The sequence below is a fragment of the Chanos chanos genome, chromosome 8, assembly GCF_902362185.1.
Source record: "Chanos chanos chromosome 8, fChaCha1.1, whole genome shotgun sequence".
Lineage (NCBI taxonomy): Eukaryota > Metazoa > Chordata > Actinopteri > Gonorynchiformes > Chanidae > Chanos > Chanos chanos.
This window is the reverse complement of record NC_044502.1, coordinates 46,171,192-46,288,754: the sequence shown is the minus strand read 5'-3', so window position 1 is coordinate 46,288,754 and position 117,563 is coordinate 46,171,192. Positions and strand designations below refer to the sequence as shown.

The window sequence follows — 117,563 nt, the reverse complement described above, 5'->3', positions numbered from 1 at the left end:
TAGTAGGTCTGTCTGTCCAATCAGAAAGCAGACTGTATTCAGTTCATTTAGTTTGCATGAATTTTACAAACGATCCTCACATACTGATTAGATCACAACATCTGGCCCTCCATCAATTTTACTTTCATTCTGAACAACTGAACAAATTACTTTTCACCGTGTGCATAACTTTCCACTGTGTCTATAACTTTCCACTGTGTTTATAACTTTCCACTGTGTCTATAGCTTTCCACTGTGTCTATAGCTTTCCACGGTGTTTATAGCTTTCCACGGTGTTTATAGCTTTCCACGGTGTTTATAGCTTTCCACTGTGTCTATAGCTTTCCACTGTGTCTATAACTTTCCACTGTGTCTATAACTTTCCACTGTGTCTATAACTTTCCACTGTGTCTATAACTTTCCACTGTGTCTACAGCTTTCCACTGTGTGCTAACAGACATGCACTTAAAGACCACGAGGTCTGGATTCCAGGGAAGCATATCACTGCTAAGGACAAGTTATCAGTTTAACATCTCCCACTCACCTCTGACTAACAAACCGTCGATAGGAGAGAGGGTGAGGGGTCACAGAGTTAAACTAGACATGTGTGAGAGAGAAATACCACGCGTTAAGAGCTGAGACTTTTTACTGTGAGGGTTTTTTTGGGGGGTTTTTTTTGAGGGAGATGGATGGAGGTGGTGGATGGAGGTGACGGGAGCTCCTGCTGAATCCTGCGCTCCCTCTCTGTGAGGGTGAGAGCTCACGTGTGGGAGGACGGTGGAGAAGGGCATTATTGTAATTAAGGAAAATAATGCTAAGTCCCCTCTTCTCTTATCAGCAGGCGAGATGAAGGACGAGGGGAGAATCTCCACCTCCCAGAGGAGATTCCATTAGCCACTAATGCACAAGGTCTGGGCTTCATCAGCGCAGTTATAATGGAGCTGATATACACACACACACACTCACACATGAGCTCAGACACACACACACACGCTTACACATTCACACATTCGCATACACACACGCTCACACATTCACACACTCGCACACGCACACGCACACACATTCACACACTCGCATACACACACGCTCACACATTCACACACTCGCACTAACACACGCATACACACTCACACATTCATACACTCGCATACACACACGCTCACACATTCACACACTCACACTAACACACGCACACACGCTCACACATTCACACACTCGCACATGGACACGCGCACACATACATGCACACGCACATACATACACACCAGGTTTTCCGTTAGCTGGTAATTACCGTTTTTTGCCCGGTAAAACTTATAAAAAAAACCCAAAACAATTAATGAACTTGTCAGTCAAAATGTCCGGTAATAACACTCATACAAAACGTAGCTGTAACGAAGGCTATCCCTAAACAGGGCATTTGTGTTCTGACAGTGAAACAGCCTGGAGGAGGAGAGAGTGACAGGGCATATGTGCACTGCACGCTGCAAAGACACACTGGACACGTTAGATTTCAAGTGGCCAGCAGACGACTTTGCCGCAATGAAAAAAAGTGGAAAATAAAATGATACCTGGTAGCCTATAGGCTACATTTGATGCCATGTAGGCCTAGCCTTTTTTTAAACAGGCTACAGATGTTACAAGTCACAGATGTTTCGTATTAGCCTATGTTTGAGCGGTTAATGTCGAGGTTTTGCTCAATCGTTACTGTTCATCAAATAGTCAAACTGATTTGAGGTCGTTGTCATTGTTTCGTCAACCTAGGTCTACATTCTTTTTGCGTTTGCAATATAGGCTGTTATTGAAACGTGACCGGTAAGTTCCAAATTTGTCCAGTAAAATAACTTCTTCCCGGTCACCGGAACGGCAAGATAAAATCCTAGCGGAAACCCTGATACATACACATGCACACACTCGCACACACGGAAACATGCACATATGTGCGCGCGCGCGCGTGTGTGTGTGTGTGTGTGTGTGTCACACACTCTCTGTGAGGTATTCTGCAGCCCAGTGGGGGAGTAATGAGGAAGGTAAAGACTAAATAGCGGTGAATCGTGTAAACAGTCACTGAGATGGATGGAGGTGCCAGCGCAGGTCTCTCCCCTTTATGGACCTCCTCCTAAAATGAAAACACCACCTACCCCTCCCACTCCAGCGCCCTTCCCGTCCCGGGGCAAGGGCTGTGAGGGACGGGGGGGGGGGGGGGGGGGGGGGGGGGGGGGGGGGGGCGTCAGAAAAAGGGGCGTCTGACTAAAGCATCTATCAGCCTCTTAATGGTCCTGAACACGCGAGAGGAGCCGTTTGTTTGCTTCTGGACGCTGTGAAATTTGTGCTGTGTTGTAAAGCTGTGAAATTTGTGTTGTGTTGTAAAGCTGTGAAATTTGTGCTGTGTTGTAAAGCTGTGAAATTTGTGCTGTGTTGTAAAGCTGTGAAATTTGTGTTGTGTTGTAAAGCTGTGAAATTTGTGCTGTGTTGTAAAGCTGTGAAATTTGTGCTGTGTTGTAAAGCTGTGAAATTTGTGCTGTGTTGTAAAGCTGTGAAATTTGTGTTGTGTTGTAAAGCTGTGAAATTTGTGTTGTGTTGTAAAGCTGTGAAAGCGGCTGGGGATCGAGTCAGAGCTCATCAGAGCAGCTGGAGCAGCCATCTCCCGACACAGTACACGGCAGAATTATCACGGCGCATTGGCACGGCGCATTAGCACGGCGCTTTAGCACGGTGCTTTTGTGATCATTTTGTTTCTCAACAGTAAAATGACACTTCACCAGGAGGCCTGCAGAGAAATCTAAGAACCTGCAGAACTTCATATCAAGCCCTCATTATCCTCAACAGTGTTTAAACGCTAATTGGCTTTAAATGAATTTGAACCTCTCTCAACCATCAAACTGCAATCTGACCTGCAGCTCCAACTCACAACGCACCAAGAGATGACCTACATCTGTCTGCAGACGCTCCGATTACACAGAATTCTTAAGATCTTCGGTCAAAATTAACAATCGAATCGTCACTTTGACAATTACGCCTGAAACATTTTGCCATCATTTACATGAAGAGCTCGACGTGTCAGCCCTGTCAGCCCTGCTGGTGTAATTGGCAGACCACTGGTCTGGATACAGCATTTCATTGAATGACAAGTGCAGTATGATCCCAAGCCTTTGAGAAACTCTTCATTGCCAGCAATATCCGTCCACCTCCCAGTCCAATGGCCAGTCTCACAGCTGAACCCAGTCTAAGTGCCAGTCTCACAGCTGAACCCAGTCTAACTGCCAGAGGACAGAATTCAGACTCATACTGAGCACTTTGGCCCAGCTCATAAAACTCCTACCAACACCCTCCTTGTCCCCTCTGTTACGCAGCAATATCAACCATAAAACCGGAGTTGTTCTTCCCTCTCTTTGAAGTCACTGTGCGTTTGGACAGAAAAGTTTTTTTTTGTTTTTTTGTGGTTGTGTTTGTTTGAACCTGTGTGGCTGAGTATAACTGTCTTGTCTCCTTCCTGCTGAAAACGCCCACAATTGCCACAGCTGATTGGACAGTGTCAGTGGCCTTAAGCCCCTCCCCCTCACACTTTAACTCCTGTGACGGAGCTGACAGTAGAGTCACACACTGCCTCTGCCTAAGCTGAGATGGTCAGAGAGACCCCGGGGGGGAGAAGAGGAGGAGGAGGAGGAGGAAAGGGGAGGGAAGGAAGAGGTGGATACAGGGGAGGTGTGGAGAGAGAGGGGATGGTGAGTTAGGTATGGGGGAGGGGAGGGGGGGCGGCTGCCCCAGGGATCTGGGCACACCTGTAAGGCCTCTGGGCGGGAAACACAGACAGGCAAAGATAAACGAGAGAGAGAGAGAGAGAGATGGAGGGGATGAGTGGAGGAGGGAAAGGTTGTCACTGCAGGCAAGATACAGGCATGGGCAAGACCCTCAGAGAAAGAAAGAAAGAAAGAAAGAAATGGGAGAGAGAGGGAGGGGGAGAGAGAGAGAGAGAGAGAGAGAGAGGGAGAGAGAGAGGGAGTGAGAGAGAGAGAGAGAGTGATCCACAATGATGATAAAATATTTAGTGCTTTGCCGGGGATACATATTTACTTGAACAATTGCAGTTTCAGCAAATGTGCTTGACAGGGTAGCAGACTGCTTTGCTTTCCAGGAAAGACAACACAGAAAAGGGACCATACCGACTGTTTACATTAAACATGACTGTGTCTATGTAGTGGAGGTTTGAAGCAAACAAAACAAACCAAAAAAAAACCCTCCAGTCTGTTTCTCCGATATTCCTGCAGACAGTATTCCCACTTCAGGACTGTAAACTTTCCTCTTCGTGCTGAGACTCATTGCTTCTCTAGGGTAATTACAGAGGGGGATATGAAATCGAATCCGGACCAGGGTCGGCGAACACTCGACCTAAGCTAACCCTGCTGAAACTGCAACTCCCAGCTTCCTTCCCCCACAGACTACACACTCGCTTTTCATAAGAGCCACAGATTAAACGGAGGTCAGGTCTGGGAGGCACTGAGGAGTAGGAGGAAAACACACAGACACAAACAACACTATCACTCCAATCACTCTTCAGTTAACTCTGAGGGTGTTAATGGTGGATTAAATAAACATGTTTTTCATGAGTAAACGATGCCTACTTCACAGACCGTTACAGAAAGAGCATCAAGATAAACAGCACCACGGAGTCATTTGAACAACGTAGAGTTTAATGGATAAAAACTAACTCTGAAATGAACACTAAGCCTCTATCACTGCAGTGATTCACATCAAAAGTTCACTTCAGTCAGTTCAGTTCAGTTCAATTCAATTTGATTCAATTCAATTCTCTGTGATTTATACGACATTTTTTCACAGTAAAACACAAGGTCAGAAATACAGCATCTCACACAGACACAGAAAAGATGTCAATCCATATCTGAAACCTGATTCAATGCCGTATTTTTTGGTGGTAGAAAAACCTTGAAAATTCTGAGTGGAAAAAAAAAGCAAAACAAAACAAAAACTCTGGCACTGGGGATACATGTGTAGCTCTGGGAATGCTGGTTACAGGAGCAGAGTTAGACGACAGTAACACCGTTTCTATGACAAAGTGAGGGATGGAGAGAAGCAGGCTTCTGCTCTGACCATATGCTGGGATGATTACACTTCAGATGAGCACCACTGAGAATTAATCAAAGACCCAATCTGAGCCGCAGCCCTTCAATCAACACCAGATTAAGAGGAAACTGCAGTGCTTCTGTCCTAAGGCAAACTAGAAGACTCGAATGTTAAACACCCAGCTCATACCGAAAAAGAAAGAGAGAGAGAGAGAGAGAGAGAGAGAGAGAGAGAGAGAGAGACGGCGATGTTCGTCTGTTAGGAAAACGTACAGCAGAGGAGCTCACAGTTTCACAGGACAGGGATTATCCAAAATACATTTGGCAGACAGAAATTCACAGCACTCAAGCAGCAAAAACAATGAAATAACTGAGAATTAAGACAGATTGTCTTAATAACTTTTAATGGAACACCTTCTTCCTCTACTCTAAAGCTAGTAGATAAAGGAGAATGTCTCTTTTTAGACCATCTTTTTAAAAGCTTATAAGAGCAACAAGAAATACAAATAGTTGCCAATCTGCAAAGCCGGTCATTGTAAAGCACCTATTGATGAGAATTAAAGCTAGCTAGACATAATCCTCCCGAAATTTAATTCTACATTATAGGTTTTTTTCTTTTTCCCTGCTTGGGCCCCTGATTACACACGACGGCGGCAGTTCTCCAAGTTTGATTTTAGTCACTGCATTGCTTGAAATTCCTTTGTCACTAACCAACCCACACAGATACACTCACACAGGCATAGACACACACACACACACACACACACACAGACACACACACACACACAAAGCCCTCAAACACATCCCAGTCTTCAAACACATTTCCCTCCAGCATTCTCTCCCTCACCCCACTGTACAGTTCTCCTGATGGAATTCTGCCCTCCAAGAAAATGGGTCAGCCAAGCCCATCAGATCTCTCTCTGTCTCTCTCTCTCTCTCTCTCTGTCTCTCTCTCTATCTATCTATCTCTCTCTCTCTCTCACATGCTATTACAGAGGTCTGTGTGTGACAGACATAACCTTTGACTTTTGAAGGATTGTCACCACAGGCCACGGGGCAGCTCAAACAAATTGCTTTCTGGGTGTTAACACCTCTCTCTCTCTCTCTCTCTCTCTCTCAGACAATTACAGCTCTTCCTTTCGTGTTGTCTGGATCCATTTTGAAACCTGAGGATTCAGGGCCAGGGAGCAGAGTCACTGGTCAGTTGTTTGAAACCAATGAATAGGCGAATGGTTTTGATGATTGCTGAGTGCACAGGGGTGTGTACTGACACCAGAGGGGTCTCCCCCCACACTCCGCAGGGGTCAGGGAACATCTACACTGACAGGGCCTGGTTTATGTGTGGTGTGCTTGCTTGTGTGGGGCTTTCAGAGGCACTGGGAGTTGATTTATGTATGAGAGGAGACATTCTTACCTTTACAGAGCATGGAGCTTCACTGCTGACTGCTTTGACATGTTCTGATAGCCCCTGCATGAGCCATTCTGTAATAATGGATTTACTGCTGACAGTCTTCACGGGCATGCTCGCATGGTGAAATTAACATAACAATGCTCGCAGACACACGCAAACAGACGTGTGCATGTGTGTGTGTGTGTGTGTGTGTATGCTCACACACAAATGTGTATGCACAAACATGCGCACTAACACACACAAACATGTAAGTGAGCACATGTATGCATACACACACACACACACACACAGACACACACACGCACACACATACACACACAGACACACACACACACACACTCACACATGGAGTAGGACAGTCTCTGTGTAAAGATTCACTCTCACAGATGACTCTGTCAGTACTCTCCTGCCAACACAGAGCCACTTTTGGCTGTGCAGAAGAGCAAGATCTTGGAAATGAACCAAACTCACACAAACACACACACACACACACACACACACAAACAGTGTGTGTTCATCATCAAACTTCAAATCTGCAGTGAGTGAAGTTCTGCTGTCTTTCAGCATGCATAATAAACTGCCATATTGTCTGACAATGCTTTCATTTGTCAGCCTCAAAAATGAAAATTATTCATAATGTTATCAACAAAAATTAAAAAAAAAAAATGTTGTCAACAACATTTCTGAGGTTTCCAAAACCTCATAGTTTCAGCTAGTTAAGAAAAAAAACCCTTTTAGACATACAGCAGGACTGAGGCTGAAATGACATTTCTGAACTGTTTTGTATTTGCAGGTGAACTCTCAGACCATTGTGTCCATGACGCTGAACTCTCAATTCTCACCAGTATCACTCCTCCCATCACAACCCACACAGGGCATGAGTGCCCACAGTCTGAGAGCATTGTGTGTGTCTCCCTCAGATCGCACCTCCCACGGAGAGGCGGGGGGCCAGGCCCTGGCCCCCACCACTTCATTAATTACTGTGAAAAACAGACTACTAAGCTCTTTCGCCCTGTCTCTCAGAAAAGGCTCTTTACCCAAAATCCCCGCGACTTGGCAGCATAACACAGAAGTGCCTCAAATTAAAGGCTGTTAAGAACATCCAAGTCCCTCCCTTCCTCTGTCATTCCCCCCCCCCCCTCTCTCTCTCTCTCTCTGTCTCTCTCTCTCTCCCTGTCTCTCTTTCTCTCACTTTGTGCTGTTTGCCCTCGAAACAAAAGTTGTGTTGGCACGACGACCCTGTTGATGAACTCAATGCAGAGAGCCAGCTCAGCAGCCCCACATTACCAAGCCTCAGTGAGTGAGTCAGGCTCTCACTCTGCTTCAAATGAACAACCCCCCAGCTCTCTGCCAGCACTGAACCAGGCAGTAAATCCCCCTCCATCATGGTCTTGTATATGTCTGACGTGGCTGGGCTCGTTGTACGGTTTGACAGTGTGGGCTTATTCCAAGAACACCAACCCACAGACATTAAGGGACCTCATGCATGCCTGTCAAAAAAACGTCCTGGACCCTAAGATTCTATATCCTCTCCTCGTTCTAAAAACACAGGACTTCTGTAGAACTCAAGAGGTGCTGTTTTTTTTTTTTTTTTTTGCATAGCAGGCAGTAGTGCTAGTTGCTTTTCCAAGAATAACCCCAAACGCAGATGGTCAAAGCCCTGTGCGTGTCTTCTGCCCCTAACCCCTTCTCTTCAAACCACAGACCATTAAAGTGTCGTCTTTCATAGAGCTCCATTATGAGGAGGTATGGACACGTTCAGCACTGGGACACCCTTCTCTATATTTAAGGCTAAAGGCAAATGGAGAAATGTCTCTGACACAAGACACTCTGCACACAACAAAAATAAGCTCGCTCTCTCTCTCTCTCACACACACACACACACACACAACCAGACAGCACATTAGTGAAATCTAACCACAACTACTGAGAGACTAAAACATCTTCATCCCCATCATCATCATCATCATCATCATTATTGTTATATAGGCTTATTTTGTTAAAAGCATGACAGCTTGGAGAGGAGGACCTGGAGAGGCAGGCAGGGTCTGAGTACACACATACAATGTCTCCATTTCTTCCCAGTGTACCCAGACATGTGGAGACAGGGCTTCCTTAAAAGCAAAACTACAAGTCAAATCCTGGACAAGAAAGTGCCAGAACATAAAAACTACAAAGCAAGTCAGAGAGAGAGAGAGAGAAAACATAAAAAGCAAGTCAGAGAGAGAGAGAAGGAAAGGTATCAATGAAGTTGCTCTGTACCTCCAGATATCTCATTGCCGTACTCCGGGGGTTGACTATCCCGTAGCCGATGAGGCTGGACATTGTCTCTGTCCGTATCCTGCTCCTCTGGAGACACACACACACACACACACACACACACACACACACATACAAGAGCAATTGGTGTTTCAGCACAAACCAGCAGAAGCACAAACCAGCAGAAGCACAAACACATACGGAGGCCCCCTGTGAGTGGCACAGACCTGCTGTGACGGACTAATGGCAGAGACCTCTGAGGGAACACTACACAGAAGAAATGTTCACCTGGGAACACTGACCCTCAGTCTGATCCACAGAGTCACCCTGTGACCTTTAAGCCACCTGAATGAGGCATCTCCAGTGAGAAACACTTTTAATCTAACAACATTTATCACACATGCTTAATCAGCCCTTATGTTGGCATTTGATAATGGGTAAAAAGCTGTATTTCTGCCGTTAAAGTTATTTGACAGATTTTCAAAGAGTGAAAAGCAATAAGTTGAAAAAAAAAAGGAATTGACTGAGTAAAACTTTTCTGTCTATGACTTATCATTGCACTATGTCACCCCTGTCTGTGGCTCTATAATTCACAGTGGCCCAGAGTTGTACTGTCATCATAGGTGTTCACACTGATAATTTGGTTTCAAATTCAAAGGAACAAACTGTCTCTCTCGAGTGAATTATACAGTCGTGCACGACTTTTCTCCCTCCCAGCTAGGGCTAGCAGCAGAAATGTTTTACTGATATAGGAAGAAAAGTTTTTTTTGTTTGTTTTTTTTTTTCCCCATACCTGCGTACTTTCCTTGCAGCACTCTGCTTTGCTGATTCCCACTCAAAGCAATAACCTTGACCAGGTACTCCTTCGTCGGGTCGAAGCCATTTATCACCACTTTAGTCTCCCCTTTCGCGATTTGCAACTCCTTCCTCTCCCCGCCTGCGATTGGACACACACACACACACACACACACACACCAGACAGAGAGATGAGGGAGGAGAAAAGGAGAAAAGCTGATTAGCATTCACTGCCTCGCATTTTCATTACTCCTCACACAAAGCTATCGCAGCTCATACAATCTCCGCCAGTGTAGGTGTCAAGAATCCGGCGTGAGGACAGGCGGCTTTAGGGGGTTACGCGGTTCTGTGGGGCAGGACGGGCCAAGGTGAAAACGGATCTGAACTACGTGAAGGACCGGGCCCTGTGCCAATACCAGACGGAGCCGCCGCAGCACGAAACAGACACCACATGAGTACCTCACTGAGACTCTATCGGCCAATTCAGATCAGTCACCAAGAGAGCAAAGGTCACAAGGAAAGGGAGTGCTGAAGAGCGTTGGGACAAGGCCCAGTCATTCAAATGATGCAAATGCAGATTCATTCCAGCCCTGGCATGGGGATAGTGGAGAGTGTGAAATCAAGAGATCCATCTTCATATAAGGTGTAGGTTTCAGCAGCGACTCGTCCAAAAGTACAAAGGCCCACAGAGGTCGGTGAATCAGCACTAAAACATCTCCTCTATTTGGAGCCCTGGAGAAGAATCTCAAATGGCTGATGTGTTTAGGTAATGTCTGGTGGTTTGTGGATTGATGTTTTAATCCTTTGCGGGCTTCAGAGCAATGGACTGGCAACATGCATTGATTTTTTCTTTTTCTTTCTTTTTCTTCCTCTCTTTTTTTTGTTGAAAGCCATTGGAATTAGCATTCTGTGCTGTATTGGGGAACGTAGGTCTTTGAGAAAGACATGACGATCACATCAATAGTGTTGTCTTTTCTTACAAGACCAACAAGCCAGCAAGACCCATGATTAAAGGGGCCTTAATCGTGTTAAAATTGAATACAACAGAGAAGGAAACCATGCTGGACACTCTATGTGGCACACAACCACTAGTTCCACGCTCAGCGGGCAAATTACAGTTTTTAGCTGCGGTGGCAGTTCAAAGACAGATGTAGGTTTGGTTCTCTGAAGAGACACGATATCGATCGGTTCCATTGACTGGTGAAAGAATCCTTTGCCAGCCTGACAGAGCGAACTAGTTAACTAAAATAAACGCGCTGGCATTGAGAAGTGAAACTTTTCTGTAGCATAAACGCTGGTTTTCGTTGAGAATCTCATCTCTGAGTTCTCCTGCCGCTCTCGACTCCCCTGAGTGTGCCATGTGAACCCACGCTGCACCAGCCTTGTGGTTCTGACAAATTGCATGGCACAGACAAACTGACTCTCTACAGAAACCAATCTCACGGTGGTAAAGAATGTAACAAAAAAAAAACAAAAAAACCCCTTAAACAACAGATATACTGTCAGATCAGGACCCCATCTAGTACTCTATAATTCACTTTCCACAACATCTCCAATGACACAGCCTGTCCTGTCCTGTCCTGTCCCATTACAGGTCATGTATGCAGTAAATGCCGAGAGGCCTGGAGGAGACATAACTTTTGCTTTGCCTCAGGGCAGCAGACTCCGGCTTCTCCGCCTGTTCGCTTTGCCATTACCTGGAGGGGCAAAAGACCTCTTCTGTCTTTAGAGGGGTGAAACTAGATGACTCGGAGGACGTATTCGCTTTGAGGCTCCCGGTCCACATTCCCTTTGAGATCACTGACCAATTAGAGCGATTTAAATCCTAGCAGCCCATTCAGCAATCAATCGGTTGGGGGGGGGGGGGGGGTGCCTGCTGACTCAGCAGCCTCTACAGAGCATGATTGGGGTTAAAGGAAAAGGGAGCGATCTCAGGCAAAGGGCCTGGCTTTACTGATGACACTGCAGATCTGTGTTTGAAGAGGGGAAGAGAAAAGTGCTTAAGGCAGCAGATTGTCGTGGAAACGTAATATCTGTAGAAAGGTAACATCAAAGCAAACCGATTTTTCATTCAAATAACTTTGTCCAAGAGATATCCGCGCAACAGAATAACTCCGTCGGAGAGGAGAGGACTTCTCTGGCTTTTTCATTCAGCCGCCGTTCTGCCGATCCGGTCACGAACGAAAAAAAAAACAAAACAAAAAAAAAAAAACATCTGGAGCAAACTCTGAATTGAAAATAACTTTGATATGTTTCCTTTTCTAAATTTAAAGCCACGCTCAACTCCAAAGTTAATATTTTAGTAGACTGCACATAACGCCAAGAATGTCTTCCAGACTGTTGGGATTAATCGTGATTGTTTTGAGTTTGGCGAAAATGGCAACATTATGCCCAGTGTGATAGACACACCAGGGTAGATGGAAGCCTGCAATCCTTCATGAGGAGGAGAGAGGAAAGGAATACGTGGCCAAACACAGTGAACGGGAGGTTCAGCTTAGGTTTTTTTTTTTTGTTTTGTTTTGATTTTGTGCCTTCCCACTGTTCAAAGCTACAGTTCAGTGACCATGACTGTGGCTGTTGGAGTTTGCTCAGTTGCGATGCGATACCATAAACACAGGCAGCTGGATCTGACAATGACCTCTTCTTCAACCGTGCCGGTCTTGGCACGGCACTGCTCGCTAAAGTATCCAGACCTCCTTTTTCAGATTCTCAAAGGGGGTGGGTTTGGCTTTGGAAGGGGGGGGGGGGCGGTTTTGGTTTGGGAGGGGGGAAGGGGGGGCTTGTGTTTGCGAGGTCATGCAAGCCATCGTCTGTCCTCGCTTCACCTCAGTCCATCCCCCAAACACCTCGTTTTTAGGTGGACGAACCGCCGGGTGACGAACGCTACTTTGGACCCAGATGCCGAGTGAACGAACCGAATGAGCCCCGGCCATTAAACCGTGCGCGCTCAGACCGACCCACAGCTGTCGGATCTGCCTCCGTGGGTTCGTTAGGAAGTCCAGTTCTGTGTATCTGTGACTCTGCCCAGACAGAGGTGCTGGGGGAGAGGCCGCTGAATGCGGTCCAGGAAGAAGCATCAGCGCATTCAGACAGAAGCTATTGTTGCTTTCCAAAGGAAAAAAAAAAAAAAAAGTGTTTTGAGCGTTTAACAAAAGAAGGCATTCTCAAGTCTGATGGCAAACAAGGACCTGAACCACAGAAAGCATTTCATTCCCTGGGCAGTTCGGCCCGGGGCCATCTTATCATGAGCTACATCAGGGCCCAAGTCCAAGGCAGCCACTAGAGCCCCGTTTGGACACATTAGCAGACAAAGCACTTGAGTCTGGCTAGTTTATTACTCAAATACGCGTCATTTCGTCAGTTCAAAGATTATTAGTCGTGGTTACATCATTCCAAACACCGCTTAATGTCAGAACATTTATCAGAAAGATACTGAGACCCAGCATGTCTTCAAATCCTACTGCACGCATTAGCCGACCTGATAAAACATATATATCTCATTAGCAACAGTTGCTAATAGCAGTGCACTGCAATGTTTACCCAAAGCAAAGCCAAAACAATACTTTCCCTTGGTTATTATCTCTGACACATGTTAACACTGCGGAGGATCTGCTGTCTGACAAAGGCTCAAACCAAAAGCCACCTAAAATTCATTCAGTCTCTAGGTATGAATTAATTATCCTGAAAAACTTACCCTGCTTACATCTATTGGTGATGAAATGAAAAGCCATCTTTTATACGAAGCAATAATGCTGTTCATTTCAACACAGCTGGTAATCTGTAATAAACGGCTCATGAATACTTTATAGCTGCATTTGAGGTGCAATAGCTTACCTGGTTCACTGCTGTATATGAATCTATAGCCGTCATATTCTCCTCTTGGCTCTTTCCACGATACATGTAACCTTCCCGAATTCACGACTTTAAATCGTAGTCTTCTCGGGGCTGGAACTGTAAATAAAGAAGGTGTCGTTGTCATTCTCCACGTCATTAACAAATAAATGTGTATCTTTCCTCTGAAACTGTATTCACCCACCAGATTCTGCGTCATGTAAAGTGCACTGGGCAGATGTTAGAGTGGGGGAAAAACGGACAGTGGTTTTGGTTAATGAGAGAAAAGTCCAAGGTCCCTACAGAAGAGATACTACTAAAGAACACGCCACCATGTGAAGTCACATTGTCTTTCTCGCTGTATCTCTGTAAACTGAGTGGTCTGTAACTGTGCACATCAAAAGCACTACCATCTCCACGTGATTTCTGTGACTGATCTGGTTACTCTGTGTTCCTTTCTGTGATTGATGTGGTTACTCTGTGTTCCTTTCTGTGACTGATCTGGTTACTCTGTGTTCCTTTCTGTGATTGATGTGGTTACTCTGTGTTCCTTTCTGTGACTGATGTGGTTACTTTGTGTTCCTTTCTGTGATTGATGTGGTTACTCTGTGTTCCTTTCTGTGATTGATATGGTTACTCTGTGTTCCTTTCAGTCATTGATATGGTTACTCTGTGTTCCTCTCTGGCTGGAGGTTGTTTTGCTGATCACCTAAAGCCTATTGCTTATTTGGTGAAAACAGCATGACGTTATTAAATGAGCACTGCCGTTTCGCACTCTTCACAGCTGCACACAGGAGATGCCTGAGAGGAGAATGTGACTTCATTTGAACCCAGAAAAGAGGAAGACACGGACTGGTCGTGACCGGTCTCAGCAGACAGACCTGACCGGGCTAATGAAGGCCTTACTGGAACACATAAAGGGCCCGTGTCAGGCAGACTGGATCAGGACAGGACCCTACAGCTGGCCTTCTCCCTCAGCTAAACTTGACAATAAGGTTTTGTCGACTGGAGAAACACACACACCATTCTGCAAACTATTAACCAAGACACTGGGGGCGTTTTGGCGTCGGTAGGAGTCTAAATCCTGTCCTCCCAGTATCAGCTGTCCCAGATGAGAGCACTGAACTACTGGAACTGGGAGAAACTGCCAGAGACCAGTGCTAGCACATTCCCACTGAGATCTGAAACGTGAAGGTTTGAAATGAAACAGACAGAACCAGTGTAGCTACATCAGTTACATCCAGATGAGGAGAGAGATTGCCAGCGATTTTCTTACATGCCGCACATTCTGTGTTTAGGCTTTAGGGTTGGTCGCGCATGTAAGATAAAACGTGGGCAGGTGAGGAGAGGCCAAAAAGTTTTGGCAGAAAAGTGGGAAGAAAGAGACAGAGACAAAGAGAGTGAGAGAGAGAGAAAGAGAGAGAGAGAGAGAGAGAGAGAAGGAGAGAGAGAGAGAAAGAAAGACACTCTACTAGAGTTGCAGACTATGTTGGAAACGGCGAGAAATCGATGTGGAAAACTAAGTTCTAAGCTCACCAACCTGTGTTGGAAGATGGATTCTCAGCAGGCTTAGAGTTGCTGCTGAACTCAGACTTTGCGTCTCAGGGGAATGGAGCCACTCCACATTCATTCCTGTGTCTTTAATGTGCGTGAGCACCAGAAGGAAGAGTTTTACATCACTCTCACACCGAGCGAGCGAGCGAGCGAGCTGCTATGGTAACGACAGCGTTGCATATATGATGACTGGCAGAGGGACGTTTTGCATTTGTGAAGAAAATGAGACATGTTATGCACCACGGATAAACATCCAATCCCACAAAAATGTCCCCTTTCTAAAATCAGACTGGATACACGTGACTGGACCGGCCAGAGCAGCGCTGACAGGGGAGGGAGAGCAGTCCATGTGAAGCACGTAAACACTCCCTGGTGTAAAAATTGCTTTGACACTGGCCTGTGACGCAAGACGCTGAGGTAAGGTAAACGCAAACAGCCTGCTGGTAGGCAATGAAAAAGATGTTGGAGACATATTAGATCTGTTTGTTTTCAAAAATAAGCATCCTGGGACGTGTTGGAATGCCATGGCAACTCAGAGCTCCGTAACTAAATCTTTTTTTTCCCCCCGGTGACGGACTTTTTTTTGGTTTTGTCTTTTGAAAAAATGTCAAACCTTGTTTTAATATTTTTCCACTTGTCTCTTTCCCTCTTAAACCACTTCGATCTCTCGACTTGTTTTTCAGGCGTTACGCCTGGTACCCAAGCGGTCTTCCAGAGGACGGATCGGCTGCCACGACAGGTTACAGGTGACAAGCGCTGACTTGTAAGTTGAAACAGGAGGTGTGAGTGGGCTGTCTGTCGGTAGACATATAGAAAGACACGCGCTGGCAACCCTGCAGCCTTTGATGTGGTTTATCTTTCATCCGTTTGGGAGGCACCCCTGCGTTACGCAGATACCACTTACTCCAAATCCACGGAGGTCTTTTATCAGCCCTCTCCCTCTTGCTCCCCTGACAGGCTGCCTCTCCACATCGGAATGTGTGAAGCTTTATCTCTTTAACCAATGTGGAAATCCCTGCCGCGCGAATTAAAATATTACCGCGCGATTCGCCACTTCACGGTCTCTAGAACGTTCCACGGCGCGCGGGGAAAACTCGCTCACGTAACGAGGGGGCCAGGAATCTGGCTCGTGCAGGAATTACGGTGGGAGGGGGAGACAAAAGAAGTGTAACGTGTCACAAATTCTCTCTGAACTGGTCCCACTGGGTGCACGAAAGAGGATTAACCTATTTCCAGTTAAAGACGTAAAACTGCAGGTGAAACGAAACAAAACGTCTGTGGGTGTCTGAATTCATTCGGTATTTATGCAAATCCAAACGACTATCACGCCTCAAACTACGACTCACTTTATCACTTCACCTCTCAAATCAGGAAATGGATATTTATATTGGATTTTTATGTAGGACAGGTTTTCCCTTAAGTGTCGTCCCTGGAGACCCACAGCCCTGTATATATTAGCACTCTCCCAGCTCTAACACACCTGATTCATCTCATCAAGCTCATTATCTGTTGCCTGATGAGCTGAAGCAGAGCTGTTCGAGTCAGGGGAGCCCAGTCTCTGAGACCTCAGGAGGAGACTGATGCAGGACGACAGTGGAGTTGGTTTTAAAAGGTTTGGGCGTCGTCCTGTCAACATTTGATGTCTCTCGCCTTTTCCTTTTATTTATTTATTTATTTTTTTGGCATTTTGTCACATTTTTATAGTTGAAAATAGATCCTGTCTTCTGTAATCATGCTCCCATCCACTGTTCAGACATCACACACTGTGGAGTCTTCACCACTCTGAGAAGTTACTCTGAGTCTGTCTTCACACACACACACACACACACACGGCTTTTCATCATAGCTCTCACTCAAACACAGACTCTCTCTCCTTTTTTATGCCTGCAAAACATTGTCTTTACAAATTGCTTTTACTTTCAATAAATTTCACTTAGACAACCACATTTGTTTGGTTTGTTGATTTCCTGAGAGGGATCAACACACTGAAGTAAACTCCTCCATTTCTAAAAGATTACAGTTCCAGAGACTGTCTGAGTAAGGATACACATCTGTTCATCAGTTCCTCTCAGTCTTGTTGCTTCTTTTTTTAGTCAAAGTGGATATTTCCCTGGAAATGTAGTCGTGTGAATCTAACTAGCAGTTGTAACCAGTCTGAGAATGTCTGCAGAGACAGCTCTCACAACATTTTTGACCTGGTAAAACCGAAAATTCTGTCTTTGACTATAGAGACTTTGACTAAAGGAAAAAAGACAAAGAGATATCATTGTGGAGACCTGCAATGGAGAATCCACCTGTCCCTCACACACACACGCACACGCATACAGAGAGAGAGAGAGAGAGAGAGAGAGAGAGAGAGAGAACAAGAGCAAAGGGAAGACTAGGAGAATAAGGAGAAGACAGAAAGGGAGAGAAAGAACAAAAAACAAAGGGGCAAAAGAAAGAATAAAGAAATTCAGTGATTCAGTGAGCAAAGACAGGAAAATATTTGTGTGTGTGTGTGTGTGTGGGTGTGTGTGTGTGTGTGGAGGGAGAGAGAGAGAGAGAGAGAGAGAAAGACAGAAAGAAAGAGAAAGAAGAATAATCCCACATTCTTCACCCCCTCAGATCCTCCCTCTCCAGATGGTGCTAAGTTCTGGCCCTTGACTTTCTTTCACTCCACAGCCTGGAAGGAATGTGAACTCTATCCACACGGGCTGACCAATTAAACACATCAGTCTCCCATAGGCACCTTACCATACCTCTCTCTCTCCCTCTCTCTCTCTCTCTCTCTCTCTGTGTCTCTTGCTCCCTCTCTCTCTCTCTCTCTCTCTCTCTCTCTCTCGCTCTCTCTCTCTCTCTCTCTCTCTCTCTCTCTCTCTCTCTCTCTGCGTGTGTGTCTCTCTCTCTGTGTCTCTGTGTCTCTCTGTCTCTCTCTCTCATATTTTTGGATTGTTTGGGCAATGAGCATCAGTGTTTAAAACCCAGTAAACACAGACTGGGTATTTAAATGAATTGCTCACCTATGAAATAATCAACACAGTGTTAAGATCAGACCAACAATACATGTCAACAGGAAGGAAGCACAAAGAGCCTAGTGCAGCAGCATGATGGGGGAAAGCCTCAGGTGAACCTGCACATCAGAGAGAGAGGGAGAGAGAGAGAGAGAGAGAGAGAGAGAGAGAGAGAGAGAGAGAGATGAAGGACTTACCTTGACCCTGAGCTGGACCAGGGAACTGAAACAGCCCTAGGAGAACCACCAGACACCAAGTCTTAAACCCCAAGCCCAAAACCTCCATCCTTATGTGGGTGACGACACGCTCGTACCTACAGGGAGAGAGAGAGAGAGAGAGAGAGAGAGAAATCAGATGAAGCTTGGCTGGCCTCAGAGTTGGTGGTTAGGGGAGTGACTATGGGGGGAGGAACAGTGGAGACTTTGTTACTTTATTTGACGTGTAGCCTGTGAAGAGAAGTTCCTGAGTGTCATTGTTGTTGGTATGAGAACAACCAGATTACTATAAAGCCCCTGTCACTCAAACTCAAACTTCAACACTGAGGGGTTGATTAGTTAGGGACCCTGCCCAGTCTTGTCCCGAGTGCTTCACTCCAACGTTTCAGCAAACGGTTCAATTAAGGTCAAGAGATTCGCGCGCAGGTTCCGGACCCCTCATAGAGTTTTCATTCCTTACCTGTTTACAGAGCGCTACCAGATAGGCAACAGACAATAACACAGGCTACTGACGAAGCCTTCATACATAGCGGAATTCACCCTTTGATCGTGAGCAGTGGGAGTCTGTGTATCTTTATACATTCTCAGAGCTCGTCAGAGCTCATTTATACAATCACAGTATTTTCATACAAGACCGGAGAAGATATGAAATTGCGAGGTGACAAGGATTTTTAAACATGGATCTCTAATAGGGGTTCTCTGTTTCCTAATATTAATGAGTAACTTCTCAGTATGTTAGATATGAGAGAATACTGTCAGGCGTCCGTGATTACTTTTTTTTCCCATCGCATTTAATCGATTAAGTCCAACCCCTTAAACTCAAATTTACGACTTTTACCAATCACCGAGAGAAACTTCGGATTACTATACGATTCATTTGAACATTTTCCGATATTAAAACCATAATATCTTTGGTAGACTATAGGCTAGACAGTATGTGTTTTACATACGTGGGGTTTTTTATTCAAAGCGCAGACACCTTTAGCCCTTATCTTAATAAAATGTTGAGGTGGATATTCTTTTCATGCAACTTTCCGGTCTAAGTCACCTGCTGCGTGGTCATATCTTTCGCCCCTTTGAGCGTTTCTGAGTATTCATCCCTAAACAAAAAAGACAAGTGCGACGCGTTTTTGGAGCCAAGCAAAGAGTAGCATGTTTCCTTCGACAAAACGTGCCGTTTTCGTGCACCGCGCGATCGTAGTATAGTATCACATTTGACACCGATTCTTGCCTATTCAGTTGTGCACCTTATAACTTACACTACAAAAGACCATCGCCTGTAAAATATTCCATAATAATAACGGTTAAGATATAAACCAATTCATGGACACGAAGATAAGACTGAGTACTTACCAGCTGTACAAATAGGAAATTAACGTTTTAACCCTTCAGAGTTGAGGAGGGGGTTTCACTGCACGGTTAATACTTAACGTGAGCTCCAGCAATAAAACCAGAGAAAGGGTGCACACCTGAAACTTGCCCTTGAAGGAATTTCTGTGATACATCCGTCTGATTCTGTCCTAAACAACTAGGCTGTCGTTTTATTCACGAATTGTCCAATATTGTCACAGCCTATGGTATTTGATAAAGAACAGTCTCTATTTAAACAGATGTGCATAATATCCGAATGAAACACAGCAGAAGAGAAACAGTCATTCTTTACCTGCCAAAGCATAAATTAAATAATAATAATAGTAAAAAAAAATCCGTTTGATCCAGTGGGGTAGTCCGTTAAATTCCCAAAGAGCTGTGACTGCTTTCTTTGACTTCCCTCGACTCTCTCTCTCTCTCTCTCTCTCTTTCTCTCTCTCTCTTTCTCTCGCTCACCCTCCGTCAACCCAGTCCTCAGCTCGGAGTGGGTGTTTCGTCCGTCGCTATTCACTCACCCCTTCTGATATTCCTTCACCTCATTTCATCCTAGAATCTGGGCAGAAAAAAAGTGTACGACCAATTACAGCTGCGGGACGGGCTAATAGCAGGAATGTGCAATTTCAGAAACCCCGCGGCTATCTCTTTCATTTGATAACAAGACTCATGAAACTGACTGCACAGATTGAAGGGCGATTCGTAGTATATATATATATATATATATATATATATATATATATATATATATATATATATATATATATATTATGTGGAACCCGAATTTATTCATTAAATCGTTCCCTCTGGAGAAGTTTTGATGCCCTCAAGTCGCTAGGTTTCACACAGTGTTTCCTGCGGGAGCGAATCTGTGCGTTATCCTACAATGAACAGAACAGGTGAAGCTAATTTGAGACGAAGCTAGTGAAGGACGTTAGTGGCTATTGGTTTAGTATCTTGTCATGTTCGGGAATTCGAGCGACCAAAGCATGAAATGTATTGGTGAATTGTGAGCTTTATTGTGCTGGACATGCTTATCTGAGGTCTTGTTTATCAGAATGTACACAAGGGACTTCCGCGGCAGTCTAAGTTTTCTCCTACAGCAGGAATAGAGACGGAATTCATTTTCTGCCTAATTCTAATTCCAGACTATTATGTCATTTTAAGTAGAGCTTACCTGTCCCCGATGTTATAGGCTCAACAGACTGTTCCTTATCACATTTTACGTGTTATCAGTTACTCCGATTAAAGTCACTACAACATAACGGCATTCGGGTGAACCAGACGTTTTAATAGATAAAACTCCCGTCAAGCCAGATTCTGAGACGATATTGCAATATAAGTCATTAACGAAGAAACCCTTAAATTTCCTGACCGTCCCCTTTTCATGTTCCTCAGTTATCTTCAAAATACAATAGCCTAAATATTGGCCTTCGACACTTAAGTGCATCATTTGTGTGCGTTATTTTCATAATCTTGACTCTGGCATGAGTCATCTTCGGGAATGTAATCATCTGATACCTTTAATATTGACCAGTGCAACGGGGACTGGTAAGGTTTTCATTGCCAGTCATTTTTCTACGTGATTTATGAGGTAGATTTTTATTCAGAACACCGAAGAAGCATGACACTAAATTTTCCTTGGCCTCTACTAATCAGATACCTTTGTAATCCAAGTGAAACTTTTCGAGGTCTGCAGCAGGTTGAGATCTCCGCATATTTTCTGGAAGAAGTTAGTCTTGGATTTGTTGTCTGACTTGCTGTATTTGTGTGCATTTTCAAATCAGTTATTTATCTTGCAGTTTGGGAAAGAAACTGTCTTTTGTTCCATCTGTCAAACGTGTTAAAGTTTGCAGTTGTTAGGGTCCAATTAACTAGCGCACATTAAAACTTTCTGTGTGTTTGTGTGCGTTTTAAATTCATAATTCAGTCCCCTCAGTATTGATTTTTTTTCTTGAACATGGTCTACAATTTCAGTTCTCTCCAAATGGCCCCGATATTGACATTTCTGGCCCTTAAATTAACCCCGTGGGAGTTTGTGATTTTAATTTTTTCTGACGCTGTATCTCTGCAGGTTTGTGTGTTTCTGTAACAGATGTTGTGTTTCTGCTGGCTTGGCTCTCTATAAGAGATGATGTTGTATTTTTACAGATTGGTGTTTCCATAAGAGATGTTGAAAAGGTGCAAGACTGGCCTATGACAGTCCATCCATTAGAAGCAGAGCGTTGTATTCATACAATTAAATCTCACTCACTGTCTCACAAAAGGTGTAGGAGTCGCTACATAAAACAACCTGCAGTCTGTTCTGCTCCGTACCGCTGGTGGTGAAAGACGGGCGAGTTCCCCCGAGAGACGGCAGATCTGCTCCGTACCGCTGGTGGTGAAAGACGGGCGAATTCCCCCTAGAGACGGCAGATCTGCACTCTCAGTGAACCGTCCGCCTCACAGGTCCCCGTATTACAGATGAATAAATGCATTAGTGTCCAAAAGCTGATGTCAAGTTCATAAAAGAAGAAAAAAGAAAAAAAAAGAAAAGCCAACCATATGGTCCTCTGCAGTGTTTTTCACCAGAAATGTTTAAGGTCAATGGAATGCAAAAGTCTGTTTGTTTGTGAAGGGACCTTCTGTTTCTGGTGCACACAAGATTCACAACACAATCTGCGAATATCAGCTCGCTGTAGGCAGCAGCGCACTTAAACATATGTCTTATGGATCATGTCTCCTAGGTGCATTATGATGTAATAATATTTTTAGCTGTTTCATTTGTCGGTCCAGATGAATGGTTGTGAGAGCTGGGTCAGGGGTGTGAAGGGAGGTTCTGAAGAGTCCCGGGACATGGTCCAGTCCTTCAGATACTCTGAGGGCTAATTCATCTCAACAGGCATGGGTCAAAGCAAGTATTCCAACTCCATACATCATGTTATTTATTTATTTATTTCTAACATGCTTGACTCACGAGCCTTGTTCTCGGTTTGGTGTCACGTCAGAGTGGAGCTATCTGAAGTTTAGGAAGAGGCGTAATGCTGTGTTCTGGGCTGGAGGAACAGGGGGTTTCTTCAGGTCTGTTTGTTCTCCCTCAGAGAGCAGAGTACAAACCACTCACGTGTCCAGGCCCATCTGCCCTGTCATTCTCGGATTCTCTCCTGACCTGTGGCTCTGAGAGACTGCCAAGTCTCAGGATGTTTAACCTCACTCAACAATGGACCAGAATCCTGTCCTATTCATATCCTCTTTCCCTTATCTACAGACAAGTAACATCTTGTTGTAGTTCACAGCGACCAAATACACCCCGCACCCCCCCCCCCTCTTAACCACACACACACACACACATACACACACACAAGGAAAAAATTACTTTTGGGAATTTCATTGTTCTGTGTTTGGGCTTAAGAAAAAAATCAATTTGCTCTCTCCACATCTTCCCACCTCTATGACTCACCGTATTGAGGATAAGTGGGCTTCCACACTTTAAATGTTATTGCTAATTTCAGATTTTATCCTATTTCAGAGCGGATGTGGAGTCAGAAGGGTTGCCACCTGTTTTCCCCCTGCTGGGTCTGGGAGACTGTGAGCTCTGATGCTCTCCAGGGCTCGCTCCCAAATGACAAGCCAGGCAGTAATGAGGGATTGTGAAGCTAATCACTGGGTTCACCCACCCGCTCCGAGCCAAGGGAACCACACATTAGTCAATGTCTTCTAATTAGCTCTGGGATCCAGCAGGGGGAAAGGAATAGAAAACGCTACATGACCCCAGACAATGCTCCTCTCCTCTCTCTCTCTCTGTCTGTCTCTCATACCCCCCCCCCCCCCCGACACACACACAAACAAAAACTCATGGGAACCCTCCTCTGATTTTCTTAAATACTGTCAGTCCTGTGTGTGCTGGTGTCGCAGACGAAAGCCGCTTCATGACTTTTATCACCTCGGCGGTTGATCAGTTACAAAGTGCTCCTGAAGATTGTCCACTCAGATCAGTACTCATGAACAGATTCCACTACCTGAGCGTCGGACAGACTCGGACGTGACGCCCCTGCGATGCGCTGGGCTGTGCCGTGCCGTGAGAAGACAAGTGCATCCCCATCAGAAGATGTGATGGTGAAGAATGCAGTCTTCAAACACTCTCTAAAGGTCAAATGGTTCCCAGGGCAGGGGTCAGAGTCACAGTGTGAGACAAGATATTACAGATTTGATGAAAGTCACAAAATGAGCATCTCTATATTTAATCAGAGTAGGTTTTCATTTTAAAATGATCTTGGATTGAGATTGGGATTAGACATCGCTTAATGAAACCCTGTTTACAAGATAGATTTCCTCCTAATCCAGATGAAAGATTTTTTTTATTTGCATTGTGTTGTTTTAGAGGAGTCAGGTCATCAGGTCATACGGGGTCGACTACGCCTCTTCATCGTCCTTAAAAACAGTGATGTCACTGGATTTGCTACTTCATGAAAGAGTAATAAAACTGTAGCATATGGCAATGAGAGTGATCCCAGTTGTGTTAGAGCTGACTGAACTATCTCTCTCTGTGCTTGACTGTATTAGACTGTATTAGACTGTATTAGTTGGCAAAGAAAAGCTGAACCAATGGAGACGTGACAGGATTCAAACAGGTCAGATAACAGCAGAGTCAGGCAATTAGCATAAACTGGAAGGGCATTTCAGATAGAGTTCATAGACATACCTTCTCCATAATGTATGAGAGCTATCTTGTAAATGTCCTTTATGTGGTGTGTTTGTGCTTGTAAAGGTGTTTGCCTCTCCTGCCATGATGCGAGGCAGTCGGACAGCAGGGTAAAAACCCACTACAGCACGTTCCCTGTCATAGTCAAACTGCCCTCCCGAGTTACGACCGCCTGAAAAATTCACCCAGCCTTAAATAAACGCATACAAACGATAATGTGTCACAGACACGTGATGATTTCAGTGTGTTTTTATAACGGAAGGAGAAAGAGTCAGTAAAAAAAAGTCTTTTCAGTAAAAGTAGCAGCTCATCCATCAGATGTTCCCCTGTGGTTCAGAGGGAACCAGACTGGACCGGCCCTTAACACTGCTCACTCATAACAGAAGGAGTGGGTTCTGATCGGACAGGCGTGTGTGGAACACAGACATCATCTCTCCCTCTCTAATACGCTTATCACATTCTCAATTTTACGAACCCCTGTCCAGTTTCCAGCAGCTTCCACTCCTGGTTAGTCACCGATGAGATTGGGTTTTCAGTGTCATCTCTGGGTTTTTGGTGGTCTCATGGGCCATGATATCTGCATTCAGAGATGCATCTGACTGCACATTGTCATAGTCACCCACCCCAAACACAGCATACTCAACCAGTGAGGTCTTTAGTCAGTCACTTCCCGTGTTGATAGGTGCAGGTTTATTACAGTCTACTGTTTATGTAATTCTATTCTGTTATACTACGAGGGGTTTTATTCTACGGTCGTTTAGGCTTCTCAGCTGAGGTCTTTTTATGGTGTTCAGTTGTAGTCTGTGGATTGTTCAGCTGCCTGTTGTTATTCTGGTTTTCTCAAGGTTTTTTGTTGGGTTTTTTTTGCCGCTGGGGTTTGATGTTCTTCAGTCTTTTCCGTCTGCCGTCTGTAATCCGCCCTTTTAAAGTGTTTTCAGCTTCACTACAAGTGGGAGTAGTTTGGAATTCCTGCTGAGACTAGAGGAACAGCACTCTCTCTCTCTGTCTCTCTCTCTCTCTCTCTGTGTGTGTGTGTGTGTATGTATGTGTGTGTAGAGAGGGTTTGCAAATGGTCGAGGTTAAGTGACTGTTTGTCTCCGCTCACCTCATTTAAAGAACCAGGAAAGACACACAGGGCCAACACCAACACTGCCCTTCTGTCAACACCAACACCAACACTGCCCTTCCATCAACACCAACACTGCCCTTCCACCAACACCAACACCGCCCCTCCATCAACACCAACACTACCCTTCCACCAACACCAACACTGCCCTTCCACCAACACCAACACCGCCCCTCCATCAACACCAACACTACCCTTCCACCAACACCAACACTGCCCTTCCATCAACACCAACACTGACACCGCCCCTCCATCAACACCAACACTACCCTTCCACCAACACCAACACTGCCCTTCCATCAACACCAACACTGCCCTCCATCAACACTAACACTGCCCTTCCATCAACACTAACACTGCCCTTCTATCAACACCAACACTGCCCTTCCATCAACACCAACACTAACACTGCCCTTCTATCACCACCAACATCAACACTACCCTTCCATCAACACCAACACTGCCCTTCCATCAACACTAACACTGCCTTTCCATCAACACCAACACTGCCCTTCCACCAACACCAACACTGCCCTTCCATCAACACCAACACTGCCCTTCCATCAACACTAACACTGCCCTTCTATCAACACTAACACTGCCCTTCCATCAACACTAACACTGCCCTTCTATCAACACCAACACTGCCCTTCCATCAACACCAACACTAACACTGCCCTTCCACCAACACCAACACCGCCCTTCTATCGACACCAACACCAACACTGCTCTTCCATCAACACCAACACTAACACTACCCTTCCATCAAGACCAACACTGCCCTTCCATCAACACCAACACTAACACTACCCTTCCATCAACACCAACACTGACACCGCCCTTCCATCAAGACCAACACTGCCCTTCCATCAACACCAACACTAACACTACCCTTCCATCAACACCAACACTAACACCGCCCTTCCATCAACACCTCCAGTCTTTCCTGCGACTCCTCTGCTTCATCTGGACGTGTTTCAGTCATTTAAACAAATGTTGTTCAAAATCTAGATTCTTTTGGTGTTTTACAGGCAATACAGTTACACAGAAAATTCTAGATTCTTTGGGCGTTTTACAGGCAATACAGTTACACAGAAAATTCTGGAAGTCCCTTAATGTTATGCTGATCATGGAGTATGAGAAATTATTCTTTTTAAATCCTGAAATGTCTGTTTAAAAGTTAAATAGAGGATGAAATGAGTAACGGAGGGAAATCAAATCACGTTTAATAAAAAGACTTTAATAATGCCTTTGGGTGACTCTGACTGCTCATCTGACAAGGAGAGTCTGTGAAAATGATTTAAATGAAAAGTAACGTTTCACCGTAGACATGAGAGAAACTGTCATGTAGTGAAATCCATGATGTACTACTGCCCCCTCCTGGTCATTGAAGAACATGACTGAAATTATCGGTTCAGCAGGCGAGAAAATTAAAAGCATCAGTCAATACAGTGATGTAGTTGATGTGGGTGTGCGTGTGTGTATGTGCGTGAGTGCGTGTATGTGTGTGTGTGTGAGTGTATGTGTGTGATTGTGTGCGTGTGTGTATGTGCGTGTGTGCGTGTATGTGTGTGTGTGTGTATGTGCGTGTGTGCATGTATGTGTGTGTGCGCGTGTGCGTGTGTGTATGTGCGTGTGTGCGTGTGTGTGTGTGTGTGTGTGTGTGTGTATATACTGGAAGTGGAGGGAACACAAACATGTTCAAACGTAGCAAAGGAAACAGCTCCACACAGATGAGTTTCTGTAGTTATGTATTAATTATATGTTCACACACACAGAGGGAGAAAAGCCGCAAAACACTCACATGTCTGTCTGTGGAAACTCATCAGTGTGTCTCCAGGTCTACACCCTCAGTTTGGCAAGTTAAGAATCACCATTTCTAGTAAAGTAGTTGAGATCAATTTACCATTCAAACAGTGGCAGAAAACCCACAGAAGTGTGAGAGAAAGAAAGAAAGAAAGAAAGAAAGAAAGAGAGAAAGACAGAAAGAAAGAGAGAAAGAAAGAAAGAAAGAAAGAAAGAAAGAAAGAAAGAAAGTGGCCAAATCTCACTCAAGCATGCATGATATGAAAACACATGACTTTTGAACTTATCATTCTACCTGAGACAGCATGTCAAACCCTGAGAACTCCAAGGCTAAAGATTCCCAGCACAGCCAGAGGGTCCAGGGTAAATCAGGACTACTAACGGCCTCAGTGACCGTTTCTGATGGGTGAAAGTGACGCTTGCATAAATAAAAACAGCTGTGTAAGACACAGACCTTTATGTAAAAGTAAATTCAACGATTAGATGGGAAAAAAGAGAGGCAACGTAAAAGCGACCGTTCTCCTACACGGCTCCTTGTGTCCTTCTGTCCTTGTGTCCTTGTGTCCTTGTGTCTAAATCTATTGGAGCAACGCCGAATAAACAGTACAAACATGCTCCACAGCCTTCATCAAAACGACAAGTTTTTCCCTTTCTTAGGAAAGCAAAGTGAGGTGGATACTGTGTTAATGGGAGAGAAGTGGGACCAGGCCAGATCATTCAGATACTTATTTGACCTGGATGACCTCTGAGCTGGTGATGAACCTTCAGTCCCTCACATCAACGCTCAGAAATCCTTTCCCGAAATCCACCTGAGTGCTGAGGTCCTGACGACCCGACGGTTTAATCTCCTGCTCGCTTTAATCGTCCTCCTCGGCTCCGCCGGATCTGCCGACGTCTTCTTTTCCGCTACGCTGACACGAGGCGCTGAAACCAAAACAAGAGAACCATGAACTTCCCGATCTGCCCCTCATCAGGTCAGTTTAAGAAACGACAGTGCCATAGCTACGCAAACACACGTTTCCTGTCGAGGATATTCTTGCTTACTCCACAAAATAGACTTTTTGTTTTGAGTTAGCTCCCACTGCCCTGTGCTTGTCCTAAGCCTGATGACCTTTAGACAGAAAGTTTCTTCTCACTGAAATAAACCTGCATAGCTGCACTCTGACAGTATCTCGCATATGTTACATTGACTCAAATACAGACGATAAAAGATCACTGTTTAGACCTAATCCCTCTGGTGATGTGTTAAGGAAATAAGTGTAGATGGATCAGTCTTTTGTACAGCCCCTGGTATGGATTGGCTGGTTTCCTCCACTGACGCTCTGTGGTTACTGGAGAGGGCTTATGGATGTGGTCTGTTGCAACACTTCCTTGGGACAAAGAGGAAGGAGAAACAGAAGAAGAAGACGGCGTGTTTTAGAGCAGAGTCTTCAGAGTGATTGTGAGAACAGAAAACACAAACTCAGCCATGACATTAAAGCGCATCCTTCTTCTGAAGACAACGACAACTCATTCAAACTGGACTCAAATGGTTAAAAAGGAAAATTAAGTTCTCAACCTCCGTTATGAGACGAACAGAGAAGAGAGTGATGCAACAGAGATGACAAACACGTGAGTCATGGAATTCCTCTGTTAGCAATACGTTTTTTAAATAGCAGCAAATTCGCTTTCTCACTAAAAGTCTCCACTGATTTTGTTTATGATTTAGTTGTATATGTTGTTTGTTAAATCAGTGTGTCTTTGCTCATATTTGATGTTTACTGAATGGGGCTTGGAAACTGGAGGTAAACTTTCAGATTCTATTTAAGAGAGGTGTCGGGAGAGGAGGGACAGTTTTTCCTATACGTCACTCATGTAGTGTCGTTTGGTTTCAAAAGCAAATCTATGATCTGTTCTTTCAAACTAACTGGAAAATGGGAGAGATTACACCGGAGGTTCGAAACAGCACACACATACATAAACAGTGTGAAAGACTCTCAAAAGTGAAAGTAAAATAGAGGCTCCATTTCAAGGCAGAGAAAAGGATATTTACAGAGAGATTCCACATTCAGCGCGTTCCTGTCTAAACATGACCACTTTGAATTATGGGCACAATAAGTTTGTCTTTGCATGTACTTTGATTGTATAAGTTTATATTGCTCAATTCAGTGGTTAAAACAGTGTGCAACAGTAGAGGAGCTGCATTGTTGCTGGCATGTGTGTGTGTGTGTCTGTGTGTGTGTGTGTGTGTGTGTGTGTGTGTGTGTGTGTGTGTGTGTGTGTGTGTGTGTGTGAGTGTGTGTGTGAGCGTGTGTGTGTGTGTGTGTGTGTGTGTGTGTGTGTGAGTGTGTGTGTGTTGTGTGTGTGTGTCTGTGTGTGTGAGTGTGTGTGTGTGTGAGTGTGTGTGTGAGCGTGTGTGTGTGTGTGTGTGTGTGAGAGTGTGTGTGTGTTTGTGTGTGTGTGTGTGCGTGTGTGTGTGTGCGTGCGTGTGTGTGTGTGTGTGTGCGGTCATGCGTATATCTGCTGATGAGTTTATGACACATATTTGCACGTCATTGGTTGCTTCTATTTTTGTTAGGTAAGATGTGACACTTCCTGAATAAGGGTGGAAAACTGGAAGAACAGTTCTTACAGTTCTGATCTGAGCAAAGAGAAGATGACATCATTGTCACTTGACCCCAGCTTTGTCTCCATGAACACTGACTGTCCCACTGACCAGACACACACACACACACACACACAAACACGCGCACACACACACACACACACACACACACACACACACACACGCTCACACACACACACACACACACACGCTCACACACACACTCACACACACACACACACACACACACACAAACACACACACACACACACACACGCACACACACACACAAACACACACACACACACACACACACACACACACACACACACACGCACACACACACACAAACACACACACACACACACACACACACACACACACGCACACACACACACAAACACACACACACACACACACACACACACGCTCACACACACACACTCACACACACACACACACACACGCTCACACGCTCACACACACACACACACACACACACACACACACACACACACACTCATACACACACACACACGCACTGTAGTGTAGCGATGAATGCTGCAGTGTCCTGAGTGTAAAATAAAGGAAATGACAGCAGAAGGTGTCCAGTCAGCGTGAGGCAGTAGAGTGGCATCAATGTGTTTCCGTCACCACAGTGTGTAATTCATCATTCAGTCTCATCTCAGGCATCACCCCTGAACCTCCTGTGAGTTCTCAGCTCCAGATCCTCCGAGACGCCGTGTTTGACAACTTTTGCTGTAAAAAAAAAAACAAAAAAACAAGCGCTGTGCTTTATTTGACTGTGTGTTTTTGACAGAGAGAAAATGAGATCACCGTCACCTGTACTCAGCATGAAGAGTGACTGGTCAATGGACAAACCAAGAACCCAGTTCAGAGAGGAGGACGGTTCTACTGACCATGGGTGAGGACGAGTATGACAGTGAGATATAAAGCATGCGGTCTGACCCTTGACAATACGGTCCTGAATGTTTATGAAATGAAAGTGATTGTTTCTTCTGGAAGGTTTTACTCTTTTCTGCATAAAGATAATAGATCAGCTGCCACCCCTGCACCTCTCGCGCTGTTCCCCCACCCCCTTTGAATCGCACCGTGTAAAAGTATAAGGAGATGACCACATAGTCCACAAACTGTCCTTCATTACTGACAGATCTGTGCCCATTGTGACGGTCACATATGACCATTTCCATTCTCTCTGGTAAAAGATGCTCTGGAAGACTATATGAATATGAGGATATTTTTGTTAATGGTTTATAATATGTAACTGTGCTGGCCATGCCCTCTCTATGAGCTCAGTGTTATTTTGTCTACAGAATTCAGCAGAAGATTCCCAGTGGTCAGTCCTCTCACAGTGATGAAAACCCAACTCAGGTTTGTCTCTATGCATCAGTTTCACCAACACTCAGAAATACATGATGTGTTCCATTAGTGTTGCCTGCTCCATACAGAGAGTGTTACAAAAACTGAAAAACTCGAGAGAAGGGAAGAGGCAATCATGTGCCTGTCTTATCTTTTCATTAAACCAATGAAACAACAGCATGCCTGGTGCCAGGTTACCTATAGTCTGAGGTGGTGTGACTACAGGCTCTCTTAATCCAACTCCATCACAAAGAGGTCTGCAGTGGGTTGGACTGTTGGTAGCTGGTCCAATCCACTGACTCAGCAAACAGGAAAAGTAAAAACTCTACCAAACATATTCAGTTTCACTAAAATACTGGGATCATGTCCAGATAGCTGTGTCTTCAACACAACAAACATAATGTCTTCAACATAAACACTGTCCTGTCAAAATCCAGTTACACCAGTCTGAAAATTTTAACAGGGAAACATTCGGCAATGAATTTCTATGGTGTGAAACAGGAGTCTGATGTGTTATATGCATACAAGTAATACTTCCTCACATGTCCCTAAGTTCAACTGACTGTATTTTATGTGTCTCTATCTTGTACATCACCTGTGCAGATGGTACCTTTTCATTACTGGCTGTCAAATATAAAACCTTGGACAAGTTTATCTGTAATGTTTCGATACTCAGAATGGAAATATTCTTGATGTCAGTTTACATTATTCTTCATATATTTTACAACATAACTTTCCCTGCTTCACTCAGGATTTTTTATCTGACTATGACGAGGTCCGAAGATCAGTTCAACTGAGAGTCAAATCCTGCCTACAGACAAAGTTTCAGTATATCACAGAGGGAACAGCAAAACACAGAAATCCAGCACTGCTCAACGACGTCTACACGGAGCTCTATGTCACAGAGGGTGACAGTGGAGAGGTCAATAACGAACATGAGGTCAGACAGATTGAGACGGTATCCAGGAGACCAGAAACACAGGACACACCAATCAAATGCAACGACATCTTTAAACCCTTACCTGGACAAGACAAACCCATCAGAACCGTGCTGACAAAGGGAGTTGCTGGCATTGGAAAAACAGTCTCTGTGCAGAAGTTTGTTCTGGACTGGGCCGAAGGAAAAGCCAATCAGCAAGTTTACCTTATGTTCCCACTTCCCTTTAGAGAGCTGAATTTGATGAAGGACAGGCAGTGTAATATGAAAGATCTTCTTCATCATTTTTTCCCAGAAATTAAAGGATTAAAGTGTGAGGACCTTGACAACAACAACATTATTTTCATCCTGGATGGCCTGGATGAATGTCGACTCTCCCTGGGTCTTCAGGATGACAGAAATTTGTGTGATTTAGAAAAATCAACTTCAGTGGACGTACTTCTGACCAACCTCATCAAGGGAAATCTGCTTCCCTCTGCTCTCCTCTGGATAACCTCCCGACCAGCTGCAGCCAATCACATCCCACCTGAATGTATCCAGCGAGTGACAGAGGTCCGAGGATTCAGTGGTCCACAGAAGGAGGAATACTTTAAGAAGAGAATCAGTGATGAGAAACTGGCCAGTAGAGTTTTTGCACACGTCAAATCATCAAGGAGCCTGTATATCATGTGTCACATACCAGTCTTCTGTTGGATTTCAGCCACTGTTCTAGAGAGAATGTTGGATGAAGCAGAGAGTGGAGAGATCCCAAAGACTCTGACTCAAATGTACGCACATTACTTGATTATTCAGACAGAAATGAAAGAGAAGTACACAGAGAGAAAAGGAACAAATGAAGAAATCATTTTTAAACTGGGGAGACTGGCTTTTCATCAACTTGAAAAAGGCAACCTCATCTTCTATGAGGAGGATCTGAGAGAGTGCGGCATTGATGTGAGAGAAGCATCAGTGTACTCAGGAGTGTGCACCCAGATCTTTAGAGAGGAGTTAGGGTTGTACCAGGGGAAAGTGTACAGCTTTGTCCATCTGAGTCTTCAGGAGTTTCTGGCTGCTTTGTTTGTGTTTCTTTCTTCCATCAACAAGGTAAACACGGCCCATTCACAAACGGGACAACTTTCAGATCTCTTCCACCAGAAAACGATGTCCGAAACGTTAAAGACAGCAGTGGACAAAGCCTTACAGAGTGAGAATGGTCACCTGGACCTTTTCCTCCGCTTCCTCCTGGGCCTCTCTCTGGAGTCCAACAAGACCCTCCTACAAGGCCTCCTTTCAGTGACAGGAAGCAGCTCTCAAGGCAAAGAGGAAATCGTCAGCTACATTAAGGAGAAGATTCGAGAGAATCCATCAGCAGAGAAATCCATCAATCTGTTTTACTGTTTGAACGAACTGAATGACCGTTCTTTAGTAGAGGAAGTCCAGAGATATCTGAAAGGGAGGGGTGATGTTTTGTGCCTCTCCGGAGTTCGTCTCTCTCCAGCTCAGTGGTCAGCTTTGGTCTTTGTTTTGCTGACCTCAGAGGAGAAGCTGGAAGAGTTTGACCAGACAAAATTTGCCCAGTCAGAGCAGTGCACCCTGCGGATGCTGCCAGTGATCAAAATGTCCAGAAAAGCTATGTGAGTACATTTTCTGTTTTTCAGTTTCTCTCCCCGTTTAGTAAAGGTTTTTTTTTATTATTATTATTTACTAATCTATTCATAAGTTCTGTTTTTTCTCCCAAATAAATGTCTGAATTTAAATTGAAACATCTAAATGTAATATTCAGCAATGCCTTGAACTCATGTTTTCAACTACTTGATGTGCAATTTCCCAGTCTTACAACAAGTTGTATTTCATTTTCATTGTTTCAGCCAAGTACAGGAAAACAGTGGGCCTCACACTGAACTGAAAAATCATGAACTTCACAAAAACACACATGTAGCCTTTTTGTAGCCTCACGTTTCACATGTAGCAACTGAAAAAAGTAACCTATAACACTTTTTTTAGAGTGTTGTTTTTTTTTCCCAAAGTTGAATGTCCAGTTTACCTATGACATGATTGGACAGTCCCCATCACATTGTTCAGTGTGACATGCATTTCTTACAGTATGTGTGAAACCAGTGACAATGAGTCAAAGTCAAACATTTACTACGTGTGAAAAACTTTTTAATGTCAGTCATTAATTAAAACTGAGACTTTTATCATATATAATCAGGTTTTGCATATTTCTTAAATGTTGGAGAAATTCACACTTTAAGTCAATGTGGATTTTTTTTTTACACAATTAATGAAAGTCAAAAAATGTTTCAGGCATGTATCATATGTAATTTGCTTTAACTTTTCTGACCTTCAGAAACATATATATGTAATCACTGTCATTTCTTTCAGGCTGGCTAACTGTGAGCTTACAGAGAAAAGTTGTGCGGATCTGGCCCAAGCTCTCAGCTCAAACTCTGCATGTTTAACAGAGCTTAACCTGAGTGGGAACTACCTGCAGGATTCTGGGGTCAAGCTGCTTTCTGCTGGACTGAGAAGTCCAAACTGTAAACTACAGAAACTCTGGTAAGGTCAATCTCAAGAACCCCACATGAGGTTTGTGTAAATGTGTGTGTGTGTGTGTGTGTGTATGTGTGTGTGTGTGTGTTTATGACTTTGTGTGTGTGTGTGTTTATGACTTTGTGTGTGCGTGTGTGTGTGTGTGTGTGTGTGTGTGTGTGTGTATGAAGGTGGCTTTTTGTGACCATCTCTCTGTGAGAGGTTAGGGCAGGGCTCCATATGACATTTTCACAGTGGTGGACTTGCTGAAGCTTATTTATAAGACTGAGGGCACCATCATATAGTATGGCTGGCACCAAAACACTGCCTGGTAATCATAAATGTATGCATGTATACACAATATTTATAAATGCATGAATGTAGCTCATAGCCTGTTCTCACTGACCCAAAAACATGTGATTTGCTGTGTTGGTCAGAACTCAGTCACTTCAGTTCCTGAAGCCACGTGGAATAGAAACTGTATCTGGCACCCATTGATCCTGATCTCAATCAAACAGTCAACTTCACTTTCTCCAAAACTTCCTCTGCTGGGGTTTTAGTCCCAGTCATATGAAAACCCAAATAAAACCAATTTGGTACATCTCTAATGTATGAAAAACATGCACAAACTTAGAGCAATGTGTAACTGACCCTTTACAATTTCACAGTCCTCTGACATAACATGTCACATTTCTCCTGTGATACTTAAAGTTGGTGAATATATGAGTGTATGTATGGATTCTCAAGATGTTTTGGCAGGCTGAGTGAACAGATGTGTAACTATAACTAACTGAACATCAGTTATTTAAACATTTGTTGGATGATGTGCAAAATAGTCTGTACTGCTTCACTGTGCAGACATCATGTATAGTCAGAATAGTTAACGTATCCAGCTCATGCTTTCATTACTGCTGTTTAAATGAAAAACAAGTGTGTGACCCTTACTGGTTTTTTTACCTTTGCTTCACTGTAGTGTTTTACCCATAGTTCTGCTCCTGTTGGGAGATTATGTCCTGAATATCTTGCAATGTGAGACACAGGATTCTGAGTGGAACATTCAAATGTGACACACAGGACTCTAAGCGGAATATTCAGATGTCTGATTCCTCATGTTTATTGCAGGCTGTGTTACTGTGAACTCACAGAGGAAAGCTGTACACATCTGGCCTCGGTTCTGGGTTCAGAATCCTCCAGCCTTAGATATCTGAACCTACGAAATAATGATCTGCAGGATACAGGAGTGAAAAAGCTCTCTGCTGGACTGACAAACCCCAACTGCAAACTAGAATCACTGATGTAAGCTATCTCTTTTAAAGTGTGTGTGTGTGTGTGTGTGTGTGTGTGTGTGTGTGTGTGTGTGTGTTTAGTGTGAGGTATCCCTACATCTATGTTTTAGTGAGGGAAAAGTTAAACCCTGAAATGTATAACAGTTTTTTGTTTGTTTGTTTGTTTGTTTGTTTTGTTTGTTTTTTACTTTCCAGGCTCTATAACTGTTATCTGACAGGGAAAAGCTGTGAAGCTTTAGCATTGGCTCTCCACTCAGAGACCTCCAGTTTGAGATTTCTGGACCTGAGTCACAACAACCTGCAGAATTCAGGAGTCAGTCTGCTCTCTGATGGACTGAAGAATCCACACTGTAAACTGCAGACTCTCAAGTATGCGTGTCTCCCTTTGTGTCTATGTGTGTTTGTGTGTGTGCATGTTTCTGTGTGTGGTCCAGACGTCTCTGGGTTGAAGGTGAACATTCAAAGGGATCTCTCTGTCTTCCCCCAGACTGTTTAACTGTAAACTGACAGAGAGAAGCTGTGCTGCTCTGGCCTCAGTTCTCAGTTCAACGTCCTCCAGCCTGAGAGATCTGGACCTGGGAAACAATAAACTCCAGGATCTGGGAGTGAAGCAGCTCTGTGTTGGACTGGAGAATCCACACTGTAAACTAGAGACAATAAAGTAAGCTCTTTTTTCACATATGACATAAAATATATATGTGTGTGTGCATTTTCTACTGTTGTACACCATTATTTTATTAATTTGTTTTTTTTTTTAATTTATTATCATTTTCAAGCAGTAATTACCTCTTCAATTGTAATTATCCAAATATTGGTGCCTCAGCTCACCTGTCTAATGACAGCCCACAACATGAGTGACACACCTTTTCATATCTCTGCTGCTCATTTCAGATGTCTTCTTTTCTCTCTCAGGATATCTGGTTGTAATCTCACTGAGGAGAGTGGTGTAACTCTAGCCTCAGTTCTCAGTTTACAGACCTCCAGTCTGAGAGATCTGGAACTGGGTGACAATAAGCTACAGGATTCAGGAGTGAAGCAGCTCTCTGCTGGACTGCAGGATCCTCACTGTAAACTAAGGACACTGAGGTAAGACCTTCCTCTCTTTATAATTATACTGCCCACATATGTGCACACTACACACACACACACACACACACACACACACACACACACACACACACACACACGCACGCACACACACACACACACACACACACACAGGGTTAAAATATGAGTGAGTGTTGTGCTAGTAACATTTGCCTTTTTTTTTTCTTTGTAACTTTGAACGTCTGAACTAGCAGACAGTGCACGTACGTAAAGTTAGTCCCTGTTGAGCATGGGTCGCATCTGAAGGGAAAAGAAGAGCTTTTGTTGTGATTGTATTTGTTCTCTCTGCAGGCTGTTTAACAACCAGTTTACAGAAGAAGGTTGTGCTGCTCTGTCTGCTGCTTTGAGGTCAAACCCCTCTCTCCTGACGGAACTGGATCTGAGCAAGAACACACTGGGAGATGTGGGAGCGAACCAGCTCTCTGCTCTACTGGGGGATCCTGACTGTAATCTAGAGAAACTAGAGTGAGTTCCACAGATACTGTGTACTGTGACTGTTAATGTGCTGTAGTCAAGTCAAACACTTCTACAACAGCAAGAGTTTCTTTTGAAAATACCACATATAAACTATACTGTGATAAAATAAACTAAAAACTCTTCCATGCACTGTAAAATTACTTTTAGTGGTTTATACCTGGAAACACCTTTTTAAAATTTGAGTGTTTTTTTGTTTTTAGTTTTTAAATATTTAAAATGTATTTGATGCGTTCTATCACTGTGTTTCTTTTAGTTTGTTTGTTTGTTTTGACATTTCTGAGCAGAGAACACTAAGCCATATTGTTTCCTGTCCAGGTTGAGACAGTGCAGCATCTCAGATGAAGACTGTAACAGCCTGGCTTCAGCTATCAGATCAAACCCATCACAGATGAGAGAGCTGGATCTGAAATACAATAAAATTACAGACTTAGGAAAGAAGCTGCTATCTGCCTTACAGGAGGACAGCAAACTGGAGAAAGTATTGTGAGTGTTACTGATATGTTAGCTTAAGTCAGTATGAATGAATGAACATATTAATTGTGCAGCCAGTGTGTATCTTTCCCATAAGAGGCTTTCTTTCTGAGATTCTCCAGAGTTTATGGGTAAAGGTGTAACTTTGGGTTCATTATTGGGGAGGGTCAAGGTCAGCAAGTTCTTATGACATACATTAAAGCCTCACACTGACTCTTTAACCCCCCCCACATCCATTCAAACAGTCATTTAGCACAGACATGATCACTCTTGTATACTTACCCACTTTTATAACTATAAACTCACCTGCAATCACAAAACATACCACACATCAACCATTATCTCTGTATATGCGTCAAACCTGCATATGGATATAATCTCAATGTGTCAAAAATATATGTTCATTATCTTATTTTTTTTTTTCATGATACAGACACAATGGTGATTCTGCCTGTGTATTGTTATTTTTTTTAATCTGACAGGATTTAAAAGTCACGCTCCGCTGAGAGCTCTCTCTGACCACTGGGACTCCTTTAGCTGAGGGAGATTCATGATGTAATGTGTGTGGACTGGGAGTCGTCCAGATGAGTCAGAGCAGATGAGTAAACCACCGTAGCCAAGCAAAAAAGAAGAATAATGAAGTCATCAGAAAGATGACACCCTGTCACCTTGAGAGAGCACACTGGGTTTGGATCGGATTGTCTCATTGATATTCTCTGTGTCTGCATTACTTTATGTGTGTCTGATGTCTAGAGAGAGAACTGCTCTGAAAATATGAGTCTTTTTTTTTTTATTACCTCCGTTTTCTTCTCCATTTTTCTTATTGTTCCGGGGTTTTTTTCTCTCTCCATTGTTGCAGAGATGTTTCTAACTCGTTTTACAGAGACTGAATTCTCTGCAAGAACATTGGCAAAATGAACAAAACACTTATTCACGAGGTCAAGCTTCTAATCTTTGAGCTGAAGTCCAAGTCGAGTGTCAAGTCTCTGTGTGCCAGATCTAAGTCTAAAATTTATGGTCTTAAATGTCGAGAATCAAGTCTCCTTTGGCATTAAGGGCTCTGTATGCCTTCAAAGCACAGATTTTTAGGTTTCATGAGCAGCAAACTATTATGAAATAACTTTAGTGAATCTTTCTCTAAACCACTGTAGAGACCAATGGGCACAAACTTAGAGCACTGTGTAACTGACCCTTTACAATTTTACAGTCCTCTGACATAAGTCTACGTTGTTCTCAAGGTGGACGAAAGAAAAAATACACAACAAATATTTTGACGTCTTATTTATTATGACTGCTTATTTATTTCTGTAAACATATGTAGTATTGCATTCTCTTCTTCTTGCTTAAAACTTTTGACATAGGTGACTTGCTAGATATCTGTTGGGGTAATGGGTGTTTGTAGCCGCCTATAAAGTAGCTTAACGTCCAAGTTAACTTTGGTCATTTAATGTTACATACAACATAGCTGTCTATGTTAAGCTCATATGCACCTGAATGACAGCAAAGGAACACTGTTTGCCTTTCTATGGCACTGTTTTCGTTTTTTTTTTTTTTTTAATAAATAACCCAAGATATCCTTTTTCCATTCCTGCCACAGGATAAACTACTTCATCCCATTTTTGGCTAGATGGAGGCACAGTTGAATCTTTTTGATTCTAAGTGATGTTGAATGACTTTTCTCCTTATAGGATTTTGAAGTGACTTGGAGCTTTTGCGTTCTGTGATGTATTTTTGTATTATAAAGATTATAGGTTTTTGTATTAAAAGATTAAAGATTATAGTTTAAGTCAATCTGACCCACTGGCTCTCTTTTGTGTGTCTCACCTGCATTATTTTCCTATTTTATTCTCTTTCCTGTATTATCATTCAAACACGAGTTATATTTAGGTCAGGTCCTCGTAGCACTGGTGTGAATCCCAGTAGGATTCCGGTCTTTAAATTTCCTTGAAATCTATGTTCTCCTATGGAAAGCATGTAAATATGTATGTGGTATGCAAATAGATAATTCCATGGACTACATTGTGTAGTGGGAAATGGATTTACATGTGGGGGGAAGGGAAATGTTAATTCACACTTTTTACATTTATCTGTATTTTTATAGATTATGTTCAGGTATGATTGGCTGCGTCATGTGTCTGTGTATGGGTGAGTATGTGTGTTAGTGTGTGTATGTCTGTTGATGGTGATGTGTGTGTGCTTGTGTGTGTGTGTGTGTGTGTGTGTGTGTGTGTGTGTGTGAGAGAGAGAGAGAGAGAGAGAGAGAGAGAGGCATAGGAGAAAGAATCCTCAACCAGACTTTATTAAATGGGGAAGTGGTTAGCTGTGGGCTGCATTAGATGGAGCCTTTCTGATCAGAGCTTTATGTGTTTTATGGAGTTTTATACAACAGTTAGTTCCGACCGAGTGATTTGATTGGACGAGAGGCATTCCATGAGTGCTGATACAGAGTATAACAGCGCTGGGACCTTTAACTATATATGTATCACTCTGCTTTACAGGTGTTCTAATAACCGTTAATAACATTAACAATCGTTATCTATCTTAGATTGTAAAAACTTTCCACCACATAGATGAACATATTTCCACAAATAACAGCTGAGTTAAATTATGAATGGTTGTCAGGGGAGGACGAAGGGGGGGGGGGGGGGGGGGGGGGGGGGGGGGGAAGAAGCCTGGATACTTCAGTGCAAACCTCCAGGCGTGTTCATATGACCTTAGCCGACCCAGACAAATTAGAGAGGGACAAAAATGAAGCTCACACTGTAAGTCAAACAACATGGGCTTTGAGCCGCTTTCAGACTTGCCTACACTGTAAACAACTGACTGCAGAATTTACAGTAACTACCTGACAAAAAAGTTGCCGATAAAATATTGTAAAATTGCTGTTAATCACTGTAAAAAGAATTACAGTATATTGCAGGATACCTTTTACAGCTATATACATTACAGCAATTTGTTGTTGTTGTTGTTGTTCTTGTTGTTGTTTACAGAAAACAACAATTAACTGTAATCTAGGTTACAACATTGTCTTGTATTCTATTCAAATTACAGAAGTTACCTGGCAACTAGAGTTGCCAGTAAATAGCTGTTGATACTTCAGTATATTTCAATATTGTTGTAGAATGTTTTCACAGTTAATTTTTGTCTTTTACATAAGCAGCTTTGCATATTAAGCATGAACGAGACCAGGTTTGCTGTTAATCCAAAATTCATCAACATTGCATTAGATTCACTTCACCTGTTAAATAAAATCAGAGTCAGAGATGCAGCAAAACAAAAACTTTTATCAAAACTCAATTCAGTTTTACAATGAAAAGTCTTTCTTTAGGGGTCATATAAAGTCATGCGTTATGATTTACATTATGCGTTACCTGTCTAATTGAGCAATATGTTAACAGAGTCTGGCAAGTAGCAAGGCCGGCTGTCACTGAACTCCAACTCCAGAGTGTGTATTTTCGGAGCAACGGGCCTTTGGAGCAGTGGGCTTTTGTAATGGGCTGTTGGACTATGGGCTTTCGGTCCAATAGGACACTTTTTGAACCACTGGGGTTTCAGAATAATGGGACTGTAATTATATAACATAGTAACAAAATTACTATCAGTAACTATTTACGAATATTTCTAAATACGTTGTCAGTGATAAGTTGTTCATGATTAGCGACTCATTTATAAATAGTTTGTAAATTATCTGACTATTTGCAGCACATCTTTTCACAACAGATCTACGAGGAGAGCTGCTATATATGCTCACCTCCAGGAACAAACACACACACACACACACACACACACCTCGGATGGCATTCCCTCATGTAACAAATTCTTTGGTGGCTCCCTTACAGTAAAAGTGCATGACCCACTGTAACATATTTGCAGACAGTGAGAATGCTGGGCTTTAGCAGTTACACAGTTTGTGGGGAAAACTTCATCTTCACCCGTCCTCTTCAAAGACTCCATGTGAGGAGGGACGAGTTAGATCGTAGTCCATGATTCAACCACATTATGACGTTGGCATTACACTTGAAACGTCACGGAAAACCAACACATTTGTAAATGGAAAGAAAGACTCAAACGCATCAAACAGTTGAGGCAATTTGATGAAGCAATTTATTTAACCACGAGAGAGCTGCCGTCCACTTTGATAACCATGAGTTCTCAGCACACCCACATATGATTAGTCCCCTCTGGAAATTAACCACAAAGAAAATCAAATGAAGGGCATGGTATTCATTCAGCTCTTTTCACTGGTCAAGTCCACGCACATAAGTGTAATTAGTTACTTCACTCTTATGAGTTAATTAATTATTATCTTCGCATATGAGCTTGAGGACTTGGCGCCTGACGCAAGGGCGTCAGGCGGCAAGACACAAATACATACAATACTTATTATACAGTAAATCTATTCGTTCAGATCCTGGACATCGATAAGTCAGTTCAACACTTGCGCACGGTGTGGAGAACAGGTTCGTGCTATGAGCCCGACTGATTTTCCTTAGCCATCGGTGTGAGGTTATAACAACTACGTGCTGGCACGCATGCGTCACGGCTAAGAGGGTCTGTTTGAGGGCACATGCTTGCTCAGATAATGCGCAGAGTTAAAGTTACGCAAGTCTAAGCGCTGGATCGTCGCGTTAAGGAACTACACTTTCACTGCCGTATAGCGCACTGTTGACTATAACATGTACTATCTTAGAAACTTGCTTAATGCCGAATCGGAGCGGTAGGAAATCAATGTATCGATATTTCAGCAGCGGTCCGCCCATCTTTGGACCCAGTTGCATTGTGGTTCTCTTCGTCATCACTTACTTCCGAAAACAAACTGAACACTGTGTTTTACATTGACTGCGATTCTGTTTTTTTTTTTATTAATTATGAGGATATATGTTGTAATTTGTGGCTTGCGTGCTGTCGGATTAATGGCTGGTACTTACGTAGCGAATTAATTATTTCTGCCTGCGAGTTTTGTAACGTAACATTTGTTGACATGTGAGTATACTCACGCTCGTGAGATATCAAGGGCTGTGACAAGTTGGTTCTTATGGTCGTTTTCTAAGTTATCTACCTCATGTCAGTTATCCCATCTTTTTTTATTGTTTCCGATAATAGCTTCAAAGCCCGAGCTGTATGACAGACTCTCTAACCGAATCTGAACCACAGACTGTCACTACTAACTTGCTTACTGCTTTGAACTAGAGCAACTCCGGATTCATCTGGATATTGGTTTGCATTAGCACGCTGTTTGACTTTTGCAACCATACAGATATGTCCTAAAACTGGAGTCGGAGTCCACGGTGTGTGAGATATAATGGAAGCCTTTCTGAGGTTTTTATGTAAAGAGGCTGTACGAGAAGCCCCCACAAAGTGCTGGACTCGTAAAAGTTTGAGGTGTTCTAGATCACCTTTCAAACGTCCTCTATGTTCACATCATCCATCATCAGCGTGGGACAGATCGCGTGATTATCACCTACCCAAACGAGCAGCGTTGTTAAAACGCTTCAGTTGCAATTGTAAGTGTTTCGAATACTACTTTAATTACTTTGTAATTAGCTAGCAGCGCATGGAAGTGTTTAGCGTTTTAGTTTTAATGGACTTCTTTCTTCGAAAAAGCCCTCTATTTTCGCTATAGAGTCTCAGACACCTCTCAGGCAGCCCTGTCCAGTGTGGCACCAGTTTTTGTTGTGGTAAGAACAGATTTATACCCCCCAGCCACCCCGTGTGTGTGTAGAACAGCATGGCCATCTTCGTAAATCTTCATGAATTTATAAACTATACTTTTAATGTTCTTTGTGTAAAGAATCAGATCGGCATGCTGTGTTTTTCGTTCGTTTGTTTGTTTACTTGGGAGTAAGGTTTCAATTCTTGACTGAAGTGTTAATTTCCTTTATCTCACAGATGAAATTTGATAAAGATGGAAACGTCACATCATTTGGTGAGTTCTGAATGTTTAAAGCATGTGAAGCATACATAGCACTACTACAGTTTTCTTCACGTAAAACCTATCTGAACTTCGCCGTGTTTTAGAGGGTCGTAGGAATGATGCGTATCTTATTTCTCAGAGAAGAAGAAGACGGAGCTTTACCAAGAGCTGGGATTACAGGCCAGAGATCTGCGCTTCCAGCATCTCACCAGCATTACGTCACGCAACAACGCCATCATCATCCGCATGGAGGTACTGGTCCACTGCGGCCTCCACATTAACATACATTTACATATACTGAACAGCTCCTCCTGGTAATGTGTAGATAAGTTCAGGGTTGCAGTGCATGTCTGAAAGGGGCTATACACTCCCTCCAGATGTAAATTTAGGAAGTCATAAAAAATCTTAAAGCTGTTTTGACTCCATATTTGTGTCTTTTTCATGTGGTACACTCTTATCTCTTATTTGGGTGTTGTTCGTGGTAAGGTCAATCCTTTTGGATATACGGGCCCACTTTGTAAATTACTTTCTGTTAATTATATCACTGGTACATTGTTGCCAGGTACATTATCTCAGCCAATCAATATTTACCTTTTTTTCCCCCCAATATCTCATGTCACATTTTATCAATGTGCCTTTTACCAAGCAGCAGTCTCTGTGCATCCTGTCGTAAAGACCAGTAGTGTGAAAGGGCGCTTTGGTCCGCCTACTGTTTGAAAACGGTACCAGCACAATCACACATCTTCAGTGGCAAATAATGGGTCTGTGTGTCTAAAGGAGTGAACTCCCCCTTAAAGGGAGTGATTCAGAGTTTGGTGGTCCTGTCAGAGACCTGACCCTGGGGTGCAGAAAGCACATGGTTCATATCTCTTACAGCCAATGTGTATGGAAGGTTATTCGGTGTGTTTGCTGGGGTGTACTTATGACGTTAATTCTCAATTTCTATTAAAAAAATTGATGTTAGCCAGAAGGCTACGGTCTTTGTTCGTAACCGAATAGCGAAGATCACAGAGTAGAAATCAAAGAGGCTTGGTCTTCATCTGGCTCATGTCAGCTAACGCTGTAATTGACTCTGTGCACACCGTGTGTATTTTTCTCGCCAGTCTCTGAAAGCAGTGGTGACCCCAGAGAGTCTGCTGGTTCTGGATTTTCGTGGCGTGGGTTTGGAGAAGTGGCTGGTCCGAGAGCTCGGTTCACAGCTGGCTGGTGACGGGACCCTGGTCACTGGATCTTTACCGTTTGAGTTCAGAGCTCTGGAGGCCATTTTACAGCACAGGGTAAGGACTGTTACACACTGAGGGCCACGCCACAAGGCTCGCCGGAGAAAACTGGCTTCTCCATTCACTCAGTTTACTGTAAAAACTTCTCTCTTAACCCAATGTTAATGTCTCTTCCCCTTGGTCACCAGTCCACTGTCACGTCTGGAGGGTTTTTCTGAAATATATTTAAAAGAAGTCAGCATATTTTTCAAAATTAATTTCAGAGGTTTTTTTTTATTTTCACCGTAAAATCTTCATCGTTTACACTCAATGAGATGAATTAGATTTGATCTCATTTAGTCTCACTAGATTAGACAGTGATTGAATTAATTTAAATGAACTTAATTAAACTTAACCTTTAATTCATCAAAATGTTGTGGTGGTACAGCAGCCTCACTCTGTGGGTTGTCCGTAGATCACACACATCTCATGCAGTGTGTGACTGCACCTCTATGTTGTGTTAGTGTGTGTGTGTATGTGTGTGTGTGTGTGCACATGCGAGCATGTTGTCATCTGTGTTTGGTGTTTGATTATAGATCAACACGCTTCAGACGAGGTTGAACGAGGTCCAGCCGCAGATCCTGGACTGTCTTGAATCCCTGGTGGACCCGAAGCTTCTTTCTGCGGACCGCTCTAAACTCCACATGCTCCTCCTCAGCAGCAAGAGGTCAGTGTGGATCAGAGACCTGTCAATCCCATCTCATCTCTGATCAAGGACAAGACAGTCCCACTGGCGGTTTCACTGAAAGGTGGATTTATTCGTGTAGCTCTTTGTACAGTGAACACGCCCAGTGAGTGAGCCTCAGGTGACAGTGACAGAGAAGGGCTCCCTTTGGCTGAAACAGGAAGAAACTTTCAGACTATAAAGGGGGAGCCCATCATCCTCTGGCTGTGACCAGGTTACTTAGAGTGCAGGGTTGGTCTAGAGTATTACAGTGAGTGAGGATGCAGAGGGGTAAAGGTACAGGGGAAATGAGAGCATTTCAGTAATGACTGGACACTTTTGATTAACATTCTTACTACATCATGCTTCTTTGCTACTTCTCCTCGTGGTACTTTAATTAAAGAGACACCTTGAACGGTCATTGTATGGGGAAATTTTGTCAATAAGCAAGTTCGGTTTAGTGCTTACTAAAGAACACCACTGATTGTAAGTCGCTTTGGTAAAAAGCGTCTGCCAAATAACTAAATTGTAAATTGCTTACAGCACTCATTTGAGATGTTTCATTCTTGGCTGGTGTACACACACTAAAGAAAATCAGAACCTCAGTTTGTATGAGCTCAGAGAGGAAAGACCCTCGTGGCTCCAGCAGAGAGATACCAGAGATACAGACGAGTCTTCTATAGAGATAACAGAGATACAGACCAGTCTTCTGTAGAGATACCAGAGATACAGACCAGTCCTCTATAGAGATACCAGAGATACAGACCAGTCCTCTGTACAGATACCAGAGATACAGACCAGTCCTCTATAGAGATACCAGAGATAGGGACCAGTCCTCTGTAGAGATACCAGAGATACAGACCAGTCCTCTATAGAGATACCAGAGATACAGACCAGTCCTCTGTAGAGATACCAGAGATAGGGACCAGTCCTCTGTAGAGATACCAGAGATAGGGACCAGTCCTCTGTAGAGATACCAGAGATAGGGACCAGTCCTCTGTAGAGATACCAGAGATAGGGACCAGTCCTCTCTAGAGATACCACAGATAGGGACCAGTCCTCTGTAGAGATACCAGAGATGGGGACCAGTCCTCTGTAGAGATACCAGAGATAGGGACCAGTCCTCTGTAGAGATACCAGAGATAGGGGCCAGTCCTCTGTAGCCTGTGAATAGTGAGGGGATTCTCTTGCCTGCTCTGTGCTCCTTTGTGGTTTGTCAGGGCTGTAGACAGGTGTTAATACAAATAAACAGGAACTGCTCTGTTTTTTATGGATTGCCTGTTGGCTCTGATTTGATTGCATCTCTGTATCTAGGATTTGAATACAAATTGGCACCAGATGTATAAACAGTTTCCTCCTCTCTCTGTGGCCTGTCTGAGCTGGAGACACACATTAAAACAGATCAAGGAATTTCTCCCTCGCATGTGAATCTTAAAGACAGATGTACATTCCTGCCCATGTGCTGTCAAAATGTTTTTGCATCTCCTCATCCAATGAGCAGTCCGATCTGACCCAGTCTCCTCCTCCTCCTCCCTGTAGCCTGTCAGAGCTGGAAACCGATATTAAGATGTTTAAAGAGAGTCTGCTAAAGATCTTGGATGAAGACGAGCTTATTGATGAGCTGTGTCTGACAAAGTGGACCGACCCCCGCGTGTTGTAAGTCAACCTTTGCTCACTCTCTCTCCTTCGGATCTGAATTATATTTGATGTCCTGCAGAAACAAATGAGAAATCAAATGAGACCAGATTTGTGAGTGTAATTCTGTCTGTATGTGTGTGTCTGCTTTTTCTCCTGTCTGTGTGTATGTGTATGTGCGCCTCTGTGTGTGCGTGCGTGTGTGTGTTTGTGTGTGATATGTACGGTTTGCTTGCCTGTATGTGTGTGTGTGTGTGTGTGTGTGTGTGTGGCTTGCTTGCTTGCTTGCATGCATACGTTTGTGTATTTTGATTGTGTATGTGTGTGTGTGTGTGTGTGTGTGTGTGATTTTGTGTGTATCTGTGTGTCTTGTGTGTGTTTTGCTTGCCTGAATGTACGTGCATGTGTGCGTGTTGTGCTTGCTTGCTTACTTGCATGCATGCATGTGTTTGTGTGTTTTGATTGTGTGTGCATGTGTCGTGTTTGTGTTTTGTTTGCCTTTGTGTGTGTGTGTGTGTGTGCGCATGTCATGTGCCGTGTTTGTGTTTTGCTTGCCTTTGTGTGTGTATATGTGTGTGTGTGTGTGTGTGTGTGTGTGTGTGTGTGTGTCTGGAGGCAGTGAGGAGAGCAGTCTGGGTATAGACCATGCAGAGGAGATGGACTTGCTGTTGGAGAATTACTACATGCAGGCTGAGGAACTCGGCAACAAGACACGTGAACTCAAAGGACTCATCGATGACTCTGAGAGTGTCATCTTCATCAACCTGGACAGGTAAACACACACACACACACACACACACACACACACACGACTCTGAGAGAGTCATCTTCATCAACCTGGACAGGTAAACACACACACACACACACATGACTCTGAGAGCGTCATCTTCATCAACCTGGACAGGTAAACACACACACACACACACATGACTCTGAGAGCGTCATCTTCATCAACCTGGACAGGTAAAAACACACACACACACATGACTCTGAGAGCGTCATCTTCATCAACCTGGACAGGTAAAAACACACACACACACACACACACACATGACTCTGAGAGTGTCATCTTCATCAACCTGGACAGGTAAACACACACACACACACACACATGACTCTGAGAGCGTCATCTTCATCAACCTGGACAGGTAAACACACACACACACACACACATGACTCTGAGAGCGTCATCTTCATCAACCTGGACAGGTAAAAAAAAAAACACACACACACACACATGACCTTCACAGAATCCAGGGAATCTTACACTCCAAAACCTCAGAGATTTCCAACCTGCACTGTGTTAACAAGCTATATAGTCTTACTTTGGGCTGCGCAATTAATTACATAATAATCGTAATCATATTCTTGGGCTCATTTTTTCCTTAAGCTTATGGGGCATGGCAACAGTAGCTAAGGAGAATGGAGCTTCACTTCTACTCCTGGAAAGGTCCATTAGTTAACCTCTTTCATTAAGTCTTCTGCACAGCGCTTCTTGGTGGATCGTGGCTACATCCAATCACGTTTTCCGTTGAGCGTGCTTTAAGTGCATTGACCAGTGACTGATGGTTTTGTTGAGTGTTCTTTGATTTGCCTGACCAATCACATCAGTTAGTGTGGTGTGCTCATTCACGGACTTTCTCGCTAGCGCGCAGCTGGCTCGTGAACCTGGTTTGAATTGCCTGTTTCTCTCTTCAGTTATACTGTCTTTTTTTACGGTCTGTAAAAGAAAATAGAACAGAATGAGCTTTTCCGACCTCAGGAGAGAGTTAATACCAAAAAAGGAAACACCAGGATGGAATTTACAACTCCATTGAAATGCAGCAGGGCAAAAAAAAACCCCACAGTGCTGAAGCCATATTTTTCCCTCATAGATTATTGTTTTTATGATTGACCTTCAGACCTTCAGTCGTATTTCAGACCATTAATGTGGAACGCATTGAGTGTAGATTCAGCATTTTTTATACGTTTTTTATTTCACAGGCTGTTTGACTTATTTAATGTCAGTGCACTTATGGAAGACTTTTTGCTTGTTTGTTTGTTTGTTTCTGTTTTCCTGTCAGTCACCGAAATGTGATGATGCGCCTGAATCTCCAGCTGACCATGGGAACCTTCTCCCTTTCCTTATTTGGCCTGATGGGCGTGGCCTTTGGCATGAACCTGGAGTCCTCCTTTGAAGAGGTTTTTTGAGAGAGAGAGAGAGAAAGAGAGAGAGAGAGAGAGAGAGAGAGAGTATTTTCAAAATTAAGTCAAGAAACCATATTAAAAGGAAGGATAGTATGTCATCTGTCCATAAATGCACATAAAAAGCCTCTTTTAGTTGTTTTAAGTCAAAGTAATTTTGGAAGAGAGGAAAAAATAGAGACAACTGTGTTTGTCGGATAAGTGATAGTAAACTGCATTAGGCTCTGTTTAGATGTTTGGGCTTTATTATGCTGGCTGTGTGTTTGTGTATTTGCTGATTTGTGTGTTTGTGTGTGTGTGTGTGTGTGTGTGTGTTTCCAGGACCCGCGTGTGTTTTGGCTGGTGACTGGCTTCATGTTTCTGGGTAGTGGACTCATCTGGAGACGACTCCTGTCTTTCCTGGGACGCCATTTAGAACCCACCTCTCGGCCCCCGGTAATACCGCCCCGCCCCCCAAAAACAACAATCACTCTCGCTCTTTAAGCCTTTAAACACTGAAACACAGAACTCCATCTTCCCAAACTCACAGTCCTGCTTTGTTTCACTCAGACCTGTAACAGAGAGATGATATGAGTTCTCATTTTTAACACATAGATTTCTCTAAGTTAGTTTATTTACAGTGAGGCTGTGTGGTAGAACCAGTAAACCACTGGGTGGGAAGAGGTATGTGTGACACTCGCTACACATTGATAGAAGAACAGTATAAAGATACACTGTACCCAACCCCACCCTCACCCATTCTGGTGGCTGCTCCAGAAAAAATTCTAGAAATTTCTCTCTCAATTACTTTGTGTGTCTGTCAGTTTGAAACAGCCACGTGAAATAATTACCAACAGACAGCTGATCTTCCCCCCCCCCCCCCCCCCCTTCATAGATCCCACCCGTCTGGAGGAAAAACCAAATCAGTGCCATGAGAGGGACTGAGATCAAGGCCGGTGTGAGATGATGGCGCGAGATTGGAGTCTACACCAGAGCGTTTCACCCAGATGCTCCCATCTTTCATTCATGCTTACACAAAATCAGATTACCTTCTACTGGTAATATTTAACCACAGAGATATACTTTATTTTTTGTTACTTGCAATTTTTTTTTTTTTCAAACTCTTGTGTCCGTGTGTCAGATGTCAATGTGATGAGTCTGTATTTATTGATGTGAATGTATTATTATGGTATAAGCACAGAGAACATACCTCCTCTAAACAGGGTGACAGAACACCTGTCAAAGCCACATTTCAATGCTTTGGCTCTCAGACTTTACCTGGCCAAAAAAACACTGGATCACAAATGCCCCTAACTCTCACTGGTCTCTGGAGCAGCCTTTTCGTTTTAATACAGTAGAGTTACATTAAAGAATCTTTGAAGTTCCATATGGACAGCGTGGTCTGTGTCATTCTCGTGAGTCCAAAATCATTCAGAGCTGATGTGTCTGCAACAGTGCGCAGTGTCGTGTTGTCAACTGGAAATACATTACCTGAAATTAGTCGCCTGGGTAACCAACAGGGGGAGACAAACCCTACTGAACGACCGTTAAGATTACTGTGATGCCCCACGACAATAGTAGGAAATAAACAGACTTATTTGTCTGTACTCCATCCTGACAACACCATCATGGTATTCTGTACTTTTAATTAATAAATTGCTTCGTTGTGACATAAGTAAAACAAATCTAAAATAACAGGAAATACAGTTGCCATAAGAGGTCTAAGCAAAAGAAATAAAAAGGCCTAGCATGTAAACTGTCTGTAAAGTTAGTATCAGCTGACCTACATCTGCGTTTAACTTACATTGAATTGTACGAGGGAAATTGGACATAAATTTACTTTATGAGAGGTGTACTGGGCTGTGTGCGTCAACACTAAATCTTGCTGGATTGATCAACCTGCTGACATTCTCTGGTTAGTGTTCTTTTTGAATAAAGTTGAACAATTATTACAAAAGCTCATCAAGCAAATATATTCGCCAGCAATAGCATCATCGTTTCTGAGTCAGGCGCTTCATTAAACTGGACCATGTTTCCTGGTGGCCCAAGTACCTGTCAATCACGAAGCGATAGACCCCTCCTTTACCACGCGCTCACTCGCATCCTGAGTAGGAGCCTAGAGTTGCGCGTGCCACGGAGCGATACAGTGTTTATGACATGACCTCCAATTTATAGCATCTTAGAAAAGGTCCTCTTCAGATTACAAAATAGGAAAACGAGGAAACTGCCCGTAGGCTGAAAAGCTGACGCGTGTTTTTAAAGGCATTAAATCGGTGTGGACTAATAACGAAGAGGGAAGAAAGAAGCGACGGCAGAGCGCGAGAAACAGCGACGGCATAATAGACAAGTGCGATTCAGCCTAAACGCGTGAGACTTTTCCAAGAAAAGGAATAATGAGAAACATTTGGATATTTGTAACTTTTTGCGCGGTGGCCTGGTTTTCAGATAAGAGGGTAAGTTTGCAAGAATTCATGATTTTAAGCCAGATGATGTTTATCGATCTGAAAACAGGCATCAAACTTGCCGTAACACGTTTATCCTATAAATAGGAGAGAAAAAGCAACTTCGGCGACGTTGAGAGGAGCATACTGTGATTTGCATTTAAATGACACAAGTACAAATAAAACCCCCAGTACCAGACATTTTATCATACGCTTGCTATACAGAACTACAGAAAACTTATAGCAAACTATATGTGAATTTTTTTTGTCTAAAACCGTTTTTAAAACCGTTGTTGTTACAATGTGAAATAAGCTACAGACACGTCCCGTAAGCTAGAATGTTTTAATTAGCAGCAAACCATAGTTTTGATATGGCCCCCCGCTGAGGGTGATATCATTATTACACTGTCCTGCTCAACTTTTCTTTTAATATGGTATAGCTACAATCTCAAACCGCCTTGACTAGAATGAAAACCTGAACAAGCGAAGTGTTGTGAGACTATAGACAGGGACAGACTGCATATCGGAGTTTTTAACTTTGTCCAGAATGCCACAACGTGTCAAGAGCCTTTATTTAGTCTAGTCTCCCCAGCAAACCAGAACATTATGTAATGTAGCCAAACTAAACTGGTCGCAGCCCTCGCGCAGAAGGCAGAAGGTTCCAAACTCCATGGAGTCAAGCAAAACGTTTCCACTTGGCACGCTTTGTCCTGTCAGGGGATGCACTCTGCAATTTCATAAAATCCTTATGGTATGAGGTCAGACGTACAGACGCTAGAGCCGCTTTGGAAAAAGGAAATTCCGCAACACGATTAATGTGACTTCGGGAGAGGCTTGAATTAGTTTGCATTCCATCCTTTTATGTGCGTTTTCCCTGAAATGATTCTTTGTTTTCCTGATTCAGACTTCACGCACCCACTGTAAGTGGATTTACGTTAGTTATCTAGATATGTACAGTGGACATTAGAGCCTTTCAGTTTACCAATGCACTGACATTATATATATATATGCCCTCATTAAACTCTTAAATTTTAACTTGGATCCATAGCCAGCAGTTAAGAGAATAAAATACATGCTGACCCTGTGTTCATCTGTGTTTGCGGCTCTCCCCATACTGAATTGCTTATATAAACGCTACATCATTTGCAAAGCCAAACGCCAGTACCCGACAGTGGGTCCCGGTTCCGACACGTGCTCGTTACATCTACGTGTTAATTACCTCAGTCCTGAAATTCTCAATTCAAATGCCTCCCAATAGGAAGCAATGAAATCAGAGGGCCCCAATTTACCTTTTATGTTAACTGGACGGAAACATTAGAGCCTGATTTTAAAAGAGAAGAAAGGAGGTAAAAGAAGAAGAAAAGGCCGTTGAACCATTATGTTGATTAAAAAAACCCTTTTTTTTTAACTTGCCTTTTTTTTCTTTAAAGATCCATTGACTGAGGGCTGGGTGAATGTGCCTTTGACTTGTGGGTTAGACCACAGTAAATTGGTGTTCTGTCTGGTTTTGGGGGTTTTTCACCGAGTGTTTGTACTTTACAAAGTTCAGAATGTCCTGCAGATTGCTGCTGACCTCAGGCAAACATTAAAAAAAAAAAAAGAAAAAAAAAAAAACCCTCTCTGACCTCAAACACTGACCATGGTCTTCTCTGCCTGTTAATCATTTATGTGGGATAAACTCCAATAAGTAGCAAAATCACCAAGATGTTTCCTATGTTTGTTTTAATTGTATTTAGCTTTCATTTCTGTTGTAACTTTTTTATACATTATCATACTACGTCATTCAAAGTGAGAGTTGTCTTACATTGAATTTGGGCCCATTTTTATTCTTGGTAATGTACCAAGAGAAGACACAGTTGGCTGAGGTTGGCAGAATGCCCCAGTTAAGTGAGAGTAATGTGTTAGCAGCCACGCTAACAGAGCTGTCCTTCAACACAGTGGTTTTAGATATGTGTTCTATACTTTCTGTTGCATTATGACATAAGTTGACATAAGAAATACTATGAGACCTGTTATGACCTGAACTCTTTGCATTCTCCCTCACACTGGTGCTTCAGGTAAACCTTACATTTACATTTATTCATTTAGCAGACGCTTTCTTCCAAAGCCACTTTAAAGTGAGGAAAAATACAATCTTAGCATGTCGTCAGTGAGGAGCCGGCTGTAGGATCCACGGCTAAGTTTAGTCACTGACCTGATACAAGTACAAGAAAAACTGAAGGAGGTAAGGGAGTGAACTACAGACAGATACAGGTAGAAAGAGTGCTAATGTTATTGCCCAGTGTGTGGGAAGAAGCAGTGGTAACAGTTGTGATGCTATGAACAATAACCAACAAAACAGTTATTACAGAAACACAGCGAGAGTGAAACTGTTCAGGTGTGTTCAGTCTGAAGAGTACATGTGAGTTGACCACACACACACACACACACACACACACACACACACACACACACACAACTATACCAGTACACGTTCGATACACGCTCAGATATCCTGTTACGTCACCCAAATCAAAAGCTGTGAAATCACACCACAGTTCCTGTCTCTCTGTCTGGAATGGAAAACAGAAAGTGTCTGAGGAAACCTGGTGGTGGTTTTTCGGGTGGGGTTTTTTTCGGGGCTGAATTGTTAAAGATGGCGGCCTGCCTTGTGAATTACACTTACTCTGTGTGTGTGTGTGTGTGTAGGTTGGTTTCACTTACTCTGAGGGAAGGTCTCCATCACAGCTTTTATTAGAGGGAAATGACGGTGCTCAGTGGAGACTGACAGGTACACCGCGTACTGAACAGAACCGAAGGGAGAGACTGAGTTTCACACCATAATGTTCTATAAAACCATACTCCTCTGCCTCCATGACTGCAGGCGGAGGCACACCTGCATGTAGACAGACATCCCTCTAAAGAAAATCCCTCTGTATAACCGTATGCAGTATTAAAGCAAAGTAAACGTGAGAGAATGAAGCCTGTGGAAACCCTGTTAGACTGTGGTCCTATCTGCATGTGAGAGGAATGAAACGTCTGCTGGTCCCATATGGTTTTCTCGTCTGGTGAATTCACAGTGCTTAACAGACATCTGTATTTGCCTTCTCTGAGCAGAGTTTGTATGTGGTGGAAATGCTGGGTCGCCTTGTGGATAAATGACGTTTTTAACGTTAACTTTCTTTCTTTCTTTCTTTCTGTCTCTCTGTTTGTCTGTCTTACTCATGCTCTTGTGTTCTCTGCTGTTGTCTGCTACCATTACATTTGCAGACATTTTCTGGTTGTGAGTTGCCCCCCCCCCTCCACCACCACCAGCTCCCCCTCCCACTCTCCCTCCCCACCCCCCCAGCCCACCAGCCCAGAGACAGTCAAGAAACAGAACTGACACTGATTCATCTCAAATCAATCTCTACAAAGAATTAGACACAGAAAAATTTCATTAACCTTTTGGACGTGTGCCAACACTCCCAAGTACCGCAATCTTTCCTGTTCACAGATGGCGACAGAAAAGGGAACTTTAAAATGCAATTTTAAATGCAAAAAAATAAAGTGTGTGTGGGGGGGGGGGTCAGTGGTAAGGAGCGTGTTTATAGAATCCATAGTGGCTAAACAGGGGCCTGGAGAGAGGATGGCTGGACTGGTCAGTATCCTCCCTGAAGCAGTTAACTGTTCCATAAGTTTGCTCTTGCTGCGTTACGCAAGTTTGTTGACATAGTTGGAATGCACGTAGGGCAGACAGAAAGGCTTGCTGTGTGCAGACTGCTGATGGAAGTGGCTTAGCGTGTGTGTGCCCGACGCTCACACAAGCACCATACATGGCCATGTCAGACTTATCCTTTTTTTTTTCAGTCTGGACAACAGAAACATCCTCTCCAGATGTGTTTTTTTTTTTTATATACACAATACAGATGTCCATGTTCTCTCTATCACAGTAGCACATATTGGCGCGTTTTAACAGAGCTGTAGTAAATCAGGAGTGTGCACTGAGTTTTGAGGGTGCTGTATGTTTTTTTTTTTGTTTTTTTTTTTATTGTACCATTAATCAGAGCATAATGCATATTCTATTGAGCGTGTGACAATCCTCAGTGTTTTGTTTGGCTTCAGAGTTACATATTCTGCAGCGTTTTCTCCAGTGGTTTGTGCTGTTCTGAAGATCAGAATAATACCGTCAAGTTCTCTTTGGTCGATGGGATTGATAGTGCACTGAATATGAGGTCTGTCATTCTCCAGCTCTGTGAGACTGGTTCCTCAGCCAACGAAACATCCCGCGTGGTCATATCCTTTTGGCTCAGCTGTGTGTCAGCCTCTCACAGTGCTTTTAAGCCATTTCAAATCCACATCATCAGGTTCACATCATACACAGCCTGAGGCTTAGGGCTGGAATTTTTCAGGATGATGTTCGAGAGATGAACCCAGAGCTGAAACTTTTGGGTTTTTCTTTTTTCCGTCTTTTTTTTGGGGGGGGGGGTTTCTGTGAAGTGGAGAGTTTGCGTCTCTGTATCATTGCTCATTGGCTCAGGTTCTGTTTGTGTTTTTGTGGTGCAACCTTTCAGTGGTAGACAAACAGAGGTCTGTATACACACAGACACAGATACTATCAGATAACAAGCTTTTATTTGGTCTTCTGGTGTCATCTGTGTTAACACTAATGTACCACATGTTACGTTTAATACGCCCACCTCTCTCTCTCTCCCTCCCCTTTTCTCTCTCTCTCGCTCCCTGTCTCTCACTCCATCTCTTCACAAACCTGCAAAGGGCTTGCCTTTTATCAGACATCTGAGGCCTGTTTGGAATTTGAAGCATATTTTTGGAGAGTTCAGCTTTTTGCTGGGCTAGATATTTGAAGTCTCCTGCTTTTGTCAGCTTTATTGAGTGTCCTTGGACTCTACTCTGTTTCATTTCTTATGCATGCATTCCTGTTTTTTTTCTCCCTGCTCTGTCTCAATTAATAGGCTAATACATTAGAAAACTTATTCGAGTTCTCCTGAATATTTCATATAATCGGAATACCTTACAGAACACAGCGTGATCCTTTGAATTTTTGTTCATGGAATTTGCCATAGGCTTCCAGTATCAAAATGCATAGTTTTAAAGTTAATTGCGATCTTATTCTCCACAAAAAAAAAACAAAAAACAAAGCATTTCATACACAGGCTGAACGAGCATTGCTGTGTGTCTGCTCTGCAGGATTTCTGGAGAGAGCAGTGGAAATCTATGCCCTCCACAATACACACGTACAATCCTAAGAATTCGGCAGTAAATTTGAGTCCATTTATTCACCCACTGGGATTCTGGTTTGGCCGAAATCCAGTACAGCGCAGGGAGAAACCCAAACTGAAAACTGTAGCTGAGAATGAGGTTGGATGGTGTTTTAAATTGGGGTTTGTTTGGAGGTGCTGAAAATCGAGGCTTTTCACACACCATGGTATTATTATGTTGCCGTGGGATTTTTTTCCTTTGATTTTTCAGCTGTATCAAATAATAGAGACTATTTTGTCTCTGTCAGAACAATTATGTACAATCATTTCACTACAGTCATTCAAGCACTTACTGAGATTACCTTAAGCTGTATGCACAGGGGTGTTCTTTTTAAATGTTTACTGATTTACTATTACACACAGTCTGGCCTCTGTGTGCCTTCATTTTCCTTCAGCGTGAGCTTCAGACTTAAACCAGTGGTTTAAAGTGTGATTGTTATATGTGGCTTTACAGTAGATCAGCTCATACTGTGTGTGTGTGTGTGTGTGTGTTTTAGTGCCTTTGTGTTAACAGTAACGCCACCAGAAGAGCGCACAGGTCTGTTCTCCAGGTGCACTGAGCGTGCTCAGTCGTAATGTAAGGTCTCCCGTGTCACTGCTCAGCTGTGTGATGTATGGTCCACTGAGTCAGGGGAGCCTCTAAGAGTTTCTCCTATTATAGTCTGCAGCTGCTCCGTATGGACAGCGTGTACTCTGTGTGTGTGTGTGTGGTTTCCTTCTGCAAATTCTATGTATTACGAAGACTACTATGCTTGGCAGATATTCAAATGCAACAACCCACCATCACCAAAAATTCTATACAGTGCATCAGAGACAACGTGAGTAAAAGTTATGAAATTATTTGGTGAAGTCTTAAATTCGCAGCGTTCGTGTGCTCTGTGATTAGTGTTGCCTGATCAGTTCAGTAAGAGTTCAGCAAAAAGAGAATTGCATGGAGTACAGTGTAGATAACTTATGGAACTTTGGAAACATAACAACTCAGAAGTGAAGTGAATATGAAAGCAATAAAAGAGAGAGAGAAAAAAGCGGAGGGAGAAAAAAGGAAGAGGAAGAAGAGATATAGAGCCAGTGAGAAGCAATAAATGAGACAGGAAGGAGAGAGAGAGAGAGAGAGAGAGAAGGAGAGAGAGAGAGAGAGAGAGAGAGAGAGAGAGAGAGAGGGTAAATAACGGTGAAAATATATTGATGCTCTGTATCTCACCCCGTCTAATATATTGGCCCTGGGTTTATGAGGAATATGAATTTATATACGCCACTCGCCTCACAGAATGTTTCTGAATACAGCTCAGCATCAAATCATCAATTATTAAAGCCATATTTTGGACAATTTTCAAAAACACCTTACCTTGAGAGATTTTTCCCCAAATATCTCACCCTGTCTTACCAGCCAAAGCCGTGCCAGCCTTCCGTTCCGTTCCGGATTTACTGTTTATGTAGGGCTTGCCGAATCTTTTTGAGCAGACAGCCACAGACCGCAGTGTTTTGGATTTTGTCTCTGTTAAAGACTGCTTTTAAGGTAAAAAAAAAAAAAAGAAAAGAAAAAAGAAAGAAAGAAAAACAGTAAGTAGTATTGGGGGAGCCTGAGGAGTCAGGGGGAATGCACCTTTATGGTTTAAAGCTGTAGGTCAATGACCTGGCAGGTAAATGTCATTCAAACGTCAAACACAAAGTGACCTGGTTAGGTCATGAACTCTCTCCCACCTCCATCAAGCTGAAAGGACCGGAAAGTTCTCTCATGTCAGCACACATTCATACCCACCTGTGCCGTGTATGTATGCGGGTGCACATATGTTTCCTGTATGCCACTTGTCATATTTCTAAAAAAGAAACTAAACAGTCATACTTTTATCTTCAATTGAAATCAGCTGCCATGAGCCCTTTCAGGAGTTACTGCAGCAGCTCCCCAAGTCCGTCACTGGTCTTTCTTTCCACACGACACCTGTATTTGTAGAAGCATATTATGAATACCAGACATGCCTGTGGCCAGAAAGAGGAGCATTCATCTCTGGGCTCCGTCTCCGGCTCTGGACAGTAATGCTTGTTTAATGCTCTCTCTCGCTCTGTGTGTGTGTGTGTGTGTGTGTGTGTGCAGCTGGACAGTCACCATATCAGCTGTGTGCAGTGTGTCGATGCGTTGGAGGTTGATGGTGTAGTCACATTTGCTTTACGCCTGCCTGCATGCAGACAGATTTCACTAGTTTTCCTTTGACTCAGGTCTTTGTCACAGATTTGCTTTTGAATAATTTGTGAAAATGCATACAGCCATCGTGTGAAACCGTACACACAGCATTTCATGTGGTCCAAACAATGCCTGCATGCACATAACATCTCACACCATCCTCACAATGCCTGTACACACACAGCATCTCACACCGTCCCCACAATGCCTGTACACACACAGCATCTCACACCGTCCCCACAAAGCCTGTGTACACACAGCATCTCACACCGTCCCCACAAAGCCTGTGTACACACACAACATCTCACACCGTCCCCACAAAGCCTGTACACACACAGCATCTCACACCGTCCCCACAAAGCCTGTGTACACACACAACATCTCACACCGTCCCCACAAAGCCTGTACACACACAGCATCTCACACCGTCCCCACAAAGACTGTACACACACAGCATCTCACACTGTCCCCACAATGCCTGTACACACACAGCATCTCACATCGTCCCCACAATGCCTGTGTACTCACAACATCTCACACCATCCCCACAATGCCTGTACACACACAGCATCTCACACCGTCCCCACAAAGCCTGTGTACACACACAACATCTCACACCGTCCCCACAAAGCCTGTACACACACACAGCATCTCACACCGTCCCCACAAAGCCTGTACACACACAGCATCTCACACCATCCCCACAATGCCTGTACACACACAGCATCTCACACCGTCCCCACAAAGACTGTACACACACAGCAGTCCCCACAATGCCTGTACACACACAGCATCTCACACCGTCCCCACAATACCTGTACACACACAGCATCTCACACCGTCCCCACAAAGCCTGTGTACACACACAACATCTCACACCGTCCCCACAAAGCCTGTACACACACACAGCATCTCACACCGTCCCCACAAAGCCTGTACACACACAGCATCTCACACCATCCCCACAATGCCTGTACACACACAGCATCTCACACCGTCCCCACAAAGACTGTACACACACAGCATCCCACACCATCCCCACAATGCCTGTACACACACAGCATCTCACACCGTCCCCACAAAGACTGTACACACACAGCATCTCACACTGTCCCCACAATGCCTGTACACACACAGCATCTCACATCGTCCCCACAATGCCTGTGTACTCACAACATCTCACACCATCCCCACAATGCCTGTACACACACAGCATCTCACACCGTCCCCACAAAGCCTGTGTACACACACAACATCTCACACCGTCCCCACAAAGCCTGTACGCACACAGCATCTCACACCGTCCCCACAAAGACTTTACACACACAGCATCTCACACCGTCCCCACAAAGACTGTGTGCACATAGACTCTCACACATTCCACATGATGCCTGAGCTGTTAGCATACTTCCCTCTGTCACATTTTATGGCTCTGACAATCTGTCGACTCACAATTTATCTGTTATAGGTTGTTTTGGCTTATAGTTTGTGAAATATGATCTGTTGTGATGACCTTGTGGATGTCATGATATAATACACTTGGGACTTCACAATTCTATAGCCATTTCAACTTGCCGTTTTCATCTTTAATCGTATTCCGACGTCTGTGGCAGAATAACAATGGCTTAGAGAAGTTTCCCTCTTTTCCCCTGAGTGAATGAAACAATTTATTTATTAATTTTTTTAACAAAGTGCTTCCACTCTTTCCACACATGCAAAAACAAACTCAGAGATGAAGACCGAAGCAGCTAAGAGTGACAGCTTTTGTCCTGAAGATACATTCGCAAATTGTTTGAAAAGCAAAACTCTCAAAACGCTCTCTCTCCAGTTCAAATGATATCTCAAGTTATGTCAGTTCACATTTCCCATCTCCTGAAAGCTTCTGCTGCATCTGGGACCATTTCACGCCGTGCTGTCGTTTGGGAGAGAACCTGGTATGGACTTTGGCTGGACTGCTGTTTTTTTTTTTTTTGCTTTTTTTTCTTTTTCGACCAGGAGAAGAAGAAGAAGAGTAGGTTTAGTGAAGCATTGTGTAATATGTGTGAGTGTGAGCAAAAAAAAAAAACAACAACAACAACAAAAAAACACATCCATTTTCCACTTCATCTAGCGGACCAGACTATGTGAAATAACACAGGCAGCCCTGGGGGGCCGCTGTTTAGAATTTCAAAGGAAATGGCAGAGTCTGGTTCATATTGAGATTACATTAAGAGCTGCAAATGTAGCCCTGGAATGTGTGAAGAGACTGCTTCCACTGTAATAATCATATTACGCCCGCCGGGGGCTGGGGTGGGGAGGTCTCTGTTTTTGCCTGAAGGAGAAAAAAAAAAACCCCAAAACAAAACAAAATCCAGCATTGGTTGAAAATTCAGATTCTCCAGACATAACTCGAGTGTCTCTCATGCGACGTCTGGTGCATTTCAGCTGAGCTTATAAAACGAGTCCGGCCACGAAACTCACGCGTTTACAGTTGGGCCAGAACCCTCCAGTTTTATAGGAACCATTTCAATGACACACAAGTCTGTCTGTGGTTTCAAATAGGTCAGCACCAAAATGATCCAAGGCAGAGGCTCAAAAATACAATCTGTGTTTAGTTAAGATGGAAAGAAAACTGTTACCTGCACCGTACTGCTGTAGACCTCACCCTAAACACCAGTGTTTTTCAGATCTGCTCTTAGAGGCCGACCACACTGACCGGTGTTACCACTCCTGTCAAGGCCAACCCCTCATTTATCTAATGAAGGAAATGTGGATTAGCAGACATAGCATGTCAGTTGTGTTAGACCTAAGAGTCAGGGCTTACTGTCTGTTGAATCTCCAGGGCTTCAACAGACAGAGGGAGAGGCACAGATAGAAAAGAAAAGAAAGAAAGAAAGAAAATAACACATTGTTGTGGTTGTTTGGTACCTCACTTTGTGTGTGTCAGCAGTGTAGTGGAGTGAAGATGTGAGTGAAACATCCCAGGTGTGGCCAGTCTAACAGAGAGGATGATTTTGGTCAGGAGAGCAACAGCGTGTGTCGTCACACGTCAGTGCCGCTGTCACCAGTCAATGCCATTGGCCAGTCAAGCTGGACTGAGCCTTTCTAATATTTTATTTCTCCCACTCTGAGTGTTAATAAACTGTATGAAACTCAGGCTGGGAAGAGATTAAAGCCCTGCACAGGTCAAGCATCATCATATAATACAGATCAGGATTTCTCCCAGTCCATTCCTTGAGGGCTGTAGTCCTGCTGGTTGTCACCACCGCTGGTCCTCTGAGGCATTTGATTAGTCAAGGAGTACATACACCTATTTTACAGTTTTTAAAAAAGCCCCTAATTATGATGTGATGTGTTCTCAGTTCATGTAAAATTGACCTTCTATGTCAAAGTCAGTATTTTTCAGTACTATCCCTGAAGGTCCACAGCCCTGCAAACTTCAGATTTGCCCCAGTTCTTCAACTCGTCAGCTGTGTCAGAGTAGGTAACACCTAAAATATACAGAGACCTAAACTATAGAGAGCTTTGGGGCCTCCAGAGGCAGGATTGGGGAAACACTAGACCTGTCAGACTGAGGAAGCTGCATCTAACTATGAATGAAACATCTGTCTTGTCACCTTTGAAGAAATGAAACAAAAATATTGAAACTTTTTTTTCCCTCTCTCACCCTGTCTGGTTTCCTTTCCTCTCACTCTCTCTCTCTCTGTCTCTCTCCTCAAAATAAGGATATGAGAGTGCTTTGGCGAACTTAGCTTCAATAGTTTTGATTCACTTTAGCCTATTTTTAACTGACACAGAGAGATAGGTGTCTCATCTCTGCAGAAATATTTTAGACAGAGAGTGGGAGACTGTGAAGACTCAGGATCAGCAAACCTCCGTCCATTTACGGGACGTCCTTGGAGAACGTGTTTTGCATTTGTAATTACCACAGCAGGAGGTTAGTTTGACCACAGTGCTAATTCTTTTCAATGGGTTACACGCCGTCAATTTAACGGATATTTCCAGTATGTTCTTGGCGTGGTGTCTCATTTTAGCCCTAGGTAACGTTCCTATTATAATCAGGAAAATTACGGAACAGCAATTTTCACAAATTTCGCAAAACACTGCAAGTTAACAGGTGGTTCTGAAAGTGAAAGAAGGGCGAGAAATAGCATCGGTTTCATTAATTTCACAGTCAGCGGTAGGCTAGCCCACTACAAATTAGCATCGCTGTTGTTGGTCGTTGAATTATTCACCCGGTTTCAGCCGAGTGCGAATGTTTTTCTTCTCTTTTGTGGAGTCTGAGAACTGTCGGCCAAGACCGTTGGACGCAGTGGTGCTCTCTGAGCTTTGTGATTTGGCCGGGTTGCTCTAAATGCCGTTTGTGTTGTAACACACGGTCGTACTAGGGCCGCAGCCAGGGACGGGAGAGTACTGTTTAGCCCAGACTGTTTGGAAGAGAACTAGCAGCGGTACCGTTTCCTGTTCAGCTGTAGTGCTGGCAGCGGCTGAAAGGCAAAGACTCAGAGCTGCATACAATAACTCACTTGTGCTGCCATGCAGGCCCAGGAATGCGCCTCTTACCTTCATACGGCTGACAGCGGTTTGTTTTGGAAGCGGATAGGTTATTCAATCTCTCTCTCTCTCTCTCTCTCTCTCTCTCGCTCTCTCTCAAACCTCTTAGTTACTACTTTTAAAGATTGAGTCTGTCTCTTCACACACAGTTTTGATTTTAAACTTTATCAGCAACGCTTCATTCAAATGAGGGTGACCTGGCAATCCAGGTTTACCTCAAATTTTTTAAATGACCACAAATGTGACTACAAATAAAAATGTTAAATATGACATCGCTCTGTCACTGAAATTGAATTGGTTCTGCTGGGTGACACTGAACACATTCAGTCGTGCTATTCATTCACCAGCACACCATTACCAGCAGGACTTAGGTGTCTGCATAGCCTCACACACACACACACACAAATAAATCTTTTTTTCTGACTGTTAACAGTAATAAATTCTCCTTTTCCCTGGTTTTGTATCACTGTTTCATTCTCATACATTTTGACTAAGACATATATACACAGTCCCATAACACAAAAATCCTTTTTGAAAAAACAGCTTAAAAAAGGCCCTTGTTTGTTCTTTAAACGTGTGTGTGTGTGTGTGTACCCTCTCTTAGCTAAAAGTCTACACCTATCAGATAAGAGAAGACTCGTTTAATCTTCTCATACCTGATAACAGTGTGTCTACAGGGTTTCCTAAACCTTCCTGCAGGGAAAACCAGGCCTTTCATATGTGTTGTTTTGCCTTGAGGCAACATGATCAGCTGCAGCGATTAAGAGCTTTATGTTCAGCTGATAAGATGCAATGTGCTTTGGATCTGATCTGTGGAAGGCTATGCCAGATATGAGAGGGCTCCGTGAGAAGACCATTCAGTGAAGTCAGGATGTTAAGGACACAGGAGGAAGGAGGAATGAAGGCCATGATCATTAGCTGATGAGTTGCGTTGGGTGCATTGGAGCAGGTAGAGGGGAGAAATGTGTTGACTTGGACAGGCCTCTGAGAGAAGAATCAGATGCCGAGTAAAAGCCTCCTAAACAGTGAGGGAATGAACAAAAAGTTTTGAAGTTTGTCCTTAGTTTACCTCTGTGGAAGAGACAGATGTGGAAGATTTGAATTGAAGACATGAATCTTTCAAACGTGTTTCTTTTTTTAAAAGACACAAACAGATGCTTGGCTCAAACCTCCTTTTCCCTCTCTGTTTTTTCCCTTTCTTCACTCTCTTTCATTTTCATCACATCGTTTTTTTAGGGGTTTTTTTTTTTGTGTCCTAATGCAAAAACACACAGAGACACATCAAAAACAACTAGTTTAGTCTGTTGTCTCCATCAGATGAAGGCTTGTCTCTTTGGAGAACCCCGGGCGAGACTGGTGCAGACACACCGAGAGAGACTGTCACTGGGCCGTCTGGAGAAATGTACTTTTCTGTCAGACAGTCCATCAGAGGATAAACTGATCTTATTATTTCACAAGTACCGTTTAGGTGAGAAGACTGCCGCAGAGACAGGTGTGTTAGCTGTTTCAAGTATGTCTGTGAGAGAGAGAGAGAGGGAGAGAGTGCAAGAAGAAGAGAGAGAAAAAAGAGAGATACAAACACACACACAGAGAAGAATCTGGCGTCTCTGATTAGTTAGAAAATTCGCCATAGGAAACAGTGCATTTGGTTTACTTTATTTCCATGTGTGATTTATACTGGCAATTTCCCAGGCTTTGCATGACAAGTGCGTCCCAGCTTTCCTGCTTCCGAGGCTTGTCATCGCTCCCGCTTTCTTTCCGCTCAGCTGCCACAGGAATTCCACACAATAGTGACCAGTCAAACTCGTGTGCAAGGTTTTGTGTGCAGGCAGCGAGGAAACATGCACCTTGAACAAAGCGGTAAAACAGAGGTTTATAAATGTTTCATGTCTCTTGAACAGAGTCTCGTGGCTGATCACAGAGCCTGGCCTTAAATGGCTTTATTTAGCCAGTCATTGCCTTTCAGCCCTGACCATCGCTGAGCACTTTTAATCATCTTTCCCCCTCACTGCCTCTGAAAACAACACGTCTGCTCTGCTGCTATTGGGAGGCCTCTGTCTCCTTTGATGGCAAGCCTTCCTCTCTCTTTTTTCTTTCCTTAGATCCTCCTTTTCTATCACCTCCTTGCTTTCTCACTCTCTCTTTCTCTCTCTCTCTCTCTTTCTCTCTCTCTCGCCTCCTTTCTCTCTTCCTCTCTTCCTCTCTCTCTCTCCTCCTTTCTCTCTTCCTCTCTCCACGAGCAGAGACTGGAAAATTGAACCACGTCCCTTTAGTGTCAGTGTTCATCAGAGTGAATAGACAGGAATTGAGTGGCGCACGTACACACACACGCACACACACACACACACGTACACACACACGCACACACACGCACACAGAGCAGAGAAGGCGAGAAATGTGAGGGAATATTGGCGGCTCTATTGTCTGTGTTATTGCCAGCGCTTTAAGATTGTTCAGAGGTGTAATATGTGAGGAGAGCAGGGCTTGACGGCGTGAGCCCGGCTGGGTGTGAAGAGCCGTTTCCATGGACGCTGATTGGCTCTGCGAAGAGGTGGTTGAATGGTGCTGTCACGGCAACAATGAAAAGGCAAGCGGAGGGCCAGAAGAAGGAATGAGAGGGTCAATCACACCTCCATCTGCCACTTTTCCTCCCAGCGAACAGTGAAAGAGAGCTAAACGGAGTCTCTTTCGGGTTGTGACTGAGGCAGACAGAATGATGACGCACTCCTCCGTATGGCATTGAATTGTCACTTTCATAGCTGCACATCCTTTGTTTGTGCACAAAAAAAAAAAGTCAAAAGTGTGGCAGATTCATGGTATTTGGAGACCAGTTCTGGAGTTGTTTTTTTTTTTTTTTTTTAAGCCAGTAGAAATTCATGCGGAGACTTCTTGGTTGTTTCCAGGGAAACGGGGTTTGGAGAAGAGTGGATATGTTTTTTGGGTAGTGGCCTTTGTTAGTGCATAAGTTACAGATAAACTGGCAGAGAAAACCACTTTAACTCTGAGAGAAATTGCTGTTCATCAAACGTGTGTGTGTGTGTGTGTGTGTGCGCGCGTTTGTGATGAGTGTAATGTCTTTACGAGAACACTGAGAGTGTTCTGTTAATTTTCTTTTTATGTTTTTTGTTTTTTGCTTATTCATGCATTTATGTCTTTTGACATTACTAATGAACAAGTGTTTCCTGGTCACAGCGGCTTCCTGGAGGCAGAGAAGCTGAATCAGTCAGAGAGCTAATAGGGACTGTGAGTCACTGGTTGTGTCAGTTCCTGGTTCCTAGTTTTGTCCCATGCTTTTCCTCCATACTGTGACTGCAATTATTTCCCATTTTTCTCTGCTGAAACAGATGGACTTTTGTCAGTGCTCTGTGTTTAATAGTCTGGTGTGTGTGTGTGTGTGTTTCCCCTGCAGGTGACAGCGGAGTCTCCAACTGATGACATTTATTTGGAAGACCAGTCGTCAGGAGACTACCCTGTGGATGATGATGACTACAGTTCAGGTTCAGGGTCAGGTGAGACAAACAGATGACTCAGTGTCTCTGGACACTTTTTCATGATGATGTTTGGGTAGAGATCTGGAGAGGAAAAAATGTAGGTTTCTTATTTGAAGGCTGAGAATGTTCCCAATAGGCACTAATGGAATTTATGCCTTAAAGAATAGAGTCAGGGACAGGGAGTGTCAGCAGACAAGGAGGAACGGACGTTTATGCACTAGACTAATGATGAAACCTTGCCTGTCAAAACTCAGGGCCAAAAACCTCCTGCCAAGAATCTCTCAGTGAGGTAACAGTCCTCAAGCCCGGCGCTCTGACCCCTCAGGGTTTGGAAACTAAAGGAGAGAAATACTCGATTGTTCCATCCTTTCCAAACACTCACTGTTGCAAAACTTAGACAGTCTGTGCCTGAGGTTCCAGTCTCCTGTGTTTCAACAGTATTCTGATAGTTCCAGTGTGTTAAACAAGCCCAGGAGTAACGGCCGGTTAGGCCCGACACCCCGGGCATGTGCCAGGCTCCGTGGCACAGCCGGCGGGCCGAAAGGGTGCCCCGTCGGCTGGTGAGACGGGTGGTGAGAGGGTTCAGTGAGGCGCACAGATGTTTCACCCGCAGTCAAGCTCGGCCAGGCAAAACGATCCTGTTTACCCAGCAGATGTCTACCTAACAGAACCAGTCCATCCATTATTCATGAACCAGCAAGTGGTTCCTCACTGCGGTTGTTTACCCCGCGACGTCTCACACCGAACCGTCGGTGCGCTGCTTTACGAAGACGGAAGACAAAGGCCTCAGTACTGCTGACTGTGTTTGTTCTTCAGCCGACTGTGGCTGGGCTCCGTGTTACCCTCTGTAAACATGAAATAAGAGAAACCACGAAAACAAGACGCATAGTTCTCAAGAGTATACATATATATATACATATTATTGTATAAAAGCCTACTCGCAGTATCAGGTGCCATATTTCATAAAGGAAGAGAAATGAATAGCTCACAGAGGTTTCCACTAAGTTCAGGATTTGTGTTTGTGCAACTTTTTTGTCCTCAAAAATTGTCAGATCTAGAACTTACAGAGTTTTTCTCTCTCTTTCCCTCTCTCTCTCTGTGTGACACACCCACAGGTGATGGTGTCGTAGTGGAAGAGGCAGTTACTGTAAACACATTGTACCTCTCTCCCAAAGCTGAATCCACTGAGCGTGTTCCCCAGGCCACATCACCCAGCCAGGACACGCCCATACTCAGCCGAGACACGCCCATACTCACAGACAGAGACAGCACAGTGGATCACTCTGAGAAAGGGGTAAGAGTTGTCTGTCTCCCTGTATCAGCGCTAGCCTACCAGTATCGTTATAGAGCAAACATTTGACACGTGTCTGTTAGATGAGTGAAACCTCTCTCTAATGAAGGAAATGTGATTATTTGCGGCGAATATGATTTGATACCTTAGCCCTTAAAACTGAGACAGAGGTTGACAGAGGTGCCTCACTGATATCTCAGGCTGATGTAAACAGGAGACAGGCTCCTAACAATAGCACGCTGTCACTTACCTGGTGGTGCTGACACCTTAGCTGTCACCTTCCAGCTCTCACGTCAAACACACTGCTCTCTCTGTCTCTGTCTGGGCTTGCCTTAGTTCCCTGACAGTCCGACAGATGAGCCGCGAATCAGCATTGATGCCACCAGAACCGCGTCTCCTGAGATCGCGCCGGATGGCGAAACGCAGCTTGATGATAAAGTTCACACAGAAACCGTTTTCCAGAGGACAGAGGTCCTGGCAGGTACGTACCACGTCATACGACACCCCCACATGTCCAGACAAGACTCTGGACCTCAGTCAGACAGTCAGGTACACTCCAGCCCAGCTCATCTGTTCTGACTTCATCAATTATGATTAAAACAACACTGTTGGTTTGGGCAGTGGTGGATACAGCTAATAGTTTTCACTGAGTAGTAGTCACTGCAGCAGGGTCGTCTGAATCTTAATTTGATTTTGCTTCTGTTCCCAAACATCATCGAAGAGAGTTAAACGTAGAACACCAGTTGTGAGCTTACTCTTTACTTTTCATTAATTCTTTGACATTTTTTTTTTTTGAAGGAACGGGCAATTACCATAACGCGATATTGGTGCAATTTATCAACAAAGACCGACAATCAATGTAAAAACACAGACTTAATTGTTACAGAGCATTCCCAGCCAAAGAGAAATCAATCAGGGCTAGTCATTTCAGTGGCCTCATTCTCGGCCATGAGCACATTATTGGTTTCATTGACACTGTGTATGACACAGTGAAATCCCTTCTCAGTCCTTACTGTCATTAAACTTCATCTGAGAATTTTACAATGGCAGGTCTCTCTCTCTCTCTCTCTTTTACCCTGTCTCACAGGCCTGAGTGTGCCAGTGTCTGAGTACATTAATGAGTTCTCTGCCCTCTGCCTCCGATTCGCTCACGTGAATCTTTTCTTTCTGTCTTTCTTTCTTTCTTTGTCTTCTCTCATCTCTTCCTTCAGCGGTGATCGCGGGAGGAGTGATTGGCTTTTTGTTCGCCATCTTCCTCATCCTCCTCCTGGTGTACCGCATGAGAAAGAAGGATGAAGGCAGCTACGACCTGGGAGAGCGTAAGCCCATGGGCTCGGCCTATCAGAAAGCCCCCACCAAGGAGTTCTACGCCTGAAGGAGAACGCGGCGTGGAGACCTGCCACCATCCTGACAAACGTCTCTTCAGTCTGGTTAACCTACGCTGGAATGAGAGAGAGGGAGAGAGGAAGTGTTACGGGAAACCTTTACCTATTTAATAATAACGTAACAACGTTTTTTTTTTTTCTTCTTCTTCATGAGGCTTATTTTGTCAGAAATCCATATTTGTGTGTTTTGTTTTGTTTTTTAGATTGCCGAGGAAAAATAAATAAATAAGTAAGTAAATAAATAAATAAATAATGTATTATGTAATTAAATGAATAATTTTCTCATGAAATGTTTTAGTCAGTGACTACTTTGTAACTGTAGAAATATATTTGATTTTTGTTAAAAGACCAAGGAAATTCAGAGATGGAAAAAGTGGAATATAATTGTGTAATATCTGTTATAAGTGTTTCTTTTTCATCACTTCTCTGCAGTTGATTCTGTTTTTTTTTCTTTTGTTTGTTTGTTTTAAGGCCTGAATGTCAAATTTTATCCTCAACATGTTTTTGTGAGCACATTTTGTTTCCACTTAAACTTTGATAAAAAAAAAAGAATATTCCTTTTTTTTTTTTTTTCTTAATTGGACTTAAACGTGTGCCATGATTTCTGAAGTCCTCTGTCAGTATAACGTTATGTACTTTGTTGGTCTCATTGAAAACAGACAGATGTTTAATGCTCACAGTGTAATTCCACAGTGTTTTACCCATGCTTTTTCTTGGCCATATTTCCTCTTCTCGTTTGATTTGATTAGTGGAATTTCCCCATCATCTCAAAACCTTAAATTCTCCTTTGACTTGAGCCAAGAACATGCGGTATCATAGCTGAGCTCTCCTCTTTGTTTGGCTGTAATTTAGAGCAAAGAGCATGTCATTCAGTGCGGCGCGCTTCAGAATCGTCTGATGTTATGCAGTCATTGCAGGTCTTTAGTGGTATTCTAATTCACTTTCAAATTCTGCCGCTCCTTTTCCGTTTCCTCCCTTTCACAAGACGTCTGCATAACGCAGTAATAACTTCAGATTACCGACCTGTGAACCAACTCTGCCTGTTCAAACCGAGTAGATGTCCACACTAGACTCACCTCTCAGCGCTGACCGTGGAAAGCCAGTGTGAAGTTACTGTTAAATTTTTAAAAAATGAGTTGTGGATTATGAGTTTGAAGAGACGGTCGCTCTGAGAAATTAGGACCACATGGCGACCGTTGGCCGTGATCAGTGTTTTTGTTTTTTGCATTTTTCTCTCCTAACTGAGAGGTGGTTTCTCACGCTCACTGAATTTATACCTTTACTCTTCCTCTTTTACAGTTATGCAACTGAGCTGTGTTGCAGTAATCTGTCCCTTTAAACTAGGCCGCGTGGCTTTAATAGATACATTCCCTGACATGACCAATGCTTTAATAGATACATTCCCTGACATGACCAATGTTTAGGCTCTGGCCCTGTGTTTCAGGACCTTGTCTTGAATGTTAGGACTTCCCACAGCCATCAGCAGTACTCTGATCTCCATGTACATCCACTGTCTCACTCCCCTTCTGTGACTAATATCAGTCTTTTTTTTTTTTTCTGTTGCAAGGACCTGACCATTTTGAGTCAACAATGACTTACCTGTATATGTTAATATACAATAATTTATAGAACACAATAATTTATATACAACATATATGTAATATGTTAATAAAAAAAAATCTATGAAAATGTATATTCACAAATGTTTGAAGCCCTTGAAGTGCCTACCGTTTTGAAATAAGGTTAAAGTCCTGTCAGGCTTGGGGAATGTCTGTAAAACAGCCGGATCAGAAGCACACGCGAGAAATGAAACCATAGTGTTACAGAGACAGTATTGTATCTAATAAGAAACACTACTGAATAAACATTTTCTCATGATATTAAACGTGTGGTTATTGTGTCGCGAGCTTGCGTTGTGTTGGTCTCAACGACTGAATATTAGTCCCCAAATATGATGAGCGCTATTATTTTATTACTCGCCTACACTTCAAAAGGGTGTTTCGAAGTCACAATTCTGCAGGATTCAGCGTAACATCCTCAGGGAGCGTCTTTGGGGTGCGTTCAATCAAAAACAGTGATGCCAAAAATCTTTCAAGTTTCTCTCTGAACTGTTTAGCACAAACTGCAGTGGAAATGTAACACTTCCCGACAGATTGCAGTGGGATTTGTCAAAGGGAGCCTTTGCACTGTGTTAATGATAGTAGCAGGAGACTGTATTATTAAAATAAAATCAAACAAAACCAGAAAGACAGTTGCTGTTGCCATGGTACTATACATGATGACTCAAATGTAACAAACGACACTTTGTCAAAGGTGTCAGATGTTCTAGAACACATTCTAGCACACATTCTCTGAAAGGCTTGTGATTCATACTAGAGTCGATCCTTGGAAAATCATTTTTTCAAAATGATGTGTTTGTCTCAGTGTCGATTAATTAATCACACAATCTACATACAAAAAGAGTGGTTTAACGCAGGCAGGTTTACGCTGCTTGGATTGGCGATTCTTTATGCAGCGTATTTGTCCTAACCAACTTGCCGTAGGCACGTGGTTTTCCAAAATATTTTGACGGTGTGTATGAAGTCCTGCTTTCCTCATATTTTTCATGTATTGTCCGCTGTTTCAGTACCATTTTAGATACATAGACGTTCGTTCATTCATTCTTAATTTATTCATAAATTGTGAACGAACGTCAATGGCTGCGAAGGTGTTTCAGATATAATGTCATTTAACAATCAGAAACAGGCTACACAGGAACTATGCGGTTCGCTTCCTGAAAAACTACTTAACTTTCTTTTCAACATTTTAGCTTTTTAAAAATATATCATTTGATAGTAGTTGCTTAGATCTTGTGTTGCGATTGCTTTGAAGACTTCAGGCGTGTAGGCTGAATATTCCAAGGAAGTTTCAAAAACCTCCGCAGTGAACTAGAGCTAAAGGAATAGGGGAGGAGTTGTCATTTATGTTCTCCTGTATCAGATCTTGCTTTGACGCTGCTAAACTGAACCGACTCCTTAAAAAAAACATACGTTCATATAAACGCACAGGCACAAACAGAAGGTGACATTATGAGATGAGCATTGTGAATTGCCAAATGACAGGCATGAACATTGTGTTCGAAGGTCATACATTAGCTAGTGTTTGTAAATTAGCTGGAGTGTTTGGTGACCAGTAATCTTCCATGTAGGCTACGAAATGTGAATTTTTTTGACATATGTGGCGAGGTTTGAAGTCTGGCCAATGCGGGTGTCGCTGACCAAGCACAAAAAATTGTTTCAGCTTCTAATATTACAGCATAATTAAGTAAGCTTAATGCAATTTTACAGATTTATCATCTTGTCTTCCCCGCAGATGACAGGAAATGAACTATTTGGGGCGCACAAAAACTGCATTGTCCTGTTGATGCTGTTGCTCCTGAGTAATGCTTTGGGGCCATGCTCAGGTAAACCTTTGAATGGGAGAAAGCCCTTCGCCGAGACGGCTAAAGAAATCGCTGGCTATGCAGACATTGCCCAGAAAATAATTGACCTGGCCGTATACGGCAAGGCTCAGAACCGCTCGTATGAGAAACTCGCGGTTTTCACCGATACGATCGGTAACCGTGTGAGCGGGTCAGAGAACTTGGACTTGGCCATAAAGTACATGTACAATGCCCTGAGGCTAGACGGACTGGAGAACGTGCATCTAGAACCTGTGAAAATCCCTCACTGGGTCAGAGGAGAGGAGAGCGCGACCATGGTGCTTCCGCGGAACCACAGCATGAGCGTCCTTGGTCTGGGAAGTAGCGTGGGAACACCAAAGGAGGGTGAGTGTCCGAATCGAGCCGATTGAGTGATCTGTTGACTTGCACAACGTGTGTGTAGATGCGTGGCTACACCACAAAGTGCTGTCCTCTCAGTCCCTGACAGTTTAATTTGGAAACACTAATTCAGTCTAAACAGTACATTTATGTAGTCTAACATTTTAGACTGGATGTCTTCCACCTCTTCTTCTTGTCCGTGTTCATCTTTTCCTTTGTCCCTAATGGACCTGACTGGCCTTAGGGGAGAAGAACTCCCTCAGCGGTGAGGTTATAAAGAACATCACACCCGTCTTTTTTTCTCGCTGAATGTCATGTGTCTCAGCACAGACAGGATTAGAAGATGTCGCAGACGTCTGAGGCTTCAGCTGAACAGAATCTGACTTAATGAGCTGCCAGTCAGTCCAAGTAATTCATGTATTTGACCTTCTCACATCTCTCATCTCAAACAAGGCAAAGGAAAGACTCAGCCAAAGCGTCTTTGTCTGGGGCGTCTTTGACTGGTCTCCACAGAATCCACTGAGGCTCTTTCTTATCCTCACACAGGTATCGAGGCTGATGTGATGGTGGTGGAGTCCTTTGAGGAGCTGAAGAGAAGGGCGAATGAGGCTAAGGGGAAGATAGTGGTCTATAACCAGCCGTTTGTCAGCTATGGGGAAACCGTGCGGTACAGGGCAGACGGAGCTTCGGAGGCAGCCAAAGTGGGAGCGGTGGCCTCCTTAATCCGCTCCATCACTCCGTTCTCTATTAACAGGCAAGTGTCAGTGTCACTGGCGTCTCCCTGATCCAGATGGAAGAAGAAGAAACCCACCTCCTGTGGGTCTGCTTTTGTCCTAGCACTAAACACACCACACCAGACTTTACTTACTGAATCTCTATAGTGTCACTAAACGCATCACACCAGACTTTACTTACTGAATCTCTATAGTGTCACTAAATCTGTCACACCAGGCTTTACTTACTGAATCTCTATAGTGTCACTAAACCCATCACACCAGACTTTACTTACTGAATCTCTATAGTGTCACTAAACCCATCACACCAGACTTTACTTACTGAATCTTTATAGTGTCACTAAACGCATCACACCAGACTTTACTTACTGAATCTCTATAGTGTTACTAAATCCACCACACCAGACTTTACTTACTGAATCTCTATAGTGTCACTAAACGCATCACACCAGACTTTACTTACTGAATCTCTATAGTGTCACTAAACGCATCACACCAGACTTTACTTACTGAATCTCTATAGTGTCACTAAACCCATCACACCAGACTTTACTTACTGAATCTCTAAAGTGTCACTAAACCCATCACACCAGACTTTACTTACTGAATCTCTATAGTGTCACTAAACCCATCACACCAGACTTTACTTACTGAATCTCTATAGTGTCACTAAATCCATCACACCAGACTTTACTTACTGAATCTCTATAGTGTCACTAAACGCATCACACCAAACTTTACTTACTGAATCTCTATAGTGTCACTAAACCCATCACACCAGACTTTACTTACTGAATCTCTATAGTGTCACTAAACCCATCACACCAGACTTTACTTACTGAATCTCTATAGTGTCACTAAACCCATCACACCAGACTTTACTTACTGAATCTCTAAAGTGTCACTAAACCCATCACACCAGACTTTACTTACTGAATGTCATTAGTGTCACTAAATCCATCACACCAGACTTTACTTACTGAATCTCTATAGTGTCACTAAACCCATCACACCAGACTTTACTTACTGAATGTCATTAGTGTCATTTGAGTTGAGTCTGGAGAAAGAGCATGCATACGCTCTGGTGCTGTGGGAAGTTTGTCGTCAGTTTAATCTGATTTAATGAGCTGCCCTTTTTTGAATGGTTTCAGATTTGCTGTCTTTTAAAACAGAAAAAAACTCCCCTTCTGTCGTGTTGTTACCTGATATACCTGAGTACCTGATATACTGCTTTAATCTTTAGTGCAATAATATATATATCTGTTTTTTACATTCTCACACATTATCTCACCTTCAAAAAGATTTATAAAAAAAGTTTATTATTTATATTTTTGGTTTTTGCTTTAAAATGTTTTGTGCAGAGGAGAACTTTTCAAATCCTCAAGTTATTGTGACTTATTTCCACCTGTTTTTACAGTTATTATTGTTAGCGTTAGCATGCAAAAATAATTCTTCTCTCTGTTGCCATGGCAGTCCACACACAGGTTGGCAGTGGTACCAGCCAGGGGTGCCCAAGATACCCACTGCCTGCATTACAGTGGAGGATGCCCAGATGATGGCCAGGATGGCACGCCGCGGGCAGAGGATCGTGGTGCGGCTCTTCATGAGTGCCCAAACGTTGCCAGATGTGGACTCCTACAACACGGTGGCGGAGATCGTTGGCAGCACGCACCCAGAGCAGGTAGACTGGGATAGACTGATGGAACAGGTAGACTGGGATAGACTGATGGAACAGGTAGACTGGGACAGACTGATGGAACAGGTAGACTGGGACAGACTGATGGAACAGGTAGACTGGGATAGACTGATGGAACAGGTAGACTGGGACAGACTGATGGAACAGGTAGACTGGGATAGACTGATGGAACAGGTAGACTGGGATACACTGATGGAACAGGTAGACTGGGATACACTGATGGAACAGGTAGACTGGGACAGACTGATGGAACAGGTAGACTGGGACAGACTGATGGAACAGGTAGACTGGGATAGACTGATGGAACAGGTAGACTGGGATAGACTGATGGAACAGGTAGACCAGGGTAAACTGATGAAACAGGCAGAGTAGGTTGACATGGCTGGGTTGCTTTTTCAGGGAAATCCCACATGGTTTTTCATCTCTAGTGACCTTACTTCTGACCTACTGTTCGTTAACAGGGTTTCTTTTGTCTTGGTCGAAACCAACACACCACAGACACAGTTTCACTCTTCACTTACATTAATGTGGAAGACTTGTTCGGGGGTGTTCTGTGAGCCAGAGGGATTTCTCAGTTAGCCAATAAGTCAAGGGTCAAGACTGGACTAATAAGAAAGTCTCCTAGCTTTGGTACTTTGAGACAGTTTTATCTCAGAAAGTTTTCTGGTCAACTGAGAAACTCTGCTTCATGTAGTACACCCTCATGATTACATTGATTAAGGGTGTAATGACAGGTGTACAAATTGAATCAGATGTGTTCAGATCAGATCAGATCAGCCATGTGTTGGCTTAGAACAGCAGTACCTGGCTCAGAAGGTCAGAGGTCAGGAAACACTGATCAGCTGCATCAGAGCAGATGAGTCTAGACAGGATGGTAGAAAGGATAACAACAGCAACAAAAATCGACACCTCCAGGACATGTAGATAAAAATTCTTCAGTGTTCAGTTCAGTGTTCTGGCCGTGGTATTTAATTTCCATGAAAAATTCAGTCGAAAAGCCCTATATGGGGGTCTGCGGTCTCAAACCCAGGCTGAGGGAACTTCCTAATGTGGAAGTGCAACAGTCAGTGAGGACCCTCTTACACAATACTGTGCATTACATTTGTCTGTCCACAGTCTCTGGTGAGATGTCTGTTCCCTCTGGCTTACTAGGAGGTCAAAGCCTGCGGTAAGAGCCTGTGTTACACGTACGACCCATAACATAGCGTCATATACGTGCGAGGGTTCGTGGAAAGGGGAGCGTGTGGAGAAGCTGCGTGTGTCAGGGTCGTGGGGGTTTGTGCGATGTTCGGGAACAGTACGTACCGTCTGTCCACACTCTCACGCTGAGACTAATCTCCCCAACATGTCTCAACGTCTCCCCCGTCAGGCCTGCGTCATCTTCCCGCCAGCTGCATCCATCCGGTCACGACCAAGCGGCCGGGCCCACGCGGCGGCGTGTGTGTTACCATGCTTCCATGTGGTTGACATGTGTGTATCACACACTGGCATCCCGGGGGAACCAATTAGGCACTGGCTACCTGCCTGACTGGGAGCTCGATCATTGGAGTCTTTTCGTGACCTGTTTGTCCAGGCACAGGGAAACCGCGGCCACAGAGCGGGTAATTACTCCCCTGCCAGCGTGGCCTCTGTGGGGGTAGCTGACACCACTGTTAGCATGTTAGCGCGTTATTGATTGATATCGGTAGGCTAACCGCTAATGAAATCCTTAGAGTGTGTTTTTAAATGTTACCTCGCTGTTTAATTTGCAACAAAAAAAAAAAAAGAAAAGAAAGAACAGAAAAAAGGTTCATAGTTGTCACAAGCTGCGGTTTTTCATCAATGAATTTCTCAGATTTCAGCGAGCTGTGCTTCATGTGGGAGAAAAAAAAAAGGCAGTTCCCTGACATTTCAAAAGAGACTGTCTGCTCACCCCGCAGATTCTGTGTTTGATCTCTGGCGTCCACCTCTGTGCACAGGCGTCTCAGAAACCAGCAGGGCTTAGCAACACTCACAAGTCTGCTTCAAGAGTGGCGTTTTTCAGCTTTTAATGTAGGTTTATTTTAAGAGATAGTGGGGGTGGTCTTTGCACACACACACACACACACACACACACACAGAGTCACACAACGCAGAACTGGTTTAATTAGTCGTCTCTCTCTCTGTCTCTCTCTCTCTCTCTCGCAGTTAGTGGGTCCCCTCTCATTATGTAAGACAGGGAAAAAAGAGGCAGCTTTGCTGACTAAAGATGTTCCCACTTTTGTCTTGATTTGCAGTTTATACGATGAGATTCGAAGGAAAAATAAAACCGCTGTCTCCTGGAGAAGTGACCTGACTCGTTTCCAGTGAGGGACAAAGATCGCGTATTTCCACATTTTAAGAAAACGGATGATCGTTGTTTTTGTCGGTTCCTTGAAAGACTTGTTTGTCAGAGTTGTCTTTCTGTTGAAAATCTGTCGTTTTCGGAATAGACTTAGTAGTCGGTTTATAATTAGCTTCTCAAAGACTGACTAGATTTCGTTTCCTTTTTTTTTTTTTTTTTGTCAGGGTCACTTTGGGTGAAGCAATTTAAAATGTGAATCAACGTTATCAATCAGGCTCTGAGTGAGCAGACTAAAATTAGAGACAGTGGACTAATAAACATGATGTCATTAGCAGTAATAACGTTAGTGTGCAGTGCGTGTTTCCTGTCGTTTCGCCTCTGACTAACAGGGTCATGGGACAAAACGGGCAAGTTTGGGCTGGTCATGTGTCTGTGATTCAGAGAGAGAGAGAGAGAGAGAGAGAGTTAGAGAGAGAGAGAGAGAGAGAGAGAGAGAGAGAGAGTTAGAGAGAGAGAGAGAGAGAGAGTTAGAGAGAGAGAGTTAGAGAGAGAGAGTTAGAGAGAGAGAGAGAGGGGGGAGAGAGAGAGAGAGAGAGAGAGAGAGAGAGTTAGAGAGAGAGAGTTAGAGAGAGAGAGAGCGAGAGAGAGAGAGAGAGATCCAGGGCCACTGTGTTCCCATTACATATTCTGTCCTCCACTTCTCTTTCCAAAGGTTCCCTTTTTTACATTTTAAAAGTTTTAAATTTCTCTGCACGTGCAAAAAAGTTTTAAATTCTCAGACTGGTTTTGATGCTTGGACACAGCAGATGGAACGGCTTTGGATGTCCAAATATGGACAAAGGAACATTAAGATTAGTATTAAGATCGTGACAAAATTAAAGATTTTGTTAAAAAAAACTGTGATTAGCTCAGCTTTTCTAAACAGCCAATTTCATAGTGAAAAATAAAGTCCAAATGATTTTATTTTCCCAGCTTAGAGCTTATACAAAACCTCTTACAATGATGCCAAACCCAGTGGCGGAGAACGGATGGATCACAACACTCAGGCTAAACTGGTTACATTTTTCATTGCCCCATCAATTAGACCCTAGGGGACTCAGTTATAATCTCATACTCAATTAATTCAATATAAAATTATCGTTAAATTGCTGACTGGACTGACGCACTATAATCAAACTCATATATTGCGTGGACTCATCCTGCCAATAATAAGACCTTATTATTAGAGCTGTGTTTTCTTTCTCTGGCTTTATTCACCATTGGACGTCTTCACCTCATTGCGCTGGAGCAGCCGGTCTGTATTTTTTATCATCAGTCTCTCTGCACAGTCTGTTGTGTTTGAGTTAGTCTGGTCTAAATCCCACCACCTGTGACAGCGGAGGCCCGAGGTGACGCGGGAAGGCACCTGACAGGCTGTCGTGTAGTGCTGAGTGAGGATGGACTGTATGCGTGGGAGACCTAGCGCCCTGGAGATGTGGTTTTTTTAGTATTATTATTTTTATTGTTATGTTGGGAGGGGGGGGCTGCTAAGGCTTGGCTGACAAGCCATGTGTCCACATTCCTGACTAATGCCCAGAGGGGCTGCCAAAAACTGCCCCCCCCCGCCCCCCCACCAAAACATATGAGGGTGAAAACAAAAACAAACAAACAAAAAAACGATATCCTCTTTCATGCTCTCATTCTGCGTATGTCAATTTAGATCTCGCGCAATTGTGAGTGTGACCTTCTGTACTGGACTGAGAAAAATGTCATTCCAGTTATGCTCCTTGTCAACCCAGAGCCCCGCCGTTACCTTCTGCCTGGCTCTTCGTTATGAAGGCATGAGGGCTTTGGCAGGTCCGGTTCCTGTCCTGACTTGTCATAACACCATTACGCAGAGGGGACGGACCACAGAATGTTCCAGCCGCGTGGCCTGAGGTGACACCGGGCACAGGCTGTCGCGTGTCGCCGCCGGTGAGACGCTGAGAGCCGGGCTGTGACGGCAGACCGCCCGCCGACTCACGGCTCAGCGCGGCTGCATCAGGGAGACACGTGACAGATGAATTAGTCTGTGTTAATTACACAGCCAGAGTCTTCCTCCTCCACGCTGCTGCAGACTGAAGCAGAGCAGTGGGCAGTTCTGTCAGGCTCTGTGTTTTTTTTCTTTTTTATCAGGCTCGCAGTGATGGACAGACTGTACAGACTTTATCCGCATTCAGACACAGTCTCCACACACACACACACACGCACACGCACGCACGCACACACACACACGCACACGCACGCACGCACGCACACACACGCACACACACGCACGCACACACGCACACACACACACACGCGCACGCACGCACACACGCACACACACACACACACGCACGCACACGCACGCACGCACACGCACACACGCACACGCACACGCACGCACACACACGCACGCACGCACGCACGCACACGCACGCACACACACGCACGCACGCACGCACGCACGCACACACGCACACACACACACACACACACACGCAAACACACACACGCACACACACACACGCACACACACACACGCACACGCACGCACACACACGCACGCACGCACACACGCACGCACACACACACACACAAACACACACACACACACGCACGCACACACACGCACGCACACACTCTTAAGCCTTTTCCTCTTTTTAGTTCCTCTCTCTCTCTGCTAATACAGCATTTGCAGGTTACTCCTTAACCTTAAACGAAGCTACAGAAAATCTTGAAAAGATCTTTGCCTCAGATTCTCTGTCAGTCACACTGGTATTTGAGCTTTAAAGCAGACAGTTCCTCTCCTTATGTGAGCACGTGTGGCCGCTCTGCCAAAGCCCGTACCATTCTCCTCAGTTCTCACCACAGACCTACACCACTTTCCATTACTTTTTCATAAAAGGCCTTTAATGTAAAGGCATAAGGGAGTGTGTGAGCATATCATAACAGTTTAACATCCAGCTGTGTCGGAGACATCATAGCATATCATAACAGTCTCATATGCAGCCGTATCAGAGACATCATAGCATATCATAACAGTTTAATATTCAGCCGTGTCAGAGACATCATAGCATATCATAACAGTCTCATATGCAGCCGTGTCAGAGACATCATAGCATATCATAACAGTTTAATATTCAGCCGTGTCGGAAACATCATAGCATATCATAACAGTTTAATATTCAGTGAAATTAAAGACACCTTTGAGATCATTTTATGTGATGCAGATGTTAAGCTTGGGGGGGGGGGGTTGTGATCACATTCTTTTAATTCTCTTGTATGGTCAGAACTGGTCACAGAATGTCCCTGATGAATTAAACATTCCTACTGACACAGAGTCAAACATCAGTCACAGTTATGACAGTAACAGACAGACTCCAGCAGCTCACTGACCATGTGTACTACAGCATTAAAACCATATTTTTAACAATAGGTCATTTCTGTATCTGATGTCTCTGTACAGTGGAAGACTCGTGTTTGCAGAAGGTTGGCTTTGATGGTAGCCATGCTTGATAATTGAAGAGGCGATATGACGTGGGGTTGGAGAAAACTTAGCAATTAAATCCAAATCTCTGGTGGGAGAGGGGAAAAAAAGTGCTCTGTTTTAGCCTGTGAGGAAGGGCTGGGATGTTGGATATTATGAGGGTAATCACGTGGAAATGTGTTTATGAAGTTAAAAGAAAAAAAAGAAAAAAAAGAGTGAGTAGTCTGTGTCCCGAGGGGCTGGTTTTTTAATATCCAAATCCGAGACTGTGGATAGTCATTCATCAAGCGAAACCCTCACTACCTCACAGAGCTTTTCTTTTATTATGTTTCTGAACAAAACACACTCCAACAGAGCAGCCTGGGAAAGATAAGAGTGGAAAAAAAAACTAAAAGAGAATGTTCTTAATAAATTTCTGCAGAAATGATGCAAATAAAGTCAGAATGAGACATCAGGCAGATATTGATCTTTAAACAGTTGGTGCGAGGTTGGTGCGGCAAGGCTAGATTAAGACTGTGTGTTTTTATCGGGGTTCTTTTTTTTCTTTTCGTTTTTCTTAAGAAGCGCAGAGTTAGTCATCTGTGAGGGTCTTACGGCTGCTGCTAACTCATGTAGCTGGTGTCTTCTGGGGTTTGCCATGTCATATCCACTCATTTCTCTTGCCAGACAAAGCAGAACTCTGCCTTATAAATAATGCATGTCACAATGATGAAGTCTTGTGACAACAAGAATAGCTTCTCGACCTCAAGGGAGAAGTGAGGTGGTTTTCAAGGAGGAAAATCGAAGCCCTGCATCCTTGGAAGGTCTTTCCAACCCTGTCGTGTCCTCAAATGATTTGTGGTGATAAAATAAGTAGAAAATATATATAATATCTTACAACACCACCAGTGTTCCGATCTCTCTCTCTCTTTCTCTCTCTCTCTCTCTGTCTGTGTGTGTGTGTGTGTGTATCAGTTGGTCCGTTAGAGACAAGAAATTGGCAGAATTTTATTGTAATTCCCAAAACTGTGTGACTTCACTTGCAGCCGTGTGGTTAATTTAGTCTGTGCTAATTGATCAAATAATCAGAATCATTTCTGGTGCATGATTTTGCTCCATTTCATAAAAAGATTAATCTTCTCCACCCACACGGCTCTCATAAACCCAATCAACATTTCTCAAGTCTTTTTTCAGCGGAGGGTTCTAGCACAGTGCTGTGTAAACTACAGAGCGCTACTCGTTTGCACTCTGAAACTATCCTGAAGAAGTGATCCCTTGGCAAATGAACAGCAGTTCAGTCATTAACTGTGATTGAGGGAGAAAAAAGAAAAGAAAGGAAAAGAAGAAGAAAAAGAGAAAACCCTTGACCAGCGTGCATGCCTGGTGAACTGGTCTTTGCCAAGCAAAGCAGAGGGAGGCAGAACCCACGGTAGCAGATTAGCCTTGACCTAGCCATAACGAAACCGTTTAGTTTAGCTTTTCATCTCGCAGAAACTCAGCTCTTTCCGTTGGTCAGTTCATGTCCGACATCGTCCATCTCCGCGACCGCAAATCTGGTTTTGATTTAAAAAAAAAACAAAAAAAGCAAAATGCAGTCGTAAAGTAACATGTTTCCCAGCACCACTACAGCTGGACGAAGAAACAGAAGAATCGTGGTTTTTCTTGCTCCACAAGATGATTTATCCAGAGTTAGCCGCGTTGTCTCAGTCTCTGGACTTACCCTTTCTGGGCCATGGAGCTCTTCCTCTTCCATTGCGTTGCGTGCGCGTATGCGGTTGAGATGTTTTTGTCCTCTGATCATTTGAAAGTGATTTTTAATCACCTCAGGTTTGGGGTTGAGATGTATGTGTGCAGTCCCGCAGGGGGAAACTCCAGGCTTTAAGTTGGCCTCCGCACTTCATCAGTCCTGAAATGACAGAGAGACATGAGACCCAACAGTTTCACTGCACAGAAAACGCACACGTGGGGTTTTGATCTGGTCTGAATTTAGTGGCATGGAAAGTTTAACCAGAATACTTTTTGTAGTTGTCACTGAAAGGGATTTTTGTTCGAAAATAAAGATGCGAGTAAGAACGCTCTCCATCAAGATGCCATGTAGCTGGAAAAAACAAGTGTCTTCTGAGCAGAGCCACGCTAAACCGTTTCGATTAGAATCAACGTGGATGAACTAAACTATCCCCTCACTCATGCAGCCTGCGTTCCTGTCAGCACATGATTGTGTAAGTGAACATTTCTTTTTTTTTTTTTTTTTTTTTCCGACCCTTTTTTCACCCCCTTTTTTTTCTTTATGAACAAACAGAGCTTTGGACCTCTCTGTTTCTTCACTCTGGTTCTCGCCGTGTAATGACCCACCGGTCACGCTGACTGTTCCCCCAGAGCGGCGATATCTCACGCTGATGAATCAGAACAGAAATGCCTTCCGCAGCTCTTCACAGAATATTAGTCCTACGTGATCGGCAGGGCTCTTCGCCTGTGACTCACGGTTTTCCAGGTACAGGCAGACGCGTCAACTTTGTCTCCAAAACAGTACACAACAGTCAACACCATTTCCTGTTCTCTCTTTTCGCCCCGCCCCTCCCTTTTTAGATTCACCATCTTCAGCTCCAACTCAGAGGTTACCATGGAAAAGCTTTTGTAGAGGTTCTGTGTGGAGATTGAACTGGCTTTTTGTTTTTGTTTTTGTTTTTTTGAGGCTCATACAATTCGTGGTGTAAGAGACACAGATTTGTACCTCGCCTTGAGTTCTTCACATCACGGGGTTGCCATGACACCACACACAAACCAAAACACTCTGGAAGTGCACAGTGATGAGGTTATAGGTTTTAGAGCGGAGCTGAGTTCATGTCTCAAAAAAAAAAAAAAAAAAAAGGCAAGTTTGGAGTATCTAAGCCAAACCCACCACAGGGAGCTCGACTCAGTGCGTTTAGCTGAAATGTCACATTTTATTACTTTCTTAAACTGGAGAAAGTTACCGAATAATAACCCTCGCCGTGAGACCGAAGCGGTTAGGAGAACAAGAGCGTGGCTGCTTTAGTCATCTGTGGCTTAGTAATATGAGGTAGCCACAGGAAATGAAACGAGTGGGTTGATGACTTCATTTCCTGCCCATGCAAAAGTCAGCTCATTTTCGTATAGCCTCACCTTAAAGTAGCTAACTTCAGAAGTCCAACTTTACACACACACACACACACACACACACACACACACAGAGAAAACTAAATTTAAAACAAAAAACCCCTCCAAATGCTCCTTTTACTGCGTCAGCTGTTTTTTTTTTCTGGTGCGGCTTGGTCGAGCATCATTATCTAAGATGGTAATTGAAATTTAAAATAAAACTTTGAACATGACCTTCTGTCACAGTGCTCTTCAGTGGTTGGAATAGTTAAGACTTCAGAGAACACAAACTCTAATGCCAATTTAAACACTTAAACACACACACACACAGGGTGAATTGCTTTAATATGTAAACCACAAATCAATGGAAGATGGTTTTATGGTCATGAGTCACCCATGTTTGTGATCATTTCTTCATTAAAGGGCAGAACAGTGTCTGTATGGTATGTATTGTGTATTGTGTATATTGTATATATTTTTCTGTAAACCCACGTTACCTAACTGTTTGACCTAAATGTGAGATATAGGACAGCAGTCTTTTTATGGCTTGTATCTGTTGTATCTGAACAATAAGGGGAGAGCACACGCACGCACACACACGCACGCCCACACACGCACGCACACACACGCACGCACACACACGCACGCACACATATGTGTCCCAGTCTGTTGTTGAGATTCTTTACTCCCTCCCAGTGTGCATTAAAACTATAGCAGTACTGTTCTGCATAAATATCAGACTATGACATTTTGCTGAAAACCCAGCAGGTGTATAATTCTCCCAGGGTGTGTATTATTCTCATTACTTTATTAGCACTGTCTCTGTGAATAAATCTATATTTCAGCTGACTCAAAATTCATAATCTACTGAGGATGTGAGTTTGATCGTGAGTGGAGTGAGCTGACTAAAGCTTTGTGAAGGATGGTATTTATGAGTTAGGCTCAGACGGTGTTTCAGACAGCCTTACAGTGTGTGGTGTCTTCTGGCTGTGGATAAAGGGGTATTTATGTTTCCTAACAGCCTGTCTGTTAAACGCGGCCCTCAGCTGGTGGCCTTACGCAGAGCGCCATGACAGATATTGTTCTCCGTGTCACAGGGCAGACGCTGCTAACTCAGGGACTATACCTGCACCCAGGCCTCAGGCTTAAGGTTCAGTCAGCCGTTGATGTTGTAAATGAATAATTATTTATTTATTTATTTGTTTGTTTGTTTGTTTATTATATACAACATCATCGGCTGACTGAAGTTGAAATGCAAACCATGGCATATCAGGGGTCTCTCCCTCTCTTTTTGACCAATCGCAGTGCAGAGGATTTTTGCACAACAAATGTTCTCAGTGGGGGTTCTCAATTCCCAGTTACGTATAAGTATTCCGGGAAGTTCTGTCTTTTGAATCCATGCTTGGATTTTGAAATCGGTGTCTGTACAAACTGAATGTTTTGGCATGGAGGGGGAATGTAGAGAGAATCTGAACAGGGCCTCTGGAGAAAGCGTGACAAACATGACCATATGTGTCCACAAACTGTTCATCACCAGCTCTCATATTTTTATGTTTTTCCTGTGAAAGTTGGTGTCTGTACAAAAGGTTCTTTGAAGGTGATGTTTGAAAAGGATCTGAAAGGTAAGGACAGCAGAGTTTGTTCGTTTCACTCTGTGTGTGTGTGTGTGTGTGTGTGTGTGTGCTGTTGCCACATGTAATCCTTCCCCAAATCTGTTCTGTAAGTCAACATTCCTTATGGGAAACACCACACTGCTGTTCCAGTAAATAGAGAGAGAGAGAGAGAGAGAGAGGGTGTGTGTGTGTGTGTGTGTGTGTGTTTCTGACCTCTTGCACACATACAGGGTCTGACCTGTGTGTGTGTGTGTGTGTGTGTGTGTGTGTGTGTATACACAGGGTCCTTATGTTGGGAAATTGCGCTGCCTGCAGCGTATTTACTTGTGTTCATCAAAATATTTTTCAGCCGTCCGTGTGTGTGCTTTGCTTTCCGCTGCGGCAGGCAAGTCTTCCTCTTAAATAGGGCAGATTTACATAAATGCAGTCTGTGCACCATATATGTAAGCATGTGTTGGAGTTTTCCAAACAAACAACTCTATATATACATCTTATCCCCTGATTAGTGGTCAGAAAAGAAGAGAAATTACAGAGAGTAAAATTAAAGAAATAAGTGAGAATGGAGTCTCTCACTGGCAGACATTGGTGTAAGGCTAGACCCCATGCTGTCTAATGTGTTTTTATTCAAGACAAAATTATGATGTCCTTCTCTATTATCCGTTTGATTCACTTTAAAGTCTAATTTTCAGCCTATTTTTGATATTAGCCAATAACGCACACTTGCGGAACATACTGTGCTAAGCAGGGGCCTGATGCTTTACCACTGATGGAATTTGGAATTAGACGAACACAGAATGTCCTGTTCTCAACTCAAGTGTGTGTGTGTGTGTGTGTGTGTGTGGTTTTTTTTCTTATGGTCTGATTAACCAGAGAGCTCTCAGCACTCCCTCTGTTGGTGCATTCATGTCACAGATGTAACCCAGCAGACAGCCCACCTAGCGTATCTCACAATTATAGGGACATTTCAGCTTCTTTGGCATGCGAGCATTACGCTTCAGAATGCATTTTTTTTTTTTTTTGTAAAGTAAAGAAGACTCATTATTCGCCTTTCGTGCTTTTGTGTTGAGAGTTCAGCCTTCCCCACGCAGACTTACCCACCTGCTTTTGCTTTTCTCGTGAATGGAGCGTGTTTTCATTTCGGTTAATGATAAAAGCTTGTCAGACCAGACTGAGGGCTTAGCTGTCTGATCTGGGTTCCCTTCACCAGGACTATTTTTGGACCCTTCCCCGTGGGTGTGGGATTTATTAAGTCAAACTCGTCTTTCTCCTCCTTTCCTCTCGCTTCATTTCATGTTCTCATTCATTTTTCATTGGTCTTTGTAATTAATAGCATAATTCCGTCATCCGCCGTTTTCTGTGACATGTCGGGTTTTAATTAGGTGAACGTTCACATTCTGCACTGTCACAGTTACTGAGAACACCAGGCTGCAGTTCAGAGCAGAGCCAAGTGTTTAAAAGCAATTGCTCTCCATACTTTTTCTCTCTCCTCTCTCCCTCTCACCTCATCCTACCTCTCCATCTCTCACCCTCTGTTTCTACCCCTGTCCTTCTTGCTTTATTTCTTTATCTATCTGTCCATCTCTCTCTCTCTCTCTCTGTGTACACTGTACATACGTTTCTGTGTGAGTGCATATCCTCCTCGTCGACCTAACCAAGTCTGGTTTAATGTTGGTCCAGATGTATTAACACAACCAGATTTTAAAATTGGATTCATTATTCTCTCATGTGGCCAAAACTGTATTTACTTCAAAACAAAGTGACCACATTAAACAGGAACCTCAGGAAGGGGAGGTTTACTTGACAAACATGTTCTGTTTGAACTTCCATAGAAAGACCTTTTACAGATTTGTTGTTATTTTGTGTTTTTAAGTATAAGGGGAAGAAGGAGCATCTATTTTTGTGTTTGCATCTTAAGTTGAGGCGTCATCGAGTTCATATTTTAAGAGTCACTAGTAGTGTTTAGAATAGAAATTGCAGTCAGTCAGAATCAGGGCTGAAAATGCCCTTGAAAAGCTTATTGAACACGTCTGCTAATCATCCGCTGACATTAAAACCATCTCTTTCTGGATTGCTACCAGTTCAGTAGACTGTAGGGAATTACAAATGCTGACTGGCACACACCCAAGTAGTGTCAGCATGTTGTGCGCACACGAGTCTTTTTGTTCATGTCAAACAGAAGATGAATGAGGTGTGATGCTAAATAAACACTCTGCTTCATTTTCACACCACTTCACCTGTGTTGAACCTTTTTTTTTCACGCCCTAAACCAGGCACGCCTGAGTCTTCTGTTCAGCATCTCCTCAGTGCCTCCAGCAGCTAGATTAGTTGTGTTTTTCTGTTGGATTACAGGGGGAGAGAAAGAGCCGCATTTACACAGCCCCTCATGAAGAGGTTTTCTACCTCTGATCTGCCTCTTTGTATTTTAATGATGGTATTTTCATCAGTGTCTTCTTGGCATTTTATGTCTGAGTGTCTTAAAAAAAAAAAAAAAAGAAAAAGAAAAAACAGGATATGCCCAGAAGAGACGAGATCAAGCCACGTTTTGTCCTCCGTTGCCAGGGCAACTCTACTTCAGAACATGAATAAAAAATAAGACTCATATTTGATCCAGGAAGTAAGTGGTCTTGAAATGTTGGGCTTTTGGGCAAGTCTTTGGACCTGGTGTTGGGATGAACTTCTATGGAAACTTCTACCTGACCGTTTGAATTTGTCTTGATCTGAGGATGAGATTGCACGTTTCTCTTGATCTGAGGATGGCCAAAAATGAGAAACATTGGTTCTGAAGTGATGCCTTGCTCTTACCTGGTAGTCTTAAAACTATCGTGATTGGAAGACTTGATTTAAACTTTCACCTGTTGGTCTGACTCACATGACTCAACTTGATTCAAACAGTGCACCTGGCACCCTGGAGTAAAACAAAGCATTGGGTTAAAACATTGGCTTAAAACACTGGGTTAAAACATTGGATTAAAACGTTGGGTTAACGCATTGGGTTAAAACATAAGGTTAAAGCATTGGGTTAAAACATTGGGTTGAAGCATTAGGTTAAGTCGTTGAGTTGAAGCATGTGTTTAAATCGTTGGCTTGAAGCATTTGTATAAATCATTGGGTTGAAGCATTAGGTTAGAGCATTGGGTTAAAACATTGGGATGAAGCATTGGGTTGAAGCATATGTTTAAATCATTGGGTTGAAGCATTAGGTTAGAGCATTGGGTTAAAACATTGGGTTGAAGCATTGGGTTGAAGCATTGGGTTAAAACATTGGGTTGAAGCATTTGTATAAATCATTGGGTTGAAGCATTAGGTTAGAGCATTGGGTTGAATCATTGGGATGAAGCATTGGGTTGAAGCATTAGGTTAGAGCATTGGTATCCAATGCAGAGATTGCACTGGCACAGTGGGAGGAGAGCTTGGACAGGACACTAGACCATGTGGGTTTGAATCGCATGAAACCCTGACCATTTAACACTAAACTTACCCCAGAGGTGAGTCTGACCCTCATACACTGTAAGCTGCTCTAAATCAGAGCATCAGATTCAGCCAATATGTGAATATGTCTGTCTCCTGTGGTCTGTCTTGATTGGATCACTGAACAGTGTGCAAACATACAGGAATAAATAAAGTAAATGAGTCAGAAGAACAGCTGGAATCTGCACGAAGATTGATGGATTCTTCTTTCGCTTGAATGGACGCGATTAGGACAGTGCTGTTCTAGATCATGTGGTGAAACACTGGTGAAAACCCACGAGGAAAGATGTGATTGGTCATGTGTGAGGATGTAGATTTGTAGAGTGTGCATTACACAGCCTCATTCCAATCTGCCCAAACGGCTTATGCTCATGATCTCCATCAGAGGTGACAAACTAACGTGAAAACTGTGGAAAGAGAAGAGAAGTGCGTACTGGTCTTTGTCTGTCTGAGATGTGTGGAGAGGGATGGAAGGCTGGCTTTAGCCGTCAGTGTTTCTGGAAAAGCATCTCTTCTTCCTGATCGCTGCCTGACAAACTCCCATTATCTCTGACAGCCAACATCTGGGAAAGTTTGTCAGAAAAGCATTTTCTTTTCATGCATACAGAACAGAGAGGGGGGGGGCAAAGAGAGAGAGAGAGAGAGAGAGAGAGTGTACGTGTGCATGTTAAATTGTATACATTCCACTTATCTGCACTAAGAGACTGTCCTTCTCCAGTACTGTTTTGTATGTTGAATCAACTTGAAACTTGAAGCTTGGGGCAGTTTCTGTAACTGTGGTTCGGCTGCTCTCGCTGTCTGACAGAGCTCCATTGAAAATTGAATCTCATCATAAAACTAAAAATTAGCTTGTATGTCTCACTCATCTCACTCTGTCCTGTGTGTGTCTCACTCACTCATCTCACTCTGTCCCATGTGTGTCTTATTCACTCATCTCACTCTGTCTCATGTGTGTCTCACTCACTCATCTCACTCTGTCTCATGTGTGTCTCACTCACTCATCTCACTCTGTCCCATGTGTGTCTCATTCACTCATCTCACTCTGTCTCGTGTGTCTCACTCATCTCACTCTGTCCCAGTGCTTTTTAGACTGTGGTCTCTCTAAGGGACCAGTGGAGGCCTCAGGTGTTCTGCTGGAAATTGGAACCACGGTACACGAATGCTGGAATCACTCAGAGATAATGCAGGTCTTCCACATGTTCTGTGTATGGTCATAGCAGTACTGAATGGGTGGGGAGGGGACAGTTACATGAAATAGCAGATTTTTTTTTTCAGGCGTGTAACTCTTTTGATTTACTGTATATACCAGCACTCCCAAAGGTCCACAGAGATGTAAGCCACTGCCCAAGGGCTCTGCTGTCTAAAAAAGCACTGTTCTACAGCGATTTATTAATGGTGTGTTACAGACTTATTAAAGCGCTGCTTTAAGGTGATTTATTAACAGTCAATTACAGATGTATTAAAGCACTTTGATACATTTGTAATACATGTTCAACACAGCCCTGTTGCATTCTACTTTGCTGAATAGTTGTAAGAACATCTCTTTCTGTTTGTCTGTCTGTCTGTCTGTCTGTGGGATTCATGTTTGTGTCTCTTAGGTGGTATTGCTCAGTGGACATTTGGATAGTTGGGATGTTGGACAGGGAGCCATGGATGATGGAGGCGGTGCGGCTATTTCCTGGGAGGCTCTGTCTTTGATCAGAGACCTGGGTAAGACACAGTGAAACGTAATGGACTCTTAAGATGCTTGGTTTCAGCAGGATGTTTGGAGAAGTGTCTTATAGTTCTGACTGTCTCTGTCAGACTAACAGGATTACACTTTGACCTCTCTTGACTTTGTCTCAGATCAGCCATGCTGAAATGGGTTTTTACTGATCTGGTTTGTCAGACTTAAGACCTCTAAAACCGTATTTTTCACAGCAGGTAATAAAGCTCACACTGACAAATTAGATCACAATTTGCAATTAACTCACTTTATTTTATTATTGTCTTTCTCCCCATAAGAAAAGTGCAACCTTGCATTGTATCTGAAAAGTTGTAGAAGTCGAGTGATTATAAGAGTGCAGGGCAGGCAGGAACAATGACTCACATCTTAGGATAATTATACTGTATTATCCACCATGATCTTTGACTGATAGCAGTCAGCTGAATGAGTGTAAGTGTTCCCAAGAACCAGTCATATTTCAGCACGTCCTGTACCCATGTTTCCTGTTTAAGATCCTTGAAAATCTGTCCCGTTCTGAATGAGGCTGAGCAGATGGGGGGGGGGGGGGGGGGGGGGGGGGGGGCTGGTGGTACTTTCTGTGGTCTCCCTTTTGGTGAGTTTGGCCTGCTCTGTCGTAATTTCCATTCTTAGCTGGCTGTGCTGACGTGTTTTGTGAGGATTGGCCTGAATGGCTGGGCTTCCCATATGGATGGTACAGCATGGAGATTCAGGGCTCTGCTGAAGAGCTGTTTGCACCTTCTGGAACATTCCACCAGAGGAAGATCACTCTCTTTCTCACTGTCTCTCTCTCCCTCTCTCTTTCTCTTTCTCTCTCTCTCTCTCTCTCTATCTGTCTATCTATGCATTCATATATGCTGTATGAATCATGCTCTATATATGTTAGGAGGAATCTTAAAATATCTCTTTTTATTTTGAAATCAACACAACTATGGTGCACAGTGTTTATACTTCCATTAACAATGAAAGAGCAAAAGGTCAAACTGTACTACAGATTGGTCAGTGTAAGAGGATTGCTTTAAATGATTTGCAAGAAAACAGTCAATGGGTCCGTTAAAACTTGTTCTAGTCAGTTTTCAGAATAACCTTTGCTTATTTAATTTTTTCCTAATCATCTGGCATATATAGAGCTAACCACTACAATATAACCACAGACATAACCACAACTATCTACCTGACCACTACAATATAACCACAGACATAATCACAACTTTCTACCTGACCACTACAATATAACCACAAACATAATCACAACTGTCTATCTGACCACTACAACGTAACCACAAACATAACCACAACTGTCTATCTGACCACTACAGCGTAACCACAAACATAACCACAACTGTCTATCTGACCACTACAGCGTAACCACAAACATAACCACAACTGTCTATCTGACCACTACAGCGTAACCACAAACATAATCACAACTGTCTAGCTGACCACTACAACATAACCACAAACATAACCACAACTGTCTATCTGACCACTACAGCGTAACCACAAACATAATCACAACTGTCTAGCTGACCACTACAATATAACCACAAACATAACCACAACTGTCTATCTTACCACTAAAATATAACCACAAACATAACAACAACTGTCTATCTGACCACTACAGCATAACCACGAAGAGAAACACAACTGTCTCTCTTACCACTACAACGTAACCACAAACATAACCACAACTGTCTATCTGACCACTACAGCATAACCATGAAGAGAACCACAACTGTCTATCTTACCACTAAAATATAACCACAAACATAACAACAACTGTCTATCTGACCACTACAGCATAACCACGAAGAGAACCACAACTGTCTGTCTGACCACTACAATATAACCACAAACATAACAACAACTGTCTATCTGACCACTACAGCATAACCACAAAGAGAACCACAACTGTCTGTCTGACCACTACAATATAACCACAAACATAACCACAACTGTCTATCTGACCACTACAGCATAACCACGAAGAGAACCACAACTGTCTCTCTTACCACTACAACGTAACCACAAACATAACAACAACTGTCTATCTGACCACTACAGCATAACCACGAAGAGAACCACAACTGTCTGTCTGACCACTACAATATAACCACAAACATAACAACAACTGTCTATCTGACCACTACAGCATAACCACAAAGAGAACCACAACTGTCTGTCTGACCACTACAATATAACCACAAACATAACCACAACTGTCTATCTGACCACTACAACATAACCACAAACATGAGCACAGTAGTGTCTCTGTTTGAATGTTTTGAGTTGGGAAAGGACTGGGGAAGAGATGAAGAAATCACCATAAGGACTTTGACAGATATCTTCATGGCTGAAAGAAAACCTGATTTTAGCTTGGGTTTTATTGTGCGTTCCGCAGGTCTCCGCCCAAAGAGAACCCTGAGAACGGTTCTGTGGACCGCAGAGGAACCAGGCGGAGTGGGAGCCTCCCAGTACTACCAGTACCACAAAGTAAGTGACACCCCTCTTCAGACCCACTGCTCTTATACATAATGTCCTTCACTTTTAGAGGCAGTTCTCTCTCCACCTAGACTCACACTCTGACCTGATACCTCTCTCTAACACCCAGTCATACTGCATCCTGTAGGTACATATCCACACTATGAATATGCTCAGAATGCCCCACCATAGAGGGAATATGTACCATATAAAGGCTTTTAAAGGAGACAGTCACTGTTTTTGACATGTGGGCTCATGATTACCCCTACCTCTGCCCGTGCCAGAGTTTTAAGTCAGACATCTTTACACCGAAAAAGCCCATATTCTGTAACCAAAATGCCCATATTCCATAACAAACCAGAACACTTTCAAAACTTTCAAAACTTATGCTCATTGAATGTGCCACAGGTGGTCAGGGCTGCGTCAACAGAGAATTCACGAGTAAACCTTTTTTTTTCCCTTTTTTTTACTGGAAACTGGAGAACAGGAAGACGTGCATTTCTCGCCAAGGTTTTCTGAGAAATGTGATGAGTGAGAGGAGAGGTAGCAGGATGGGGCAGTGTGTGTTTGATTTCTGATCTTTAGGACAGAGTGTAAACGATATTTTCACTCAGTCTGTGAATAAAAAAAAAACATCAGTGAATATCAGACCACGGAAGTAACATGTTGGGTTTTTTTTTAAAAAAGAAAAACAAAAAACACCATCGTTGGGACAAACTCGTGTTGACAGTTTAATGACAGGGAGGCTGATGTCTAAGTGAGTCAATCTGTTAGTCAGAGGTGGACTTCCTCTTTAAACTCAGGACACTGGGACATGCTTCAGTCTCAGTGTTTAGATCCAAGTCTTCAGTTTTGACCATGTTGTGGAAATTAAAAAAAAAAAAAAAAAGAAACATCGCCTTGTTTACTGTTTGAAGTATGGTTGCCATGGTAACGGGGGATTGGGCCTCAAACGTGCGCTGTCACAGGCAAAGAACAGTCAAAATGTGTCTACTCAGCATCACAAGAAAGAGAGAAATTGGGTATTGAAGTTGTCGTAGCCACTCTGAGTCACTTCTTTGCTGTGGAATTCTTTCATTCTGTTTTCTTTTATTTTTTATTTTTTTTTAGACTAGCAAAACAGCACTGCAGCAAAAACTGTCTTTGTCTCTTCTGAAGGCCAGGCAGGGATATACTGTGACATGGAATAACTTGGCACACAGTTTGAGCTGCGTCTTTGCGCTGAAACTCTATACTGTTTTAGAACTCTTTACAGTCCCAGAGCCCTTGTGTCGGATCCTGGATGATAATTGGTCAGAGCGCTGGTTTAGGACCAGTGAGCGGCTGAAGCGCTCTGTTCTGTCAGCTGCCCGGGGTTTTACTGTACTCTCTCCAAGTCTAGGGACTGGACCAGAATTCCTTTTCCATTTCAAAAGTTAATGTGGTCTCCCACGGATGAAACCAACCTTTTTTTTTTCTTCTTTTTTTACCGGAAAGCCTTCAAAATGAATCGAGTCGTCAAATCTGTTCTGAAATCAGAACAAAATGATGATAGTTTCTCTGGTGGCAAATCAGACTCCCATCCACTGTGATTTTTTTATTATTTCAAAAGGACTCCATTCATTATATTTTACAGATTATGAACATTTCATATTGATTTTGGGGTTTTTATTAGACCCAGTTTGCTCTGTGTGGTTGAGTGTGTTGTCCATTGGTAGGATGCCACTGTAGTGCCACTGTAGTGTGTGGTGTGTGTGTGTGTGCGTGTGTGTGTGTGTGTGTGCGTGTGTGTGCGCGTGTGTGCGTGTGCTTATTGGTGTATAGGATGGGTTAAGTGCAGAGGCTGCATTTCGCTGTTCACTGCTTAGTGTGTGTGTGACAAATAAAGTACTTCTTCTTCCTCTGTTTCTCTGAAAAATAGCTGGATATGAATGAAGATAGATATGAATGGGCGTGAGTGACCAGTAAATGTGCATTCAGTTAAAATCGACATCAGTTAAAAACGTGACACAGGCTTTTGGGTGAAGTCAGCCAGTCTTTAGGCTTCACTGTCGCCTCACAGCAAGAAGGCCCTGGGTTCGAATCACTGCTGTCCCAGGTCCTTTCTGTGTGGAGTTTGCATGTTTTCCCCGTCCCTGCGTGGGTCTCCACCGGATGCTCTGGTTTCCTCCCACAACAAAGACATACATGCTAGGACTGGTACTCATAAGACCCCTGTCAGTGACCTTGACCAAGACACTGGCAGAAAGACCTGGAGCTGGTCCCCGGGGCATCGGCAACGGTGGCTGCCCACTGCTCCCAGCTCATAGTGTGAGTGTGTGTGTGTGTGTGTGTGTGTGCTCACTGTTGGGATGGGTTAAATGCAGAGGCTCCATTTCACTGCTCAATGCTCAGTGTGTGTGTGTGTGTGTGACAAATAAAATCAGTTTGTTTTTAGTTTGACGTGAGCATGGAAAAACACTGTCTAAGCAGCACTCTCTAAATGCAGTCCTGGAGCGAGTGTGGCTGCCTTTAGATGTTTTTCTCCTGGGAAACAGGTGTGTGTGTGTGTGCTCTTTGGCCAATCAGAGACCACAGTGTTTGGTAGAAAAATGAAAACCAGCAGCACTTTGGCCCTCCAGGGCTGGAGTTTCTGGACCGTGCCATAAATCCAGGTCTTATGAGACGTTCATTTAACACTGAAACTGGAGTGAAAGATTGGAGGAAATGGAAGCATCCAAAGTTTCCTCTGCCTTTACCGCCAAGACCTCTGTCATTAGCCCTAATTGGTTTTAACCAGGTTAATTTGAGTTGAATTTAATTAGTCTTCAGCCTCTCACAGGGAGGGCATTGTATGAAAAACAGAAATAGTCTTCAGATACCATCAAACCTTTAAATGGTTCAGACGGAAGAACACAACACAACAGACAGAAACATGCGTACCAGAGGTGAGAGCCAAGTCTCCACTCGCTCATTGCCTCTGTTCGTGTGAGTCTTGGACGAGCCCAGCTCAAACCTCACACAGAGGAGTATAAACCTCTCACTGACAGACTGAATCCACTGCCCCATTTGCCCTTGCGCGGCAGTCATAAAATATACCGCGCCCTCAGGCAGTTCGGCGACTCGGGAGAGGAACGTGAAATCTTTCGCTGCAGAATGACTCCTGGGTTGTGTAATATTCTGCTGCTCTCCCCTCCAGGTCAATATCTCCAACTTTGATCTGGTGATGGAGTCAGACCTGGGCTCGTTTCGGCCTCTCGGCCTGCAGTTCACAGGAAGTGACAAAGCCAGGGCCATAATGAAGGAAGTGATGCAACTGTTGGCGCCAATCAATGTGACCAGCCTGGAAGAGCATGGCGAAGGCACTGACATTAACATGTGGATGGAGGCAGGAGTACCAGGTGAGTTTTTCCCGTGTCGTGCCAAGGTGTCAGCCCAGGACAAGCCCAACAGGAGGAGATGTTTAGTTATTCCTCATTCAAGACGGGTGGTTAGTCACATAACCAAATAAAATGTTCACAAAGATCCATGAATGTTGTTTTTTTGTTTGTTTTTTTTCTTCTTTTTTGGTTTAGCGATATAATTTATTTCACCCAGTGTAGATGGTTCGTGAGAAACATCCAGTGTTTAGTTTAACAACCTAACTCCTCATCAGTTCTTCTTTCACAGTTTTTCATTTTGTGGCAGGATATTTGTATAATTATTCTCGTTAGGTAGGTCTAATGTCAGCTTTTGTCTTTGCTCATGCGCTTATTTACACAGACTTTTCTCATTTTGCCACAGACAGGATATGCTTGCCTGCCTTTTCATTTACCCAGTAATTCATTACCTTTATTCTGTATGATCCCCCGTGGGACAGACCCTGCAGCAGAGCCATGACTGGAGTGAGCGCTGCTTCTGTCCTTTGAGCTGACACACTGGTCTGTGAAATTAGCTCTTTACGGATCCCCAGAATGTCCTACGAGAGAGAGACAGAGACAGAGAGAGAGAGAGACAGACAGAGACAGAGAGAGAGACAGACAGACAGAGAGAGAGAGAGACAGAGGGAGAGAAAGGGAGAGAGACAGAGAGAGAGAAAGAGACAGAGAGAGAGAGATAAAGAGACAAAGAGAGAGAGAAAGGGAAAGAGACAGAGAGAGAGAAAGGGAAAGAGACAGAGAGAGAGAGAGAGAGAGAGACAGAGAGAGAGAGAAAGGGAGAGAGAGAGAGAGAGAGAGAGGCACATCCAGGGACCCCATCGGAAGAGAGAAGGACACATTCGACATTGTGTATCTGATTGTTCTCTGGAAAGTTCACTCACAGATAAGAGATGACACAAATTTACAGCAATATCTCAAAAGAGACGACAGCCCAGAGAACAGTAGAGCTCTGTGCGGTACGGCCCAGGCAAATTCTGGCCACGTTAAAACCGAACGATTTCTCAGCGGTCTGGTGAAGCCAAGTCAAAGCCGCTGTGTTTAAGCAGTAGTCTTGTCTCTTGTATCGGGTTTTTAAGTCTCCTTTTCACATATGACAAAAAAATATAGACGCTTTTTAACTTCAAGAAAAATTGTGTAAGAGTGCTTTGGCCTCTTTTTTTTCCTGTCGTCTTTTCATTGACAATTACTTGCACAGACCTTGAATCCAAAAATACTTTACCTTTTGAATTTATTGTAATCTGCTGCCCAGAAAAGCACAGATCTCTTATTTATTTTTATTTTTTTTTTAAATCTAAACCTTTCCCTGCTATTGGACATACAGTATTGCAGCAGACAGATGGTCATTAAAACCCGGCACAAGAAGATTACGGCGATTTGACTGTATATTTAAATTTCCCGTTTGTTCTCATCCATCATCCTGTGTGTGGAGGCACAGACGGTTTTGGTGATTTGAGCATAAAAGGTCGACGCTGCGGATCGCACGACCGCAGACGAACGTTCTTTTGCCAGAACATCCATCACGGTTCTGCTTTAGAGAGTGCTCTTTTGCTGATGTGTGACAAATTGAGTTTTACCTCACAGGCTACCTTAAGACAGGATCCAAACTCAGTTGGATACTGTAGAAACCTATTGAGAAACTCAGCACTCCGCTTAGGTTCCAATCCAACACGCTAAACGAATGAATCAGAAACGCAGCTGTCCAAACACCTTTGGCCATGCAGAAATAGCTGAGCTGAGGCGAATTTTCCTTCCAACACCTGAGTGCTTTATGCTACATTTGGGTATTTAATCATTAGCAAGTTATTAGTCTGTTTCCTGAACTGGGCATGAAGTTAAGTCAACCTGCTCCAATGTCTCCTACTCTGTCTGATCTTCCTCTATTGTTACCATTTCCACCCAAAAATCGGGAAAAAAAAGCCATGTTAAGGTTGGTTCATGCTGAAAAAGTGTCACTTAATGAGAACTGACACTATTGTAAAGGTACAACTCCCCAGAACCTGTGGGTCATGGCCGTGGTTTGTAAAGAGTTTGACTGACAGACAGACTCGGTTTTGCATTTCCACTTCACCGCCGTATCGAAGCCTCTTCAAAGAGCTGCTCTTACACAACCAAGTATCGATTGCCTGCAGAGACTTAAAGGAGTGCTTCAGTGAGCATTGTCTCATTGTGAAGGTCGGGGGGGAAAAAAAACAAAAAAAGAAAAAAAAAATCTTGCTTCTGTCCCTCCATGTAACTTCCCATGGTACAGTGTGGCTTTGTTGACGGCTTGGCGTGCTTCCATATGGAAGCAGTGGAGAGATCGAATGCCAAGTGACTTAACTACTACCACATGGCACTCTGGATTCCTCTTTTCCACTTGCCCTTTGCTTTCAACACAAAGAGAATTAAAGTTGAGGAAACTATGAAAATTGTTTCTGAAATGCCCTATGGAAATCTGATTGGAGGAGCCAGGACGTCACCTCCTGAGTCTGAAAGAAGCTGATGACAAGGCAGCCGAACCGTAAACGTCTTGCGATTTCTTTTTTCCCTTACAAGTCATAACTTGTTTCAAAGATGGGGGAGTCATGTGTCGATGCTTTTGAGACACCCAGTTATGTCCTTTGAGTCGATAACTCTGAGCACTGTGTTTGTCATTAGGTGCCAGCCTGCACACGGCAGACAGCAAATACTTCTGGTTTCACCACACTGACGGAGACACCATGACGGTCCAGAGCCCGGAGGAGATGAATCTCTGTTCGGCCGTGTGGGCCGTGGCCGCGTACGTCGTCGCCGATCTGGACGAGATGCTGCCGCGGTAACGGCTCCATCGCAGCCTGTGCTTTTCAGGATTTTGGTCTCCTCTCCACGGGGAAAACGTCAGGGACCCTCTGCCACACGCCTCACCCGCTTCTCAACACATTTCCTCTGGGCACACGGACTTCAGCAGTCTGCGTTGTCCACATCTGAACATGTATTCTTTACCGAGTCTTTAAAAATTCACCTCTGGGACTCTGTATGCTTATTGTCAAATTGCCTCTTTATGTTGTCCACATCTGAACATGTATTCTTTACCAACTCTTTAAACCTTCACCTCTGGGACTCTGTATGCTTATTGTCAAATTGCCACTTTGTGTTGTCCACATCTGAACATGTATTCTTTACCAACTCTTTAAACCTTCACCTCTGGGACTCTGTATGCTTATTGTCAAATTGCCTGTTTTTACTCTTGAGGTTTTCCATTTGTGTTTTTGTTTGTTTGTTTGTTTTGTGTTGTTCTGTTCTGGATCTGTAATGACCCCATTTGCTGTGCAATATGATATTTTTGTACCCACTTCAATAGACTGACCATAATGCTTTGTGAAGAATGGGAAATACAGAGAATCGTTTTAAAGAAGGGTTGTGCTTGTGTGATTTGTAAATTACACATGACTTTTCTCAGTCTTTCTGTCATTTATGTTTGAGCCCTTAAAGCAAGTTCAACCCAAGATCACCTCATGATTTTCAATACCGGTAACAAAAAAAAATCTTCATGTTGTTATATAGTATTTATAGATTTTATATACTTGGCGTAACATATGGTCCATTGTTCCAAAATGTAACAGCTGGTTTTAAGCTGGCTGGGGGGTTGTTTTTGACGTAATTAGTGAGAGAGACCAAACAGGACATCAGGTGATTTAAACCATTTACCCACAGTCATGAGAACGGCTTGTTAAACTGTTTCCCTGTTTTTCTCCACATGTAAAAACTCAGTTTTACAGTTTAATGCATCTCTGCTACGTCCCAAACGTCCGCTTCATTAATACAGCAAGCAGCTTTTCCGTTGTCTGGAATCAGAAATGCTTCAGATCATTTGCAGCATCCAACATCGTTTCACCAACAATATCCACTACCACATCACATTACTGGAAACAACACGTAAGATGAAATGAAGGCGAACGGCCGGTCGCCAGCGGCTGGTCCGCGGCACAGGCGAGCTGAAGAAGAAGAGGGTTAGGGTTAGGGGTCAGGGAAGCAGAGAGAGAAAATGCAAATGGGAGGTCGTCAGTAGGTCAGTCTCAGTGTCCCCAGGGTGAGACTGACTGAGGACCTCAGACGTCCATCCATCCGTCCGTCCAATCGGTCAAGTCAGGCAGTTCACTCCTTCGTTCATTCTTTTCTCCACTTTCACTGGAGTGGATAAATTCCTTTGGTGCTTTTCAATAAAAAGCTTTTCACTTTCATAATCGGCCTTGGTAAATTAGGAAGTCTTAGAGTCAGATTTGAAGCAGTAATTGGAAAACGATCCTTGTGGGATTTCCAGAATAATGATCAGTGGTTTGGGTACATGAATCTTCCCCTCTGCTTAAAAAGCTCTTTTGGGTTTATAATGCAAAGCTCTGTTTAGAAAATGCAGACAGTGAATGGGAACAGACATGGGAGCGCAGGCAGATGCGGCCTCTGTTTACGATGATGTTGTTAAGCTTTCGTGTTAACGACCGTCCATTGTGTTTGAACGCGTGGACACATGAGGCAACAGTTTGATCCCCAATATCGGTTTTGGTCAACAATACGCTCTCGTCTCCATGACTCATACGTCGCCGCAGAACAGAGAGCACGATGGAGATTTTGGGTGGGTAATTGGAGCCTTTCTTTGGTCTACCCACACCATTTAGTCTGACAGTATCCCCATGGTTCTCTGATTAATATCAAAGTCCTCCTCAGTGGATATGCCTCACTAAATCAGCCCCTTTTTCCAAAAGACTTTTTTTTTTTCTTTTCTTCTTTTGCCTTCACTGATTTAGGGAAAAAGTGTTGCTTTGACAAACATGCTGAGCTCAGTCCTGAACTTTATTTACGTGAATGAAACATGGCTCTCTGATTCCTTTGTCTTTCCTTTTTTGGTTTTGATGGGAAACATTTTCCGACAGACCACTGTTCAGTATGAAGATTGCTAAGGGGCTAACGCTGCACATGTGTGAGTGCTGGTAGCACTTAGCTGGCGTGTTCATTTCTCTCCCTGAGCCATTCCATCTCCATAATGATTTTCTCATGTTGCCTGGAAAGAGATGACTGAACCTCCATAACGGTTTGTGCTCTTATTGGATCTCACTCTCCCTTGTGTCCAGGCTTTGACCTCTGAGTTCTTCACTCCAAAAACGCTTTACTCCCCCCCCCCCCCCCCCCCCAAGGTTTCAAAACTGGCTTAGGATGAAAGCTTTGGAGAAGGAATTCAGTGACCTAACTTTGGCATGAGGCTACAACCAAAAGCTTGGCCACCGTCCACATTTTCGTACTCTTCCAAAACATCCTGCAAATTTTCCTGCTGCAAGACGAGATGTTTCTTTTCTTAGCAAAAGGCACTGTCTGTGTTGAAACGAGTAGCTTTTCGGGAGGCGACTACTGTTTGCTCGGTACATTGTGGACAGTTCTTGCAATTTGCCTCATTTCTGTTAAATTCATTCAAGGAGGCGATGGGAATAGCGATAAAGTGGATGGAATGCTGTTTCCATGGCAGCGTAACAATCTCTGCTGCAAATAGGTGGAAACACCAAAGAGTGAAACCTGAAGGTTAGCAGCTGGAAGCTTTTAACTTAGTTTGTGTATGTTCGCGGGGGTGACGTCACAACCCCTCAAAGATTGTGGAAAACACATTCACCCGTTTTCTCTTAGAGCTCCCCTCCACACACACACACACACACACACACACACATGCCGATTCTCTCTCTGTCTCTTTCTGAGTCATCCGTCCATGCTTTGAGCTAAATTTTGTTGACATTTCCAAATGTGTAGGAGAGTTGTGGCTTTTTTTTTTCTTTCAGAAGTTTTGAGCCGGGCTGGCCTTCTGCTTGGTCTCTAACACATGCCCAAGACGGATGCATCAGAAATATATTAATAATGTCCTAATGAAGTTTAACGGCAGCCAGACTCATGGTCTGTGTAGAGGAACAAGAGAGATCTCATGGGACCACAGTCACTTTAGTTGTCTGGGACTTCATAAAAGAATAGATTTTGGAGGCTCCATCTCCCACATGCTTGAGTTGAGTCACGGTCTTATGAAAATCTTCCCAAAACAGCAGATACGATAAAAAAAATAAATAAACAGGGTATGATAAAAGGTTGACAGCACTAGGTCTGTTTACTCCCTGTGGAATTCTGCGGAATACTCCAGCCCTAAAAGTTGTACGCTTTTTCCTTATGTCTTTAGTATGGTGTAAGATTAGTTTTGTCTTTGGTTAAAGAAATAAGAATGTTAATTTTTTTGTCGCGGTTAAACTGTCACTACGCTGTTTGTTTCCCGACAGTATTATGATTCCGTGCTATGCATTTTGAACCAGTTTTCTGAAAACGAACAGTGTCACCTTGTTTTATATGCATATTTATATTCCTGAGCGGAGGCTCCATCAGTCATCGACAGTGAATATACAGCAGAACCGACTTAATGTCCCTTTCCATCCAGCTATATATCACACTCTCACAGCTCAGACTCCCTGAATGTGTGTCATAGCCACGCCCGTTGCCGTGGGGACCTAGAAGAAGGCCAACTTATATTAAACTGGTGGGAGCAAAGGCAGCGAGAGCAGAAGAAGGTTTCCACAGATACCTTTGGCCTAAGCCAAAGGAACCTGCAGAGGAACCTTAAATGGTTGGGCCTTTGCAGATGTTAATCCAGGGGAACAGACATTTTTGTGGCTATTTGGTGTATGATTTGACTTGACCCCGGGACATCAATCACATCTGTGTGTTCAGCTGCAGTTTGAAAAGAGTGATTCGATGTGCCAGTCTTTCCTGTACGCCAGTGACTGTAAATGTAGTCTGGTGCTGAATGGGTTTTTTTGTTGTTTTTTTTGTTAGACAGAGGAATGAGACAGTTGGAGAAAAACGGCCCAGACCGCGTCTGTCCTCCGCCACCCATTTGGCACGGGAAATTCCCCCCCGCTCCGTCTCACACAACGAACAAGAGCAAAGTGTGAAACCTTATCCCCTCGAGGCACCGAAGCATTTCACCAGACACATACATTTCTCATTATCTTTCATAGCTTGTGTGAAGGCAGGAAAAAGAAAGTATTTTCTAGAGCATAAACAGGAGTCAAATCCCCTCAGAAGAGGCACTGTAGAAATCATTGATCAGATTATTTCTCCCTTTTCTCCATTGTTATGACTTTGGAACTTGCCATAACATTTTTTTTTTTGCTCTTGCTGTTGTCTGCCTTTAGATCACTTAGCTGTGGGTTTAATATTTTGACTGGTACAAAGGAAAATACAGGACTGGCTTTAATATTTTGACATGGTAGATCGGCGCAAAAGGAAAACACAGGATAAGGCTGTTGGAAAGCACCGATGAAAAGCATTAGCAAACGCCAAAGATGAAAAGCCACTCATGAATCTCACAGGCTGAGCCAGAGAAGGCAGTGTGCCTCGCTGTCCATTCAGAGCAAAGTCTCTGCCTCGCTGTCCATTCAGAGCAAATGGAGAGTCAGGAAAAGGGTCCTCAGAAGCCGAGAATGCAGCAAAAAAAAAAAAAAGAGGAAAAAAAAATCCATCACTCGGCTTCAAAGAAAGTTCAACCTGCTAAGTCATGAAAAGGTCACACTCCACTAACACCCAGATTATACACTGTTTTTTTTTTGTCAGTCTGCATTGAGAAAAAAAGGATGGTTAAAAAGAACCACTGAAGGTGACAACAAGGTCTTTTTCCCAATGTCACGACTTTCAGATGTGTCTTTTCTCTGGTTATGTCTCCATCGTAAACAACTGACTGGCCTTTAACTTATTTTTTTATCTGTTCCACCTTACGTAAACTCTGGGAAAAAAAGGATGGGCTCTCACCAAGTCTATCTCAGCATATCTCTCTATATATCTCTCCCTCCCACACGATGTGTGTGTGTATATATATATATATATATATATATAAACTCACACACATACATTGTATGTGTATAAGTATATGTCTATACACCACTGGCGGCTGGTGGTTGTGAAAGTAGGGGAGGAAGGAAGGTTGGCTTGGTGAAGTTTGGTGATGATGGTGTTGGTGATGGTGTTGGTGGCGATGGTGATGGTGATGGTGGTGTTGATGATGGTGATGGTGTTGGTGATGCTGGCGTTGGTGATGGTGATGGTGGTGGTGGTGTTGGTGATGATGGTGTTGGTGTTGTTGATGGTGGTGGTGGTGATGGTAGTGTTGGTGGTGGTGTTGATGGTGTTGGTAGTGGTGGTGGTGTTGGTGATGGTGATGGTGTTGGTGGTGGTGGTGATGGTGTTGTTGGTGGTGATGGTGATGGTGTTGGTGGTGGTGGTGGTGGTGGTGTTGGTGATGGTGATGGTGTTGGTGGTGGTGGTGGTTATGGTGTTGTTGGTGGTGATGGTGGTGGTGGTGATGGTGTTGGTGGTGGTAGTGTTGATGGTGGTGATGGTAGTGTTGGTGGTGGTGTTGGTGATGGTGATGGTGTTGGTGGTGATGGTGGTGGTGGTGATGGTGGTGTTGGTGATGGTGATGGTGTTGGTGGTGGTGGTGTTGGTGATGGTGGTGTTGGTGATGGTGTTGGTGGTGGTGGTGGTGATGGTGTTGGTGGTGATGGTGGTGGTGGTGATGGTGTTGGTGGTGGTAGTGTTGATGGTGGTGATGGTAGTGTTGGTGGTGGTGTTGGTGATGGTGATGGTGATGGTGTTGGTGGTGATGGTGGTGGTGGTGGTGTTGGTGTTGGTGGTGATGGTGGTGCTGGTGTTGGTGGTGAGGTCAGAGTGCAAATTATACACTGACAATCAGGGGGGTCAGCTTTTCCTCCAGGGCTATATAACATAGGATATATAAATGTTTCAACCCCCCTGAACTGTTGTTTTTCTTACCTCTTTAGGGGGGTCCAAGTCTTAATTAGGGAGGTCAGACCCCCCCCCCCCCCCCTATAATTCGAACCATGAATGGAGTGTTGGTGAGGGCATAGACAGGCATGTAAAACCCAGACACATTTAAAGAAGCAGTAAGGAGTTCTGGTCTAAAACGAGCGAGCTAACTACCTAAAAGACATGCAAACAACAACAACAGCAGAGTAAGCGCTGATAAAAGCTTGCTGGTGTTCTAACTGGTGTGTTTTGGGATATACTTGGCAATGTTGTGCTGTGAAAGCTGTTCTTACATTTTCAAGGGGTGGTCTGACCACAGATTTACGTGAGCATAGCCTGGGTGGCTATGAGGAATGACAGTTGTGTTCTGTCCTGTACATGACCATATACTGTAAAAATGAATTTGAAGACGACACCAAAACTAGTTGCCAATAAATATATGTCTAAATTGTTGTAAATTGTTGCATGCTGTCGTTATAAAGCCAAATTGCTGGAATTTAAAAACAGAGTGTTATACCAATTGAACACACTGACCATACCATTTGGTTTGGTAATCTCGAATTTTGGAACTGGCCTCCCCGCTGCTTTGACCCTAACCTTCTCACTGTAGTCCAACGAGTGACATGGTGTATTTAAAAAAAACATGGACGACATCCTCTGTTTCCATTGTGGCTTTATTGGCAATCCGTAAAGCTAGCTTCAAACAGAGAAAAAACTTCTCGACATGGCAACTCTTATCCTTGCTGAAAGACTAATGACACAAGACAAGATTCTTGCATGATATCATTGATAACACCCTCCCTCAAAACTCTGATTGGGTATTCACCACGCAGTCAGCTCTGCTGATTGGTTCACTGACGTTAGACGCTAAATCCAGAGCCTCTGGCTAGTCGTCTTCCTTTACTATCATTCACCCCCATGTTACAAGCCAGGACTCACGAGCCGCTAGGGTAAATGTTTATAACGAGCATCACTGTTTATAATGGACAGGGGAGGTCGGACTTCTGTACAGTAATTTTCAATTGTGCTAAGGGGTGCTGTTGGTATTTTGACACGGGGAGACAATTTTTGTGAGTAAGAAGTGTTAAAATAGTAACATTATCCGTATTTTAACAGATTAGACTGTTACATTTACGTGTATTTATTTTTCTCCTGAAGTTGATTTTTCTCTGAAATTTTAGGGTGGATGGTCCTCCCTTTCCTCAGTGGATTAGCCTCCTCTACTGTACACAAACACACGCACACACGTACACAAACACACGCACACACGTACACAAACACACGCACACACACACACACACAAACACACTCACACACACACACACACAAACACACTCACACACACACACACACACACACACAAACACACGCACACGCCCACACACAGACACACAAACACACACACACACACACACACTCACACACACACACACACACCAGTCCACACTTCACTCTCAGAACCATTCCTATGTCATATATCTTTGACTCATGTCAAATGTAAAAGGGGATTAACTGGTCTTTGAGAGGGTTCATTTTGCATCTCAAAACTCATTTGGATTTTTTTTATTGAGAGGTGGAAATGCCCGTCATTTTAAAGTGCACTTTGTCTCAGTGCGACCTGTTTGAAAAGGGGGACCAGTAGGACTCCGTGCAGGTTATTTTTAAGACTCTTACATCATCACTTTCCGTGAAGTACGCTTGACTCTCTACACAGGAAAACGTGACACTTAGTCTTCATTATTGCTAAGATTTCCGAGGGAACAGCTTGACCGCTGAAACGGAGACAGAGCTGATGCAATCCTATGCAACTAAGAAAAGACTGTGTGCTCATCTGTGTTCATACTCTATTGTCTGATCACTTTTTGCCTTGGCTGTGTGTGCATTTTTTTTTCTTCTTTCTTTTTTTCTTTCTTTCTGATACAATTAGACTACAGTCTGGATGTCTACCCAGCGAAATGGAAAGCTCAAAGTCATTTGGCAAGTGAATCAAACTCAAGTTTACGTTTGGCATCTTGCCTAAAATGACTTTTGTTCCCCTCTCTTTGCGAGCTGCCATTTGTTACTTGATCAAGAAATGCTTCCGGAGTTATTCTCCTCTTTATCTCTGTTCTCACCTTCATCTCAGTGGAGACGTGCCAAGATGAATGTTATTGTGGCTGGAACTGACCTTTTCCATTAGCACTGCAGTGTTGCACGTTCATCCGAGGGGTAAATTTATGGTTTGTATTGTTGCAAGTATGTTTGAGAGGTAAATTTATGGTTTGTATTGTTGCGGGTATGTTTGAGAGGTAAATGTATGGTATGTATTGTTGCGGGTATGTTTGAGGGGTAATTTATGATGTGTATTGTTAGCCCTGTGTGAGAAGTGGGCCATTCGTGACTGAGTTTTGACTGCGGGACGTTTCAGCAGAGCTGTCCAAAGTGCACTGAGCTGTGCCTTTTCCTCCAAATCCTCAGCTCACGTCCCTCTGTGGTGATCTGGGCTGTCCATGTATGTTTGTGTGTGGGTGTGTGTGCAACATGCGTGTGTGCGCATATCTGTGTGTCTGTGTGTGTGTGCGTGTGCGTCCGTGTGTGAGAGAGAGAGTGTGTGTGTGTGTGTGTGTGTGTGTGTGGTGAGTGCACTGATGACAGCAGTAGCATGGTCTCTGTTATCCACACTGTGCTCAAGCCAACGTGATTTCATTGCACACCCACGAACACACACACACACACACACACACACACACAAAAGACACAAGGTCATCACACACACATTCAGTGGATGTGCGCTCTGCACAGGCTGGTCTGTGGCTGTTTGGTAGGCTAGTTTTTTGGATGGTTTTGAAGGGTTTTCTTTTGTTTGTCATGAACTGCTAAACAACTCTTTTCCATCCCTCTTTTCTTGTCTTTATTTCTCTCTCTCGATTTCTTTCTTTAATGGTGAAACGTGGATTTTGCTTAATGATAAAGTTCTTGGTGCAGTATTGTAAAACTAGCATAAGTGAGTAAGTCTTAGTCAGTACGAGGCAGTGGATCAGGCATTTGTGGCTAACTGTACATTCAGTACATTTGAATGTGGCTCCTATAGCCTTAACTTACATCTAATGGGGCATTTCATCTTAATTACACAGACTACTCACTGCAGCACTCTCACTCACTGTGGATTCCTAGAGCCCAGCAGACTTCATGTCGCGACTGATCTGTTGTACACATGTAGCAGATTAAAATAACATCATGCTAATCGCGTTCATGTCAGAGTGTGTCCAATAAAAAAAAAAAAAGGCTGTGGTTTGTTTGGGGCGGAATGCATATGCTAAAGGTTTCATTTGTTTACCCAAAAGAGGCTGAGCTCCGGTCTGCAGACTACGGCCCACACAAAGCTGAAAAACCCCCCGAAAACAAAAGACCGAAACTCTCCGCAAACTCTTCGTCCCTTATTACCGTACCCTCATCCCAGCGTGAACCTCAGTCCGCGGCTCACGGAGCCGCGTGCACAAGCTTGTTAGACAGATGCCTCTGGATAAGGGTGTAGCTTTAGCCCAGTCTGTTTAGTGACATTCAAAGGCTCCAGAGGGATTCCGCTGGTGTTGTTGGCCAGTTATACCCCAAATTAAGCGGCCACATGCAACAGCTAGTGAAAGACGCAATTTCAGACTCAGAGTTAGCAGTGACCCCTGGTCCGCTAACGCTAACAGTTTGATTCAGTGACACCAGTGTGGCTTAGTTTCATTCTTCATTAGCGAGTTAGCTTTGAGAAAGCTTCCAGAAAGCGGGTTTAGTGAAAACTCTGAGTTCGTTAACTCAGAGCAAGCAGTAAACCTCCTGATAGAAGAGCCTTGTGGCTTTGTCTTGCTTGGAGAATGAAGCCATAAGATTCTTCTATTAGGAGGTTTACTACTTACTCTGAGTTAAATAACTTTGAGTTTTCACTAAACCCGCTTTCTGGAATACCCCCCTGAGCACAGAACAGCGGGACAGAAGAAGAATACAGGAATGTTTTCTCACACTCTTGATGAGTCACCTGCTCTTGTAAACGGTAATGTATGTGTTTAGCACTGAAGTGTAGATGCTATGCCAAATAATACTGGAGAAAAGGCAATGACGGACTTGTCAATGAAATCTACATATAATACAATTTTTACTTTACGTCGACACGGTGCCATTCAGAGAGATGCCAGGCATTGCTTTGATATGCCCAGACTGCTGGTGTCTTGTCTGTCACAGAGTAGCAGAATGCAGTGGTCACATAACAGGGTTTAAATAGAATGCTTTCTACATGGACACAAGCACCCCCTGGATTAACAATACTCTTCAAATGGCTGAGGAGTGGACTGACACTCTGTCATAGGAAAACACTGTATTTTAATTTAAAGAACAACTGAAAAACCGGGGAAAGTTAATGTATAAAATGATATTGAGCTGTACCAAAACCTGCCTACTCAGCTTACTATGTGAATAGCAAATTTGTGAAGAAAACACAGAGTACAAGAAGCATACACACAGAGGCAGAGAGAGAGAGAGAGAAAGTCTTCCTGTGAAAATTGGTGTCTGTACAAAAGGTTCTTTGAAGGTGATGTTTGAAAAGGATCTGAAAGGTAAGGACAGAAGAGTTTGTTCGTTTGTGTGTGTGTGTGTTTGTGTGTGTGCATGTGTGCTTGCGTGCGCATGCATGTGTGCACGTCTGTGTGTGTGTGTGTGTGCATGTGTGTGCGCATGTCTGTGTGTGTGTATGTGTGTGCGCACGCGCGTCTGTGTGTGTCTGTGTGTGTATGTGTGCGCGTGTGCGTGTGTGTCTGTGTGCACAGAGTCTGCTGCAGCCCAGTGCCGTGCCCAACTCTTACACAGACTTTGAGTTAATTACACGATTTTGGAATGAAAAAATCAGTCTCCAAGTTAAAGTCATTGATCTGCCAGTTAAAGAGAAATAGAGATAAATCGTCAGTTTAAAATTTTTGTTTCCCCCTCTGCTCTCAATAATAGGCAACTGAGTGGGTGTTAGTTCACTGGAATTTCCCATTATTGTTGCTGACGCCGAAGAACTTATCACACGGGAATGTAAAATATCGTGTTCAAGGTTTCTGTAGGGTACAGTTACCAGCCATATGGAAGGCAGTCAGAAGACATGCAGTTTGGTTCAAAATGAGAAAGAAATGCTGTTCCATCTTCCGTGTTTTCATATTTTGCTCCTTCCTGTGGCATTATTGCTTTTATTTAAAGTAAGACTGATGACTTTGTCAAAATGTTTGACTGTTCAGTGTGACTCTGTGGTACCTCTGTGTCAAAGCAAACTGGTAAATTTAGTAAAATAAACAGTTTTAGAGGTGGGAATAATGTATAGGTGTGTGTGAAAAGAGAGAGGGAGAGAGAGAGAGAGAGAGAGTGTTTAGTGGTAGAGAGTAGAGTGGTCTGGGAATTGACGTTTGCGGCGAGCTCGTTTGAATCACATAAAGATTAAACTTCTCAGATGTTCCTGGCCATGTCTATGTTCTGTGACCATTACATTAAACCAATTTAAAATATTAAAGACCTGCAATATTTTGTGTCCTCAGCCTAAAAGTACACTGTACACTGCACCATTGAGAACTCAAGAAGAAACCCGATTTCCACCATCAAAATGAATGAACACAACTCGAGATTTTCCATTAGGCCTGAATGTGGGCTAACTTTGCAAAGATCTGAAGATTTTCGGAAGGTACTGGCATCAAATGTATCATATGTTTTGGTAACACATACCTCGCAGCGGTGAAGGCGACCCAACAGCGAGTGGCTTTTTTTTTTTGACCATACAGCGTGAACCAGCGTTGCCGATATTAGCGCTTTTTTTCAATTTGGCAGGCAGGCGCCTACACAAATGATGCCTACATATTACTGAGATTCAGAAAACGTTATACTCTTTGTGCTAGAACGAGTGCTTCTGCCAAAACATTTTATAAGGCTACAAACCAATCTATTCAAGGCTGGCTGTCGTAAATTCCTGAGGTGTGAGCTGCACTAAAATGAAACGTGCAGATCATGCAGCCAAAACAAGCGAATTATTGTCCTCATAAAGCCAGCAATTTTCCTTTTGTCACTCAGTGTCAACCTTATTACTTTAAGCCTCTGAATATTTGAACGGGTATTACGTCTAACCCCACGATAAAGCGCCTCTCGAGCGTCAAACTCTCCCACATCTCTGAAACCCTGTATGTTATTATAACAGGGCCTCGGAGTGCTTCCCGGCTAAAGCTTTTTATATGTAAATGCCTCGTGAATCATCGCACATTTTCTTTGTAACCGAGCCCGCTGCTATCTGTTCATCAACTGCTGATGTTTCTCCGTATTTCAACTGTCACCCTTTTCTTTTCTTGTTTTAAACGAGACGAATTGTCCCCGAGCAAGTTTTTCTTTTATTTAGACATGAAAACATGGACATGATGCTCTCCCAAAACTGATTTATGTGGTTGGCGTTGATTGTCTTTGAGTTGATTGATCGCTCTCCAGATTTACTTTGGATGTTATGCTGCCATCTAATGGAGATTTATTTTTATATTATAATTACAAGGATTGATATTTATTTCAAATTATCAATCATCATTCATCTTCACACCCCCCCCCCCCTTTTCAGATAATCAAAGCAGGGGATCACAGGGGCTCTGTCAAAGTTTAATGCATCAAAAATGATCATTCATGTTGGTGACTGATCTCAGACCTGAGTGTAACTTGTATGTTAATAAATGCCAAACATGCTGCATTAAAACCAGTTTCTGAGTTGAGTCATCGTATGTGGACATTTCTGTAAAAACTGTCTGTTACTTACATACACAGAGTTGCTAGAAACTAATCAGGAAAATACAGATAGACACACAGATAGATAGATAGATAGATAGATAGATAGAAATTCCTGTCTCATGCTTTTCTCACTCTTTCCCCTGTGGGTGGTCTCTTCCTCAGACTCAGGCCTGATGCCAGACTCCTGGGGGATTCAGGGTGCAGCACGGTGCTTGTGTGGTTCCTGGGGAATTCAGGGTGCAGCACGGTGCTTGTGTGGTTCCTGGGGGATTCAGGGTGCAGCACGGTGCTTGTGCGGTTCCTGGGGGATTCAGGGTGCAGCACGGTGCTTGTGCGGTTTCTGGGGGATTCAGGGTGCAGCACGGTGCTTGTGCGGTTCCTGGGGGATTCAGGGTGCAGCACGGTGCTTGTGCGGTTCCTGGGGGATTCAGGGTGCAGCACGGTGCTTGTGCGGTTCCTGGGGGATTCAGGGTGCAGCACGGTGCTTGTGTGGTTCCTGGGGAATTCGGGGTGCAGCATGGTGCTTGTGCGGTTCCTGGGGGATTCATGGTGCAGCACGGTGCTTGTGCGGTTCCTGGGGAATTCAGGGTGCAGCACGGTGCTTGTGCGGTTCCTGGGGAATTCAGGGTGCAGCACGGTGCTTGTGTGGTTCCTGGGACTGGGCTCGTTTGGACTGAGATTGTTGTTGTCATTCCTGGGGTCTGTTCATCTGCTGCACTGGAGCTGCTCTTCCAGAGTAGGGCTCACAGCCCTGACCGCTCCTCTCGCCAATGAGATTACCTTCCACGTTCTCACCAGGTTCCCCTTCAGTCCCCCTTCAGTCCCCCTTCAGTCCCTGGTATTTCTCAAGCCTCTTGTCTTCCTTGGTTCTGATCTGACTGTCACTGGGGATTTCCACACGTAATACCATGGCTGTTGTCTGCTCCTTATCTGTTACTTTAAGCCTCTGAATATATGAACGGGTATTATGTTAGACTATAAATAGTGATATTGGGCTCTAAATAAATATTATTATTATTATTATTATTATTATTATTATTATTATTATTATTATTATGTCTTTCCCAGGATAAAAATGGGGCGTTGTTTGTGAAAAGTTGTGAAAAGAAATGCAAAACAAACAAACAAACAAACAAAAATGCACTACAGTTTTCAACTGTCACTTTTTTGAACATTTAGAGAGAAATCCATGTAAAATATTGTAATACCTTTTCCAAGAGTACTGGTCTTACAATATTTTACATGAATTTCTCTCTAAATGTTTAAAAAAGTGACAGCTGAAAATTGTGGTGCAATTTTTTTTCTTACATTTCGCAGTGCTAAATGTGCAGAAACTGAGCAGCAAAACAGAAGGTGTAACTTTTTTATAAACGGCACCCCATAGATAAAGCACCTCTCAACCGTCCAGTCTAGGCTTCTGAGGCAACTCTTTGGAAAAAAAAAAAAAAACACTTGTAATATCTTCTTCTGTCCTGCAGAGGGCAGAAGTGCACGTTGCAAACACTGTCAGCGCTGCATCGACATTGATTTGCCTACTTGGCATTCGTCACCTGCAGCACCTAGTGGCTTACAAATATGAAGATTTTCTATTTATAATAAAACCAAGATTAAAAAATAGATGATTATTTCAATTTTCAATCCATTCTTTTTTTTCTATTTTATTTTAAACCAATTCAGAACCTCTCACCAAATGTCGAAGGAGTAACAGTAATTTAATAAAGGAGCAATACTAATTCATTGGAGGAAAAGCTGCCATTAGAAAAATGATGAACTTAGATAACCTAGGCAACGAAGCAAAAATCTTCACACGCAATGTTTTGTACTGTGTTGTAACAGTTGAAAAGCGTTGATATAGGTATTGTGAAACAACAGAAAAACGCTGGCCCGTCTGGAGAAAACTCCGTCTGGGAAAACACAGAAACAGAAACAGTTTGTTTTGTGCTGTATGTCTTGTTGGAGACTATGCCAGGTTAAATAAATGAATAAATACATCAATAAACTCTTAGATTTCAGTTGTGTTGCTAATCCCAGACTGTGTCCTTGCCGTGGGGTTCTCCCCAAACACGCTGAGATAAAATCAAGACACAAACTCTGTCCAAATGTAATCTGTGTGTTTGTTTATCTAGATATATCTTCAGCTGTCCATGTCTCTGCTAATTTTATTAAGACAAATGACACTCCGGCACATGTTAAACAAACTAAACGAAACTGAACTGAGCTAAACTAAAGCAAACTAAACTAGACTAAACTAGACTTTTATTTTCAGTTAAGGCAAAAAAAAAAAAAAAAACACCTGTCAGAGGATGTCATGTAAACACGCAATTATTACACAGTACATCAATTCTAATGAATACCAAACTAAACACACATCCCTCATGGCACTTTCAGAGACAATGGACAGGAATTCCACTTGCTTGTTTGTTTGTGTGTGTGTGTGTGTGTGTCTGTGTGAGTGTGTGAGTGTGCGTGTGTGTGTGTGTGAGTGTGAGTGTGTGAGTGTGTGTGTGTGTGTGAGTGTGTGTGTGTGTGCGCGTGTGTGCGTGTGTGTGTGTGTGTGCGTGTGTGTGTGTGTGTGTGAGTGTGCGTGTGTGCGTGTGTGTGTGTGTGCGTGTGTGTGTGCGTGTGAGTGTGCGTGTGTGTGTGTGTGAGTGTGTGTGTGTGTGTGTGTGTGAGTGTGTGTGTGTGTGTGTGTGTGTTCAGGTAACTGGTACACTTCCTTGTACCTTTTCTTGCGTGTTGTGGTAACTCGCATGCTTCCTTGTGCCACCAAGAAATTTCCGCGCAATCAGCAATTGCAGATTCTCTTTCACTTATTCCTGCACATATTACTCATACATAATTAAACCTGAGAATAACCTGTCTCATACCAGGCAGGTTAGTAGCAGCTCCACACAGAAATCACAGGTCATTAACAGACAGGTTCATCAGGAAGAATGTTGTATTTAGAGGAAGTTGTCTTCCTTTCTTAGCTGTAGGGAGTATCGTGTGTTTGCTGCCGGTGTTGTTTTAGGCTTGCACACGGGAGGTCTGAGGTCCTGTGTTCTGCTGGTCTGCTGAATGTAACAAGTATCGTATGAGAAAAACTGAATCGAACTGAAGTTCATTTAAGAGCAAGACAGGTGCGCTCATTTAATCTGTTAGTGTGCCCAGAGACAGGTCAGGTCAACAGACGCAAAAAGCCGACATTCCACCAGTGTGTACTCAGCAAGAGGAAACAAGTACCCAGTCAACGGCAAGCGACCGCTCTGTCAGAGCGCTGATCAGATCTACACAAATACAGCTCTCACTGCAGAATGCTCTGTTCTTGGGACTATGAGCGTGTCTATGGCGCGGTGTGGAGGAGCGTTTGTCACGGCCTGGCCTCTGTTCTACGCCAAAACCAAGAATGCTCTCTCTCTCTCTCCTCTCAAATCGGCCACTGACAGCCAATTGGGTGAAAGAGTAGAATTCTAAACATCAGGTTGCTAAGACAACAAGCCCAGCACGTTGTCCTCTTTGTCCTCTGACACAGAGAGACAAAGTCTCCGCTTTGTCAGCGTCCCCAGAGACCAGATTAGCATTCTTTCCTTTTCTGTTTTCATTCCAGCAGACAGGGAAGAGCTGCACAAACACTCAAACTTCTGTTGTCAGAGGCAAACGCAGACACGGAGAAACTGTCACTGTCTTCACTGATCTGACTAAGTCTCGCAGTCTGACCTGAACACCACTGAGTCCTCTCCATCAAACTCTCAGAGTCTGAAAAGCTAAACATTCTGTTATTTCTGTTGTTATGTTAAGAATAATCAAAATGATGCATTGTTGATCATTCATCAGCTGAGGGGCACTATCAGGCGAGACGTGATTGGTCGAAGAATTTAGAATTCTTCATCTGCACAGCTGCAACATACTCACAGCCGAAGCCTCGAACTGACCAATCAGCATCCAGGATCTCAACTGTTTTATAACATCAGTTTTACCATTCCAGTAAATGATAGGTTTTCCACTGTGTGTTTTGTTTGATACCCCCCATCTGGTTTCTTGACACAGCAGGTAGTATGGTATTCACTGGAGCTATTGCTCTTGCCCAACTATCAATCCATCTTATTTTCCTTACTTACGAGGCGATACCAGAGACTCGACCGTAAAAATCCATATCATTGCTCACTGGTTTCAGAACTGTAGGACTGTCAGCACCAACAGTGATGAAATAGTGTT

The 117,563-nt window shown here is 43.5% G+C and overlaps 5 protein-coding genes across 5 annotated transcripts in view; 4 read left to right on the top strand and 1 right to left on the bottom strand.

The window, feature by feature from the left end:
• The window catches only part of col14a1a (collagen, type XIV, alpha 1a), a 110,250-nt gene extending 92,062 nt beyond the window's left edge, over window positions 1–18,188 (bottom strand). The window contains exons 1-4 of the mRNA XM_030783261.1: window positions 18,101–18,188; window positions 13,360–13,476; window positions 9,524–9,667; window positions 8,734–8,820 (exon numbers count right to left, since the gene is read on the bottom strand). Coding sequence (XP_030639121.1) covers window positions 8,734–8,820; window positions 9,524–9,667; window positions 13,360–13,476; window positions 18,101–18,188 — 436 coding nt within the window. The remainder of the gene's footprint in view (window positions 1–8,733; window positions 8,821–9,523; window positions 9,668–13,359; window positions 13,477–18,100) is intronic.
• A 12,346-nt stretch (window positions 18,189–30,534) lies between these two features.
• On the top strand, window positions 30,535–42,507 carry LOC115819758 (NACHT, LRR and PYD domains-containing protein 3-like). The gene is made up of 11 exons (XM_030783259.1): window positions 30,535–30,605; window positions 31,015–31,072; window positions 31,812–33,610; window positions 34,362–34,535; window positions 35,631–35,804; window positions 35,990–36,163; window positions 36,282–36,455; window positions 36,707–36,880; window positions 37,193–37,366; window positions 37,694–37,856; window positions 42,442–42,507. The coding sequence occupies exons 1-11, from the start codon at window positions 30,535–30,537 to the stop codon at window positions 42,505–42,507; spliced, it is 3,201 nt and encodes a 1,066-aa protein (XP_030639119.1).
• Window positions 42,508–43,035: 528 nt separating this feature from the next.
• On the top strand, window positions 43,036–50,604 carry mrs2 (magnesium transporter MRS2). The gene is made up of 11 exons (XM_030781473.1): window positions 43,036–43,344; window positions 43,454–43,527; window positions 43,739–43,775; window positions 43,903–44,015; window positions 44,867–45,040; window positions 45,559–45,689; window positions 47,226–47,342; window positions 47,941–48,093; window positions 49,385–49,502; window positions 49,827–49,940; window positions 50,380–50,604. Exons 1-11 carry the CDS (start codon window positions 43,152–43,154, stop codon window positions 50,449–50,451), a joined length of 1,296 nt encoding a protein of 431 aa, XP_030637333.1. The 5' UTR covers window positions 43,036–43,151; the 3' UTR covers window positions 50,452–50,604.
• A 982-nt stretch (window positions 50,605–51,586) lies between these two features.
• Window positions 51,587–71,921, top strand: LOC115818467 (syndecan-2-B). Its single transcript, XM_030781843.1, has 5 exons — window positions 51,587–51,937; window positions 67,284–67,383; window positions 68,481–68,659; window positions 68,993–69,137; window positions 69,868–71,921. The coding sequence occupies exons 1-5, from the start codon at window positions 51,878–51,880 to the stop codon at window positions 70,029–70,031; spliced, it is 648 nt and encodes a 215-aa protein (XP_030637703.1). The 5' UTR covers window positions 51,587–51,877; the 3' UTR covers window positions 70,032–71,921.
• Window positions 71,922–73,398: 1,477 nt separating this feature from the next.
• On the top strand, window positions 73,399–101,181 carry LOC115818875 (carboxypeptidase Q). Its single transcript, XM_030782376.1, has 7 exons — window positions 73,399–73,846; window positions 74,387–74,594; window positions 76,048–76,255; window positions 91,835–91,946; window positions 94,364–94,455; window positions 97,601–97,802; window positions 100,458–101,181. The coding sequence occupies exons 1-7, from the start codon at window positions 73,444–73,446 to the stop codon at window positions 100,616–100,618; spliced, it is 1,386 nt and encodes a 461-aa protein (XP_030638236.1). The 5' UTR covers window positions 73,399–73,443; the 3' UTR covers window positions 100,619–101,181.
• The last annotated feature ends 16,382 nt before the right edge of the window (window positions 101,182–117,563 follow it).

Bases quoted from the DNA above. Each gene is read 5' to 3' on its own strand.
- LOC115819758 (XM_030783259.1), top strand. From the start codon at position 30,535: ATGAAGAGTGACTGGTCAATGGACAAACCAAGAACCCAGTTCAGAGAG. The intron at 31,073-31,811 runs GTTTGTCTCTAT...TGCTTCACTCAG, and splicing joins GTGATGAAAACCCAACTCAG to GATTTTTTATCTGACTATGA. The intron at 36,881-37,192 runs GTAAGACCTTCC...TTCTCTCTGCAG, and splicing joins TGTAAACTAAGGACACTGAG to GCTGTTTAACAACCAGTTTA.
- mrs2 (XM_030781473.1), top strand. From the start codon at position 43,152: ATGGAAGCCTTTCTGAGGTTTTTATGTAAAGAGGCTGTACGAGAAGCC. The intron at 43,776-43,902 runs GTGAGTTCTGAA...CTTATTTCTCAG, and splicing joins TGGAAACGTCACATCATTTG to AGAAGAAGAAGACGGAGCTT. The intron at 47,343-47,940 runs GTAAGTCAACCT...GTCTGGAGGCAG, and splicing joins TGGACCGACCCCCGCGTGTT to TGAGGAGAGCAGTCTGGGTA.
- LOC115818467 (XM_030781843.1), top strand. From the start codon at position 51,878: ATGAGAAACATTTGGATATTTGTAACTTTTTGCGCGGTGGCCTGGTTT. The intron at 51,938-67,283 runs GTAAGTTTGCAA...TTTCCCCTGCAG, and splicing joins CCTGGTTTTCAGATAAGAGG to GTGACAGCGGAGTCTCCAAC. The intron at 69,138-69,867 runs GTACGTACCACG...CTCTTCCTTCAG, and splicing joins GAGGACAGAGGTCCTGGCAG to CGGTGATCGCGGGAGGAGTG.
- LOC115818875 (XM_030782376.1), top strand. From the start codon at position 73,444: ATGCTGTTGCTCCTGAGTAATGCTTTGGGGCCATGCTCAGGTAAACCT. The intron at 73,847-74,386 runs GTGAGTGTCCGA...ATCCTCACACAG, and splicing joins CGTGGGAACACCAAAGGAGG to GTATCGAGGCTGATGTGATG. The intron at 94,456-97,600 runs GTAAGTGACACC...TCTCCCCTCCAG, and splicing joins AGTACTACCAGTACCACAAA to GTCAATATCTCCAACTTTGA.